The sequence below is a fragment of the Dama dama genome, chromosome 5 (assembly GCF_033118175.1).
Source record: "Dama dama isolate Ldn47 chromosome 5, ASM3311817v1, whole genome shotgun sequence".
NCBI classification, from domain to species: domain Eukaryota; kingdom Metazoa; phylum Chordata; class Mammalia; order Artiodactyla; family Cervidae; genus Dama; species Dama dama.
Window position 1 is genome coordinate 117,805,489 of NC_083685.1, and position 131,392 is coordinate 117,936,880.

Consider the following 131,392-nt stretch of genomic DNA (forward strand, 5'->3'; position numbering starts at 1 on the left):
TTCCTCCATCTGTAATGAAAGACATTTCAAAAGAAAAAAAAAAAAACTGACAAAGAGAAGAACAGATGTGGTAAAGGAGTCCTGGACAAACTTAAGTTCTGCCTCTAGTTGCCTTGAGATCAGCCTGCACATCTTGTCTTCCCCTGTTTAACAAAACTTCCCCCTACTTATGGGCTTTCCCAGGTGGCACCAGTGGTAAAGAATCCGTCTGCCAATGCAGGAGACGGGAGATGCAGGTTCAATCCCTCGGTTGGGAAGATCCCATGGAGTAGGAAATGGCAACCCACTCCAGTATTCTTGCCTGGGAAACCTCATGGATAGAGGAGCCTGGTAGGCTATAATCCATGAGGTTACAAATAATCAGACATGCTACCCTATTTATACCAGCTAGTTTGAGTTGGGTTGCCATCACTTACAACCAATAAACCCTGATTAAAATGCTAGCTCAGCATTTCTAAGAGGACTAAACCAACAATATACATGACACCATACCTGGCCCATCAGTTCAGTTCAGTCACTCAGTCGTGTCCAACTCTTTGTGACCCCACGGAAAGCAGCACGCCAGGCTTCGCTGTCCATCACCAATTCCCAGAGCTTACTCAAGCTCAAGTCCATCGAGTTGGTAATATCATCCAACCATCTCATTCTCTGTCATCCCTTTCTCCTTCCATCTTCAATCTTTCCCGGCATCTGGGTCTTTTCAAATGAGTCAGTTCTTTGCATCAGGTGGCCAAAGAATTGGAGTTTCAGCTTCAATATCAGTCTTTCCAGTGAATATTCAGGACTGATTTCCTTTAGGATGGACTGGTTGGATCTCCTTGCAGTCCAAAGGACTCTCAAGAGTCTTCTCCAACATCATAGTTCAAAAGCATCAATTCTTTGGTGCTCAGCTTTCTTTATAGTCCAACTCTCACATCCATACATGACTACTGGAAAAACCATAGCTTTGACTAGACAGACCTTTGTTGGCAAAGTAACATCTCTGCTTTTTAGTATGCTGTCTAGGTTGGTCATAGCTTTTCTTCCAAGAAGCAAGCATCTTTTAATTCCAAGAAGCAAGCATCTTTTAATTTCATGGCTGTAGTCACTATGTGCAGTGATTTTGGAGGCCAAAAATATAAAGTCTGCCACTGTTTCCACTGTTTCTCCATCTATTTGCCATGAAGCGATGGGACCGGATGCCATGATCCTAGTTTTCTGAATGTTGAGTTGTAAGCCAACTTTTTCACTCTCCTCTTTCACTTTCATCAAGAGGCTCTTTAGTTCTTCTTCACTTTCTGCCATAGGGTGATGTCATCTGCATATCTGAAGTTATTGAAGTTCTCCCAGGAATCTTGATTCCAGCTTGTGCTTCATCCAGCCCAGCATTTCTCATGATGTACTCTGCATTTAAGTTAAATAAGCAGGGTGACAATATACAGCCTTGACATACTCCTTTTCCTATTTGGAACCAGTCTGTTGTTCCATGTCTATTTCTAACTGTTGCTTCCTGACCTGCATACAGATTTCTCAGGAGGCAGGTCAGGTGGTCTGGTATTCCCATCTCTTGAAGAATTTTCCAGTTTGTTGTGATCCACACAGTCAAAGGCTTTAGCATAGTCAATAAAGCAGATGTTTTTCTGGAACTCTCTTGCTTTTTCGATGATCCAGCAGATATTGGCAATTTGATCTCTGGTTCCCCTGCCTTTTCTAAATCCAGCTTGAACATCTGGATGTTCACAGTTCACCTACTGTTGAAGCCTGACTAGGAGAATTTTGAGCATTATTTTGCTAGAGTGTGAGATAAGTGCAATTGTGCAGCAGTTTGAATATTCTTTGGCATTGCCTTTCTTTGGGATTGGAATGAAAACTGACCTTTTCCAGTCCTGTGGCCACTGCTGAGTTTTCCAAATTTGCTGGCATATGGAGTGCAGCACTTTAAAGCATCATCTTTTAGGATTTGAAATAGCTCAACTGGAATTCCATCACCTCCACTAGCTTTGTTTGTAGTGATGCTTCCTAAGGCCAACTTGACTTCAACATTCCAGGATGTCTGGCTCTAGGTGAGTGATCACACCATCATAGTTATCTGGGTCATGAAGATCTTTTCTGTATAGTTCTTCTGTGTATTCTTGCCACCTCTTCTTAATATCTTCTGCTTCTGTTAGGTCCATACCATTTCTGTCCTTTATTGAGCCCATCTTTGCATGAAGTGTTCCCTTGGTATCTCTAATTTTCTTGAAGAGATTTGTAGTCTTTCCCATTCTATTGTTTTCCTCTATTTCTTTGCACTGATCACTGAGGAAGGCTTTCTTATCTCTCCTTGCTACTCTTTGGAACTCTGCATTCAAATGGGTATATCTTTCCTTTTCTCCTCTGCCTTTAGCTTCTTTTCTTTTTTCAGCTATTTGTAAGGTCTCCTCTGACAACCATTTTGCCTTTTTGCATTTCTTTTTCTTGGGGATGGTCTTGATCCCTGCCTCCTGTACAATGTCACAAACCTCTGTCCATAGCTCTTCAGGCACACTGTCTGTCAGACCTAATCTCTTGAATCTATTTGTCACTTTCACTGTGTAATCATAAAGGATTTGATTTAGGTCATATCTGCATGGTCTAGAAACATCTATTTCTGCTTTATTGACTATGCCAAAGTCTTTGTGTAGATCACAATAAACTCTGGAAAATTCTTCAAGAGATGGGAATACCAGACCACCTGACCTGCCTCCTGAGAAATCTGTGTGCAGGTCAGGAAGCAACAGTTAGAAATAGACATGGAACAACAGACTGGTTCCAAATAGGAAAAGGAGTATGTCAAGGCTGTATATTGTCACCCTGTTTATTTAAGTTATATGCAGAGTACATCATGAGAAATGCTGGGCTGGATGAAGCACAAGCTGGAATCAAGATTGCTGGGAGAAATATCAATAACCTTAGATATGCAGATGACATCACCCTTATGGCAGAACGTGAAGAAGAACTAAAGAGCCTCTTGATGAATGTGAAAAAGGAGAGTGAAAAAATTGGCTTAAAGCTCAACATTCAGAAAACAAAGATCATGGCATCCAGTCCCATCACTTCAAGGCAAATAGATGGAGAAACAGTGGAAACAGTGGCAGACTTTATATTTTTGGCCTCCAAAATCACTGCACATAGTGATTGCAGCCATGAAATTTAAAAATGCTTACTCCTTGGAAGAAAAGTTATGACCAACCTAGACAGCATACTAAAAAGCAGAGACATTACTTTGCCAACAAAAGTCTATCTAGTTAAGGCTATGGTTTTTCCATTAGTCATGTATGGGTGTGAGAGTTGGACTATAAAGAAAGCTGAGTGCCAAATTGATTGGCACATTTGAATTGATGCTTTTGAACTATGATGTTGGAGAAGACTCTTGAGAGTCCCTTGGACTGCAAGGAGATCCAACCAGTCCATCCTAAAGGAAATCAGTCCTGAATATTCACTGGAAGGACTGATGTTGAAGTTGAAACTCCAGTCCTTTGGCCACCTGATGTGAAGAACTGACTCATTTGAAAAGACTCTGATGCTGCAAAAGATTGAAGGCCTAATGAGAAGGGGACGACAGAGGATGAGATGGTTGGATGGCATCACCAAGTCAATGGATATGAGTTTAGGTAAACCCCGGGAGTTGGTGATGGACAGGAAGTCCTGGCACGCTGCAGTTCATGGGGTCACAAAGAGTTGGACATGACTGAGTGACTGAACTGAACTGAACTGCATGGTCTAGTGATTTTCACTACTTTCTTCAATTTAAGTCTGAATTTTGCAGTAAGGAGTTCATGATCTGCGCCACAGTCAGCTCCCAGTCTTATTTTCTCTGACTCTATAGAGCTTCTCCATCTTTTGCTGCAAAGAATATAATCAATCTGATTTCAGTGTTGACCATCGGGTGATGTCCATGTGTAGAGTCTTCTCTTGTGTTGTTGGAAGAGGGTGTTTGCTATGACCAGTGTGTTCTCTTGGCAAAACTCTGTTAGCCTTTGCCCTGCATCATTTTGTACTCCAAGGCCAAATTTGCCTGTTACTCCAGGTATCTCTTGACTTCCTACTTTTGCATTCCAGTCCCCTAAAATGAAAAGGATCTCTTTTTTGGAGTGTTAGTTCTGGAAGGTCTTGTAGGTCTTCATAGAATCATTCAACTTCATGGGCTTTTACCTGGCCCGTGGCTGACACTAAAGATATCATTTTTACACTTACCATATTGGAAAACATATGAGCGCTTCCCTGGTGACTCAAATGGTAAAGAATTTGCCTGTAATGCAGAAGACCCGAGTTCCATCCCTAGGTCAGGAAGATCCCCTGGAGAAGAGAATGACAATCCACTCCAGTATTCTTGCCTGGGAAATCCCATGGACAGAGGAGCCTGGCAGGCTGCCTGTCAGTATCTGTACATGGTAGTGAAAATATATCCATTTCAAGAATCTGTGGAATATTTATAAAAATAGATCATGTTTTAGGTCACAAAGAAAACTAATTTCCCAATGTAGAAACTGTACTACAGAGCAATAAATGTTGAAATTAAAAACAAAAGTTTATTAAACAGCAATGAAAATAATCGTTGTAAAGAAAAAAATGTTGCCTGCCATTCCAGTTCTGCAAGGATCAAGCCATTAGCTGCTGCAGTTGCCCACCACTGACAGGGGACCTGAGGGGAATTCAGGAGCAAGAAAAACAGGAAGCATTCTATGCTTTGGATACTGGCCCCTAGATAGTTAAGATACACATCTAAAGAAAAATGTCTGCAACCCCCAGATTCTTGCATTTTCCCATATATAGAAAAGCACTAAAATCATTAACTTGAGATGGCTGTTCTTTGTGAACGGCAGTAATCTTTGATGTTCAACTATATTTGTGTGGTTTTTTTTTTTCCCCAGCAAAAAATTCATGTATTTCTTGGCTCCTCCCTTGCTTCCTGGCAACAATTTCTCAAAGCTCTCTGTCTCCTGGCCTAAAATCCCCAGTAAGACACTGAATAAACTCAGCTCACACATCTTACACTGTGGGTCTTTCTTAAAGTCCACATCATATACAGGTTACAAAACATTCCCCAAAATAATGATTGTTTTGGACCAAAGAATTTAGAAATTTAGCTAAAGATTATGTAGAAAATAAGGAAAGTAAGAGTCCCATTCAACTACAAACACAGGCTGAAGTGCTTTCATTATTACAGAAAACAATAAACTTTCCTTATTAAGTTGGGAGAAAAAGGAAATTAATTCCCAAGGAAAACACATAAAGGAAGTAATGATAACCAGATTATTGTGCCTGTGTGTTTTCTGTTCCCTCTTCCAGTAAATCAAACCCAGAGTGTGTGAGTGCTCCGTTGTGTCCGACTCTTTGTAACCCCATGGACTGTATAGCCTGCCAGGCTCCTGTCCATTGAATTCTCCAGGCAAGAATACTGGAGTGGGTTGCTATTTCCTCCTCCAGAGCATCTTCCCCATCCAGGGATCTAACCAGCATTCCGATTCTTTACCTGGTGAGCTACCTGGGAAGCCCAAATCAAACCCAGATTGCAAGGACATATTTTTACTGTCCAATTGTGATTAATGTGCCTGCCTCACAGTTTGATCTCAGTACTTAGAAGTACTTTCAGCTTTCCCAAAGTTAGACCTCTCCTTTCGGCCTCCGAAGTAGGCTACTTCTATTTTAGCATTTATTAAAGTAATATAATCACATAAGCCTTCCGCATCGCACCAGTACTTCAAACACATGTATTTGTTTACCACTTAGAATGTGTCAGTTGATTGACATTAATGTAATCCTTTACACCACTGTTATTTTGGATTTCTCTGTTTTTCACAAATCGAGGCTCAGAAAGGCTAAATGATCAAGGTCAAAAAGCGAATTCATCACAAAGTCTGGATTTGGTTGCACATCGACCTGCTTTCAAATGCAAGCTTTTTCTGCCAGAACAGGTTACTTTAAATTCAGGGGCAAGACTAGTTTGTCACCTCAGCTCGTAGCTTAACTCGTGGAACAGAATATCTAACAGGTTAGGCATTACTTGCGCCCTACTGTCTGTTAGGTTCCGTTTTGTGTACCATAGAGAGATACACCACTCCCAAGCCGGTGACCTAGGTGAGGAAAGAAATCAGAATTTAGGACACTGCGCGACACAGCCTTCACTTAACGCCCATCTCTATGGTTGGCATGTAACCACTCTATACTCTGGAGGACTCAGCGAACCCGGCCAATCAGTGAGCCAGTTTACAGTCACGTGGCAGAAAGTTTAACTTGCAATTGGTCAATAGTGGTAAGGCCCGCCCAACTACATCCGGTCTGCTTCTTTAAGTAGAAACCAGGCCAGTTTCCTTTCCTTTCAGCAGCTGAAGAGCTGGGCAGGTGAGATGGTTTTTGTTTTGTCCCGGGGCAGGTGTGTACCAGGTCTCGGGAGCCTGGGAATTGGGCAGAGGGCGGGCGGCCTGCGGTGATGACATCCCAAATAAAGCACGTGTTAGACTGCTGACGCGGGTGATGCGAACTGAAGTCTGAGTCGGGCTGCCTCGGCGGCGGGGAAGAGACGGGCCTGAGGGCGCATCGCACTCCTCACCCACAGCTTTTGTTCTTGCAGATGGCTCGGAGAAGGACGTCGGATGTCATTGTCCTCCCAGCTTTTCAGTCTTCCCCCGAAGCCCCTCAATAAAATGGTTTGATTCCGGTGCTGGTGTCCGATGTTGTTTGTCGCGACGCGCTGCCTTTGAGCTCCCGCCGCGCCTGCGTGTGGCGCCGGGGGTCAGGCTGCAGCGCCAGAGCACGTGCTCGCGCATAACTGGGGTCGTCTGCCCCAGCGGCGGCGGCCCTTTTAACCGCGAGCGACACGGCCGCCCTGGGCTGCCGGGGCCGGGGGGGTACGGGGGTCTGGGGAAGACGTCGGGGGTCCTGTAGTCTCTTGTGCCTTCCCTGAGTCCGAGTGTCCCTTTCATGGGGATCTGTGAGATGCGCAGGTTCATTTCACCGCCGTGTGGATGGCCATCTGCAGGGAGAGGAGATGAGATATAGGCTGTGGCCTTGAACAATTCAAGGGCCGTGGTGTACTTCACTGGAACTGCTTCCCGGTCTTGGACTTCATGAGCTTATTAACTTTTCGATAAGGGGTATTTGCGGACTACCTTAAAATAGGCTTACCTGGTGGCTCAGACGGTAAAGCGTCTGTCTGCAATGCAGAAAATCCAGGTTTGATCCCTGGGTTGGGAAGATCCCCCGGAGAAGGAAACGGCAGCCCACTCCAGTACTCTTGCCTGGAAAATCCAAAAGAGCCTGGTAGGCCAAGGTCGCAAAGAGTCGGACCCGACTGAGCGACTTCACTTTCTTTGACTTAATAGGGTATGCCTCAGACAGTGAACAGCTCACAGTACCAATGGTTTTTGTCACAGGGCACAACATAGGCACCTACTTGCAGGTGTAATCCACATTCTGGGTGTTTTAAAAACGTGCACAAAGGGAGAGTTGAGTTTTATCATCCACTGGATGGACATGAGTTTTGAGCAAGCTCTGAGAGTTGGTGATGGACAGGAAAGCCTGGCATGCTGCAGTCCTCAGGTGGCAAAGAGACGACTGAGCGACTGAAGTTGTGTTTGGGGCAAAATAAGGGCTGCAGCCCAGGAAACATAGCTCTGAGAACCGCTCCAAAGAAGCAAGTCAGTACAAAAGAGATTTTGGTGAGGGAATGCATGCAATTGAGCACGTATTTCTCTTGTTTCCTGCTAGTCTCGTAAAGCTTTTGCTAGTCACAGGGGCAGTTGTCACCATGAGGTTTTCAGTGTCATCTGAAGACCTGTCTACCAGTCCCTGCCTGGAGCACAGAGTACTTTATTACTGGTCTCCACTTGTAGGGGGTGGGTGTTGAAGGTCACCAGCTGCAGCAACACAGGATTTAATCCTTGGAGAGGTACATGGCAAGTGCCAATTTGTAGTTAAAACATAGATGACAACAGTCTCTGAGGCTTAGCATTGGTTCCAAGGACAAAGCGGCAGGTGTTGAAAGGCAAGTACTCACAAATGCCATGTCTTAACTGCTTTGTTGCTTAATAATGGAGGTGGCTCCAAGTCAGAGTTAGTAAGCAGTTGGTGTGAACTCAGCCTAGGAGGGCTTTGCACGTGGTGCTAGTGAAGAGTCCACCTGCCAGTGAAGGAGCTCTAAGATGCAGGTTCAATCCCTGGATCAGCAAGATCCCCTGGAGGAAGAAGGCATGGCAACCCACTCCAGTATTCCACCCTGGAGAATTCCATGGACAGAAAAAGGAGCCTGGCAGGCTGCAGTCCATAGGGTTGCAGAGTTGGACACGACCAAAGGATATACCCCATACCAAGGTGTGGTCTATGTTGGATCCTCAACAGAACAAGTCCTGTGATCACTCAAGAAACGGAAGCTGCCATTGGCAGCTGATGGCTCAGATTCTGTGCCACAGTTTATTCTGTCTGTTACCTAAACAGGATTAAGTAGAAATAACTTGGATGCTTATCTAGTATTTGACATGAGATATTTATTTGTGAAACAATGCAAGCGATTGTAAATCCCCCACATACTATTTGATTAAGTGCAATAAGGTACAGTCATGTGTAATCTCTTTACACAATAGTGCATCTAGTCCTTTGCCTTAAATTATTGCACAAAAATTATAAGACCAGTGAAGAAGACATGCGGACTGACAGGCAAATTGGCCTACACGATGAGAACAGTACACCAACTGGAATGGTCCAATAATTTAAGTCAAATGTTTTAATGGTGCAATTAAAGTAATCAAAACAGGGTTCAAATATATTCTTTCAATATATTAATTTCTTTAAAGTCATGTTCAGGCAAGGTGCTGCTGCTGTTTAAAAAAACACTATTAGTTTTGTCCACAGATGTAGTTGTCAAAAGTCACCCAAGGTAAGTCTGATGTTGAATGCAGCTTTAAACAATTAAAAATTTGTATTTTGAGTGTACTTCTCAAAGCAAATTATACAGTTGAGAGAGCCCTAAAACTTGTAAACTAAACATTCTGACACAAGTGCACAAAATAAAGTTGGCAACGTTAAATGTCACGTTAATTTTGAGATCTGTAGTGTTTGATGTTGAGCGAACTTTTGGTCTTGACTCAAGATGATAAGAGAGCAGTCCTGTTTTGGCCATCAGAAAAGGAAACTGCCCACAAAACATCCCTAGCCAATTAGGTTAACAAGGCATTTAAGATGCCTATTTAAAGCTTCCCAGAGCACAGAGGAAGTGCCAGGTGGATGGAGGCGGCTCTGGCTTCCTGGCCCCACCCCAATCCAGTCTTGTGCGGTGTTTGACATTTTCACATATGCTTGGGTCTCAGGAAAACAGGATCAGTTAGAAACCAGGTGATTGTACCTTGTTGATAGAAGGCATGGGATGGTTTGATCTCATGGCTTTGCCTAATGTACACATAAATCCCACCATTCTCGCCCCAGCTGATAGTGTGTTAAGAGTTGTATGTTCTATGGCTACTTGCTTCCAAAACACACAATTTAATAAGAGTAAGTTGCTACGCACATCTCTTTATCACCAAAGACATAGTTGACAAAATTCTACTCCCCACCCTCCACACATGGAACCACATTGATGTTCTCTGGGGCTGCCTCACACAACTGGAGAAGTGAGAAAATGTTCTACTGCACTGGCTGCCTGAGCAAGAACCTTGGAGGCATCGAGGAGGCAAAGGGAAGCCTTCCAGCTGTGCAGCTTCGCTCTTAATGTGCTCTTTTGCTACAACAAAACCTGGTAGACTTAGAAAAGCCAGGATGGGAGTCACCAGTAATCTCTGGATCCACTGGGATGACCTTCCAGTTTTCCTTTGCTGAGGTAAAGCTTTGCAGCAGGCAGTCTGGACCCCAGTCTCGACGCCTCAGGGTGGGACTGGCACCAGCAGGCAGAGGGCCGAGCGTTGGCCCAAGGAAAGGCCCGTGCTACAGCCCAGATGGCAGCCGAGAACCCCACACTGAGCCTATCTCCTAGTGCTGGGAACACCAGGACTACACCCATCACAGCTGATCAGCGGCCTCCACAGGCGGCTCTTTCAGGAGGTTGGAAGTGGAGCGAGGATCCATGGCCGAGTGCATGATGGGGATATAAACATCATCCATGTTTGGCATGACAAAAACTTTCTGCAGAAAGAAGGGAGAGACATGGAACAAGGCTCTGTTCTCTGGGAGTTGCCCTACTGTGTTCTGATAAGAATTTTAGGCTTTAGACAAGTTTTCAAAATACATATGAAACAACTCTTCTTACACATTCCACAGTCATTCCAAATATCATTCCTCTATGATATTCAGAAAGTCTTGAGGAATCAACACCAGTGCGTGAACATGAGAACCCAATAGACTGTGAGGCAGAAGCAACTTTTGAGTTCATGTACATATAATAAAATTACTCGAGTTGATAAATAACATTAAGAAAATTGGCATAAGCTGCTCACAGGATTCCAAACTACTATATCCAGAACACATGTTCTAAGAAAATTTTATCCTAGCACTTAAAATCCTAGCAACAAAAAAGTAAGTTGATTTTTTTCCCCCAAACCAGAACCAGTTAAAGCTGCTTAGAAAAGAAATCCTACTATCATGAACACCCAAAGGATAATCAGTGATTGACAGTAATGGTGCTTTGCCTATTTATAAACTAATCTCATGTAAGTGAATTTTGGCAATGTATTCAATTTCAGCAATGCTTTCGTCCAAAAGCAAAAACAAAAACATGTGGCCTTGGGAGAATGCAGTTACCCTTCAACTTCCCAACTTGCCTCGAAAATACCATGCACCAAAGTCTGCCCCCTAAAAGGGGTGACCCTTCTACCCCAACACTCTTAAAAGAGATGACCCACCCAAATTCCTCACGTAGGAAAAAGGAAAAGAACTAAAGGCATGAGGTTGTTTTTCCCCTAACTAGGTTCAAAGTGCTTTTTCTTTTGGAGATAAAGCTTTCCATAAATTGGTTGTTATATTACAGATATAGCTTTTAAAATACTATAGTTTTTAAATAATAAAAAGTATAATTTTAAAGGCAATGACTGAAAAGCTACTACTGCAAACGTAATATGCGTCTTCTTCAGAAGGTGAAATTCTTCATAAAATAGTCTGTTAATCCATAAAACCTTAAAAGTCAACTATGCCTCAAAAACCTGATAAAAATTTAATAGAAATAGCTCATTGCAAGGCCTCAGCTACACTGCTATTTCCTGTGGTGGAAGAATGCAGAGACAGGCTTGGAGAATGCACTCTGGTTGAGTCAACTCCAGGACTACCCTAGAAGATTCACAGGGTAGGGACAGGCCTGATTCATCTTTGGACTCCCAAAGCAGGTGGTAGCTGCACATAGAATGTTTGTAGAAAGGTAAGATGGATACCACAGAAGCGCAGGAATGACTTCCCTGACCACGGCCCAGGTGCTACTCACTGGCCAATTCCAGGCCCCACCTAGGGAAAAAGTCCAAAGATGGCCCCAGCAGATGGATGACTTAACCCTTGCCAGGCCTACTGGGACATGACGGTCATTTTGCTCTTTGACCCCAATGTTTTGAGTTTCCTCTGAAGACTATGTAACAGGGTGTGGATGAGTAATAGGGTTTCTAAAACTAAACCTGAAATTTCATGCCTGTTTGATCACATGTGTACTTTCCCCAGATGAGGGTCCATAGCTTTCATCAGATTTTCCAAGAAGGATCCTGACCCATGTGCAGTTCAGAACCTCTGTTCTGCCCAGAGTTTTTAGACTCAGCATGAAATACTAGATGACACTGCAGGTATACCTGAAACTCTTGTTCCAGTTTCTTCTCTATCCAGTCTGTCACATGAACTAAAGTCACTTCTCTCTCTCCAAGTTTTGGCCGAGCTTTCAGCTCGATATATGGTGGCTTCCGGAAACCATACCTTTTAAAAGAAGACAATAACCACATTTAGAAGCAAAGAAAAGAAGCGGATGGTACCCAGAGTAAACATTCTTCATTTACACAAAGGCTTTATCAGTACTTGAAAATGTTTTCTTCTTCTGAAAATCCCTTCTAAGAAAAAACACTTCACTGCAGCAGGGGTGAATTGTGAACTCCCTGTGTCCCTGGACCCAGGGTTGTGATGACTGGGGAACAGTTCTGACAAACCAAGACAGCCAGGAAACACCACTGGAAATGTCGATGACCTGGGCATTGTTTCTGGTTTTCGTTTTTCCTAAAATGGTGAGGTTATTTTTTGTTTCTATTTTTATAAGAGTACGATACATCTGTTACAAAACCCCAAATATAAAAGCGTATAAAGCAGGAAATAACACTGTCTCTCTCTGGATCTCATAACCAAGATAGTACCACTGAGAGAAACACGATCAATTTCCCCCACACTCCTAATACGCATACACGAACAGAGAACCTTCTGTAACCTGCTTTTTCACTCCACACTCCACACTATGATTATTACGGCTTCTCGGTGGAGCCAGCTGGCACTCAGAACTGTTGGTAAGGTATCCAGTCAAGAGACTGTGTGCTCTCAAACTAAAAACTTCTCTCCATTATGGACCAACGTTTTAAAACATCCAGGTACACCTTGGAGATATGTGGGCTCAGTTCTAGACTGCCGCACTAAAGCTAACATTGCAATAGAGAGTCATGTGAATTTTTGGTTTCCCAGTGCATATAAAAGTTATATTTACACTATGTTGTACTCTATTAGGTGTGCAAAACAATGTATATACCTCAATCAAAAAATACTCCATTGCTTAAAAAAAAAATGCTATTATCTGACAACACAGGGTTGCCACAAACTTCTAATCTGTAAAAAATGCAGTATGGGCAAGTGCAAGAAAGCAAAGCATAGTCAGACAAGGTCTGCCCATACAATAAAAATGGCAAGTTGCTATAAATATTCTAAACACTCTGAATATGTATAGTTATCTTTGTGGATTAATAAGAATAGTTCAGCACTCAAGCATGCACTGGGTAGCACTAGGCTGTGCGTGCTAAGTCACTTCAGTCATGTCCAATTTTTTGCGACCCCATGGACTATCGCCCACCAGGCTCCTGTGTCCATGGGGTTTTCCAGGCAAGAATACTGGAGTGGGTTGCCATTTCCTCCTCCAGGGAATCTTCCTGACCCAGGGTTCGAACCGGCATCTTTTAAGTCTCCTGCATTGCAGGCAGATTCTTTACTGCTGAGCTACTAGGCTAGAGGCCTCTAATTTTAATTACCATTGAGCAGGGGTGTTTGTAACTCCTAAGTCAAAGCTTGGGAGTAAAAAGAAGATATGTATTAACTCTTACTATTTAAAAAAAAATTTAAAAAAATTTTTTTAAATTTTATTAAGCTGCACAGTAAGGTATTATCTGGTTATTTTTGAATGGTAAAGTTATCAGTTCTTATTTTTTGTTGTTGTTGTTTTCATGTTCTTCCAGTGAAAATATTACTTTTTAAAAAGAAAATCCTAAATAGTATTTTTAAATTTTTACTAGGAAAACACCAATGTCATCATTAAATGATCAGCCCATTAAACAACCCTTTTGTAATCATTTTTACAAATCCTTCTGAACACCAAGGATGTGCAGCAACATGCTGGTTTCACAGAGGTACCTTTTTCACAGGGGCTGCCCTGGTGGCTCAGGGGTAAAGAATCCACCTGCCAATGCAGGAGACTCAGGTTCAATCCCCGGGTTGGGAAGATCCCCTGGAGAAGGCAAACAGCAATCCACTCCAGTATTCTTGCCTGGGAAATCCCATGGACAGAGGATCCTGGCAGGCTGCAGTCCATGGGCTCGCAAAAGAGTCAGACATGACTTAACGACTAAACAACAACAATCTTTTTCATATGAGTGTAGCTTATGGTACAATGAGGTCTTTTATGTAATCGCTATATACCCTTATGCACATTCATAGGTCTTACTTGCCAACTTAAAATTGAGATTTAGAAATAGTTGTTTTCTTCTGCTGGGATCATGAATAATTTTTTTCAGTGATTCTCGGTCCTGGCTTAGTCTCCCAACCCCGGAATCATGGGGGCTGGGCTTGGCACAGCTTTAACAAGTCCCCAGGTGACTGCGACATGCAGGTAGGGTTAAAACCCACTGGTTCATTCAAATGACAACTCTTTGGGACACCCTTCTCAGTAGCTCAGCTGGGAGAGAATCCACCTACAATGCAGGAGACCATGGTTCGATTTCTGGGTCAGGAAGATCTGCTGGAGAAGGGATAGGCTACCCACTCCAGTATTCTTGGGCTTCCCTGGTGGCTAAGCTGGTAAAGAATCCACCCGCAATGCAGGAGACCTGTGTTTGATCCCTGGGTTGGGAAGTTCCCCAGGAGAAAAGAAAGGCTACCCACTCCAGTATTCTGGCCTGGAGAATTCCAGGGTCACAAAGAGTCGGACACGACTGAGGAACTTTCACAATCTACCAGTTACCAAGCACACATTCTGCCTCCTCAATGTGCAGGTCTGACCTGGGGAAGTCTTCCCTCACTGCCCAGGACTCTGCTGGATGTGTGATCCCCATCTGTAAAGTGGGGCATAATGGTAGCCCTGTCTCCACAGGACGCTGTGAGGACTGACCCAGTGAAGCAGTTATACCCCAGGCCAGGCAGAGAATAAGGGTTCTACAAATCGCAGCTCTTCTTCCTGGTGGAAAGGGTTGACTTGAGAAAGGAGGAAGACCTAGAAACAGCTCATCTCACAAACTTCACCTGTTGACTTTAACTCTTCCTAAGTGTGAAGATGAGTATTTTTTTGTTTGTTTTAATTTTTGGTTGCACCATGAAGCATATGGGCTCTCAATTCTTCAACCAGTGACTGAATCCATGCCCCCTGTAGTGGAAGCCCAGAGTCTTAACTACTGGACCACCAGGGACATTTCGAAGAGGAATCTTTCTCACCATTTTAAAAAAATCTGAATTATTACTTCACAGCATAATACCACATATGCAGGCTTAGTTGCTCAGTCATGTCTGACTCTTTGCGACCCCATGGACGGTAGCCCTCCAGGCTCCTCTGTCCGTGGAATTCTCCAGGCAAGAATACTGGAGTGGGTTACCATTTCCTCCTCCAGGGGATGTTCCCAACCCAGGGATCGAACACCAGTCTCCTGTGTCTCCTACAGTGGCAGGCAGATCCTTTACCACTGTACCACCTGGGAAGCCCTGAAGGTATATCTTTATATGTGAATTAACCACTCACAGAAGAAAAGCAGAATCAGATTTACAACTAACTTTAAGGTTCCAAGAAAAATGTTTGAAAGTGCTTCTTCCCAGGAAGAAGGTACTTTCCATAATGTCACAGGTCAGCAGACTATTATTTTTATGATCATGCTCAAGGGGAAATCACTGGCTGACCCCAAGCGGCCTTCTACATACGAACCATATTCGATCAGTCGCAGGAGGTGGAATGTTGACTGCCAAGGTTCCTCTACATTCTTGTACTTCTACAGTTAGCAGCAGGGGTGTATTGGAGACTTCTTCAATCTTCTTTTTAATGAATTCTGTTTCTGTTGCTTTTTGGAAATATTTTGACTTGGTAATTTTATCAACAAACCTCATGATCTTGCTTGTTCTATGACCTCCAACATACCTTTAAGTGAGAGAGACAGGTAAGCGTTAGTGTCGGCTTTGTTCCTTCATAAACAGAAACTTGGTGGCTCTGTGTGCACTTGATTTGAGACCAGAGTTTCTCAACAGCAGCGCCACTGACACTGTGGCCTGGGAGATTCTTTGCTGTGGATGCCCCTCTGTATGAGATGTTTAGCAGTATCCCAGGCCTGGGCTGCCTTGATGTCAACAGCACATCTCCCAGCAGTTAAGACAATAAAGTGTCTTTGGACATCGCTAAATGTCCCCTAGGGGGAACAAAAGAACCCCTAGGTGAGAACTACTACTTCAGATAAGGTGTAGACATCAGATGGAGCCTAGTCTTGATGATGGAGAGTCAGGCCAAGTTCCCACAGTGCAGGCAGGGAATGCATCTCACCTGCTCTCCTTAATAACCTTCAAATACGGAATACAAATCTTGTGCCCTCTTAGAAAAAAATCTCACCGTCTCTATATCGCATATAAGACAACAGGGCCACAAAACACAGTAAAACATCTGCCTTTCGGATAGTGTCACACTAACTTTGAGCAGCAATTACTTGTCAAAGAGTTTTAGGAGCATCTAAAGAGAACAGCTACATCAAGATCATGTGCCTGCAGGCCAAGAAAGTAAGCTTCTGTATCCGGCCACATCTACCTATGACTGCCCTAAGAAGAGAGGATATTTGTTTCTTAAAATCCTCCGCAGATCTAAAGGTCAGGAATAGTATATGTTTGTGTGTAGGGAAAAGCCGTTACTCTAAAGAAGGTCAGGTGGGGAATTTAAATAGTGCACACAAACTCTAGTGCCAACTCCTCAAACGTCTAGATTCTTTTTGTCTTCTGTAGGATTTCAAAAGTGAACAGGCTGATGTTTTCTTACAAATGCTTCTGAATCACTTGGTTTCTTTATCATTTCAGTTTCTTTGCTCACTGTAAATAATTAAAAGATCCTTACAGAGAAGCAGCCTAAGCACCACAGTCCAAGTAACAGGCAAAAGAGGCCCCCAAAATGAAGTTCATGATCCAAAAGGTCATCTAAGTGATCCACGTTTTCAAAATTCACCAAAGAAATCACTAGAATGTTTCAACTTTGTAGGCACTATTAACAGATGATCACTGGAGGCACGTGACCCGTAAGAAGGGAGGTAATGCTCCCCACCGACACCAGGGGGAGCTGTTGTGCAATTTATGGTCCTTGAGTTAACCATCCCTTCCATTCTCTTATTTACTCCAATGGCCTGAGAAAACCATTTTGGTCTAGACTCTCTTAATAAGGGAAAACTATTTGGGTGTTTTTGATTTGGGGTCTGGAATTTTAAGCCACTGGCTTTGAATTATTAATGCAAAAACCATTCACTCAAAGTGAAGGAGGAAGTAAGATCAGAGAGGGAAAAGGCGATGCAAAGCTCACGCCCAACTTGCGGCCCTGAGCCCGCGGGAGACCCCAGAAACTGGATCCACTCACCCCTCAGCCCCCGGGAGGAGAGGTTTGTCTCCGGCGCTGGGCTCTGGTGCGTCGTCTTCGTCGGAGGAGCCAGCACTGGAGGACTCCTCGTCGCTGTCGGCCAGACAGAAGGCCCTGGGCCTGCAACTGATCAAGGCAGAGTCACCAGGCTGCCCGCCCAGCGCAGGCTCTGCTTAGGAAGAGCACACGCTCCACCGCCACCATGGCTATGGTGGCAGCACTCCCCGCCCCCCGTCACCCGGACAGAAGAGGCCTAATCCCAGAATCCCCGGATGGGCCTGGTCCCCTGGGAGACCCTCCAGCGCCCAGTCCCGGGCAGAACCCTAGAGGGCTTGCGCCGGGAGAGTTGGATTCTGCGCATGCGTCAGAAAGACAGGCGGTCAGAGTGTGATGCGGTCCACACAAAATGCAGTGATCTCGTCCACACAAAATGCAGTGATCTCGTCAACAGTGCAGCGCAGCCAATGGGAGGTGAGTGGAAAGAATGAAGATTGCATGGGTGATGGGACAACTCATGTTGGTGACATGACCACCTCATGGATGACGAGGATGTTCAGGCAAGTCCTCTGACACGGGCTGAGTTCAAAAAATTTGTGCTTTCTGGCTTAGTCATCTCCAAGTTAGTTTTGGCTCAAGACTGCTTCCTTGTGAAATTACATACCCCCACTCCTGCCCCAGCTCCTGAAGGTCACAGAAAAAGCCAACGACCAGAGGTACAAATCTCAAGGGATTCCAGGGGGCAACTGACATGGAAAGCCAGGAACCTTTCAGGAGAAGTACTAGTTTAAAACTTTTTTAAATGAAGTAATAAAAAGCTTCACCAGAGAGCAATGTTCCTCATGAATTTTTCCAGGGTGGGTTCTCAGTTTCCAGAGGCCTGGAGGGTCTGGATCACCAGCAGTGGCGAGTCATCAAGGTTCCCCACTGAGGGCACTGGGGGTTCCCGGCTGAGCTCTGGGCCCACAAAAGGCAGCTTCCTCCCTGAAGGGAGGCTTTACTTCAGAGAGGCAGAGAGGCAGAAGGCAGGGTCCATCTCAGGCTCAGAGACTTGATGGGGACAAAATGAACAAGGGACAGAATTGTCTCTGAACATTGTTACGCTATCAATGGTCACTAAGCAGAGGGTCGGTCTTGTAATTTTGAGAAGGACAAAATCACCAAGGCAGGGGAAGGCATCCCAGCTTAGGTCCCACCTCCTGCACTCGAAACCCTCTGGGGTCTTCCTCAGATGCTGTCCTTGGCCACCAGAAGCCCACAGGGGTAGTCATCTCTTGGCCAACAAGGGCCAAGGGCACCCAGGGGCAGAGCACACCTGCCAGTGTGGCCTTGAAGGTCCAGCTGAGGTCCCAGCATGGGGAGGAGGGCACTGAAATCTCCGCCCTGAAACAGGAGCCCGGCTGTAAGAGGACCTCCCTGGCAGGACACCCGGATCCTCCTCAACCCTGCTCTGAAACATTAGAGCCCGCACTCTAGCCAACGGGCTTGAGTGTGACGTTAAGAAACTCCCTCTGCAGACATAAAGGCCTCTTGTCCCCAGCCTCGGGGACAGCACCTGACTCCTCCTCCTTCCTTCAGAGGCCGGTCAGTCCAGGAAATGCTCATGTGTGTCCGCTGGTCACAAAACCATCTCAGCCCTTTCAAGAGTTGGGCGGCCCTCACAGAGCTCTTCTTTTATATAAAAGGCAAAATATGATTCCTAAGAAAACTTGCACTGGGGTTTGGGATGAAGAAAGTCAGGGAAGTAAATCCCCAAAGATAATACGACCTTTCTCAGAAACCTATCTTACTTCTCAGGAACATGACGGCACCCCCTGGTTCAGACCGCGTGCTGCCAGGTACGGAATCTACACAGCACCACAGGCTGCCTCGGTGTCCTGGACCGCAGTGAAGCCTGCAGGGCCACTGGCCCCTCCTGTCCCCACTGGTGTTTGTCATCTGGCAGCCTCCTGAGCTGAGGCAGAAGATGCCAAAGGCTGAGCACTGCAGTGAGCTCTCGGGTTCCTGAATTAACCCTCCGCAGGATAGAGAACGGGACAAATTTTGTGGCTTAAAGTTAATAATTTAGACAATGCCTTATCAGTTAAAATAGATCAGATGACATGAAATTCTGATTGTGGCTAAATGGTATCTCTTCTCTCTGCCCAGGGAGCTGTATTATGCAGCACCAACACTAATTATAAGTGGGGCTAAATGTTTGGCTGATTCAAGTTTATAACTGAAAATGCATTTTGTGATCTCAGACTTATGACAAATTTCAGAGAAAGACACCCTGCACATTCTTATATATAAGGCGTGCTAGTACATGATAAGCCTATTTTTTAAAACACACCTTGGAATTCCAGATAAGAGTCCTATCCTTTCTAACAGTCACCTTAAAGGGCTGATTCCAGTTTCGCTGCCTCTGCTAAAATTCTTTTTGGAAATGTGCTTGGAGTCAGACACGTAGGAAAAGCGAATTATTTTATCACTGATACTCTGTCTTAAACCAAACATTTCTTAGCCTCATAACCACTGGCACCTCTGAGTGATGCCCGGCAATTAGTCAAATATCTAATTCATCTAGAAAAAGTAGGATGATTTGTTGTCACTCAGAGTACTTAAAAGGTCACAGACACCAGAGGCAGCTCTACAAAGGAGCTCCAAAGAAAGCTCCAAGTGAAGGTGCACAATTAAACAGCCCAGTGAGGCGACTGCTTGGAGGGAGCCACGCTCTTGACAGTGTTCGTTTTCTTTAACAGAAATTAGGCCCATACATCTGCTACAGATACGTGTGCATGTACACCCACAGTTAGACTGAGTCACAGCGTGGATGACAAGGATGGGGTTCCCAGGACATCAGGGCCTCGGAGCGGATGGTGGACTTGGATACACTGAGTAGCCTAATTTGGAGGTCGGGGGCCCCCTACGGGACTTGCACACCAGCCCAGGCTGCCGTGATAGAGGACGGACAGGCTGTGTGCCTTACAGGAAACACTGGCCCCAATGTTCATTTAAAGAGCAGCCAACATGCAGAACATTCCTGCTTCCTGACTCATTTCATTTAGGTCCCCTTCAGGCAATTCCTAAAGTTCCAACCGCCCAGCTCACCACCTGAATTCCATTTTGGGCATCTTATGGCCCAAAGTTACCGTAACTACCGTACACAACCAGAAGACTATTGGGGAAATGAAAAGACTAAAGGAAAAATGTATGCAAGCACAAAGTGAACCCACATTTCAAAGGGACAGGCCTTCACTAGAGTGGAGCAACACAGACTTCTCACCACCAGCCTTGGGGTGATGATGTGAGGACAGGAACAGACTTTCTGTGATAAATAGGACTTCCAGAGAGCTGAGCAGCATCTCCTCGGGGACTTCTCAGGGCACAGTCATTTGCATGCTTGAAGGGGGTCGGACAAAAGCAGTGAGACCAAGCAGAGGCCCTGCCAGAGCAGGACAACAGGGGACAAGCCCCCAGCTGGAAGTGAGCCTTGGACTGGCGGCCACGAGATAAAGGGAGGACCTCGGAGAAAGGCTGCTGCTGGCCCACTCGTCACACTCGCGGCTCTAGGGGGGGCTTCCTGAAGGAAACTAAGGATCATGTACCAGCCACAGGTGCAGGGACTCTGCCTCTCCTCTGGTACTCAGCCTCAGGGCAATTCCTCAGCTCGTGACTGAGAAGTGATGCGATCACTTCTGGGATTAGGCTCTTAGCTACGGAGGGGCTTTTCAGAGGCTCTCGAAGCTCCCAGATATTATGAGCCAAGTGGTGCGTGTGGGGGCATTTTTCTGGGGCAAGGATCCAGAACTCTCAGATTCCCACTTGGGTCCTTTTTGCAAAAAAAAAAAAGGGGGGGGGGTTCATTTTTCCAGGCCTTTTTCTCCCAAGGTCAAGTGCTTTGGAATTATATTTTTCTTTGCTTTTAAAATTAAATGACAGCCAATTACACATCAACATAAAATTTAACACCCTCACAGGAAGGCAAAACATACCAGACTCCACCGGGGAAAAAATGGTACTTTAGATATATATTAAACATTAAATATAATGTCATTATATTCTTAAAGCAGAGGATATTTTTCATGAAGTCTAGAGAAGCACTGCCTGCTCAGAAACATGTCCATCCTCTGATCAGCAGAGTCTTATGAACTTGAAATTGCTGCAGGAGAGCCGCATGAATAACAGTGAACATGGGACGCCTCAGGGGCAAGGATCTCAGTGACCTGTCCATGATGGGGCCCCATCTGCCCACAAGACCCCCTTCTTTCTAGTGGAGCCCCAGCAGCTTTGGGCAGCAGGGGGCTGTTTCCAGAAAGGGCTCCTTGCACAAATGCTCCTGATTTAAGCCTGCTCTGTCTCGCTCCTGGTTAGTTAGAGCTCATTTTCAAGACCGCTCCTGCCTGTGGTGCTTGGTTTTATTGGCAGCTGTCTGCAGTTCTGCTGTCCTGAGGCTGGCCTGATGGCGCTCAGCGGGGCATGGCGCTGGGGAGGGGTAGCCGAGGACAGAAGCTGGGTTTGACTCGAGGGCTGGATCAGGACCCCGGTGATCCAAATCAAGGAAAGCCTCTTAAGTGCTCCTGATCTCAATCCTCTCAGGTCTACAAACGGGGCCTTTATGTCAGGGGACGTGATGAAAGGACAAGCTTCCTCGTGGTTGTCACATGGGTCCACACGAGACTCAGCACTGATGGGGGGATGAAATGCTACACGGAGGGCTGATCAATAGCACTCACCGGAAAACACAATCCACAGATTGCCGAATCCAAACACATTTTAACAAACAGTAGAAAGGTGAAAGGAAAATAGCACAGATATAGGTTAGACTGCATACAGCAGCTGAGATTCTCCAGTAATTAAAATATAAACATTTTCGTTAAGTCTCCTGGACAAATCAGAATCAGCTCAGTGAAAGAATGTTCTGGAATGTATGATCCAACTCCCCCATCTATTGTGCGTCTGCCACAAGTGTGAATTACAAGCATTAGGGCAGCATCATAACAAAGCCAACACCTAAGAAGAGCCTGTGTCTTATGTTTATAATCAGGTGCTGGGAAGGTGGCTCCTGGTGGCATTTCCTATCATTTTACTGCTCATTCCATACAAACGGGTTAAAGATGTGAGATGCAGGCTCTAATCAGAATTTTTCAGTCTCATAATAATTATATAATTTAAATTTGTCATCTGAAGCAGTCATTTTTAAGGTGTGTGGGAACATAAAAGGTCCCAGCTTATTCAGTCTAGGCATCTAAGGGAAAAAAAATCAACTTCATCAACTGGCTCAAAAATTGGGAATATTTACAAAATCAGACAACTCCAGGGCAGATGCAGTATCTTCTACAAAGAAAGGCATTTACTAAGAAAATCAATGTTGTATTATTTAGGGAAAATGCGTTTCAAAACATTTTAGAAGCACCCTCTTGGCTGCAAAATCAATCATCTAATTATAAATAATTCTGACACTGTGATTAAAGCAGATAGACCCCCGAAGGACCTCAGCCTGGGGTCCTGGGGTCCACATATTGCTATTTGTGGCTGTAAGTTGGAGAAGGAACTTTCTGGATGGTGATTCTTTTCACAGAGCATTTTACTGTGCAGCCTGCCCTGCTGATCTGAATCAGGGATGCTTCCTGGGTAATCAGTACTGTGCAGCCCCGAGGCTGCTGGCAGGAGGCACTGTGCAGAGGTGGGGATTCATGGTCTGCAGGGGATGAAACCAGGACACATTCCCTGAAATCCTCTGTGGCCAGGAAACACTTTCATGGAAGCTCATCCAACCTTGGGTCTACTACACAACAAAGCTGCTTCTCAAGGGCTGGAGGGAGGAGGAGGTTCCCCGGGGTTGGGTTAGTAAATTCATATAGCCCCTTACCCTTCTTTGCCAATTTCGCCAACCTTCAGGGCTTCAACAAGAGGCTCTTTACCTAGTTTGGTCAAATTCATTTTGGTCTCGAGAGTCATCAGAAAGGACCCGTTGTAGGACATTTCCAAATCGATCCAGAGTCCTAGAGAAAGGGTTAAAAAAAAAAAAGTTTCTTTCCCCCAGAAAAACATGACTACGAATAACAGTATTAAAACTTATATTTTAAAGTATCTAAGTAGGTATCACATTGTAAGTCTATATATACTGCCTGTACTACCAAGGCATGTGAGAGGAGACTGTGAAATGAGAAGCTTCTAGAAATAGTTCAAACATCTGGAAAATTGCCAGCATTTCAACACCCATTACAGTGATCACAGTGACCTCAGCACACGCTGTTAGAGATGGAAGGGTCCGGTCCTCTGGGTTCTTCTTACACTTAGTAAGAAACACAAACTCCAGGAGGAGACGGCTTGTGCCAGGACAAAGGCGGGACGATGTCTCAGCGGGTTAGAGGCAGAGGAGATGTGCAGAGACTTCACAGCAGGTTGGGCTTTTTAAAGACACACCACTGTCTTTCTTAAAATTCTCTCCTCTTGGGGAGTGGAAGTGGGGATGGGCACAGAAAATGGTTCAGGTTTAGCTTGGTGTGATAAGGATGGTGACAAGACCTTTTACAACCCTTTTCTTTCTGGAAATTGTGTAGTAATGGAAGCAAAAGAATTTATGTTCCAGCCCCAGGATTATCCAGATAAAGCTGGGTAACCACTTTGTACCTTTGCTTTAAAACCTGTTCCTTAGAAGACACTCATGTTGATGGGAGCATATCTTAGAGGCTTTTGGCTTTGTGGGATTTCACTGGGAAGGCCCATCAGAAGTGGCCACTGACCAGATGTCTAAAATGCAAACAGAGGTCATCTCATGACCTTCTACCCAGGGTCCTAGAATTCAGCAGGCAGGACAGATTGACACTCCAAGCACCACACCACCTCATGGACTTCCCGTCAAAATGTGGTCCTTCAAGTGGGTGTTTAGATGTTAATAAACTTACAGATACTCATAAGACAAATAACATCTGAAAGGAAGCAGGAAATTAATTGAAAATCAAGTTCACGCATAGCCGCATTTTCAAGTAATTACAGTAAATAACCTATTCCCTGTTTGGCCAACAAGCATTAATGGTATAACTCCTTACTAAAGGCAGAATAATTTCCATTTTGCTTTCACCAAACTCCTTTTTATCATAATTGAAGGTGATTTCCTTCAATATAAGGATTATTTTCCATGAATGACCTGGTCTAATTGATATGCAGATCAGCTGTGAAAGTCTTTGCAGCAACTCACAAAACTGCTCTATTTCTTGCTTACGTTAAACACTTAAAAATCATTAATTAGCTTGCTCTCCAAATGCACTGTTACTGGAAATAAGGGCACACCTGCTCTAATAAAGATATTTAGTCATTAATCACTTCCAAAAGAAAGGGGATTCGGGTAAAAGGCTTGATATTAATAGATTTTTAAACTCAATATAAACAGAACATCAATAAAGAAGATATTTCTTTAAAAAAAAAAAAAAAGTCATTTGTTTTTGTGTATCTCCAGCTTTATTTAACTTGAGAATCAATAGACTCAAACTACCTGCTTGCTGTCTGTGTTCATACAGGATCATTTCCTTTGAAAACCCTACTCAGGTTTCCAATAAATATTACTAGTTCAGACTCCCTTTGAAGGTTGTCATATTTATATACATATAACGTCTATTATATTATATATGTATATACATATACTATATATAGTATGTATATAATAATATGTATATATTACATTATATTATATTATGTATACTATATAATATATATACATATATACACATATGTGTATACATATATATACATATATGTGTATGTTATATATGTATATACATATATATGTATATATTACACATGTATATATATATACACACACATACTTTTTTTTAGTGCTAACAAGTTTTAAAATTCCAGAGTCATACATAACTTTCCATTTGTACTTATCCTTAGCTTCCCTCTTTATTTTTTAAAAGTAGTTTATTTAATTGGAATACAATTGCTTAACAATGGTGTGTTAAGTTTCTGCTGTAGAACAACATGAGTCAGCTAAGGCTGTCATGTTAAAAGAACCAGAATTTTACTTGTTATAAAGTGGAAGCGTTCATCTGTGTTTTAAATAAGGGGATATGGATAAAGGTTTGGTAAACAGCTGGCCCACACCCTGGTCATCGGGACACTCCAGTCAGTCACCTGTGGCCTGGCCCCCCCTGAGCTGAGGCTGGAAGGAGGGCAGAAGAGCACATGGAGCCCGGTCACATGGACAGGGCTCGGGTTCCCCTGGAACTTTCTCGGCCTCCGGGCACCGGGCTCCTCTGCACCAGGGGACGCCGCTGCTCGCACAGCCAGCGCCCGGTGCACCCTGGCAGGGCTCTTCCCTTTCTGCGCCATCGCCAGCCCACTTCCTTCCACGACTCTGGGCTGCAGCCTAGCTTGCTGTTGTTGCCGTGGCTCCTGGGAACCAGACCAGAGGAGGCCAAGGGGCCAGAGGGAAGAGGCTGCACCGGGCAGCCAGACAGCCCTGTCTGGCTGGGGAGCGGGGGATGGTACATGGACATCTGACCAAGCTTCTGCATAGGGGATAGAGCTTGTTTTTGTATCACTGTATATGTCCCATGATGGTTGCAGGCATCACCAATTCAATGGACACGAACTTGGGCAAACTCTGGGAGACAGTGAGGGACAGGGAGGCCTGGTGTGCTGTAGTCCATGGGCTCAAAAGAGTTGGACATGACTAAGTGACTGAACAGAGTATGTCCCATGAGACCCACCCACAGGGCCCTGCGCAGTCCTCGTTCTTAGTGAAGATATAGAGTCAAGAATGGTTTGAGAATCTTTAAATACAGACACAAAGTACAAACACTCAAATTATCCTAATATGGCGTGCTTGCGTTCAGCTGAGGATAAGATGACTATCTGACCATTAGATGCAAAGAAAAAACATGTTTCTGTGACAATGATTCCGCTGCAAAAATCGCCCTGAAAACCTTGGAGCACATACACCTGAAGCCAAGACCACCTGGTTACATAAAGAGAGTCAGGAGTTCCCACCTTGCAGAACTGAAGGATGAAATCAACAGTTACCAGAAAGGCTGTCTTCTTCCTGGGGACAAAGGCAGCGACACTGTGAAGTGGGGACACACACTGTGTCCTGAGTGGCACCCTAACCCTAGCGGGCTGCACACTCCTCACCTGGGTGAGCACAGGAACTGTTTCTTCTGGGCTCTTGACAAAGGTTAAGACTTCCTTGGGAGGCATTTCATTTAAAATGCGGCTTCCAGACTCCCCTGGTGGTACCGTGGATAAGAATCCCCCTGCCAATGCAGGGGACACAGGTTTGATCCCTGATCTCGGAGATGACCATCTGCCGCAGAGCAACTCAGCCTGTGCCTTAGAGCCTGGGAACTGCACGTGCTGAGCCCACACTCCCCAGAGCCGGTGCTCCCCAGCAAGAGAAGCCACCACTGTGAGAAGCCTGTGCACCGAGACTAGAGTAGCCCCCGTTTGCCGCAACTAGAGAGAAAACTCATGTGTAGCAACCAAGACCCAGCGCAGCCAAAAAAAGGAAATTAATAATAATAAATAATTTAAAAAATTCTGCTTCCTATAATCACCTGGTCTTGGTAGCGCTCAAGGACAAAAACTAGAAGTTAAGGAGCAGGACAGTTTTTTAAGACAGGAGTAAGGTGGCTTCCCCGTGGCTCAGCGGTAAAGAATTCACCTGCAGTGTAGGAGACACAGGAGAGGTTGGTTCAATCCCTGGGTGGGGAAGATCCCCTGGAGAAGGGAATGGCAACCCACTCCAGTATTCTTGCCTGAAGAATCCCATGGACAGAGGAGCCTGGCGGGTTACAGTCTGTGAGGTTGCATAGAATCAGACACGACTGAGCACCCTGAGAGGCTCTCTGGAAAGGGCGTGAATGCAAAGGGTCTTGTCTCAGTCTGCTCAGGCTGTGTAACAAAATACCACAAACTCCGTGGCTGAAACAACGGATACTTATTTGGCACAGTTTTGGAGGCTGGAAGCCCAAGAGGAAGGAGCCAGCCGATCCAGTCCTGGTGAGGGCTCTCCTCCTGGCTTGCAGACAGCCACCTTCACCTGTGTCCTCCTGTGGCAGACGGCGGGTTAGCTCTCTGGTCTCTTCTCATGGGGGCACTAATCCTGTCGTGACGTCATCTAAACCCAATCACCCCAAAGGCCTTGTCTCTACCATCTCGTTGCAGGTAGGGCCGCAACAGATGGATCTGGGAGGGACACAAACACTCAGTTCATGAGGTCTCTACCACACAAGGGGTCTTCATGTTGCGAGGCTATCCCGTGGTGAAGGGTGGCACCTGATTGCCAACAAGTCCCTGTTGGCCTTTCACTGGCAACAGGGGAAACACAACTTACAATGAACGTGACAAACTTCAGTCAGGCTTCACACAAGGACCTGAAGAGCTCAGAAGGTTGTTTTTCTGTTTCTCTTTTTTTATCTTTTTAACATAGCTTCTGTCTTTTTTTTCCTCCTGGCTGCACTGGGTCTTATCTGCGGCACTTGGAACCTTTATCATGTCATGCGGGATCTTTCTTGTTGCAGTGCACGGACTCTCTAGTTGTGACTCCAGGGCTCAGCAGCTGCGGGGCGCAGGCTTAGTAGTTCCACGGCATGTAGGATCTTAGTTCCCCGATCAGGGATCAAACCACTGGACCACCAGCAAAGCCCTGTTTCTTGAGTTCTTGACACAGGCTATCAGAGCTCAAGATGCTAAGCTAAACCCCTATCCTCAGGAAGTTGATGCCTGAAGAATAACAACAATGGCCTGGGCTGTGGGGAGCAGAGCAGACTGAGATGCCACCACAGGTAAAACACGTACCCTGGTGTGTGTCACCCAAGACAAGTAGAACAGAGCTTCTTCCACCTTCTCCCTAGTAGTTGATTTAATAGATTCTATTAGGGCTTCCCTGGTGGCTTAGTGGTAAAGAATCTGTCTGTTAGGCAGGAGATGGGTTCAATCCCTGGGTCAGAAGATCCCCTGGAGGAGTGCATGACAACCCACTGCAATATTCTTGCCTGTAGAATCCCATGGACAGAGGAACCTGGCATGCTACTGCCCATAGAGTTGCAAGGAGTCAGACACACTAAAGTGACTGAACACAAAGGCATTAAGACTAAGAAGCAGTCTTACCATGTTGGTAAAAATCTAGTACTTTCACTCAGCAATTCACTGTTGTGTTTACTATTAAAATAACTAAGTAAAAAATAAATAAAATAAAATAACTAAGTGACCTCAGTCTCACTGGAACAGGTTTAAGGGGCAGGGGCAGCGCAGGAGGTAAGGGGCCCTACATAAGCCTTGCTCACTGAGCCCAGCTCATGTTACCTGCTCCTCCACTTCACTCTACCCGTAATTGATGGCTGATTTTTCTCTCTGAAAGCCAACATCTGGCATCCAAAGAACAAAAGCTCTCACAATGGAAGATGTAGTCATATGTTATCAAGAACAGACATTTGAGTTATTCAGCTCTTAGACGAGCACATCCGTGACTGTTCTGTTCCTGGCAAACAGACCGGTGCCACGTTGCTCCCTCGGATACCACAGGGAACTAGTATTGTTCCTCGTACTTGGGTGTGTCCTTTAGGACAGATGTCATCTTTGGTTCTTTCAACCTGTAACTGTTCTCGGAACGGCTCCGCCTTTCAAGGTTGACACAGTCCCAAATCAGAGTCTCTCCTCTCCACCTCACCCAAGACCTGCAAATGGGTACATTTTTATTCTTTCTGCAGAAAATATACTTTTTCTTCCTGCAACACCATCTGGCCAGACAGTGTATGTGCCATTCTTGTGCTGAGCCCCACAGTCTGGCTTTGTCACGGTGGTCAGCCCCGGGCAGCTGCTCTCTTGATGAGGGTGTAGCCGACAGAACAGGCAGCTCACAGCTGACTCTGGTTGCACTCAGCTCACAGCACTGAATAAAGGCACCAGGCACCATAAATCAAGGTCCACAAGACAGTGTAGATGGTGGACCTGCCAGTCACGACTATGGGCATCTCTGGAGACAGACCAGCTTCCCATTCCTGTGGGACACACAGTCATCTTTCCAAAGAATCAGAGCTCTTTCATGCAAACCTGGGTTGCTCGTTGGGTATCTTGAAACAGGGAAAACCAGTATCACACGACACTCTTTCCATCCACTCAGTGACCATCTATCTGCAGACTTAACTCCACGTCGCAAACGTCCTGAAGACTAAATGAACTAATCTGAACCTGAGGGAATCATAGTCCACGTCCCTGGTTCATCCTGACACTGCTGACGCCCCTGCAGGCACTGCTCTGAGACCTCTGGTCCCAGGTGTGGAAGATAAAAGCCTGGCCGACGGCCGAGGGTCCCCACTGCACCCCTTCAGGAAGATTTTCCTGATCAAGCTTTGCAGCAGCGAACACTGACAGCTTCCTGTGCGTCACGTGTGCTCTCTGAGGGTAATGCAAAGCGTTTTGTCTCCACCATGACCAACAAAGGAGAAGCTCCTGCCCTCAGCACTCTGTGGATGAGGAAACCGAGGTGCTGGGTGCTCAGTAACCTCCTGAGGCCTTGCTGTGGGATCACAAAGGAGCAGGGCCCGAAGGCAGGTGGCCTGGCCCAGAGCCGGTGTGCACATGAACCTCTGGCCTGGAATCTGTGGAGCAGGATGAAGGCGAGGCTGCTGAGTGGCCTCTGGCGTGTCACCCCCTCTCTGGGCTTTGGCGTGTGCATCTAAACAGGGCAGGGTCCTGCTAGGGAACCTCTGATTGCCTTCTCAAGTCTAAACCGTCAATCTAACCAATTCTTTAAGAGGTGGAAAAAGGAGCTATATATTTTCAATGAATTTTTTAGTTTAAACTTTTTACTTTCTATTGGGGCACAGCCAATTAACAATGTTGTGATAGTTTCAGGTCAACAGCTGTGAAGGGACTCAGTCATACATGTACATGTATCCATTTTCCTCCAAACTCCACTCCCAACCAGGCTGCCACATAACATCGAGCAGAGTTCCCTGTGCTATACAGTAGGTCCTTGTTGGTTATCCATCATTTTAAATTAGTTTTTATCCATGAGAAAAAAGGCTCAGGAGAGAATGGACCGAGAATGTACCAAATGTAGCAGAAACAGTCACCCGGTTATCTCTGAATGGTGGGATGAAGGGTTATGTTTTCCTTTTTCCTTTTCTAAATATTCCAGCTTTCCCCACTTTGGGTATTCGTTGGATGAATGAAGGTATAACCATTACCCTAACAGAGTTAATAAAACAACCAGAAAGAGCCTGGCCTGGTGGCCCTCCAAGGTCAGGCCCTGGGGAGAGCAGCCGGTGGGGACGAGGGGTGGGAGGGGGAGGCTGCGTGGCCTGTGGGGAAGGAAGGAGACCAGTCCCTGCCCTACACGAGGGGTGTGTGGGGTAGGCAGGGGTCAGAGAAAGAAGGTGCACAGCCAATTTCTAAGGGACGGCCTCTCTCCACCTTCTGGCCACCCGCCACTGGTAGGAAGTGAAGGTGCCCAGGAGATAAGGGTCCTTTCCCCTTATTTGCTGCACGAGAACCCGGCTATGTGTCCTGGAGCCAGGATAGGTCAGTGGTGGCAGATGACTCTAGGGAAGTCCCTAGAGTCAGTTTTAACAAGTCACTCCTGATTTTAATTCCTCCAAAGCAAAGGTTTCTCTTAAGAGCAAGGGAACCCAAGCCAAACCGTCCCTTCATGTTCATTTCTGTTTTACCATCACATGCATCCTTTGCAGGCTTGGAAAAACCTAATTTGATCAAAGTTTCAAAACCCACATTTATGTCTTTATCTTTCCTTTCTTTAGTAACATTTCCTCCCTTGTTACATAAGCAGGCAGATCTCTATAATTTGCCCCGAAAGGAGTTAAGTAAGCCTCAGATGGATTAAAAACTGGCAAAGCTTTGATCTGTATAATAAAACGTCTGGCTGCAGCTCTGGCTCCAGAGGAACAGGAAAGAGACTTGAGACTGAGGCATTTAGTGTATTTCACTCAAAGCCTCACAAAGCTGCCCTGAGAGGCTGCGGAGTTCACAGCCACCGGGACGCTTCTTAAATGCTTCAAAGCCCAGCTTCAAAGCCTAGCTCTGGCCCTGCCCCCCTCTCTTTGGAAATTTCTACTAATTCAACAAAGGACAGTCCTGAGATAAGAGACTGCAAATGCATTAGAAAACAGCATGCACACATATTATTTTATTTACTTTCTTTAAGCCCAACTCTCAGGAGGTTTATGTTAGCTGATCATTTACCAGCTTGTTACCAGCCAATTCCTAAAGAGGCAAAGGGCAACGCAGAGCCTGCTAGAGCCAGAGGAAGGCAGGCCGTCCTGGAATGCAGACGGGGCCAAGATCCCGGCTCCGCACCTGACATGTAGATAATGCAGCTTTTAAAATTTCACTCGCAGTTGACAAAACTCTAGTAAGGCCATTTGTAAAGAAACAATCCTTTCCAGCTTTACTCTTGGTGAACCAGAAATTAACGAAACCTAGGAACACTCAGCTTTATCAAAGTGTAGACATGATTAAGTGGTCACAGGTGATCTCAACATGCTATTAGATGGACCTCTGGATTTGCAAATATTTCTCTGATCTTTCTCTGAAATCGATGAGATGCTAAGAACTAGGAAATATGGGCTTCACTGTCAGATGAAATACTTGTTAGAGCTGCTAACTGTAGAGCTGGAAAAAAAAAAAACGTTGTATTTACATCAAATGTATACAATACAGAACCTGATTTCACTAAATATGTTCAGGAGTCATCTGATGGAGCCTTACAGGATAAAAGTAGATGCTAGGAGTCTATAAATTTTACAAAACATTTACTTCAAAACAAACATCACTCTCTTGAGAAGTTGTGATTATTTTCTCTCTTACTTTGTTCCCGAGCTTTTTGCGGAATAATGTAAATCTAGTTTAAGTGGAAAGAGGCTCGGGGCTTCCCTGGTGGTCTAGTGGTTAAGAATCCACCTGTCAATGCAGGGGACACAGGTTCCGTCCCTGGTCCAGGAAGATCCCATGTGCCTCGGGGCAACTCAGCTGGTGCGCCACAACTACTGAGCCCATGGACCGCAACCAGAGAAGCCTGCGAGCCCTAGAGCCTGCATTCTGCAATAAGAGAAGCCGCAACAATGTGGGAGGTGAGCGGGCCTGAAGCATAGCCGGCGCCTCTCACCCCGGCAAGGGCAAAGGCCATGCAGAGCCTGGTCACACAAAAGCTCAGCTCCCAGTAACTGGCATAGCGGCATCTTTGGGCTGGAGGAGGATCTTTAAGGATCCAGAAGACTCGAAGGACTAGGAGGGAAAGTCCAGATACACTCCCCAGCATTTTAAGGCTGTGACCATTAAGAACAGAAGACACACAACATGAACTATGGTTAAAAACACCTCCCCTAAAGGGAAAGTTGCTCAGTTGTGTCTGACTCTTTGTGACCCTGTGGACTATACCCGCCAGGTTCCTCTGTCCATGGAACCCTCCAGGCAAGAATACTGGAGTCAGCTGCCATTCCCTTCTTCAGGGGATCTTCTTAATCCAGGGATCAAACCCATTGCAGGCAGATTCTGCACCAGGGAGGCCCCAAAACAGGGAAGCCTCCAACTCTCACCAAACACAAAGCCTTGGTTTTCAATCTGCAGTGGTGGCAACATTTTAACATTCATATAATCACTCAGTTCCCCTCTGGAGCCAGTTAAGAGTTACCTTGGTGGTCAACGTAAGGCTTGAAGGCCTGCAGGATTTTTGGCACAGCTACCCCCATGTCAAGTTCCGTCAGAGTTAGCTCATTCATGAAGTACGGGAGCTGGAAGAGAGAAGGGAAAACGAAGGAGACACGTCAGTAGCCTGGTTAATGTTAGAAGTCCACAGTCTCAGAGGGAACGATGGTCCAGGTGTGGGGAACACATTTACTTAACACGCCACACATGACGCATCATGTTACAGACAGAGCCGTGGACGAGTCAGGCAAGGTCCTTGCTCTCATGGGGTTTAGGCTGAAGGGGCAGAAACAGAAAAGTAGACAACCTAACTTCAGAGACTGACTGGGCTACAGAGAAAACAAGATGCGTGATGGGGAGGAGGAAGGCTGGGGAGTTTTGGATAAGGTCAGCGAAGGCGTCTCTGAGGGTGTTGACTGTGGAGAAGGAATCAGTCATGCTGGTCAGGTTAATAATGCCCAGGGTTGGCTGAAGTCTGGGAAAATGGACCTCTCTGAGAGGACTAGTGTGGGGAAGACAGGAAGTCACTAGAACATTGACTGTAGGCCAACTTACAACATGTATTAAAATCCTTCACACAAAAAAAATCACGTCCTTTGACCCCTGTGCTAGACTTTTTCCCTTGCCCCCGTGGATTTGAGTTCCTCTCTACAGCCCGGAAGGCCAGTCTGCGGGAACCGCACGAATGACCTCTCTTGCCCTCTGACTTCTGCCTGAGCTTGGCCCGTGGGACACACGAGTGTGCAGGGGGCTGGGAGGTACCAGGAGGGACGTACTGTCGGGCACTCGTCCCCTCTCTTTGCTCAAGGCCACAGCTCCTGCCAGACAGGCAGCACCTTCGCACAGCCACCCTGCCTGAGTTTGGGTAACCGCTCCCCGCTAGCCCTGGGGTACTGCACTAGGCCTTTCAGTTTCTCTGCATCAGTCCACACCTTCCTAAACCCTCCCTTTATTAAACTCTCCCCTGCGGCTTGTTCCATCTGAATGTGTCATGTGTTTCCCACTGGGACCCTGACTAACACGGCTGTCAGTAAGAATTTACTCTAAATGAACTAAAATAAGAGTGCTGGTATCATGCTTAGAAATTCCTACTTCATCTCCAGAGCACAAAAATTAATTCTATGCTTCCTCCACCTGGATTAATGTATGTTATGTATATTTTAAACAATATAGTTTAGTTAGTCCATTCCTAATTTTAGTGTAAGACATAAATTAGGAATCTACCTTAGTTTTTCCCCCAATGACTTACTCAGGCGTCTTAACCTATTTCTAAATCTTTCCCTACTGACCTGCAAAGCCACCTTTCAGTGAGATTCCCACCTCACTGGAGTCTGTATTGAGCACTGTTTCCTAACAGTATCAAAGTGCTTTTATTACTGTAGCTTTAAAATACATTTTTATGTCTGGCAAGTCCATTTCTTTTCTTTTCCCCAGAATTTTCTTAGTCTCCTTAAGTACTGCTCCAGTTAAACATTAGAATAATTTTGTAAAATTTAGAATATAATTACGAGTTAAAAAAAAATTGAACATATGCTGAACATCTCCCATAAAATGAGAAGCATCGAGCCAAGCATGAATTTCATGCCTATTTGAGCTGGACCTCTTTAGCTGTCTCTCTGCAGAGAAACTCAAGACATTTTCAGGATTCGCCAGAGAATGTCATCTTTGATTTTTTGTGGGGATGGAGGTGTTAAATAGGTTATGATGTCTAAGACGGACAAAACGTGACTACAGTATTCAAATGTGTGTTCTGAATTGGTGGTTGCTTTATTTGGAAAACCATTTTTCCAAAGCATCAATGTTATATGGTACTTGGCCTTCCAAGCAGCCTACAGAAATGCTACTTGGCCAAGAATGTAGCCAAAATCTGGCACCCCTGCCCCAGTCCTGTGTGTCTATTATTGTCATCCTAACACCCAGTGTTTCTGGAGCAGGTCAGGTTTCCATGGGAACAGGAGCCGACACCGAGACAGGGAGTGGACTGCAGACAGAGAACGTGGAGTCCCTCCCTGTGCCCCGTCCAGCCTCCCACCCACCCCCATCCTGGCTCCCTGGAGTCCCCAGAGGGCAGAGGTAGGGCCTGAGATGAAAGCGGGAACTGAAGGAGACCGAGAAAGGCTTGGTGTGGTGGTGGGCACGAATTACCAGTAAGCAGGAGTGGGGATGGAGAGCAGCCAGGCATCTCTCCTACCCACTCACCTGAGTGCCCAACTCCAAGCTTCTGCAACATTTCTAACCAACCCCCTACCTCTCCCTTGCTCAGATCTATGATCTGAATCCAAACTCTCAGGACCAGGCCCAAGAGCAGCTTCCTTTCTGCCCTGTGGGGGCGGGGGAGGGCCAAGGAAAGCTCACTCCCCCAACAGAGACTCTCCTCTTCCCACCCAAGGGAACCCAGGGTGTGCTCTTTACCCTTCACGTAAACCCAGCTGGGGACCGGGCACTCTCCAGGTTGCTGGGGGGTGAGTCGGAAACCATTGCCGTAACTGAGCAGCATCTGCTGACCTGGGCACAGAGGCCATAACTACCGGGGGCTCCAAGGTGGAGCCGGAGCAGCCAGCCAAGCAGGGTGTACCTGCTGTCGGGACAGAGACTCAGCTTGTTTTACACCCATCACTGGGCACCAGCTACACACACAGGGCTGCTCTTTCACAACGTGAGCCATAATTGTGGGTGAAGGTAACAACCAGAGCCTGCAGCCAGCCAAGAGCTGCCTGTGTGTCAGGCCCTCGAGGAGGCCAAGAGACAGGGCAGAGCTCTGTCCCAGGGGCAGCTGGGGCTCCTCCAGACATGCCGGCTCCTGACTGGTCATTCACTAACACTCACCACTGGGTTTACGGAATGGCCCTGCCTAGAGAGACTTGGCTATTTGCTGATTGTAGTTCTCTTGGCAGGGGTGGTGGCAGGTTCAGAAGTGGGGTGATACCCTGCTGCTTTCCGGCTTATCCCATTGCCAGGCTCCCCCCTCTAGTCTGCAGGGCACTTCTGGGGGCAACAGCTCAGGTGGGGGTGGGGGGTAGGAGGTGCTGAGGCTGGCACTGCGGGGAGGACAGCCCCCGCCTCTGAACTGCTGGTGCTGCTGGATCGGGGCCCCTTTCTCCTCCCTGACCTCCCAGCACTGTGACCTCAAAAAATGGGAGGAGGTTTAAGTTTGTGTCCTGCAAAATAGCCCACATGACCAGCCAGCAAAGGGAGAAGAAGAAAATGAGAGACTTTTCTCAACCTCTTCTGGGTTAAGGGACCCCACGGTTCTCCACCTGGGGTGGACTCCCAGCACCAGCACTCTGATACCTTGTCCCAGTCTGTTCTGGAACGTCTGTAATGGGAGAGTGGTGTCCCTCGTCACCATGACCTGTGGCCCTCCTGCTCAGGGAAGTGCCCACGACAGTCTCTGGGAGAAGAGCAGTACCAGCCCCGCCCTGCACCTCCACCCAGACCTCAAGCCCTCCATGGTTTTCCAGAAAGGGGAGGAGGCTGAGTGAGCTCCAGGGTGGCTGCTGGCCTGTCCACTCCAAACACTGCCTCCTGCTTCCCCAGGGACCTGGCCAGCAGAGCAGGCAACCCTCAACTCGCCCGGAGAACACAAACAGGCTGACCCTTGTCCACAGAGCCTGCCCTGAACTCTGCCTCGAAACCTGCTCCCCTGGCTGAGGTGGTGCCCCTTCCCCCTCCTCAGGGCCTGGGGAAGGGACGACAGTGAGCCGCCTGGCAGGGAGAGCCTGCCTGAGTCAGGAAGGGCTCTGTTCATGATCTAAAGGAACCAAACCAAAGCTCCTCCACGTCCACAGTTTCTTCGAACACCATTTTACCTTCATTCACTGTCTCCTAACATGGAGTCCCTGAACTCTCTGAGATCATGGGCAGGATTCTGTGTCATGGTGCTTTCTTCTAGGGAAAAGATCCATATGTTTCTGCTTCTCCAAAGTGGCTATGACCCAAAAGACACTGACTTCAGCTGCTGACTGGGCAAGCTCTCCGTGAGGATCTGTGGACCACGGCGACTCTTCCTTGGCAGGGTGTTCACTGGATCAAAAGCTTAAGTCTCAGTCACCTAACTCAGGTCTGCTGGTTGGCAAAGGTGGTACTAAATGAGTCACTAAGTGGCAACCATGAAGAACACTTATGCAAGTTTAGACTCACTTCCAAGCGGGCCTACAGCAGCACCGGGACTGTTTCTTCAGCAGAGAGAGAGCCCAAAATAAAAACACCATCTGGCCAGAAGTAAAGGTCAAATGCAGACACACTGAGAGCGCAACAGAGGCCTTCCCAGCTTTGAGAGGAGTTGGGAAAGAGGCCTTATGTAGTCTGGCATTTTCCTCACAGCACATGCTGTGTGGCTGGGTGAGCTCTCCCGCCATACGATTCAAGTTCATTACTAACTTAAAGGTAACAGAATTCTACATAGCAAATAGCTACAAAAGCTCACATGGTCCCAGATCGAATCCTGGATTTGATAATCCTAGAGTGGATAATAATGAGGGCCACCGAAGAAAAAAAGTAAACAGGAGCAGTCACTAAATCCCCAGATGCAGTTAGTCAGATGGTCAAGGTCACAGCCCAGATGTGTTATTTGGTAAGAACTCACTACTCTCCACTTGTTCTGTTTTCAACCCCATTATTTTTCACTTAGGACATAACGTATAAAATTTCCAGAAATTAAGACGTGATGAATTAGAACACTCTTGTGTGGAAAACAATACCTTTATTTTGCTGAGTTTCATTTGGATTTTCTTAGACACCAGATCAGACCAGTACTTCTCTCCTAAGAAGTCCCAAAACATTCTTCCAAGCAAGGCATTCACCCAGGCTTCCTGTTCCTCCTCCTCGGAGGATGGCACCTCTGGCAACTGGCAAAAGGAAAGGGCCCAAAATTAGCTAGAAAGCAACTGGAGGACAAGACAGGTGCTTATTTTTATAAAGTCACTGAAGGTTCCTCCCTCTCGAGATGGGGAGTCGTATTTCTTCCCTATAAATTACAAGTCCCACATTATGTCAGTGAACAAGAAAAAGAGAAACAAAAGCCACCATCACCGATGAAAACCCCTCTTCATCTATTTTCGTTTGCTACCAGTCTTCTCGTGAACCAGCTAATATTTCATACAATTAGCTCAGCCATATTACCCTACCGTACCCCCCCTCCCCGCCCCCCAAATCAGCTTGGTACCAACGTTCTGACTCAATGACACATCTCATCAAATGCTTGCCTATCTTTCTTCCAGTTAAGACTCCCAGGACGTCTAACTGTCAAGCTGGTCTCCCCAGACAGCCCCAGAACTCTCACATTTAGCCTGACTCCTATGAGGTCACGATTCTCTTGGGTGAGGGGCAAGGGTTGCTTAGAAATACTGGTGTCTGGGTCCTACATCCGGAGATGCTAATATGAGTGGGTAAGAGGATTTTCTGGAAGCTCTCTCATGGATGCAATGAGCAGGTGAGGTTGAGACCCACAGCCCTGGATGAGACAGGGGAATTCTGTGCAGCTCCCACAGCTGTCCTCACCCATCTCTGCCCAGGCCTACCCTCCACTGGATACAATCCATCCCAAACGCCAACATGCGAGGTGGTGCTGGTGGTGTAGTCGCTAAGTTATGTCTGACTCTTGCGACCCCATGGCTCGTAACCCTCCAGGCTCCTCTGTCCATGGAATTTTTCAGGCAAGAATAACTGGAGTTCATTGCCATTCCCTTCTCCAGGGGATTTTCCCAACCCAGGGATTGAACCCAGGTCTCCTGCATGCCAGGTGGATTCTTTACTGACTGAACCACCAGGGAAGCCCAACGTGGGAGGTGGGAAAAGAGCAAACCCTGTTAGCCTCTAATTTCCAAGGCTGAGTACTGAGCCCCAGACTCTTGGTGGGAGAGGGCCAGGGTGGGGGACAAGCAGAGGGAGAAGTGGCCACGACACCTACGGCCCCTCTGAGAGCACGGGTGATGCTTGGGGCATCCACTGACCCCACACCCGGCCCTAGGATAAGACTCCTTCTCAGGCTCCCTCATCTACATCTCACAATACCCCAGAAAGACAGGACTTTTACTTCTATTTTAGGGAGGAGAAAACAGACTCAGCCCTGATCAGTGCCCTGCCTGAGGCCCCTAATTCATCAGCGCAGCCTGACTCACAGCCCCTCCCTGTCCCCCAGTGCTCCGTCCTGTGGGAGGAAGCAGGAGTGACTGGCCCCGGCGTGACAGCCGTGTCCTGTGCCGAGGGCTCTAATGAGATGACAGCTTCACAGAGTCAATTAGCCTTGGAAGGCAAAGGCCAAAAGAACGAGAAATGCAGGATCTGTGGGCTATTCACCCTTTCTCTTCCCTCTGCGGTTGATACAAATGCATTTGGATTGTCCTCACGGCTGCCTGCAGCCATTACACGCAGCGGACGCCTCTGTGCTCCACGCGTGCAGGCTCACGCCAGTCACGTCTGTCCTGGGCAGCCCCACACAGCTGTGTCCTAGGCTGGTGGCAGAGTACACGCGTGTGTGGCCTGCTGCTCATGGACTTTTCACTTAAGAGATCTGGTGACGTGCGAGTGTCCTAAAGGTCTATGGCAGGTATCTATGTGTGACTCTTCTGAAGTCTGGAGCCCTTAGGGTCTGACCCAGTTGAACCAGTCACTGAGTGTGTGTGGAGCTTGGCAGATCACCCAGTGCCCACCTGTCCTCTACTCCTATCAGAGCATGTGCCGTCTCTCGCTTTGGGGACGTGGTGTTCACTTGCATTTCTCAATGTAATGTTACTGCATATAAGCAGGGATAGTCTATGTTTGAGGAGTCCTTCAAATTGGGATGTTTTCAAAGTTCTCCCTTCTGAATGTTGATGAGTTTCATTAAAAAAAAAATTAAACTCTGGTTTAAACAATAAATACATTTCAGAAGACACGGCTCTAGCTGCCTTGTGTGAACAGCTGTGGGGTACCCTCGCTGTGCCCTTGGGCTGTACAGGCTTCCACTAGCAACCAGGGCACCTCGGCCACCAGGTCCCGGATGGATGAGCGGGAGTCTGTGCCCAGCAAGCACTGTCATGCTTCAAGTTGTATGTGGCTTTTGGAATCGCTTTTTTTCTCTGCCAGAACGTCTGCGCCCCACCTGAGAGGAATCTGGTCTAACTTTTCCGAGGTTACTCACTGTCTCTGAGTCACATGAAATTATCCACGCAGACTTCTGAGTGAGCACTCATCCAAGGACAATGCCCTCCTCCCCTGGGAGGCCGGGCAGAGCCAAGACGCTGCCCACGCAGGACAGCGCATGTCATACTCAGATCTGTAGGCTGTACAGAGAAGAGGTCACTCTTTCCCTTCTCCTGTGGGAGGGCTGGCCCTTTACTAACCTCTCCTTACACCCGAGTTATTCACAGGAAACAGGGTTTAACACAAAATATCAAGAAACAAAGCCTATTTCACAACTTTTGTCCAAGCCAAAGGCATATGATGTGGAAACAAATTTCCGAAATTACTGACAAGCAGGTTGTGTTTTTTCTTTTCAACTGTTCCTTTTTCTAATGCAGGGTCTCTCCACAGACTTGAGGGGAACAAAGAAAAATCCAGGAGCAGCAGAACACTGACAATGCGTCAGAGCAGCTTTATGAACAAAATCTGGGTTCAACAGGCTGCTAGAAAGAATGCATTTTCAATGAAAGTCATAAACATGTAAGACCTTAAACAATAAATGTGCATATACTTCCTCAGGCTGCTATTTGGCTGCAGGGAGGAATGTGAGAAGCATATTCATGTCACCATTTCAACTAAAGATGTGTATTTAGAAAGGGTAAGTTTCTAAAAATGGCTCCCAAAATAAAGTTTGGAGAGCTCAATGGCCAGGAGCTGAAGCAAGGCCATTAGAACTGTCTGATTAGCTCTCAGGAGGTATTTTATTAAAAACTAACCCGTAGAAAGAAAATAGTACAGATTTACTTTGTGTGGTGTAACTTCTCCTATTATAAATAGCCAGATGAGCCCAGCTTTTTAGGGACAAAAAGAGCTTAGAGGCTTTGCTGCTAAGGTTTGGTCGCACACAACCTGGTGTCATGAGGGTTTCACAAAGGGCTGCATGGTCCAGGAGAAGGCACAGTGCTAACCCTCCCATGGGAGCTGTTTCCCCAATTACAAAACCAAGCATAAGTGCTATAGAAAACACCCATAATCCCACTATCCAGATTTAATTATTTAAAACATTTTAGCTACATCTTCTTTCAGTCTGTTTTCAACATATATATACTTTTAAGAATACATAGATTAAAAAAACAGATGTAGCTAACATGGTCTTGTATCCTTTTATAAAAACAAATTTATGGAGATATAATCCAGGAGGCACTACTGATAAAGAACTCACCTGCCAATGCAGGAGACTTAAGAGACTCAGGTTCAATCCCTGGGTCGGGAAGGTCCCCTGGAGAAGGGTATGAAAACCCCCTCCAGTATTATTGCCTGGAGAATCCCATGGACAGAGGAGCCTGGCAGGCTACAGTCCATGGGGTTGCAAAGAGTCAGACACAACTGAACTGACTTAGCACACAGCACAATCCACATACCATACAATTCAGCCATTAAAGAGCTTAATCAGTGGTAGCTGGTGTATTCAGAGTCGTGAAGCCATGAGCACAGTCACTTTTAGGATATCTTCATTACCCCCAAAGAAACCCTGTATCCACTAGCAGTCACTCCCCATTCCTCCCAACTCCATCCCCACCAGCCTGAGGCAACCAATCACTAATCTGTGGCAGTGAATTTGCCTATTCTGGACATTTCATAAAATGGAATCAAACAATATGTGTTCTTTTGTGACTGACTTCTTGCACTAAGCGTAATGTTTTCAAGATCATCCATGATGTAGCACGTATCAGTACACCTATCATTCCTTCTTATTGTGGAAGAATATTCTATTATGTGCATACATCACACTTTATTCATTCTTCAATTGATGGATACTTCAATTGTTTTCCACTTCTTGCTACTGTGAATAACACTGCTATGAACAGTTGTTTACAAGTTTTTGCGTGGACACAGAGTTTCATTTCTCTTAGATGTATACACAGCAGTGGAACCTTTGACCACATAACTCTTATGTTTAACATTCTGTTGTTGTTCAGTCGCTTAGTCTTTGCAACCCCAGGGACTGCAGCATGCCAGATTTCCCTGTCCTTCACCATCTCCCAGAGCTTGCCCAAACTCATGTCCATTGAGTCGGTGATGCCGTCCACCCATCTCATCGTCTGTTGTCCCTTCTCTTGCCTCCAGTCTTGCCCAGTATCAGGGTCCCTTCGAATGAGTCAGCTCTTTGCATCGGGTGGCCAAAGTGTTGGAGCTTCACCTTCAGCATCAGTCCTTCCAATGAATAGTCAGGACTGATTTCCTTTAGGATTGACTGGTTTGATTTCCTTGTAGTCCAAGAGACTCTCAAGAGTCCAACACTCCAACACCACAGTTCAAAAGCAGTGATTCTTTGCCACTCAGCCTTCTTTATGGTCAAACTCTCATATACATACATGACTACTGGAAAAATCATAGCTTTGACTATATGGACTTTGTGAGCAATATAATGTCTCTGCTTTTAAAAATGCTGTCTAGGTTTGTCATAGCTTTTCTTCCAAGGAGCAAGTGTCTTTTAATTTTGTCGCTGCAGTCACCATCTGCAGTGATTTGGGAGTCCAAGAAAATAAAGTCTGTCACTGTTTCCATTGTTTCCCCATCTATTTGCCATGAAATGATGGGACCAGATGCCATGATCTTATTTTTTTGAACACTGGGTTTTAAGCCACCTTTTTCACTCTCCTCTTTCATCTTCATCAAAAGGCTCTTTAGCTCCTCTTTTCTTTCTGCCACAAAGGTGGTGTCATCTGCATACCTGAGGTTATTGATATTTCTGCCGGCAATCTTGATTCCAGCTTGTGCTTCGTCCAGCCTGGCATTTCACATGATGTACTCTGCATAGACGACATTCTGAGGAACCATCAAACTGCTTTCTGCAGCAGCTGTGTCATTTTATATTCCCACTGTACAAGGGTTCCAGTTTCTCCACATTCTCACTAACTGCTATTATCTTTTTCATTCTAGCCATCCTAGTGGTTTAGAAGTAGCACTGCATTATGGCTTTGATTTGCATTTCTCCAGTGACTAATGACTTTGAATATCTTTCATATGCTTATTGGTCATTTGTATATCTTCTTTGGAGAAATATCTGTTCCGATCCTCTATTTCTTAATTAGGTTTTTGTTATTGAGTTTTAAGAGTCCTCTATATCAGTGATCCCCAACCTTTTTGGCTCCAGGGACTGGTTTCATAGAAGACAATTTTTCCATCCACCAGGTTGTTGGTGGGGGGTGGTTTCAGAATGGTTCAAGTGCATTACATTTATTGCACACTTTATTTCTATTATTACTACTGCAACTCCACCTGAGATCATCAGGTGTTAGATCCTGGAGGCTGGAGACCCCTGCGTTATCTATTCTGGGCACAAGACCCTTAAGACCTGTGATTCGCAAACTCTGGGTTGTTTTTTCCCTTTCTTAATGGTACGTTTGCAGCATAGAAGTTTTAATTTTGATGAAGTCCAATTTATCTTTTTTTCCTTTGGTTGTGTGTACTTTTGGTATCTTATCTAAGAAGTTTTTATCTACCTCCAAATCAGAGATTTACTCCTGTATTTTAAGAGTTTCATAGTTTCTGTTCTAGGATCCATTTTGAGTTAACCTTTGTATACAGTGTGAGGGAGGAGTCTGACCTCATTCTTTGGCATGTGGATGTCCAGTTGCTTTAGCACTTACTATTTGCTGAAAAGACTACACTTTCCCCCACTGAACTGTCATGACACTCTTATCTGGAGGCTTTCTAAAATTTATTTTAAAATTGAATATACGGCTTTACATTTTTTACTTAATGGTAAGCACTTCACAATTCCCCTTTTAAAAGTTTAAAAAGCAGACTCTGAGGAGGGAAAGAGGAAGTCTTGGGAAGCCACTCTGCCTGTTAACATTTCCTGGTTCCTGTTTAATTCCTGTTTGCTTTGTAGAGTTCTTATCTCCTGATAACACCAAACAGGAGGTAGTCCCTTATGATCCAGTTTTTAGGTAAGGAGATAGTGGAACTAGTAATAATGAAGATAGGACTCTCCAGACCTGGGGTAGACTACAGGAGCTCTAAATAGTTTTTAACACCTTCCAGCGAAAAGCAGTGTGGCAGTGTGTGATGTGATCTGAACACCAGAGCCTCATGCTTGGAGGACTCAGAGCATGACCTCACCGACGGTCCCCCGTTCCCAGGCAGGCTGCTCTGGGGCCCCCAGAACTAGCAGCATCCCTGGCCTTGCACCCCTCAGCAAATCCACAGGCTGCCAGTGGGGTCTCCCTTCCTGAGGTGCCCACTCCAGGTAATACTATCCCACCTTTAGGCATTTCTTAAGAGCATCCTCATTTTCTTAATTTATATCTTCTCCTCAAACCAAGGAGACTGCCTCAACAAGATGGTCAAGCTGTGGGTCTCCTCAGCCAGCCTCATGGTCTCACTGTTCTAGAGGGTAAGCTGCCTGAGAAGAGAGAAAATGGCGCCAAGATCACAGGGCTTTGGAGACTTCAGAGGCTGGCACAGCCTGTGCTTGTGAGATAACAGAGTCACGAGGGCAAGTCAGGGCTCAGTGGCTGACGGCTAATGGCTAACCATCTGGAGAACCAGGCCCTTCCTCCAAAAACCGTGGTATTTTATGATTCAAGTTTTGAGCTCCAAAGTGCCTTCAGAAAGCCCCGAACTTGCTTTTAATTATTGAGTGAGAATCACTAACAAAAGTGCTTAGTACTGTTTAATCCAAGTCTAGTCTATATTTACTAATTATCACTGGGTATTTTTAACACGGGTTTGGCTCCTGAGCACCTGCGGCCTCACTCACCTCCTGACCCAGCTCAGCACTGGGCAACGTGTGAGAAAGGAGGCCAAGTGTGTGGACACTGCCATTAGGCCTGGAGCCCTCCGGGTGAGGAAGGCTTTGAACATGGCCTGTCAGTGCAGCAGCAGGCCGAGGCAAAGGTTGGAGCTGTGTCCCAAGCTCCCTGAACAGAAGGGGAAGGACGTGTGACCTGGGGTAAGCATGCGGGTGGTGGCCCACACTGACGGAGTGACAGTGTAACCTGAAGAGATGTCCAAGGTCCCCTTGAGTCTCAGAGGCCCTTCAGTCCCTCCTGGACTCGTGACAGCAGAGGCAACATGAACCAAAGAAATACCCTGGCCATCTCGGGCAGGAAGGATGTGTACAAATGACCACATCAGAAAGGTCCACACTTGATGAAACTGTGAGGAAACAGGCATTCTTGTGACCAGTGGGAATGAACACTGGTGCAACCCTTATGGAGGGGAATTTGGCAATATGTAACAAAACTACATGTGAGTTTACATTCTGACATCCTGCTAAGATTTCATCGTGAAGCTGTATCCCCAATAACACAAAAATACACAGAGCCACACAGTTATTCACTGCAGTGTTGTTTTTAACTGCAAAATATCATAAACCATCTATATGCCTATAAGGACTGAATATACTACAGAACATTAACACAATGAAGTCAGTCTTCATGGCTGTTTTAAGAAAAAAACAAGAGGAAGGGAAGATACCTAAGAACTGATGTGGAGTGATTTCCAGAGTGTACCGGTAAGTGAAAAAAGCATGTGAAAGAGTATCCTTAGCGTGGATACCCTCTGTGTAAGAAAGGAGGGGAAATGAACCCAGAGAGGATGAGCCAGAGACTAAGGAGACTGGTTCACTACTGAGGTGAGGGTGGGGGTGGGGAGGATGGCATGAATGAATAGGGTGGGGGAGATGGCACTTTTCTGCGTATGGCTTTGTACAGCTTTGGTTTTGGGAACCATGCAAACGCTTCACAGGCAAAGAATAGAAAGGAAAATCAAAGATGGGGTAGGGGGAAGATCCTCATTTGCTCAAATCGCAAAATTAAAGAGAAATGAAACTAGTAAAGAACTATCTCCACTGAACAGAAAAGCCTGAAAAGTAACAAAAGGAGTACAGGAATAAATACTGTAGCATATCTTATTTCCCAAAAATGGTTCAATGCTCTTCTAAGAATTTGCCGCTCCAGTACTCTTGCCTGGGAAATCCCATGGATGGAGGAGCCTGGTAGGCTACAGTCTGTGGGGTCTCAAAGAGTCAGACATGACTGAGCAACTTCACTTTCACTTTTCTCTTTCATGCACTGGAGAAGGAAATGGCAACCCACTCCAGTATTCTTGCCTGGAGAATCCCAGGGACGGGAGCCTGGTGGGCTGCTGTCTATGGGGTCGCACAGAGTCGGACACGACTGACATGACTTAGCAGCGGCAAAAGGTAGAATCTATGCCCCTCTGGGCTCTTTGACTATTCTGACTAACAGCGCAGGAAGGAAGTGACATTATTTTACTTCCGAGATTAGTCATACTTTTACTGTCATGAAAGGCAGTACAGTGTCCACCTGTCTTTTTCTCTAGGGACACTTGTGCTTAGAACCCAGCCACCACAATGAAGAAAGCCCAGGCCACAAGGAGAAGAACCAAGGCCCTCAGTCTGAACTCCCAGCCACCACCCAGCATCTACACGCAAGCCGTGCAAGCGCCATCTTGGAAGCAGGTCCTCCAGCCCTGAGTCCAGCCTCCCCATCTGTCACTGCATGGAGCAGAGAGAAAGCTTTACTGCGAGGCCTGGTGAAATTATAAATTTGTGAGCAAAATAAATCATTGCTATTGTTTTAAGCTACCCCATTTGGGGCTGTTTGTTACACAGCAATAGATAACTAACACACACACCTATACCTGTTCACAACCATCTCTACTATCAGACCACTCCTGAGAGCCAGGACATAGCCAACATGTGCTTCAGGCCAGCCAAGTAGATGTGGAAGCCCAGCACTAATCCTCCTGCACTTTCTTCAAAAGCCCCTCTTTCAAAGATAGTTGTCTCTGTTCACACAGTTCTGGTTCTCTGTGGCTTCCTAGCTCGAGCAGATTAAAATCAGTAAATCAAGGGGAAGGGTGGGAGACGAGGATAAGCACTCGAGGAAGGGCAACTAGGACACACCAGCCAGCTGACAGCTGACAGAAAATGCTGCAGAGTCTGTGGTCTGGGGTGGCTCAGATGGGGTGAAAGGCCTGAACTCAGTAGCCTCGCCAGACCACAGGCCTAAATTTCCATGTGTTGTATTGAGTCTTTAAATCAGCAAGGAAAGATGAAATCATCCCTGCCTGCTCCGCCTAAGGGGGCCAGGAAGTGCCATGTGGTTTTTAGAGATTTTTATCAGGCGCAAAAGATGAAAAAAGATCTTGGTGCCTAAGGGGGTAGCGCTAAAGTGCCTGGAAGAAAGGTTAGCAACAGCAGCGCTAGGTCGGGGCCTCGGCTGTGTGCCAGCAGGGCCTCCCACAAACCCCAGAGATGACATGAAAGAACAAGCACATGTAAACACATACTGAGGAAACGATGTTCTAAAACTGTTAATTTACAGAACTCTTTTTTAAAAAGCAAGCATTTACTTAGTAGATCATTTTCTTATATCACACAGTTCTCCTCCTGATCCTCCTGAGTCTGATGGGGGTCAAGGCAGCTGACTACCCAGGGAGCAAGGGGACTAGGGTAGGGGAGTGGGAGTCAGTGGTAAACAGGACATTTCTAGAACAGTTGTATATGATCCCACCCTAGCTTAGCAGGAAGCCTACTTCCCATTCTAGCTGGTAAATTAAGTCAGAGGTGCAGGCAGTGGGTCAGAGGCCAGCAAAGGCATACGGTCTTTTTTGGCCCTGACAGAGTAGGCTGAGGGAAGTTCTGGGGCCTCTTCCATAGTGAAGAGAGTCAACAGAAGAAATAAAGGCTGAAGGCACAAAGAGGAAGGCCCCAGATGCTTCTGGTTAACAGAAACACAGTCATCTGATCAGAGTTCAAACACTTTAGCAACTGAACATGGCCTTGTTCTGCTCCATAGGCAGAGGCTGTGCCTCGGAACCTGAGTGGCTGGAGGCTTGCGGTCGAGCACAGTCTGAGAATGACCCACCAAGAAGGCAGTCCTGGCAGCCAGAGGGTCTTGGAGTCTCAGATCAGGTTTGGAGCACTCCATCACTTAGCAACTGTGAAATTAACCTACTTAACTTCTGTGAGGTTGGGTCTCTCCACCTACAAAATGGAGAGAGTACTAGCTGGTTGGCAAGACTGTTCAAGGGATCAGAGTAATTCTATTAAAGGATCTAGCAGAATCTGGCAGATGGCAGCTTATATTAATCACAAATGCTCTCAAGTCAATGTCCAGCTTGTTATACTAATACTGTGCAAATAATGCTGATGGTAAACATTCAAAAGCCCTGGACACAGCTGAGGAGTCTGAGAAGTTGAGCATACAATGGTTATTGAAGAATTAGACCTCTATTGCTAATGATTTTGTGAATTTCCCAACTGATCACCCAGCTGCTCAGATCAAATGCTCAGGGGTAACCTCTGACTGCTCTGGTTCTCTCAATCCTGCATGGAATTCACCCGCAAACCCAGCCAGCTCCCTCCAAGAGTCTCCCAAAGGCAGCTGCGTCTTACCCCTGCTGTGACCCTTCAATCTCAGCCCCACTGTCGGCTGCCACCATCACCTCCCATCCACCCTCTTCCTCCTCCGCCCCTTCTCCATGAGAGCCACGTATCTTTTTCAAACTCAAATCAGATCAACATTATGCCCTGCTCAAAGCCCTCCCAGGGCCTACCATGATCTGACTGACGAGGAGCTGACCTGAGGAGGCCCTGCCTCTGTCCCTCGCTCACTGCCACCCACGCCGACCTCACGGTGGTTCCCTGAACACTGCAGCCACATCCCTGCTTTGGGGCCTCTGAACCTGGTTCCCACACCTGGAACGCTCCCCCCACACAGATCACAGGGCTCACTTCCTCACTCTGGCCAAGGCTCTGCCCAAGTGTCGCATCCTCAAAGAGGCCCTCCTCGACCATCAATCTAAAGTAGCCATTCTGGCCACTTCCCATTCTCCCTTGTTTGGCTTTATTTTAATCCTTATCGGCACCCGATGTTTGATGCTTGCTGTCTCCCAGACTAGAGTTCCAGCCCCCTAAGAGCATGGCCCTCATCTGTCTGGTTCATCACTGTGTCCCCAGTGCCTGGAACAGGGCCTGGTACAGAAGAGGCGCTCGAAGGGCTAGTGTATGAAGACCTGAGTTTACACGTAGAACAGCCAGGCCAGGGCGGCCAGCTTTACCTTTTTCCCCGTGGTGGGGCTGCTCTCCGCGCTCAGCACAGGGCTCCTCTGGGGGCTCCGGCCTTCCTGGGGGACACACCTGGCCATGTACACGCTGTAGTCCAGAAGCATCTTTTGCCGCACGCCGCCCACCAGCTCCTTCTGCTTCGGCTGGGCCACAAGCTCATCCACGCTGCCTTTGCTGCTGCTGCGGCTGTGGGTCAAGTGTCCCGAGGGGCTGCTGTGTCTGCTGTGTGAGGGCAAAATCCCTGGGGCAAAAAGACACGGCTGTTAACACAGACGAAGAGGGCAGCGGCCAGGGAAACGGAACACAGAGCGTGCTCCAATGGGTTCAGTTGAAAAGTGGCTAAAATGCTACCAATCACTGTTCAAAAAATACGCTATTTCCCAGCCTGAAAGACACCCTCCATTGTAATGACAGATCATTTTTTTAGAAGAATTTTTATTTTTCTTCGAGATGATTCAGCATAATGGGAGCCATGATACATATCTGGTAGGTACCCTTTTTTCTTCCTGGTAACTTGTTAGGGTCAAATGAAGGACTGATACACCTCCCAGGGGCACATGGAAAGGGGACAGAAAAAGCTAACTGGAACTGCCATAAGCCTGTGGATGGAAAAACACACCATCTTTCATTCATTCATTCATTCAACACGTTTTTTTAATCAAGCACTTTCTCTGGGCCAACTCCACATTAAGAAAAAGATTAAGACATACACAATAACTGCCCTTGAACTGAGGCACCCAGGCAAATAAACCACAGTTTTCTGAAATAAGCACTGTAACTGAAGCACGACTGGGAAGCATAGGGAGAGAGAGCCTCTGCCCAAGAGAGCTGAGAGGCGCTTCCCCCAGCACTGACCTCCACAGGCAGTAACCTCCGGACTGCCCCTTGAAAAAATAGTTGGCAATTTTCCCGGCCCAGGTGGGGAACAGCAAGCCAGGTAGAGGGAACAGCATATGCCAAAAGCAAAGACAGGGCGCAGAAAGCAAAGACAGTGTCTTCCAGGCGCTGTCTGGAGGACAGTGAGACAGTCAGCGACGTTCCAAGCAAAGTACATGGGATAGAGGGACAGGAAATGAGCACAGGGGCCTGGTGATTGAGGCAAACGCAGTGAGTCAGGAGCCCAAGGATTCTGGCACTTGGATGGTGGTCTCGAGCATGGAGGCCATGCTGAAGGCCAGGAGCTTGAGAGCATGAGCCGCCTTCTCACCAGCCTTCTTATTACAACTAGGGTTCTGCTGCTGCTGCTTCTCTCAGAGGAGCCTCAAGATATAAAAATAAATATAATCCTTAAGGAACCAGCAAAGACAAAAAAAAAAAAAATCTATGAATATTTCCATCACTGGTTAAATGTTTTGGTACAGAGTACCACAGTGAGCAGCCTAGATGGTAAATGACCCCTGAACACACCTTAGGTGGCAGAGAGTCATCAATTCAGGGTGGGCCTCCTTCCTACCTGGGAATCTCTCTCAATTCACTCACAGGCCCTTTAAAAATACATAAGCATTTAGCACACATGTCATTACCTGGTTTACTTCCAGAGACAGCAGGTGGTGGCTTCTTGGTTTCTGACTTCAGCTTAGATGCCAGAATAAATCTCCTAAACCACTCCTCTTTTTCTCGGCCAGTTCTCCCAAAGAGATAGAGTATCTGATCTCGATGGCCGGATCGTGTTCCCTCCTGAGGGTGGGGTGGCTTCTTAGGGTCCTCGCCTCCCAGCTCCCGCTCAGCTGGTGGCTTCTCTTCAGAAGTTTCTTTGTCAGTCTGGGCCTTAGACATAAAGTCATCTTGTTGACCAAGCTCAATACAAATGGGGTACTTTTTATTCCAGATTCGTTTCCGAGCCAAACTTTTAGGCACAAGATAAACCTACGGAGAAAGGGAAATGATTTACATGCTAAATTAAGCATTGGCTATGATGAGCACTACTACTGTGCAGAGCACAAATGCAGACGTCATAGTCACTTTTGACTAAAATGATGAATGTAAAAGAATTGCCATCTGTCCGTAACACGACTAGAGAAACTATAATTTTTTAGAATATTTATTTATTATTTATTTGACTGCCAGGTCTTAGTTACAGCACATGGGATCTTTAGTTGTGGCATGCGAACCCTTGAAACTAGAATTTCTAGAAATGACTTTTTCTTCAAAATAAGTCCAGAAAGGAGATGTTCAAGAACTTCGACAGTTACAAATATCTATGACTTTCAGGTAACAGTAGCACAATAACTATTTAGAGTATTATCATCAATTAAGTCTGAATATGAACTGAATTTAATGACCCTGGGCCAAACTTAAGCCGAGGAGGGAAAAAAAAAGAATTTATCAAAGTAGATCTTGACAGGAAGCTCAAGTTAATCAACCTCAAGTTAAGAATGAATTTATTAAAAAAAAACTTTTAAAGACTTCTGCAATTTTGGGGAAATTCAAAGATCATGCACGAGAGTTTTAAGAAGAATAGAGAACCTACAGCTTTTTGGAATAACAAATAATTTACATTTCTCAAGAACAGAAGTATGTCATACTTTTAACAAAATGTGGTTATTTTGCATATATATCCATAATCTCCAGATTTATAGGGCCTCCATTAGTTATTAGCCAGCACTGTAACATGTGACTTTGTCTGACCAAAAAAAATTAACTCTTCAAGTCAGAAGGGTGTATGATGCCTTTGCTTCTCAAAGTGTGGTCCGTGGATTAGCAGCATAGATATCACCTGGGAGCTCACAAAAATTCAGGCTCTCAGGGTCCCCTCATAGTTGCTGAATCAGATTCTGCATTTTAAAAGACACTCAGGTAATTCATATGCATATTAACGTCTGACAGGTACTGCTCTAAATTAGACTAATACTTTAAAAACACACACAACCTTTTTAAGTGAAAAAAATACAGTAAAGCATTCAAGATTCCAAATGCTTTTCATTCATCTAAGCTTCCAAAATTAGGCTCACCTTGCTGTCCGAGAGGTCGTAGATTTTCTGGCTGATGTAGGTGACCTCTGGTTTTGTTTCATTGTAGCTTGCCCTTCTGGATATATTTTTATTGGGCTTTGAAAGTCTCAAGGTCCCACCCTCAAGTCTAACAAAGACTGAATGTGTCAAAGTCGCATGGTAAGTTTCTGGATCATAGTTGTAAATCTCATTCATCCATCCCTGATGGAGAAAAATTTCCATTAACAAAATGAGAATAAACAGACATCTGACTCAGTATGAAAACGATGGCCACTTCGGTATTCAGGACACTGAAGCCAAACTTGACAATGAGGCAAGTACTAACTTACTGATGACAAGAGACTGTTGAGACAAGTTGCTTAGCTTGAAGGATAATCAGTGCTGAGGAGTAATTTGATATGTTTTTGATAACTAAAAACCTGGATTCAGGCAGGAAAAGACAATGTCCATTTTCCTAAATAATTAAAGGTTTCCTTCTTTTTTTGAAGCTGATAAGCAAATCAGGAAACTTAAAAGTTGTTTTGATGTAAATATAAGTCTCTCACCCTGACCTCCTCTGGGGACGAGTGATCCCACCCAATCTGTTCTACTTAATTAACCAGACACATCCATTTCTCAGCCGGCCTGAAAACAATCTTTGAGATTTCACAGACCATATTAACTCCTGTTACCGTACCATTCCCCATTTATATCTCAGTGAAATCATATAGTAAAGTGGATGATCAAGAGTTAGGCATTAAACAGAACTTTCCCGGTGGCACAGTGCTTAAGAATCTGCCTGCCAATGTAGGGGATGCAGGTTCAATCCCTGGTCTGGGAAGATTTCACATGCCTAGCAGAACTAAGCCCGTGCACCACAACTACTGAAGCTCTCTCACTCCTGTGCTCAGCAACAAGAGAAGCCCTTACACGCCACAGTTAGAGAAAGCCCGCATGCAGCAACGAAGACACAGTGCAACCAAAAATAAATAAATAAAATATAAAAATAACTAAATAAATTGCACTTATACATATGCTATTTCAAAAAAAAAAAAAAAAAAAGAGGCATTAAATAAATCACAGATACGATCAACCATACATCAAAATTCAAAGATACACAGTAACTTTTAAAGTTGTATTCCAGGTTCCCCCTACCCATTAATATAAGTTTAAAAATCCACATATGATTACAAAGAGCAAACATATATATACATACATGTATATGTATGTGTGTGTGTGTATATATAGGCTGTGCTGGGTCTTCACTGTGGTGCTTGGGCTTCTCGTGTGGCACAGCATGGTCTAGAGTAAGGGCTCAGAAGTTTGAGTGCAAGGGTTTAGCTGCCCCGGGGCACATGGGATCTTAGTTCCCTGACCAGGGATTAAACCCACATCCCCTGCAGTGGAAGGCAGATTCTTAACCACTGGACCACCAAAGAAGTCCCAAGAGCAAACATATTGAACTGTACAGGCAATACACAACACCGCTACACACAATAAAATTGTGCTAAAGCTGGTTTTAGCTGCAGTCAGCATTCATCATTTAACACTGCCAGCCCCACAGAACTTTTTCGGATGATATGGGTGACCCAGATCTCTTTAAATGAAGTTCTTTAGGGAACTTTAATTACTATGTTCCCACTCTCATTTCATAAATGTCTTTGAAATAAGCAGAAAAATGCTGAAGATCATTACACTGGAGTTGGGGTTGTCATTCAAGGAATAGCCATTTCCATGGTGAGTATTTGAGTCTCACACTAAAATCTTGAATTGAGATCCTTGGCGAGTGAGGGATTTTCAAAATTCTGTTTTATTCTTTCATCAATTCATCAAAACATTCACTGAATCTACCTGTCAAGTAGTGTGTCAGGAGTTGATACACAGATTTTCAAAAGAACAAGATTCTTGACCCAAAGGTACTCCCAAAACAGTAGAGAATAATTGGTCCTCATTTCACCATTCCATGATCCCACTAGAGTAACCATTAAAAAAAAGTCCTCACAAAGAGTATCCTGAGCACATGACTGGAAATAAAAACAGACAAATACACTTCTTTGTCATTGGGTGTGTGTGTGTGTGTGTGTGTATGAAATTTAAGAGCCAATTATATAGATTTATACACTTCAGATCTTTCGCATGAGCTAGGGATATTTCTCCATCCTTCCAATGAGTCATTACATCTATTTAAAAAATGCTGGATGAGCAAGCAGTTGCCATGGGAAGAGGGTATAATCTAGGTGTTTGAAAAGAAAGGGCAATGATCAAAGCAATGATGCAAAAAAAGGGGACAAGTGATACGGGAGCACTGGAAGGTCTGAGGTGCAGTGTACTGTCAGAGCATCAGCTTGGGTGGGCTTATTTTGCTTAGTACAGAACTAAATGCAATTTTTGGTTCACAGTTTGTCTTTTTCTTCAGTCTATTATTATGGGGACGTCCATTCATTGATTTTTTTTTTTTTTTTTCATTCACTGATTTTTGAATGTTGAACAGTTTGCATTCTTGTGAAAATTATGCATGGGTCATGATGTGCTGAAGTTGGATTATACGAGCTCATGAGAGCTGATACCACACATCTTTTTCCAACTCCACATTCAGGGACCTTATGTTGGTCCCTGAACTTGCCAATTGGTCATGGTGGGAGATTTACACCATGGAAATCCATACAAAGAGGGCTTCCCCCACCAACTGGGGAGCCAGTTTACCTGCGCAACACAACTACTATGCTATTTATACATTGTTGAATTTGGTTTGCTGGTGTTTTGTTCATTTGTCCCAGTGCATGAGGGAAGGTTTATTGTTTTGTTTTGTTTTGCTTTTGCAATATCTTTTGGTATTATCTAGCCTCATAAAATGAGTTGAGAACTGTTCCTTCTATTTTCTGGAAGAGTCTGTATAGAAATAACATTTCTTCCTTAAAGGTTTGGTAAATTTGCTAATGGAAGCCATGTAGGTCTGAAGTTTTCTTCATAGAAAGGTTTTAAACTATGAATTCAGTTTCTTTAGTTACTATTGGACGATCCAGGTTATCTAGTTCTTCTTGCATGAGCTTTGATACCTTATAAGGAAATTTGTCTATTTCATTAGTTTTCCAGCTTCTGGGCATAATGTTGTTTGTAGTATTTCTCTCTTATTCTTTTAATTACTATAGAGTCTAAAGTGATGTTCTCTCCTTCAGTCCTGATACAGATATTTCTTCCTAATATAATCATTTAATGCTATTAATTTCTCTCTAAGCACTGTGTCAGCTCCAATTCTTGATTTGCTATATTTTCAATTTCATTCACTTAAAAATATTTTCTACTTTCCCCTGTGACTACCTTTGGACCCATGGCTAATCAGAAGTGTGTTGTTAATTTCCAAATATCTGGGAACTTTTCAGATATTTTTCTGTTATTGATTTCTAGTTTATTTCCATTAGAATCAGAGAATGTGCTTTGTGTAATTTCAGTTCTTTTAAACTTGTTAAGGTTTGTTTTATGGCCCAGAATATCTTCTATCTGGGGACTGGTTCATGGACACTATAAAAAATATGCTTTCTGCTATTGTTGGATAGAGTTTTCTATATTTCTTTGTCTTTTTAAACACAAACCTTCTTTGCTAAAGATATCCTGACATATGATCCATAGCTTTCTTTTTTATCCAATTTGGTTGCAGAAAATACTTTCTTACATATAACAGGTTTACTACACTTAAAATCCTAAAGGCAACTAGATTAAAAGAAAAGTTGAAGCAGATCTGATTTTTTCGGGGCTGCTTCAGAGCCATGCTCAAGGCCAGGTTATGTTTATTTGCAATGTTACTAAAACCAAGAAGAATCCATGGAGGGACGGAAGGATGGGCTGGTGCTTAAGAAGGTCTAATGGTCAAGGAAGGATTATGAAACTAAAATGGCAACTAGCTATCAGTGTCATTTGTGAGCCATTTGGCCACATAGTCCCCACCTGGGATTGCTTTTTCTTAAGTACTAAATTCATTACAATACTGCTTCTGTTTTAAGTTCTGTTTTTTTTGGCCATGAGACATAAGGAATTTAAGCTCTAGGAGCAGGGATCAAACCCACACCCCCCTGCACTGGAAGGCGAGTCTTAACCACCTGACTGCCAGGGAAGTCCCTGATCATCATAATTTGATATGACAAACATTTTTGCAATAATATCTCCATATAAACGGAGAAGGAAATGGCAATCCACTCCAGTATTCTTGCCTTGAGAATCCTATGGACAGAGGAGTCCATGGGGTCACAAAGACTCAGACACAACTGAGTGGCTAACACACACATCTCCATATAAAAGACTTTTTATTAGCTTCCAGTTATGTAAGATTATACTAGACATATAAAAAAGCCAATAGCATGAACATGGTTCTGAAATTTTGAATAAAATTCTCAGCCTTATAGTTACCATCCAGTTACCAGACAAAAAGTATGAAAGGAAAAAAGACAAGCATTATATTGTGAAGTTATCTCAAATAATAGGATAGTCTCTGAGAAAGAGTATAAAGGATTTCCCCTTTTTGAAACTCCTAAGTCTGGACAGATTATTTATGAGTAAGAGAAATTTAAGAATAAAAGATTTGACTGTTTCTCTCCAGCTGGGCTTCCCTGACGGCTCAGCTGGTAAAGAATCCACCTGCAATGCAGGAGGCCTGGGTTCGATCCCTGGGTTGGGAAGATCCCCTGGAGAAGGGAAAGGTTACCCACTCCAGTATTCTGGCCTGGAGAATTCCATGGACTGTATTAGTCCATGGTGTTGCGAAGAGTAGGACACAACTGAGCGACTTTCACTTTCTCTCCAATTGCTTTCATTTCTTCTTTCCTAAGTCAGAAAATGTGGAATTATCCAGGGAAGCACTCACTATCTAATGGAAATACACATGAGCCATAAATGTGCATCATGGAAACACGTAATTTTAAAAGTGGCTAGCAGACACAGCAAAAGAGAAAAAAGCAGGTGAAATTAATTTTAACAATGTATTTTATTAACCCAACATAACCAATTATCATTTCCTTTTTAAATATTTATTTGGTCTCAGTTGCATCACACGGTATCTTCCTTGCATCATGTGAGATCTGGTTCCCTGACCAGGGATCGAACTAGGGCTCCTGGCATTGTGAGTGTGGAGTGTTAGCCACTGGATCATCATGGAAGCTCCCAAATGATCATTTCAACATGTAATAAATATTAAAAATTATTTTAAAAGCCTTTTGTTTGTACTAAGAGAACTCTGTAGTAAATACTGTGCTAAACATTCTTTGTTTTGTACTAAGTCTTCAAAATCCAGTGTGTATTTTAACACTTCGAGAACACCTCAGTTCAGAATAGCTATAGTTCAGTGCTCAGTGGCCACACATGGCTGGTGGCTACTCTATTAGACAGCCCAGGCCCAATTCTGGGGTTCCAGCTTTTTAAACCTAGGCACTGGGCTCAACCAGAATGGTCAAAACCCTCCTCTTTCCTCTTATGGATACTTCCATAAATGCAGGTTTATGCTGTGTGTTAGTAGGTGCTTTACATTGTTAAATGAGAAGATACTCTAAGTCATCTCCAGATGAACCATGCTATTTTAGAAATTCAAAACCCCTTTAAAAAGCTAAAATAAAATACTAAAAACTCAGGAATAAGAACAAAAGTAATCTAGCTAACAGGCTAAAGTATTTAAAAGCTCCTGAAGCTCTATAAGACCATTAAAAGATACTCACTCAACTTGTGAACAAACGTACATAACATGTTTAGCGTATTGCTTTGATTTTTGGTAGAAAAGATGAGACACAGACACACTCATGGGCTTGCTCAGGCGAAGAACCATCACTCTGCACTACCCTAGCAAACAGCTGCTCAGCCTCTGTTCCTTGCCAAGTTCTTACATTTGGTTAACGAGAGCAACCGTTTGTTTCCAGGTGCTTCGGGGACTGGTTTTAGCCGCAAAGCCAGGCTCGCGATGAAGCCGCTTGAGCTACCGCCTGAGCCCTCTACAGAGTTCCCCCGGGCCACAGCCTGTGTCCGCCCATGTGGCCACAGCTCTGAGGTGAGATGTGATTGTCCTCCTTCGCTGACGGCTCTGACAGGGACAGGCCACCCTCCGCCACCCGCCAAGCTGCAGGAACACTGGAGCAGCCTGATTCTGAGGAATGCGGGGCAGTTTCAAGTTCCCAAAGCCATAGGACCCTGCCCGCCCCACTAAAGGGATGGCAGGGAGAAGCAGCGGGAGGCCCAGGGAGAGAGTCCAGGAGACGCTTTCCCAAAGCGGAGGGGCTGCCAACTCCCTCTTCTAGTTAGGACTGGGGTGGGCTTGATCCACCTTCTCCCAACCCCCATCCTTTCACAATCACCCAAGGCTGTGCTCCAAGTACAAAGGCACCTGTGGTTTCTCCTTCTCTTTTATCTTCGTATTTCCTCCTTCCGGCACTACCGCTCTCTTCTTTGTGTTAAAAATATATCGGAGGTTAAAGTCCGCAGCTGCCAAAACCGAATAAATACAACCCACAGATCAGGATTTGAACTGCATGTCTGCTGCGAACGATCTAACAAACGTTAGTTTCAGTGAGTCTGTGTCCTTGATTTTACTTGATGACATGAAAGGCTGCTGGTCCAAACACAGGCATGGAAACCACCCCACATCCATCAGCAGAATCACTAAGAGCGTGGCACAGTTAGGTTCTGATCCTGGCGTGACCACTGACCGCCTGGCTGGAGGATGCTTAGCCTCAGACCCTTGGCTTCTCAACTGTAAAAGGGTCTGGCATGTCTTCCCGGCTTCATGCCCTCCTTGTCCCCACCTCCCACTAGGCTCATGCCGGAATGACTTTCTCCACACTAACAGTACATAATTTTTTAAAAAATATATACCTACTTTAAAAATATTTATTTATTTAGCTGTGCTAGGTCTTAGTTGTGGCATTCAAGATCTAGAATTGGGGCATGTGGGATCTAGTTCCCCGACCAGGAATTGAACTCAGGCCCCCTGCATTAGGAGCTTGGAGTCTGAGCCAATGGATCACCAAGCAAGCCCCAACAGTACTTTACTGAGGTACAGTCTGCATGCAGAAAAGGAGCAAATCATATGCATACGATGTTTAAACTGCTAATATTGGTATTCATTATAAAAGCTGGCATTTCAGTTCACATTATGATCCTGGCCTTCCCATGAATTATCTCCTTCTGCCAATTCCCTAAGAATTTGCAGGTAAGGAAAGCGGTGAGGCAGGTTAAGTGATTTGCTTAGACAGTGGGTTTTTTTCTTTTTTTTTTTTTTTAATTGGTCTGTGAAGCGGCAAATCTGGGACTTAAACCAAGTCTGTCTGCCTTTGAGGTCTGGGCTCCTACCCCATCTCCACTGCACAGCCCCACCTTCAGCCTGGCTAACGTCTGCCCAACCCCTGGGTCACGGCAAAGATATCGCTTTTCCCAGGAAGCTTCCCGGATTCCCTAAACTCTGTTCTTGGTTACCTTTACCCTTCACTCACTAACTGCCTGGTTTACTTAACTAAAGACTCCACAGGACAACCATAGTTATTAACAAATGTTTATCGACTGAACACACAAATGCAGCCTAATTCAGAGGGCGGCTGTGAGTACTGAATAAAGTTTGTAAAGCACAAATAAGCAGCACAGATTGGTGTGCCCGTCACGGCCTGCGGGCACAGCTGCGGCTGCTCAGGGGGAGAGAAGCAAAGGAATGAGCCGAGATCCTACTAGGTGCAGGAGCCGCAGGGTTCAGTTTGAAGTAGACTTGGTCACTGTTCCCAAAGAGGAAAATCAAACCATAACTGCACCAAAGAGCACAGAATAAGAGAAGCAGCAACTCAGAAAGACACAGAAGAGTGAAAACTGTTAATGCTTTCCAGACTGGAAATGGAATTAGCCACTTCCCTGTTGGCTCAGATGGTAAAGATTCTGCCTGCAATGCAGGAGACCCGGGTTTGATCCCTCGGTCGGGAAGATCCCCTGGAGAAGGGAATGGCAACCCATTCCACTATTCTTGCCTGGAGAATTCCATGGACAGAGAAGCCTGGAGGGCTACAGTCCACGGGGTTGCAAAGAGTAGGACACGACTGAGCAACTAACACTTTCTAACACTTATCAGAGAAAGCAGTGTTGTGACTGGAGCCCAGGTGTCCCCACTCCCACGTAAGGCTCTCTGGAACATCACAAGCTTTGATAGGAAACCCCGAGAGAATCACAAGAGCTGCCACTTGACCCACACTGTCAGGCATCCAGGATGCAGACTGGCCATTGGGAGGCTCAGGTCAACAGGTGGCCAGGCACCACTGCTCTCCGAGTTCTCTGTTCTGCCCCTGAATGCACTCCTACTAACCTGAATCCAGGTTGCCCATGCAGAAAAAAATTGCCCAGTACAAACTCTGACTGCTTCTTTTTTGTGTGTGGCTGCCTCGTGGGGCATGTAGGATCTTAGTTCTCTGACCAGGGATTAAACCTACACCCCTTTATAGAGGAAGCTCAGAGTCTTAACCACTGGACCACCAGAGAAGTCCCAAAATAAAATATTTTTTCTTTTTTTCATTTTTATTGTTTTGGCCTCGCCGTGTGGCATGTGGGATCTTAGTTCCCCAACCAGGAATCGAACCTGCAATCCCAGTAATGGAAGTATGGAGTCTTAACCGCTGCACCACCAGAGAAGTCCCATGACTGCCTTCTGATACCAGCAATCAGCTAACTTTTTCCTGGGGCCTCACCTACTCCCTGGATGGAGCTATACATAGAATTTCCAGACCGAAGCAGCCAAATGTCCAATCTTGTGAGCAGCGCAGCAATTCCAGGGCCTTCATCGTGTTCCCCATATAGTGACCGACTGTCCACTGCTCAGCTGTTCTAAAGCTCTGAACCCTGAATTGCTTACCAAGTAAGATCTTTCTCCAACTCTGTCTTGTTATGGGACACGGGGGTGGGTATAAAGGGAAAGAGATACAATTAGTAACTCATTTCATTTCAACAGCTCAACTAAAGAACTCAGTGGAGAAGGAAATGGCAACCCACTCCAGTATTCTTGCCTAGAGAATCCTGTGGACAGCGGAGCCTGGTGGGCTGCCATCTATGGGGTTGCACAGAGTCAGACATGACTGAAGCGACTTAGCATGCATGCATGCAAAGAACTCAGAGACATTCCCAACCCACACTAGAGAGTCTTAGACAAGCCTTGTTTCTTTCTGACACTGGAACTGTCAATGTGGAGACAGAGGGCCAGCCGCTGGGGGGGACAATGACCACAGTCAACTGGGCTGCAGCTGTCTGGCCCACAGACTGGTCCTATGATCCCAGCTGTAAAAGGTCAGGGGTTTCTCTTCAATTCTCTGCTGGATTTAGAAGCCGTGACTGACTGAAAGTACAAACCACAATCTATAAAGGGGCTCATTTAATACTTGAGAACATTAAAAGCTACAATTAACCTTCTGCAAAATAATAAACTCTGGAAGAACTACTATTGGGCTCACTTTCAGTTACAGTGCCAATCAGGAGGTCAAGGCCAGTGCTCTCTTCGTCAGCTTGATGTTGAGCTGACCAGAGAAATGCGCCAGCCCTTTGGCCTGAAGAAGCAATGGGGATTTCTGTCTTCAGCGTGTGGAGTGCCTGGGCCGACTTCCTGCTGTCACACAGCTGTGCTGGCCACAAGGCTGCCTGCCCCTGCATCATTCCTTCGTCTTATCTTTCAGAGAAGGAGCAAACCCTAAACATAAGAACAGAGCCAGGACCTGAGGTCCCTGCCGCTGAAAATCATCTCTGAAGCACACAAAAATGTGGTTATTTTTCTTTTGTCCCCCAGACTAAAACATAAGCAGGATTTTCACTTTGCCAGGCTCCAACCCTTTTTGATGTATTAATGGTTTAGAACCAGAGTCATCAGTTAGAACGTAATATCATAGATCATGGACTTAGAGAATATGGCAGGAACAGTCTGCTAAACTTTAGATGCTAATTTGATTTTACCCACGAAAGACAGATAGACCTACTACGGACACAGAACTCACAACTATGAATGACAGGCTCAAGAGAAAAAAAAAAAACATTCAAAATAAATGCTGCTTGAAGACACTATCTTAAAAAAAAATAGTCCATTAAGGGAGGAAAGCACCAGCATCAATACTATCTGCATCCTCTGACTGCTGGCTTCAAGGTCACCTTCACGGCAGTGTCACCTGACACACTGGAGTCAGGGTTAAAGCCACAGTCTCAGCCTGGGAGAACGGGTGTCCTCCTAGCTTTTCCTGTCTTTGGGGGCAGCTTGCAAATTCAGGTATCTGCATTGGCAGACAGTGATACAGGTAGGAGATAACAACCATGTACATTAAAAAAATAACACTGATGAACCAATGAAATAATCAAGGTCTGATTTATGTCAATACACAATAAACATTAAATTATATTAACAAGTGTTGAAATTATAAACAGATTAGCAAGCAAATAAATTAGTAAATCAGCTTTAGCTCATATATCCTATCAGTTAAATTTTGTTGAGAACACTCACAATATATACATTTACTTGTAAACTATCAATACATACATGTTCTAATACAGCTTTTATAAAATACAGCTTTTATAAAAATTTAAAACAGTAATAAAGAGCAAAAAAAGAAATATTTAATAATTAGCCTTTTCACTAACTTAGTTATTCCTTTCTAACAGCTTTGTACTATCTTCAGCTGACACATCATGGTTCAATATATATACTTTAGGGTGAGGCTCACTGTTAATGATAATGGATGTAGATCCACATTTCAAACAGTCTTCTTGATAATTTCCAAGGATATTGACCAAAGGTCAACAAATGGTCACCTGCACATTAAATATTAGCAAAGCTTATTTGCTTTCTTACAGATAAAGAATAAAAATACATATGCAAATAGAAACTGTAATATTTTCTTCTTGGATTGTGTCTTCAGCAACCTATTTTGGAGACTACTGAATAGAGAAACAGAATGAAACAGTTCACAAGAGCCACTGGGGCACCAAGAAGCCAACATGCTCATATGCTGGGGCTATCTTGCCTATAATCTCTTGTCTTTGGGGGGATGGCAAAAAGTTCATTCTTAAAGGCTAATTATTGCACAGTAAGAACAATCTTCGATGGGTTTTGTATCTTACTTTACATGACACATAAAATTTGGACGTGAAAAGGTATCTAGCATTGATATTTTTCATGGTTAATATCTTACTCTTCTAAAAAAAAAAAAATATGATTTGAGAAACCACAGACTCATAATGCCCACGCCTCTCTCCTCACTCCATAGATGACACCTGGAAGAAAACCAAAAAGGATGGTCCTCCAGTACTGAGCAGGAATTCAGGATGCATTTTCCCAAGGAAGTAATGCTACAAACTGTAGTTACATGTAGGTGGACCAGAATTATGGTTTGGCCATGCCATAAGTTAATAGGTGAAAAGGAAAACTGGCAGAATGTTGATAATTATTGAAGCTGAATGTTGGATACAGCGGGATCCATTATACTTTTCTCTCTACTTTTGAGTATACTTAAAATTTCCTACAATAAAACATTAAGAAGTAAAAGATGAAAAAAACAAATCATTCCAGGGTAGCCTGACATCCTTGCCACTGTTCCTATGCAATCAAGAGGCATTTTCCACACAGTTGCTTCTCCAACCAACTCAAACATGGGGTAAGTGAGACAATCTGCACTGAGACACCTCACCTGACAAACTCTCCTAGCAACAAGGGGCACTGGGAAATAGCCGTAATTATAAAAGCCAGACAGAAAAATTATTTAAGTGACCTATTTCAGGGGCAGGGTATTTTCAGTTATGTACAATGTGGGGAAAAAAATTTTTTTTTCAATTTCTTGTATTCATTGTACTGAGAATTCTGAGAGACCAACCAAGAGCAACCTTTTCCGGCTGTATGCAACAAATCTCTTTTGGCTGAATGTAATGAAGCTGTTTTTGCTGGAAGGTTTGGTCACTCTAATTTCTTAAAAGAAAGAATTCCATGAAATTGAGATTAAAATTACAACTTAGAATTTCTTCTCAAAATTGATAATGTTCTCCATATGAAAGTATTCTTTTATATGTCAAAATCACAGCCTGTATTTAGGGAACACAATTATAAAAACTTATCCCTCTTATTAGAATTGATGCTTTTGAACTGTGGTGTTGGAGAAGACTGCAGAGAGTCCCCTGGACTGCAAGGAGATCAAACCAGTCAATCCTAAAAGAAATCAACCTTAAATATTCATTGGAAGGACTGATGCCGAAGCTGAAGCTCCAATACTTTGGCCACCTGATGAGAAGAGCCAACTCATTGGAAAAGACCCTGATGCTGGGAAAGATTGAAGGCAAAAGGAGAAGGGGGCAACAGAGGATGAGATGGTTGGATGGCATCACTGACTCAACGGGCATGTGTTGGAGCAGACTCTGGGAGACAGTGGAGGACAGGGACGCCTGGCGTGCTGCAGTCCGTAGGGTTGCAAAGAGTCAGACCAACTTAGCAACTGAACAACAACATACCTCTTATTAAACATCTCAATGTGACATGACCCAAGGAAAAAAGGTTCTCCAAAATTAATGGGTGAGTTTGGCAATGGTGTAAAAGTAGTATTAGTCAACCTATAGGCCATATCTTTCTAAAACAGGTTATCACTATGGAAACCAACACCCTACTGCTGGGTTCTGCAGGTGGTTTGTAAGTCTGAAGTAAAGACTTTACTCATGAATATAATTTACAATTACATGAGTCATACACTCAGAACCTTTGAAAATCTGTAGGAAGCATCTCATTATGGACATGTGGAAACTGTGTGTGCAAGAATGTCACCGAATATAATTGTGCCTAAGCATCCGAGGGGGGCCTGGTTCTAAGACCCCTGCAGACAATGAAATCCATAGATGCTCAAGTCCCCTTACATAAAATGGTGTGGCATTTGCATGTAACCTGTGCACATCTGCCTCATAAACTTTTTAAAAACTTAATTAATTTGGCTGAGCTGGGTCTTAGTTGTGGCATGCAGGATTTTTTTTTTTTTTTTTTTTTTTAGTTGCAGTATGTGGGATCTAGATCCCTGATCAGGGATCAAACCCAGGCCCCATGCCTTGGCAGCATGGAGTCTTAGTCACTGGATCATCTTACATAAAATAGTGTTAACTCTACGTCAATAGTTGGAAATACAGTGTAAATAGTTGCCAGCATGCGGATTGTCCGCATGCGGCAAATTCAAGCTTTGCTTTTTGAAACTTTCTAGAATTGTATCCAGATAGTTGTGATCCACAGTTGCTTGAGTATGCAGATGGGGAACCTGAGACTATGGAGTCTGACTCTACACTCCCGGTCATGAGACAAATACAGTCTTGGAGAAGAGCGAGCATCCAACATGCTTAAGAATACTCAGCAAGGCAAACATCCCAAGTACGAACATGAGATGCCTCATTCTCCCGTTCTTTCCCAGAGCCCCTAGTTCAGGGTATCTAGCTAGTCACACAAAGTAAAACTCCCGGAAGGTTACTACTTAGCGGCGTTGCCCACAGTGATGCCCTTGGACTCAGTGGCACGCACAAGGCCCCACCTGGAGCTAATTTACCCAGACCTCCATGTTTGTAAGTCCCATTAGCTCCTCCTAACATTTGGCTTTCATGTGTTCACATGTCACTTTGTTTTATTTTATTTGGCTGTGTCGGGTCTTAGTTGCAGGTGGCATCTTTAGTTGCGGCATGCAAGATCTTTGAGCTGCAGCATGTGAACTCTTAGTTGCAGTATGTGGGACCTAGTTACCTGACCAGGAATTGAACCCAAGCCCCTTGCATTGGGAGCATAGACTCCTAGCCACTGGACAACAGGGAAGTCCCCCACATGTCACTTTATTATGAATGCAGGTAGCAACTTTTTCCTCCTATTTTCTGCTTTGTATCAGCTATGAATTCCCATCATTAAGAAAAAGCAGGCTTTGGAGAAGGTTCTGAGAGTTATCCTGTGGATGTTGTGACAGCTCTCTTGCCACAGCTTCTGTTCTAGACAGCAAAGCTGCTGACTGGTGGGGCTTGGGGTGGGTGGCGGCAGAGTATCATGAGGTCTAACCAACCCCACACCAGTCTCTGAGAACAGCTACGGCTTGGCTGCAAAGCAATCCTTTTGGCTCACCATCCCACATACTCATCACTGCTGCAGTGTCATTTTTAAATACAAATGTCTGCAGTGTGGCTGGAATAATAAAACCACCTGGATAAAGTACAGAAAAGCTTTATTTTTCTTCTCCCTTTCCTGGTCATGTGAAGGCACCTCAAAGAAAAACTGCAGTGTTCCTTGAATTGCTTATGAAGCCAATAAAGAAACCAGGCTCTCAGTCCAGGCTGCAAGGACTTCCTGGGCCCATAAATGAGAACTTCTACGGTTCAGAGGTTTAAAACCACACTGGCTCCTAAAACAGTCCCGAGCACCGAGCTTCCTGCCTGACAGGTTTGGGGGCTTCCAGATAAAGGGCAGGCAGTCTGCAGATCAAGGGGCTGGGTCTCTGTACTAGCACATTCTATCACAGAATGACGTTTTACAGCCTCCTGTCTTACTGAATGCTTAAAAAATGTTCCATACCTGCCCTCAAGAATTGCATCATGTCCTTTATAAAAACTAACTAAATAGCATCAGATGCACAGGAAATAAACCCGCTGATGAATCCCCTAAATCAAGCCATTTTTCAAAAAGTGACTCTTTCAACTCGCACTAGAAACAGGTTCACAGAACTGCTTTACAAAGAAACCAAGGCCCATCTTCTGCACCACTTTAAAAGCCATAAATCTGGAGGCGGAGTGGAAACTGAGAACACGCCACCGCCCCCATCTCTCCAACGCTCTACTTGGCATGCATTCCTCATCCCTCACTCCCGTTGCACTCGATGTATGAGCACTGGTAAGAAGAGAGCAGACTTGCTGCCAGGCGATTTCTAAGCAGCAAACATCAAGTTTCCAACCCTGTCAAAGATGGACCATCCTGGCTTTTCCACTGCTGTGGAAAAAGAAAAAACTCTCCATAAGCTGTACTTTTTATTGTAATTATTTTTTATCTCCTTGAAAGATCACTCTTATCAAATCTCTTTAAAAAAAAATTTATTTGGCTGTGCCGGGCCTTAGTTGCCACACGTGGGAATGTAGGATCTAGCTCCCTGACCAGGGATCGAATCTGGGTCCCCTGCACTGGGAGCATGGCATCTTAGCCACTGGACCATCAGGTAAGTCCCTCAAATCTTATTAATTTATTATTAATTGGAGGATAATTGCTTTACAATATTGTGCTGGTTTCTGCCATATATCAACATGAATCAGCCCCCTCAAATCTTGACTAAACGTTTTTCCCCAAAAATGCAACTGTCAGGGATTTTTTTTAAAAAGCAACTTCCTAGGGAGATGACAGGGTAAATATTAACTTACTGCCTAAATTTTCAGATTAAAACCTCATTCATTCATCCATCCATCCATCCAACAATTACTTAACACGTGCCTAGTACATGTCAGGGGCTGAGGACACAATGATGAACAAGATGGCCATGGCCTGTGCGTTCATGAAGCTTATGGTGTCCTGGGAAAGACAGACAGTAAACAGATAACTATGGCTCTGATAAGTTCCATGAAAGTGAGGTAGAGAAGGCTAGCCACGCCTTCAAAATTCAGGCATCTCTTTCCATAGTGGGAAGGGGCTTCCCGGTGGCTCAGAAAGTAAAGAATCTGCCTGCACTGCAAGAGACACAGGTTCCATTCCTGGGCTGACCCCTGAAGAAGGAAATGGCAACCAACTCCAGTATTCTTGCCTGGAAAATTCCATGAACAGAGAAGCTCGGTGGGCTACAGTCCATATAGTCCACGGGGTCACAATGAGTTGGATACGACTCAGCGACTAACACTTTCACCCTTTCCATAGTGTACAGCCACTGCAGAGAAGAAGCTGCCCCACCGAGTCCTAGATTTCCCAGGGCCTCTGGCATTATGGAGGGTCTGTGGGACTACTCACCCCAGTGGAATGTGAATGGAAGTGATGTGTGTCACTTCTGGGTCCAGGCATTTAAGGAGGTACATGTTCTCTTTGCTTTCTCTTTCCCCTTCTGCCAGCTGGATGCAAGGAATTCTAATAACTTAGGGTGGGGGTCAACAACCTGGGCCCAGGGCCTTTCTATGAAGTTTTATTGGAACACAGCCACACTCATTCATTTACATATGGCTTACAGCTCCTTTTCTGCTACAACGAGGAGCTGAGTGGATTGCAACAGAAACAGAGCCTTAAGTCTAAAATATTTACTCTGTGTGTGTGTGTGCTCAGACTCTTTGCGACCCCATGGACTACAGCCTGCCAGACTCCTCTGTCCATGGGATTTTCCAGGCAAGAATACTGGCGTGGGTTGCCACTTCCTCCTCCAGGGCATCTTCCCGACCTAGGAACTGAACCCGAATCTCTTACGTCTACTTGATTGGCAGGTGGATTCTTGACCACTGCACCACCTGGGGTTGGGGTGAGTATCTACTACCTAGCTCTTTAAGAAAAAGTTTGCCGAGCCACAAGATGGAAGGAACTTGGGCTCCTAACCAACATGGGCCCCCATCCACCTACCACCAGGAACACCCATTCTGGACTGTTAAGAAGGCAAGGAACAGACTTCTAATTTGTTACAAGAGCAAATGTTATCCTACCTCATACAGAAAGCACAATGCCCAATGAGAAAATGGAATAGAAGACAGATGCTCAAAATTAGGCTCTATTATACTATCCTTTTCTTATCACAACATTGTGTCCTAAATATAATGTCAACACTGCTAAATGTTTTAAAGTGTCTTTTTTTTTTCCTATTTGGCTGAGTCAGGTCTTAGCTGTGACACACAGGACATTCCTTCATGCGGGATCTTTCATTGTAGCATGTGGGCTTAGTTGCCCCTTGGCATGTGGGACCTTAGTTCTCAGACCAGGGATTGAACCCTTGTCCTCTGCCTTGCAAGGTGGATTCTTAACCACTGGACCACCAGGGATGTCTCTAAAGCGTCATCTTTTTAAAATGCTTCCCCAGAGTGTGATTTCCTACTCAGTAAAACTAATCAAGCCCAAAGCACAGTTGCATTTGAAATCTTCAACTTGCAACACACATCCTACCCTTCTAATTCTTGGTAGTGGCCCCTTTTAAAATAGAGAATGCATTTAGCCAGGTGGCTAAAAACAGCCCTGCGCACTAAACAAAAGACCTCAGGCTACAATGTACAATTTTCTTGAATTACAGGTGTCAGTCCATGACAGCACTGAAGTATTTGTTCTCTTGAAGGAAAATCCAAATATATTTATCACAGGGACCAAGGGTAAAATACCTTCCTTAAAAAAAAAGAAAAAAAGTCAGTCCTGCCTGGCTCCCCTGTGTGATCTTGGGCGAGTAACTTACCCTCTCCATATCCACATCCTCATGAGCACGTTACCTAACTGCAGAGGGCTGTGGTGAGGATTAAGTGAGATACTACACCCAACATTCAGCGAGCCCGCTGTCGGTGCTCAGCTTTGTAGTGCTGGCTTTACTGTTTATTATCAGATCAAAGCAACCACACCGTGCCGTAACTGGCATCCTCTGCGCGGTTAGTAAGTTCTTGACTAATTAGTAGAAAACTTAGTAAACTGTAGTCTCAGCACTAAAGATTGACGGATTAAAATTAAAATCTTCCCAAGACAATTAAGAGCTCAAATCAGTTTAAACAGAATACTGCAGTCAGTCATTAGGCAGTGGAAGCAATGTAAGCACCATTTTTCTTTGCTAAAGTTAGCACTAACTTACAGGGCATGCAATTCAGGCAGACGCGGCACCACCCTGATCGGAAAAGCTTAGCAACCGAGCATAACGATCACTTTGCTCCACTTCTGATATGAGTGCTACACTTGAGTGTGTCACAGCCTCAAGACTGAGCACCAGCTTCTCTCAAAAAAGAAATACTCTCCTAACATATTGCCATGTGAAAGGGGGGAAAAAAAGGTTGAACTGCAGAACACAGGCATACCTCATTTTACTGTGCTTTGCTTTACTGAGCTCCACGGATGTTGTGTGTTTTACAAATTGATGATTTGTGGCAGCCCTGCACTGTCAGCTGATGGCTGACATTTTTTCAGTAATAACTATTTTAAAAAATATATTTTATGGAAGTACAGTAGATTTACAAAGTTGGGGAGCAATGAAGTATTTTTATTTATTCGGCTGCGCAGGGTCTTAGTCGCATGGGATCGTCAATCTTCATGGCACCATGGGGGATCTTTAGTTCCAGCACCGCATATTTTTTTGTTGTGGCATGCCAACTCTTACTTGCAGCATGAAGCATCTAGTTCCCTGATCAGGGATAAAACCTGGGCCCCCTGCACTGGGAACATGGAGTCTTTGCCACTGGACCACCAGGAAGTCTCCTGAAGTATTTTTAAATGAAGGTGCATACATTGGTTTTTTAGACAGAATGCTATTGTACACTTTACAGAGGACAGTATAGTGTAAACGGAACTTTTACATGCACTGGGAAACCGAAAATTCGTCTGACTCCTTTATTGCAATATTTTGTTTTATTGTGGTAGTCTAGAACTGAACCCATATCATCTCTGAGATGTCTGTATATGATCCCATTGAATCAAAACAAAAAGAGTTCATGTGTGATATATTTACTCATATTTGCAGACATGTAGGAAAAAACAAGGATATATATCAAATATATATATGTATATATTATATACTGTATTAACTATAATTCCCTCCCACTAGCGTGATAAAGAATAATTTTTTCCTTTGGGTTTTCTGTGTTTCTTTAAACATTGATCATGCATTTTTTTTTAAATAAGGGAAAAAGGTTATTAAATTAAAAAATAAACCAGAACAAACAATATTTTGCACTCTAAGAGTTCTTCCCCTGGTTTTGTGGGGTTTTTGTTTGGCAGTAAATAGAGATCATGATGCCCTTTTCTGGAGCACTCATTTAAACAAAGAGGAGGAAAAACCTGTTAATAGAGAAACCAAACAAGCTTTGAATTATCAAAAAATCAGAAAATAACAAGTGTCAGCAAGGATGTGGAGAAACTGGAACCCTTGTGCACTACTGGCGAGAACGTAAAATGGTACAGCCACTGTAGAGAATAGTATGGCAGCTCCTCAAAAGATTAAAACTAGAATTACCATACGATCCAGCAATTTCACTTCTGGGTACATAAACCAAGGACTTGAAAGTATGGTCTCAAACATCTCTTTGTACAAGCACGTTCATAGCAGCATTGCTCACAAGAGCAAAAATGTAGAAACAACCGAAGTGTCCATCAACAGATGAAGAAGTAAGCAAAATGTAGTTAGCGTATACATACAATAGCAGCCTTAAAAAAGAATAAAATTTTGCAATATGCTACAATGGAAGAACCTTGTGGACATTATTCTAAGTGAAACAAGCCAGTCACAAAAAGATAAATACTGTGTGATTCTACTAGTATGACATATTTAGAGTATTAAAAATACAACAACAACCAAGGAAGTAGAACGGTGGTTACCAGGAGCTAGGCAATAGCCAGGAAGATAGGAGGTTATTGTTTAATGGGTTTAGAGTTTCCATTTTAAAAGGTGAAAAGGATACGGAGATGCACGGTGGTGACGGTTGTATAATAATGTGAATGAATATTAAACATAATACTGCTGACCTGTACACTTAAAAATGGTTAAGATGGTAGATTTTGTTAGGTGCATTTTACTAAAATTAAAAAATATATATACCAAAAAAATGTGCTTAACTTATGACCTATATAAGCTACAGCTATGCTTTCAATTGTGTATATTATGAAACATACAGAAGCACCAGAAACTTTTAAAATACATGGAAATAAATACAAATGGAAGTTCAAATATTTTCTTTCCAATGAATTGCCTCAGGCACCCCTCGGGAGGTCCAAATTCTAAAATCTGATGGGCAAAGAAAGGTAATGCCTCCTTCTCAAGCCCAGGCCCCACTGTGCACAGAGCAGTGTGCAGCAGCCCACCCCTGACATTAAAATCGGTCTTCTCTTCCTCCGCCCCGTCTCTTGCATTCCAGAAGTCTTTAACCCTGCTCTAGGGTCTCAAAAAAATTTTTTTTAATTATTTAGCTGGCTGTGCCAAGTCTTTGCTGTAATACACAAGATCTAATTCCCCAACCAGGAATCGAACCCAAGCACCCTGCATTGGGAGCATAGAGTCTTAACCGCTGGACCACCAAGGAAGCGCTACCCTCAAGAATATTTAATCCCAACAGACTCAGCTACCATGAATCCCTAGTAGGCAGCAAATGCCTGGCAAATTCAGAGAGAGACTGAAAAGGAAACTGAAAAGAAATGCTACTGGAAATGCTCCAGAGCCACAGAGATCCTTACGAAGCTACCTGATGAACTGGCAAAACGTGAGCTAGAATGAGGTCTACCAAACAAGTCTTTTGGATGCCTGGAGATACCAAAGTCTTAGAAACACTGCTTGAGCAAACACCTGTGGAGACAGTGAACTAAAAAGATACAGTCAGATCTACAATGAGGCTGGTTGCCAGCAAGCAGCTGCGGAGAGGCTTACCTTCAGGATCTCAGGTTCTTTGATATCCAGAGACCTTGGGCTCCAGTGTTGTAGATGTTTATGTAATCTGTGATGTTTATGAGCACTTGGTGGTGTAAAAAACCAAATCAGGCAGACTGCAGTCATGAATCCAAGGCCAACGCCCAGGAAGAGTCCGCTCACGTAATGGGGGAGGGGGAGGATGAGGTACGCATAGACGCACAGGACAAAGAAGCCCAGCGTCTTGACGGGTATTTCCGGCCGCTGAGCGGCCGAGTCCACCTCGTGGTCACTGTCCAGAGCCGGGCCATCGTCCACCAGCCCCTCTGGCTTGAGAGGGCCTTCTGGGAGCTTCTCAGCTTTACTCTCCCCCTCCGGTTCCAGGTCAAAGTCCTCGGTGTACAGTTCGCAAAACTCTTCATCTTCTTTGCTCGCTAAGGCAGACAGAGAGCATTTCTCAAGAACCAGGGAGCCGGTCTTCGGGCCCCCCTCCTTCAGCCCGCCGCCCTGGGAGCTCCTCGGCTCCGCCTCTGCCGCGGGCTCCGCGGAGGGCTGCGCGTGGCGGCTCCCGGGGCCGCCGGGGTCGCCCCCCACGCCCTCCCCCTCGGAGTCGCACTCCTCCTCCTTGATGCTGTAGCTGTTGCCCTCCAAGTGACCGTTCAGGCTGGACAGGTTGGAGAGCTCGGAAGCACTTGAAGATAAGGCTTTGGGCCTGTGGCTGCCACTTTCTTCCCCTATAATTTTACTGAAAAGCTGAAAAGGGTCATAGATGACTTCCGAAAGGCGTCGCTTAGTGTCTTCGATCTTGGCCTCCATTTCGGGCACTTTAAAAAAGGAGCGCGTGTCGGAAGGCGACGTCAGAGGGGAAGAGGGTGCAGTTTTGGAATCCCCACCTGTGTTCCGCGGCTGCGTGAACTGCTTGAACAGGTGTAAATTCAGCTTGGAGTCGGGGGGCCTGTAGGACACGGCGTCGGACTCCTGCCGGGAGGTGTCGGTGGACAGAGACTTGACTAACGTCTTCATCAAGTGCCTGTGCCGTGGGGGGTGGGGGGATTCTTTTGGCTCCACCTCGGTCGACAGGGACTTCACGAGGCTCAGGAAGGGTTTGGCGCTGGAAAGGGTGGAGGACGAGGCGCTGGATGAGAGGATGGGCGACCGGGAAGGCGAGGACAGCGGGGAGGAAGAGCTGGTTTTCTGCTCGGACAGGGAGGACACGCTGGGAGAGCTAGCTAAGAGCCCCGACGAGGACGACCCCGGGGACAGAGCCAATGGCACTGCACCGAATACTTGTGCGGCCGGAGCGGGGGGCTCCAGCCGCTTTACGGTGCTCTCGGAGACGGGCAAGACGGCGGGGGACACGGGCAGGCCATCCGCCAGGATGAGCTGGGCGCCGGGGCCGGCGGGGTCATGGCCACCCCCGGGTTCAAGGTAGAGGTCCTCCTTGGCTTCAAGGCCCGTTACAACGCCCTGGTCGTCCAGCCCCTCCTCCAGGCGCTCCCGGAACTCCTCCTCCTCTTCCTCCTCCTCCTCCCCGGACACCGAGAAGTGGATGGCGATAGTGTCTCGGGACACGGACCTCTGCACGTGCACTCTGGGGGCTGATGGTTTTGGCATGTCAAGGGTTTTCTCGGCATGGCGACCATTCAGACTTGTCATCGCCGGCTTCACAAGGGCTCAGGCTCTGTGAAAACAGCGAGAAAAACCGGAGGTCAGAAAGCGGTTTCTCCACGGGAGACGCTGTCGTGTGTGGACCGGAGCGCGGCTGAAGCTCACTTCTAAATGGTGATTATGCTTTTACCTGGCAGATGGCCACCCTTTCTCACTTGAGCAGGTTTAATGGTTTAATTTTCATCAAATAAATTCCAGTGAGGCATTCTCTTTTATGAGCAAACTACCCACCCATGTTATAAATGCCATACAACCTGTTCCTTCACAACATCTAAGTAATTGTTTCCTCCCTGTTAACTGGTCCATTTCTATCAGTAATTCTATACTGGAAGGCTTGAAAGACCTGCACAACAGTTGTTACCAGCATTAGTTCAGAACTCCCACAGGATAAAATGCAGCATCCTGGCGATTTTGAGGATCTTGGAACAAAAATTTCACCAGTGGCTTTCCGGCTATAAAAAGTGAATCCTGGAGGGTTATGGCTTTCACTGCAATTTTCACAGCAATCCTAACAATTATTTGGCTTGTGTCTCCCACCAATGCTCATATAGCCTGCCACTGCAAATAAGTAGCAGAGTAACCAAGGGTGGCAAGCGACATCTGCAAACTAATTGCTGTGACCGGCTGGCTTACTTCCCAAATGGTAGGTACCCTGAGGCCAGAATATTTAGGCAGCCATGAAGACATGGCCATTTCTCAGACTTCAAGATAAAGCAAAGTTATATTTTCAGCTGAATCCAAGAATCCAAGGGCAGGAAAATGAAAGTCTCAATGCTGCAACCTACCACCAACTGAGAACCCTGCTAAGAGCTGGGGTGAGAGGCACGGAGGCGGCGTCACTTAGTCGCTGTCAAGACAAGAGACACCTGAAAAGCTGGGCAGCAAGGCAAACGAAGCCAAGCCTGCCTGAGACACCCAGTGCATCACACCGTCCCCCACGCCCCATTCACTTAAGGCCCATTTACAGGGACCCAGGCATCATGACAGGTCCTACCAGAGGGAAATGAACACCACCATCTGGAAAGCACGACTATCAGAGTAGCTAAAACGTACTTGAGGAGTGACCTGCAGGCCTTCTGAGGAGGGTGAGAGCAGCGTGGGACATAGGACACCTGCCTGCTCCTTTAAACTGATGGCAGGCTGTGGCAGGATAGGCCTGATTAGAAAGAAGGGATGAAGGCATGAAGATGAGCATGGGCATGGTGTGCCCTGACACACAGGTCAGGGTGGGTGTTGGGGGTGAGGGCCAGCACAAGCGAGGCATCATGGAAGAGAGGAAAGGGCAGCCTTGGGGCCAGGAAACAAGGCTTCTGACACTTGCTCCTTCTCCAGCTGACTTGGTGGGACCTTGAACAAGCCAAGACCTCTCTGGGTCTCGGAATCTTCATCTGTCAAATGAGGGACCAATGACTTTGAGACTTTCTAAATCTCAAACTCTTATGTTTATGTTTAGAGGTGATAATACACAACCCAATCTGATACTTACCCTGGTAATCTGCCATAGAGTCAACATTATGCTGCCTGATCCTTTAATTTGAAGAACTCCTATATTTAAGTCTTCTACCAAATATTCAGGTTCAAAATGCTAGCAACTGAGACTACCAAAACGAGAGAAAAAGTAAACCTGTGTTTGTTTGGAGGTGATGGGGGAGAAAAATCAAGGTGAGGAGGAGAGGGAGGGCAGGAAAAACTATTTCCTAGAAACAAGAAATAATCCAGTGATGACAAGAACTACAGTTCAAGAGCCCAGTCACAACAAAAATACATCTCAAACTACTGATTTCTACAGTATCAACACTTGAGAGAAATTACTTTCATAAAAACTTTTCAATCGAGTTTTGCCCAAGCTCCTTCATGATCCTCAGGCTCTCCTGTCCCCATTGGAGCCAAGAAAAAAGAATGATTTCTATTGATCAGACAAAACACTCAAATCCAGGAGCTGGCAGTAAGCTAGAAAGACAAAGCCACGGGTCCAGGACAATCCTTCCCTGTTCTCAAAGCCAACATGTTTGTTGGCTTAGGAAGAAGAAAAATACCAGGTACAAAACCCATTTTTCATTTTAATGGTCACCTACTTTTATAGGGGCTTCCCTGATAGCTCAGTTGGTTAAGAATCCACCTGCAATGCAGGAGACCCCAGTCCAATTCCTGGGTCGGGAAGATCCCCTGGAGAAAGGATAGGCTACCCACTCCAGTATCCTTGGGCTTCCTTTGTGGCTCAGCTGGTAAAGAATCTGCCCACAATGCAGGAGACCTGGGTTCAGTCCCTGGGTTGGGAAGATCCCCTGGAGAAGGGAAAGGCTACCCACTCCAGTATTCTGGCCTGGAGAATTCCATGAACTGTATAGTCCATGGGGTGGCAAAGAGTCAGACATGACCAAGCAACTTTCACTTTTACAAGGGTAATTTTAAAATAAAATTATAGAGGTAATTTTAAAAGAAAGTTTGGTTTTTGATGATTCTCAGTAGGCTGAAAAATAAGCTATTTCAATTGCTTTAATAACATAAAGGATGATCTGAAAGGCTCTGCTACTCTGAGGCTGGTAGTGAAAGTGACAGTGGGCACAGGTGTAAATACAGAGAGCATGACTAGGGGCTGAACAGGGTCAGTCAGTCATCTGGGGAGCAAGAGTGGAGAGGCTCTTCTGGAGTTGAGGTGGGATGGTTTGGGAATCTGCAGGCAAAGTCAGGCCCAGTCCAGAAGGCCAACAATAGTGCTTCCAGAAGCTTGTGGTCTCAGCAACCAGACAGGGCCATTAGGGGCCCATCTGCCCAAGGCTCCAACACACAGTCGGGCCTCCTGACTTTACAGGAGCCTCAGCTGATCTCTGACTAGACTGTCTTAAGATCTTGTTGGGCTGCACCCTGCAGGCCTACAATGCTGTATTCACCCAGCTTCAAGACCGAAGAAGAAACAGCCCAGACTCAGTGACGGAGACAATCAATGGTTTAGTGGATGGGGGAATTTACATGTCTGAAGCAAGGTTCTGGAGCAATATCCACCATGTGCAGTCCGTGGTGAGCAAGACATGGCAGCAGTCTTTGCGGCCAAAGGGAAGGGGAGACTGCTAGTTATAGGGGGAATTGACATCAGGTTTGCTCACTGGTAACCAGGGAAACTAGCAGCGGGGCATGCCCCTTACTGCCCCTTTTGATAAGAACAGTCACTAGCTGGGGCCTGGGGCAAATATGCAGGTGGGTCAGTCCTGTGAATAGGCATAAGTGAAGCAGGCACTGGAAGAGCGTGGGATGTACGGAGAGCAAGAGAACAGTCATCTTGAGTGGCCTGTGTCAGCCAGCTGGGCCTGAGCTGGGCCTCCTGAAGGGCTAGGTGCTGACTGGCTCACCACTGCTGACGTCCTTCTCCAGGGCTCAAGCAGTGGCTTCAGAGGTTTGGAATAAACTCTCCCAAATTAAGTTTTACTAAAACAAGCCACATGAGGCTAAAGCAGCACTACTACTTTTTCAAAATAAGAAAATCTTATAGCCCTTTTTGCTCATCTGCAAATGAGGGGGCTAGGTCAGATAAACAAAGATTGCTTCAAGGACCCAAACTGCTGGATAACTGTATGCCCTGGAACCAGAGTCCATGGATTGGGTTCTAGACAAACCTGATCATCATGAGGCTGCTCCCTCTTCCTCCTAGGGAGTCCTCCAAGCACCCCCTCTCCATCCTTCATGGGCTGGCAGCTGGGGCCGGTAAGACTGACCTTCCTACGGCCAAGGTCAAGGGAAAAGCACCTGACTGCTATCCAGGAACTTTACGTGACTGCTCCAGGGACACAGCACTGAATGAGGAGGGGGCGGGGAGCCTGTCAGACGTGGGCTCTTGGCACTCATGTCCTGATTCGCCACCACAGCGATCTGCCTCCTCAAGCGTGTCATGCACGCTTGTTATTCCTGCTTGTCCTGGCCTTGGTACGGCCCTCCGTGCACTGGCATGAACTGCTCTCTCAGGAGCTGAGAGCGTGGTTCTCAACATCTAGCATGTGACCAGCAGGATTGGGAAATAAGAATTCGTTATCCATCTTATAATCTAGCATCATAAAAAAGTAGCCTCCTACCCTCTACTATCTCAACTCAATTATAACTGGACTCAAATAAATGAGGACAACTTTTTCTCAAGCTCTCAGGAACTGAAATGTCAATAAAGGTCATTTCTCTCCCAACAGGTCTCCTTTTTCCAACCACCAGCACAAGACCTTGGGTTTTAACAATAATTTTGAGTCTTGTGAGGGGAGGGCCTAAAGCTTCCACTGTCAATTAGGATGATTTCCTGCCAGAGGTATGTTTAAACAAAAGTCTGATTTGGTCATGAGCAAAGTATGCTAAATATGAACCCCATCCAGCCCCAGAATGGATGGGGGTGCAATAGCTAGGTGAGGTTGATAAACTGAAGTCAGATGTCTGGTGTCTGGGAAAACAGGTTCTATTTGTCAGTTCCACCATTCTGCTGAAAACAAGTAACAATGAAATCAATATTAAAAAAAAAAAACCAAAAACTGAAAAGCACTGGAACTTCAACAACTGAGTAAAGAATCGCAAGGCCAGCAGGAAGAAAGAACCTCAGAGAGGTGAGCCCTACAGAAGCTGCTCTTGCCCTCAAAACACTGGATGATTCTGCCAAATTGGAACCTTCATTTTATTGATCTTCTGAGCAGAAATCATAGTTCAGGGCTGGCTGAGGTGGAGCCCTAACTGGAGATTGTTCCCCAGTGAGCTGGGACGTCAAAGAGCTACACCTACCTGGGAGTAGGTGAACCAGAGGCAAATGGCCCTCACTTAGATCTGAGCTTCAAGGCCCTTAAGCTAAGTGAAGGGAGCCAATCACAGAAAGACGAATACCGTGTGATTCCGTTTTGTGAGCTATCTAAAGTACTCAAACTCAAATAAACAGAAAGTAGGACGGCAGTTACCAGGGGCTGGGGAGTAGGAAATAGGGAGTTGTTTTGTAATGGATATAGAGTTTTGTCTGATTAAAGAATTCTATAGATCAGTTGCATAACAATGTGAATATATTTTCGCTACTGAGTTGTACACTTAAAAACAGGATGGTAAATTTTATGTTATTTATATTTTACCATAAGACTCTTGAGTCCCTTGGACTGTAAGATCATCAAACCAGTCAATCCTAAAGGAAATCAACCCTAAATATTCATTGAAAGGACTGATGCTCAAGCTGAAGCTCCAATATTTTGGCCACCTAATGCAGAGAGTCGACTAATTAAAAAAGACCCTGATGCTGGGAAAGGTTGAAGGCAGGAGGAGAAGGGGATGACAGAGGATGAGATGGTTTGATGGCATCACTGACTCAATGGACATGAGTCTGAGCAAGCTCCAGGAGATGGTGAAGGACAGGGAAGCCTGGCGTGCTACAGTCCATGGGGTCACAAAGAGTCAGACTCGACTGAGTAACTGAACAACAATAATTAAAAAATAACTTTAAATTCACCAGTCACAACTTTAGAGTGAAATAATATAATACTCTGAACCACTTATGCCGACTAAAACAATTCAAAAAGCTCACATTGTTCTTTAGTGTTTATACCACCATGTGGTTATGTTATAAGATAATAAATGCAAATGTATTCATTTATGCTCTCATACTTTTAGCAGGTGGGGAAGTTATTTAGAGCCAAATGCTCTCTGAACCTTAGTCAGGTCTGTTTCAAGGAAGCAGAGTATCTTGAACCATTTTGGGGATGATGAGTCTTGATTAAAGTCTTCATTGTAAGTCTCCAGTAAAGTTATTATGCCTTGTAAAGATGTTCATAGCTCTTACTAAGACTGAGAAAGCCTCTAACAAGGGCTTCTCTCCCCAGCATTGATGCAGGATCATAGTCTATTCAGTCTAAAAATAAGGAACAAATCAATGGGTCCCATCTAACCTGAATTCATAAAAAACAAAGGCCTCAACAAGAAGCTGGTAGCCAACTGCCCTCCCAACATGCCCTCCCATGGATATCACGAACTCCATGATATCAACCTCAGCAAAGTCAGTTAGAATAGCAACATCCATGAAATGTACTTTATTTCTAGTCACTCAAAAAGGTTATCATCATTAATTAGTCCACGAAAAGCCAATCAACAATAAATCAGATTGTACAATGAAAAATGAAGAACTCTTTCAAGGCTCACTGTTGGCATTTATTAACTTGGAGATAACAACCTCTCTGAATCTGATAGGTTTGTTTTCTGTGAGTTTTCTGGACTAGTTTGCTATTAATAACTGCCCTTCCTGCCTCTAGCTGTATTTGAAACAATTCAATCCTGGGATCTTACAGAGCCATGAAAAGAGAAGAGTTCCTTCCAGGCCACCCACTCATCAGCAACTCATCTCCTTGGTCCTCTCACATTAGAACAGCCAAATAGTAATGTGGCCGTTATTATTATCAACATCAACATTATTATTATTCTCATTCATATAGTAGGTTAGAGGACGTGCTGAAGGAAGGAAAAAGAGGAGGGAAATGGGCAATTGTGATTGAAAATTAAACTTGTCTCCAGATGTAGAGAGAGCACAGTAACACAGCATCTTAAGAGGCAAGCCTGGTTTGGAATATGCCTCATTTCTCAGAAGCACCCCTAATCTTTCAAGATCATTGTGAAAATTCTTTGTCTTTGTAAAATTTGGCCCGTTAAGATATTTGCTGTCTTTGGACAAGCTTGCACTTGGACATATGATGTATGGGCACCATCTGCTAGCATGGGTTGTGTCAGTCAATAGTCTTAATTCCAAAGCATCTCTTGGCAGAGGAAAAGAGTCAAGCTGCATTGTACTGCAGACGATGTCCTAACATCTCTTATCTGTGCAAGCTTTTAATAGGATTTGGTTTTATGAAAAGTAGAGAAGGGCCTCAGGACTCGTTTTTTTCCATCTTGATGCTGCAGAGGAAGTGGTGAATCTGGTCAAGAACAACTAGTATAGGCAGGTCTGATTTAGCCTAAAAATCTCAAGTACATCTTAATAGCCATCCCTTGATTCATTTAAATTCAATGAAGCAGCTGAGAACTGCCAGCAGCCAACAGATTCTAATCTGTTAATACTCCACCTTACAAACAAAAATCAATATTGACATTGTAGATAATGAACTAGTGCTAGCCTCAGCTTCATTTAAAAGGAGAAAAGAAAGAAGAAAAGATAGTACTCTGCTACCAGCACAGGCATCCTCACGAGGCACTTAGGCCTTGACTGTGAGAAACCTGGAACTCCTATGCCATCAGTTGTTAGGTTCCCAGACTGACTCAGTCTCTTCCAACCTAGTAGAACAACACAGCACAAGGGTGATACGATTAACACACAACAGCTTCACCCTCTGCAGCCTTTTACACCTACTATGAGGAAGCCCCCCCTGGAAGAGGGCCACATCCCTGAAGGAAAAAGGGGTTCAGAAGCATCAACGTGATGAGAATTTTGCTTTATAGATTGCTGGATGGTTCTGGTAATGAAATCCAAATGCAGTAACTCTTTCAAAACCAGGTCACACCTTCAGCACAACCACATGAGGCCTATGGAGGTTTATAAAAGATAATCCCGATGCCATCCACGGGGGGCGGGGGTGGGGAGATCTCAAGGAGACAACAGATGTCATATGATGACGTCTATATGAAAGTTCAAAACAAAACAACTCTGAAGTAATGAAAACTCAGGATAGATATGCCCAAATCAGATGGCGCTAATAGAATAATGGGAGTCTGGGAATTTTTTTTTAAGCAGAAAAACCATGTTATGTGACTTAGGAGGAAGAGATGTGAACAAAATAATATGCTGGATGTGAAACAGCAGCATATGGAAAGGCACTGAGATGAAAACAAGTCAATCAAGTTAGAACAAGACAGCTGCTAAACGACTGGGTCGGCTATAGATGAAGGGCTGTACTGGAGGCATGGGAGGAAGATTAATATTTGATTTTAGAGGCAGGGAATTAATTGCTCAACACCTCTGAAGCCTCAGTGCTTGGATTTATATTTAAATCTTAGGAAACAGAACCACTATAGGTTCTTGGGAAGTCTGCAACCTGGATGTAAATAGTTTTGTTCAGGTGAGCGCCTGGAACCTGGGAGACTGTGGTGCTAAAAATCCAGGAGGATGAGCAGAGGGTAGAGGCTGTGGTCACGAAAGAGCACATTTTTCAAGAGCTCATCGGGTCAAAAGTTAATAAGGAAGTGAATCTGACAAAGAGTAAATGGAGTTCCTTATTCAGTTTTCATTTTTGCAACCATTTATTGATTTATTTATGGCCACACAGTGTGGCTTGTGGGATCTTAGTTCCCCGACCAGGGATTGAACTCAGGCCCTCAGCAGTGAAAGCTCAGAGTTCTAACCACTGGACCAACAGGGAACTCTCAAAACCATTTAAAGTCTGAGATTATTTCCAAATGAAAAAAAACAACAACAAAAGCAGTTTCCTAACTACTGTTTGGCTTTGGGTCTGTTGTCATATATTGCTCCCTCCCTCTGCCCATGGGCCCTTCCAGTCAGAGTTACCAAGCTCAGTTACAGGAGGGAGCCCAAGTTTTAACTCTCTTTGAATTTTTTAAACTTTATTTTGAAATAATTATAGACTCTCAGGAAGTTGCATAAGAGAAGTCCTGTATACATTTCACCAATCATTCCTTATATTTTAAAATCAAACTTTTTTTTAAAGTGATGTTTTGATCATGCCGTGGGGCATGCAGGATCTTGGATTCCCGACTAGGGACTGAACCTGCACCCCCTGCAGTGGAAGCGCAGAGTCTTAACCACTGGACCACCAGGTCAAACCTTAAAGGCAAATTCCAAATGGTTAGGAAGTCAAGTTTTAACCACAGACCACGAATTCATCCCTGTTAAAAAAACGTATTCCAACGGGCAGAGTGAAACTTCCGCTTACAAGGACTTTCTAATAGTCTTGCTTAAGGTCTTCAACGGTCAGCTTTGGGAAGACATCATCAGTAGATACTTCCCAAGTACAGGAACAGCCAATTCACCCGAAAGTTCAAAAGGCCAGGAACAAAAAAGCTCAGCTGACCAGATACAACAAAGAATCAAGAAACAAATCAATGAAACAATTTTGGTCATCAAATTTCATCATTAAAATATAACATGGGATGATGTCAAGGGCATGTTGAGACAAACCCTCTATTATATTGGCACATAATCAGCAAAAACTTTTCTGAAACCAATTCTGCAGTAACTATTAAGTACCTCAGTAATGTTCACACCTACACACACCAGGCAAAAAAAGGACTGGAGGGGCATTAATGCTAGTTTTCTCCATGTAACAGGCTTATGGGTAATCTTTATTTTCTACTTTTTAGGTATTTCCAAATCCTATTAATTAGGTAATTCCAAATATTTTCATAATCTGGGGGGGGGGGGAATTACATGTAATAAGTGTATGTCAATTTCAAAAATAAAACATTAACTTCAGAATATCTAATTGTATTAATACTAGCTGCTCACCCCCACAACTTACCCATGAGAAAACTAAGACACAGAAAGATTCATTTTTGTAAAACGAGTCACACCATATGTACGTATGTAATCTGTTTTTATACTCAAGAAGTAATCTAGCATCTGGAAAGTAATCTAATATCTGGGAATCAGCAAGACCTTTGTGTTCAGTTCTACTAACGTGGTAGAATCTGACCCTCAAGCAAATGTATTTACTCTAACCAAGCCTCCATTTCTCCATCTGCAAAATGGGAATGACAAAAGACAATTCAGAAGATTAAATAAAACAATTTATATAAAGTACTGAACATGGTCCCTGGTACAGAGCAAGCATTTCTAAAATGTTAACTGTTCATATGTAAGTATTTCCTCAAGTCAACAGATTCTTTCACACATGACTTTAGCTTTATGAAATGAATATTCTGTAATGGAACCATTTCAACACGGGCTACTACAATATTTTCTGCTATGACACACAATGCTATAATGCCATACATACCTCTGTCAGCTTCTCTGATTATTTCCTTGTGTGTCTATGTGTGTTTGCTCAGTCATGCCCAACTCTTTGTGACCCTATGGACTGTAGCCTGCCAGGCTCCTCTGCTCATGGAATTTTCCAGGCAAAAATACTGGAGCGGGTTGCCATTTCCTTCTCCAGGGGATCTTCCTGACCCAGGGATCACACCTGCATCTTCTGTGCTGGCAGGTGGGTTCTTTACCACTGTATCACCTGGGAAGCCTGGTTATCCACTTAGAAAATATTTTTAGACGTGGAATTACAGAGCCAAATAGCATATATAAATTTTCACTGCAACTTAAAAAAAAACACACCATTTCAAGTTCATTTTAAAAAAATGTTCAAAAAACAGATGTATGGAGAGGAAAAGTGAAAATTTTTCCTGCTTTCCCCAAAAATCAATTGTTTACAATGCACCCTCTGTCCTTCTACATGTATTTATAAATACACACAAACACACAGAGCTTTTTTGTTTTTAGTCTTAAGTCATACAACACATATTGTTTTGCACTTTGTTTTTCACATATTTCCTGGGCCCCTTCCTAATGCCAATACATACAAATCTACAGGCACACACACTTTTGTTTCATGGTATGGATATACCATCATTCATTTAATCACTCCTTTATTGACAGAAATTTGAGTTTTTTCCAGTTTTTACACTAAAAACAACGCTGCTTTGAAAAGTTTCCTATGTAAATCTAATGCACAGAGCAAGTCTATCATAAAGTTTCTACCTTGAACCCCTATCATGACTGAACATTATTTTTAATTATTACCCATCTGATGGATGGGGAAAAGGCACCTCAATGCTTTGAGAATAAGTTCATGTTTCCCCGCAGCTGTTTCTCTTCTCTTAACTGGCCGTTCACTTTTCTTGCCCAAGGATTTTTCTTAATCACTTTACGTATCATGGATAATTAACACTTTGTCTACTGTATGTGCGGGAAATATTTTTCCCCATCTCTGACTTTTAACCATTATGGTCCTTTTAAAAAAACATACAAAGTTTTATATTTTTAGTGTTGTACCTCTCAATCTTGTCTTTATATTTTCTTAGTTTTTACTTCCTGAAGAAGCCTTCCTCATTCCATCAGCATAAAAGTATTACTCTCTGAAGTCATTTTAGAAACCACTGACAATAACATATATAACACATGTAACGTTCTCTGTTCCTTATACAAGAATTAAATTTTGACTTTGGAAAAAACTGACCCATTTGGACAATCATATTTTCCAGCTATAATAAGCAATAAAGTACTTGAATTTTTCCTCTCCAAATCATACTAGTCAACCAGAAAACCTAGTCTACATATCTGAATCCACTCATATCTATTGACTGTTTAGTTTCACATGCAAAAAGTATTTTTGATTAATTCTTCATAAGTTGAAAAAAAGTCTCTGAGAACTTAAAGAAATTAGCCTTTCTTTTTCAGTGAGAAACAATACTTTTCATACATGCATCAATAGACTTAATCTTGATAAAGGGCAGTAAAATCTGCTTAAATGTATACTTACATCAGAATTTTATTTACAAGTAAAGAATCTGAGGCCTGAAGAAGACAATGTTTTAAAAATCAGGTTTAAGAAGTCTGTGTGACTGTGTGTGTAGGGGACAGCAGTGGGATTGAAAGGAAGTGGAGGGGAGGAGATGAGAGAAGGCGGCAAGAAAGAGGGCTTCCCAGGCGTGGGGTGTGTGCTGGCCCTTGGAGGTTGGACAGCTGACTGCAGAGACCAGGTGGAGAGTACGTTCCAAGTGAAGGATGGAGTGAGGGTAAAGGGAAGGAGGCAAGACACCCAAGGCCACATTCAACACCTGCAAGAAGGCCTGGAGGTACCGGGTTCCTGGCAGAGGTCCTGGATGGCCATCTGTCCACCCTGTGGCTCCCTCTGAAGAGAACCACTTGCCCACAGGCCCCCTGAGATCTCCCCCATCCCACTCCACCACCACAGAGGATTGTGACCGGGAAGGACTTTAACTGAGAGCAGCCCTGTGATACAAGCCGGCCCCGAAGTCCGCCCCCAAGTGTGAGATTTTGACAACTGCTCCGTTGGTAGTGGAATCAGTCACTGAAAACGCAGACCAAGGGAAGCCATAAGGCGGCAAGGCTAGGAGCCCTGCGGAGGACCAAGACCCTCAAATGACGGTGACGGGGCTCACGCCCTTCACCTCCTCGGACCTTGGGTTCTTTCGCTGTAAACCAGGGCGAGGGGAGGGAGGGTCCTCCGTTATTTTTAAGGAATTTTCCAGAAAGCTCTAAATTTTATCAGTCTGTGAGTCTATAAGTCAATTACCATGGGAAAGAACCTCCTTAGAGTCCTACTTTTTCATTTTGCACCAGAGAAATTCTTGGCCAATGCTCAAATCAAGCTAAGTACACTTGGACTAATGTGCCTAAGGCAATTAAGTCCAAATACTTTTCTAATAACATTCCAACATTTCATCTCACATTAACAAACACTTCTAGACCTTCCGGACTGGTCTTGCTTAGCCCAGCTGTAGAAACATCCCTTATCTCTGGTTACAGGTGGAGAGTGGGCTGACTCTGCTAAGAATGTGATGCAGATTAGCAGTACCTGGGTGTTCTGGGGCAACAGAGGACATGTGTCAGTCTGGCTTCCTCAGCCATCCCTTATCCGTCCCCCTCCACCCCCACCTCCCCAATGCCACACTGCACAAAAGGGCTGCCTCTGCGCCAGCTGTGGTAAGGACAGAACTCCCATCAGGCCCTCTACCCCACCGCTTCCTTTGTTCTTACTTTGCACAGACATACCTTCGAGCACCACCTCTTGGCTCTTCCCTCCTGTGGATTCATCCCACACCAGCTCCATGTTCCCACTGCCCTCACTTCTACAGTGCCCTGCAGAGGCCCCTAGGGACACAACTCCCTGCCTGTCTCACAAAACACCATCCGCCTTCTATTCTGCCTGGCTTTTTTTTTTTTTTTTTTTAAATGGAGAGGAGACCAAAGTAACAGAAGGGCTGGCCTCGTTTTCAAGACTAAACCACCATCTGTACTTTCAGACCAAACCACCATCTACACCACCCTCTTTAAGTCATCAGCACTGCTATCTACTGCCCGTGAGACATCCACACCAGGGCCGGAGTCACTCCTGCTGCCAGGGATCTTGACCCCAGCCAGGGAGGGTACGGAGCTGGGAGGGTAAGGGGCAGGGGGGATGTGGTTGCTGCAGATCTCAGCCAGGAGGCATGCAGACCTGGCCTATGTCCTTGCTGCTTCCAGGAAACTCCTGAATTAGCGCGCTGATTTCCTAGTCAGATCCCCCACAGGTGTGATTCCAGGCCTTGTCTCTCATCCAGGCCTCCAATTTTGCCTCTTTCCTTTCTCCTTCTGAGCACATGGCCTTGCCCCCAACACACCAGGAAGGTGGTATGAGTTGCTATCTTGTCTCCCATATCCATCTATCCACACCAATCACTATTCCCATTCCCTGGGGAGGGATTCTTCCACCCATTCTTACCTCTCCTCCACCCACACACAGACTCTATCTGGGACCAAAGAAGTCTAATTCTAAACTCAAGGGACCCACCTCATTCCTGTCCACCCCACGCTGGCCCACTAAGTCCCTCTCATCCATCAAGGAACCACTGCTCTTCCAACTGAGGCCCCAATCAAGAGGGTCTTCTCTTCTTTACCCTCCAAACCTCTTCTCTTCAGTTTCCCAAGTCCTGTAGACTCCCACCTCACACCTCAGCATTTCTTTCTGACTTCACCCCTTGCCCCAGTCTCCAGCCTACATGGCATTCTGCTACCAGACTAGTCTTCTTTAAAATACTACTCTCATCATGTCACCATTTTGCTCAAAATCCTATCATGTTTCTGTGTCTCATCTAACCTCCTTGGCCTTCAGGACCCAATACGCCCCAGCCCCTCTGTCTACTCAAACTATTTCCAGTTACTGTAAAGTGTTCCCAATATTCTGGTTGGGTGTAGGAGGCACTGGTTCACGTGAAAACCATCCTCCTTCCTCTTCCATTTCTGAAGCACCCCATACTGGATATGCCTTCCCCTCTCTCTGACTTGTTAAATCCTAGCATACTCCATGAAGGCAGTGACACCTGAACTGAACCCCTACTTCCTTCTGGACAGCTCTATCCCCTCAGGTGACCTCCTACAATATTTACACCACCCAAATAACCAAAGAAAGTAAATCCTCAACCAAAAGGAGACTGAGTTCCAAAAGTTCATCAGTAAGTCAATTGTCTAAAATTCCAAATCCATTTATCCTGAAGGACAATAAATGGGAAATAGGTTCATAGGCCCGCAAAACTTATGAAGTCCACAATATAACCTCTATGGTACAAGTTTTCCAAACTGTACAGAACCGCTATTTATAATTCACTCAAAAGACTGAAGGCAAAAGGAGAAGGGGGGTGGCAGAGGATTAGATGGTTAGATAGCATCACCAACTCAGTGGACATGAGTTTGAGCAAACTCTAGAAGATAGTGGAGGACAGAGGAGCCTGGCGTGCTGCAGTTCACGAGGTCACAAAGAGTCAGATATGACTTAGCAACTGAACAAAAGAAAAACACATTCTGAGCTCAGATAACGTCAGGGCCCTAGAATGAGGGCCACACTCCAGAAAAAGACAATTTTAGAGACTAGGAAGCCAAAGGCCCAGGGGGTAAATCCAGACACTTTGCACCCCTCTGCCCCAAGAAGTCTTCTAGAGTCTGAACTCCAGTTTCCAATCCTGCCCAAGGACATGAGTGCTTTAATTCATGTGTGAAATTTTCTCATTCAACAGAAGCAAGCCCCTGGTAAAGTACAGAGGAACTGGGTCTGCGGGCCGCAGACACACAGGAGTCCGGGTGACAGAGGAACGCCTCCTCCCGGGACCACTGCAGGCAGGAGAGACTGCTGCAAGGACTTCCACGCACTGCCATAGGAAACGGCATTGGGGAGAATGTGGGAAACTTGTTATTGTGTCTGGAGAATGGAGCAGGGCACACAGATAACGTCTAATTTTAGCATGCGTAGGAATCTGGTGGCCACTCCCAGGGGGACTAGATTTTAAGGTCAGGGGAAAAAAGCTATTTATAGCCAAAATCACCCCGAAAGCAAATGCCGAATGTGGATGGGAGCTTCTCCGGGGCTCCTTCTTGCCTGCAGTGCTTACTTCATGTTGTTTTAATATTAAGCCTCTGTGACTCGAGTACACATTAACAAAAGTATTTGTTGTGAGGATTAAGGTGGAAGGTGGTCGGTTTTCTGAAGTGAGCTGAGAACTGGATGAGCCCCATGGAGCACAGAAAAACCTGGTTGAGAACTCTGGCACTGGAGAGACCCAGCTTCGGGTCTCAGGTTCACTGCTTCTTACCGCCGTGTGACTGTGGACAAGTCGCTGCAAAAAGCCTCTTTTTTCTCATATGTGAATAAAATGGTGATAATAATGCCTACCTCACAGGAGCTGCTGGGAAAATTAAGAAATAACATTCAAGGGACTTCCCTGGTGATTCAGTGGTTAAGACTCTGTGCTTCCAATGCACAGTGTAGGTTCGATCCCAGGTCGGGGAACTAAGATCCCACATGAGGTGCCACCAAGAAATTTAAAAAACAAACAAAAAACAAAAACAAAAAAAAAGAAAGAACACTCAGCATATGTAAGCTATTATTTTCAGCATCCCAGCAAGCATGAGCACATCTTTTTCACCCACAAAGACTTGGCTGGAGTTGACCCCACCAGCCATGGTACCAAAGATCAAACAGACAGACTTCTCAATCACTTGAGCTAGACTGTCTGGTCTGACCTCAGGTTTATTTCAGGAAGCTGTGACCATTAAAAATGACAAACACAGGAGCAAAGCAGAAAACTGGGAAGGTCTATACACTATAATACAAAATGAAAAAGCAGAATTTGGTATGATGTGTATATATCAAACATATCTACGCAAAAAGTACACACAACCAACAGGATCCCAGGAGGCTACGGAGACTAAGTATTAATAGTCAGTGCTTCACTGTAAATTATCTTAGCTTTTAGTGCAAAGCTGGTTAAAAGGATCATTTTTAAAATGAGGGCACTAAATGAGACCTGCTGTTTTACTAACCTTTTTTTCTGTCTCTTCCCCAGGCTGGTCACAAGATTCTAATAAATGATAACAGTAATTGATCGATTCCTGTTCCATTTCAATACGGATCCAAATTTTACCCAACAATCGATTATGAAATCAAATCGTTGCTACAGGTGAGATAATGATAAGCACAGCTAAGTAAACAAGAAACAACTGGTTGCTTATTTGGACACTAAGGGCACTCGTATTCAAGGTCAATCTCATTCTAAAGGTATTGAGCACGTTTAGTTTGGGGAGTGATGCCTGATGCCAGGCTCTAGTAACAATGTCTAGAGTCAGACCAATCCTGTCTCAGAAATTCCTATTATGTCATTCACAGCCAATCAGAACTTGGCATTGGCATGAAACCATACAGATTTGCAATTCCCAACAAAAGCAAGGAAACTTGATGTTTGGGTAGTCTGTGTGTCCTTTTCCTGAGTAAAGGTATAGTTTCTGTGAAGCCTTTTGAAATGCTGACATGGTGCCCTGGCTCCTGTGGGTTCCTTCGCAGATCCAGGTTGGAACCATCACCTCTGTCAGTCCAGCTCCGAGCAGCAGTATGTGGTGGGACAACTGACCAGCCAGCCCTGAGCACCTTCTTAATCCCAGCTCTCAAAGGGCAGATGCACCTTGGGACAGGGCAGAGGGGAGCTATGCCAGAGAATCCTAGGAGACATCAGCACGCAGATGACTCAGCCATTCCTCCCCATCTTGGGGTCGAGCACAATGGAGGAGGGAATGAAAGACATTTCATTTGAAAAAATTCTAAGTATGCATGCGCCCCTGCCCCAACCCCAGTATCTGCCATGGAATTGAGACTCACTGGTCTAAATCAACTCAGAATATCAGGAATGCACTACATATACTTAAATACACACACACGTCCATACACCTGCACAGAAAAAGGTGATGGATTCACCAGAAACTAAGTGGAAGACACAGTATCAGCTATTCCTGGGCACCAGGAACTTGTTAATCCAGTCTACACAGAATGCATCACCCTAGGGGCAGGTTGCTTTGTAAGAGATTACTGCTGTGTATCAACATGAAAGGAAAAAAAAAGGCCAAGCTCCACCAAGGCTAATCAACCAATCAATTCAGATATTTTCAATGAGGACTCACAGGCGGGCCCACTGCTTCCGCAGGCACAAGACACTATCAGACACTATCAGGAGTTCTGCTCCTGATCTTTAACTCATCTGCCTTCACTGTTTGCCCCGAGAGTTGTGGCCACATCTCCTGGGGCCGGTCCCACCCGCCCCAACCCCCATCCCCACCCCTATCCCAGACCCCACAGTCAGGGCTTCCAGAGCTGCCCATTCCTGAACATCTGTTTCACTGCTGTCTAAAGGCCTGAAACAGGACAGAAGACAAAAGACAAGGAGAATGGAAAAGAAACTTGGAGGCACCAAGTAACACGAGAAAAAAGGCTGCTTCTCAGCCAATCAAGGAAAATAAGCGCAAGAAGCATTTCATAACCAGAAATACGAGTACACAGCATGGAATCATGCTGTCTAATCTAATTCTGGAGCACTTTAAACCTGACGGCCATACTGGGGCTCCATTTGATGTTTCAGAGAATTGAACGCTGTAAAGTTGTGATCTTGATATTTTCCTCTTCACAGGTCCAATAACTGCCTAACAGCAGTGTCCAGCTTTCCCAGATGAAGAGTGCTGAGTTCATTGTTGGGTTTTTTCTTCTGGCTTATGTGGGTCCTCAGATAGTCCTCTCGGCCAAAGCGAAATGCCAAAACAGAAGCAGAACTTTCTGGCCATCCTTGAGCAATTAGGAGCCCATCAAATCCCACTCAGATAACTCAACGCCTAAAAGTGCACTGCCTGGGCCAGCTGAGGCTCCCTGGAAAGAACCTCCGCTCGGGAGAAGCCTCACTGGCTCAGGGTTTTCTGATCCATCAAATGAGGTTCATGATGGAGAAACCCTCCCCCTCAGATTGTTGGGAGAAAGAATAAATAGGCTAGCCCTTCATAAACTGGAAACTTTGGGCACATTAATTAATTAACCACACTGCACTCTCCCCCTGGATACAGCAGAGTAAAGTATACCAAGGTAATATCATCACTTGTTCTCAAAATAACCTGTTTGGCTGATATTCTACTTAAAGACGTATCATGGTTATTCTTCTCTCGAGAAAATTCAGGGTTTTTTCCCCTCCATGTAACAGTCATTTACATTTCCGTAATAAAGAGCATCATTTATGTACTTGCCCCAGGCAACTAAAAAGCAGGAGAGTTATTTCTGGGAGGAAAGGAGGGCCATGAGCCACAGAGATCCAAGAGAGACACGAACCTGAGTCAATAACAGCAGTTCACTTTTACATGGCTCTAAATACCATACCAACAACACCTCATTTAAGTCTGACGAGCCACTGAGGTAGGTACTAATACTATTTCCACGATTTACAGGTGAAGGAAAAGACCAGAAGTGGTTTCCAAGATAACAAAGCTACTCATTAGCAGAGCTAGGACTCCAAGGCCATGTTCTTCACCACTGTACTACATTGCCTCGCTCAGCTTTTTGCAGAGACCAACTGATTCCCGGTCAACAGAAGCTTTCCACAGGTGCTCCGAGCTTCAAGAAAGAGTTCCATTCAGTCAATGTTCACTGAGCGCTGGCTCTAGACCAAGCTCAAGAGCTTCACCCTATCTGTCCAGGGAGTATCCACCCCAGGTTGTGTTTAAAAACAACTTAGGAAAGCGTTGAAAAGTGCTTAAAAACAAAACAAAAAAACACTGCAATAATGCACAGAATGGGCTATAAAATATTCTACTGTTCTAGCGTCCTCAAAGCCTGTCTGGGATAACAATTAACTCATTAAGGACATATGCTCCATGGTGGAGAGGCTTTCCTATGGTATAACAAACTACAGTTTACAGCAGAAAATAACCAAGCAGGCCACAAGAGCTTAACTCAAATGGTCAACCAAGGCTTCTATATGTGCTAAGAGGAACACAGTCCTTACAAATGGCAAGTATGTAAGGACTATAGAGAAATGGGGCAATATGCAAATAGAATCATGATAAATGAGGGGGAAAATGCAAACTAGTAACTACATTGTGTGTGTGTTAGTCACTTCAGTCATGTCCGACTCTTTTTGACCCCATGGACTGTAGCCTGCCGGCCTCCTCTGTCCATGGGATTTCCCAGGCAAGAATACTGGAGTGGGTTGCCAGTCCCTTCTCCAAGGGATCTTTCCTACCCAGGGATCAAACCCAGATCTCCTGCATTGTAGGCAGACTCTTTACTGCCAGAGCCACCCGGGAAGCCCCACAATGAAAACACACAGCTTAAAAATTGTATGTTTGAGATGCTAGAGTGATAGAGAGTTTCTCTCTCTTCTACGGAGATAAAGACAGATACACACACACACATATATACACACTACATATGTACATAAATGTGGGTGTATAACGTGTGTATAAAGTTTGTCCCAAATATTTTAAAGTCTATTAACCCTCCAGGTACCTGAAACAGCGGCTCTTCTCAATGTGGCACTCCTGGCCCAGCTCACGACCCCCGGCCCAGCACAGATTCAGCTAGGCCACTGGCTCAGATGCTGGGCAAAGTGACGGAGGCGATGCTGAAGAAGAGGAGGGTGGTGGCGGAGTTACAAAGGGAAGAAGGAAGCAAGGGGCAGGTGGCCTCTGGCCGGGGAGGCAGGCACCATGTAGGGTGGGAAGAACCTGAGTTTCCATTTCAGACTGTGTGCAAACCCTAGCTCAGCCCCTCACCAGCTACGTGACCTCAGCCAGGTTACATGATCTTTCTGAGCTTCAGTTTTTCATCTACGAAATAGGAAAAAGTCGACCTCAGAGCATCTGTGTGGGGAAGAAAAGAGTTCTACACTAGCTTCTGCACAGGCTTCTTCTCAAGTGGCCAGACCCCTTCCTTCCCTGACCAGAGTCAGCTTCCTTGTCTGCCAAGGGGCAACAGTAACCACAGGATGTCTGAGGACTAGTGGAAAGCTTTTAGCAATGGATCTGTCCATGGTGGCCCTAAACAAACCCTTGTTATCAATGTACCCTGGGTATGTGGGGCCACGGGAACAACTGTGGGCTTCATTAACATGTCACGTGTGAAAAAATGTATCAAAGGGTGGCAGCATCACTGGGGGGCCTTCCCAGGTGGTGGTAAAGAACCCACCTGTCAATACAGGAGACATAAGAGACACAGGTTCAATCTCTGGGTCAGGAAGATCCCTTGGAGTAGAAAATGGCAACCCTCTCCACTATCCTGGCCTGGAAAACCTCACAGACAGAGGATCCTGGCGGGCTACAGTCCATGAGGTCACAAAGAGTCAGACACAACGGAAGCACCTTAGCACAGCATCACTGGCAGAAGTGTTGTTGCCGTTTAGCTGTTAAGTCATGTTCAACTCTTTCTCGACCCCGTGGACTGTAGCCTGCCAGGCTCCTCTGTCCATTGGATTTTCCAGGCAAGCATGCTGGAGTGGGTTGTCGTTTCCTCCTCCAGGTGATCCTCCCGACCCAGGGACTGAACCCATGTCTCCTGCATTGGCAGGCAGATTCTTTTACCACCGAGCTACCTGGGAAGCCCTGGTGGAAGTATACCGCTTCCTAAAAAATTGTTTCATAATTTTGTGATTCAATGCTTACAAATGATGTTCAGGAAAAAACAGCCTTAGGCCAATGGTTGCCATATTTCACCCTATAAACAGGCCCCCTGTGTCTGGGACTAAGGGCCAGCTCAGGTCATATGGTGTGGTGAACATCCTAAGGAAAGAAATCATGTGGTTAGACCTCTGAAGTGACAGGTGAAGAAGTCGGTTCATACATTTTATTTTTACTTTTCATTTATTTTTAAAATTTCCTAATTTTTCTTTTTTTTAATATAGTTGACATACAATACTATGTTAGTTTCAGGTGTATAGCAATGATTAGACATTTAAACACATTATGAGATGACAGCCATGATAAGTCTAGTAACCTTTTATCACCATAGAAAATAATTACAATATTATTGACTATATTCCTTATGTTGTATATTACATCCCCATCACTTAATTTATTTTATAACTGAAAGTCTGTACCACTTAATCCCCTTCTCCTATTTTGCCCATCACATACTCCTTTCCCCTCTGGCAACCACCAGTTACTTTATTTTCTGTATCTATTTTTGTTTTATTTTGTTTGATTTGTTAGAGTCCACACAAAAGTGAGATCATATGGTATTTGTCTTTCTCTGACTCATTTCACTTAGCGTAAAACACTCTAGGTCCATTCATGTTGTTGCAAATGTCAAGATTTCATTCTTTTTTATGGTTGAGTAATATTCCTTTGTGTGTGCATGTATCGCTTACAAATATCTCCTCCCATTCAGTAGCCTGCCTTTTCATTTTGTTGATGGTTTCCTTTACTGTGAAAAATCTATAGATTTCATGCAATCCCTATCAAAATATCAATGACATTTTTTCACAGAACTAGAACAAAAAAATCCTAAAATTCATATGGAAACACAAAAGATCCCAAATACCCAAAGCAATCTTGAGAAAGCAGAACAAAGCTGGACGTGTCACATCCCCTGATTTCAAACTGTACTACAAAACTGTAATAATCAAAATGGTATGGTACCGACACAAAAACAGATACAAATCAATGGAACTGAACAAAGAGCTCAGAAATAAACTAACACCTATATGGTAATTAATCAACAACAAAGGAGGCAAGAATATACAATAGGGAAAGGATAGCCTCTTCAACAAATGATGTTAGGAAATCTGGCCAGCTACATGAAGAAGAATGAAACTGGACCATTTTCTTATACCAAATATAAAAATAAGCTTCAAATGGATTAAAGACTTTAATGTAAGACCTGAAATCATAAAAGTTCTAGAAGAAAACACAGGCAACACGCTCTTTGATATTATTCTTTTAGATTCGTCTCCTTAGGCAAAGGCAACAAAAGCAAAAATTAACAAATGGGTTCACACATTTTAAAGACTGCTGGGCACAGATAACATCAGAAAGCCAGGTACAGTGGCAGAGCTCAAAGCCAACTGGACAGCAAGCAGGGAGATGCTCAGTCTGCTTTGAACCTCGGCCAAGAAGTCAGCAGCAACTTCATCTCTCCTCCTGTTCTTGCCGCAAGAAAACTGACAATAAGGAAAAGAGGGCACCAAACCAGATAAGGCCAGATCATTCCCTCAAAAGGTCACTGACGCCAAAGTCCTGACTCTTCAAAAGGTCCTTCAAATTAATCACAGTCTCTTCAGAGAAGCCTCATGAATTCCATGGCCTCAAAGACAACTGTTATTCCCCCAAATTTGTGGCAGTAAAAATAATGGCAGGACTCCTCTCAAATGTTCCTCCTCAGAAAGACCTTCTCCAAGGACGTCTCCCCGTCCCTTTAGTCTCTTTATTTTTCAGAACACTATGTTATATGGCTACTAACTTCTTCCCCTCACAAAATACATCTCTATGTAGGCAGAAACATAGTTTATTTGCTGCTGTGACCCCAGTTTTGTACAGAGCAGACACTTAAAATATTTACTGGTTGGTTGAATCAATGAATGAACACTACATACAATACCTAAGTAACTTGTTTATATCCTTTTCAGAAAATTCCATACAGTAGAGAAGATAAGCCTGTCATTTACAGTTGAGTATATTTTTAGAAACTGGGCATCAGGTTTTAGCTCCTGAATGTAACATATTATAACTGTTGTTATGAACAAGTGAGATCTAATTTAAAACTCAGATCCTCTTTATTCAGTAATACCCTCCCCAGGAACACAAACCTTCCTAACTGAGGACTGTGGGCATGGTCCCTCTCCTTTCACAGGACCACTCTGTACATTGTTTCTGCTCAGAAAATGCATTTCTTTTAGGAAACTGAAATTCTAACTGGGTTGTTGTTCAGTCACTAAGTTGGATCCAACTCTTTACGACCCCATGAATTTCAGCACGCCAAGCTCCTCTGTCCCTCACTATCTCCTGGAGTTTGCTCAAATTCATGTCCATTGAGTCGATGATACTATCTAACCACCTCATCCTCTGCTGCCCACTTCTCCTCCTGCCCTCAATCTTTCCCAGCATCAGGGTTTTTTCCAATGACTCAGCTCTTCGCATCAGGTAGCCAAAGTATTGGAGCTTCAGCATCAGTCCTTCCAATGTATATTCAAGGCTGATTTCCTTTGGGATTGACTGGTTTGATCTCCTTGACATCCAAGGGACTCTCAAGAGCCTTCTCCAGCACCACAGTTTGAAAGCATCGATTCTTTGGCACTCAGCCTTCTTTGTGATCCAACTCTCACATCTGTACATAACTACTGGAAAAACCATACCATTGACTATACCATTGACCTGGATGCTGTGTCAAAGATAAGGATCCTTCAGGGACAAGGGGGAATCTTCTTGAGTGGTGCTGAGTTCTTAAGACCTCAATGGCATAAATAAAGCCTCCTCTGCAAGTCACCATCCACTGAGGTGGCGGGAAGGGGTCAGAAGTGGAAACTAAAGAGCTGCTGCTAACAACAGGACTCCAGACCTGTGGCTCCAGGGCCCGCCCTTGTGTCAGAAGCACCTGACTCCCTGCTTGCCTCATATAGAAGGCTGTTGGAAAGCACAACAGATGATCTGAAGCCAGGACACAAATCCAATAAACGCAGTTTTCTCAAGGTACTTTCTTAAACACATATTCTCAAATGGGAGAACTCTGAAGTCATGTTATGCCATAATAAGGCAGGCAATGCCTCCTTTAAAACTGATATAACAAGTGATTTACCTAGCAAATTTACTTCGGGCTCTAAAAACCCACTGGGTCAAAGGCTGTATCTGTCTTTCCACTCTAAGGGAAAACACACATAAATAACTAGGGAAATAAATGCAGAGTTGGTACTGCTTTTCTACATAATTTGCCCTTAGACAAAAAGAACCTTCTCCCCAAAGTCCCTAATGGGAAATACTGGGCCCAGCTCTGCAGGGGAAGGGAGCTACACCTTCCAGAAGAACTACTCTCAGGTCACATGACTTTCTCGGAATGAGGCCTGGCTGCAGCTCCCAGCCCTGTTCAAACGTACTGCCCAACAACCCACAAGGTACATTTTCAAGCCACAGTCTGAACTCTTCAATGAAAAATGGTATAATAACGGCAAACTCCCTTCTAAAATTCTCTCCAAAAACTTGCATCTTACTGTAAATCAAGGATTTTTACGTCTACATGCAAAATTGATCTGTGTGTACATGTGTGGTTTTCTAGAGAGATCTCATAGTGTTCAGATGATCAAAAGTGTATGGCCTAAAAGTAGTTAAAACACTACTCTTAAAGGGCAGCAGAACTTTTTCCTTTGGGTTATTTTGGGAAACCAGGTTCCCTGATGGCTCAGTGGTAAAGAATCCACCTGCAGTGCAGGAGACTCAAGAGATGCAGGTTCAACCCCTGGGTTGGGAAGATCCCCTGGAGAAGGAAACGGCAATCCACTCCAGTATTCTTGCCTGGGAAATCCCATGGACAGAGGAGCCTGGAGAGTTACAGTCCATGAGGTTGCAAGGAGTCAGACACAACTAAGTAAGCATGCAAAGTTTCTCAGAGCCACCTCTGGTTTCTAACAAGTTAGGACCTGCCTAAGGTCAAATACTTTTCCCCAAGAAGTATAGTAGGAATCGGCAGTACTAGCTACCATACTCCTTTTGTGGTGTGCATCCCCCACATTCCTGGGGATGCCCGACGACGGCCCACCGGACCCCAGAGCTATGACAGCCCCTGAAATCAAGATGATGAGTCAGCGAGGTCTGCACTTAGGATGCTGACTCCTGAGTTTGCTTTGGACTCTTGGATGTTGACATTTCCCACTGCAAGCCAGTAACATGTCATAATAATTTACTGGTTTTTTGTTTCTTTTTTTAACCCAGAAACACACTATTTTATCCAGCTTCCTAAGCAAGATCAAAATTAATGTTGAGTCTTCAATGCTTCAGTACATCACTTAAGATACAGGACACATCTCCATAGAAACTTTCCTCCCAGGCAAGTTTTATCTTTGACTGAGCATTTCTACATCAAAATGTAACCCTAAAGTAATTGTTTCCACTGGTCTCTGACCCTTCTCAACCCACTGTGTCCTAGATATTAAAGAATTTTCAACATTCTGTAAGAATTAATACATGTACATTTGCCCTCCCATTTAAAAATTATTTTTTTTATTTTTGTTTTAATAAACTTGCTCTCTGTGAGGTTTTTCTAACATGGAGATTTAAATATACTACAGATTACATAAACTCTCCACTTCCATCAATCGCAGATGCTGGACCTGCTGATCACACACCCTTTGTTTCTACAAGCCATGGAAGAAAGTGACTTTGTTACTCTAAAATCTCACTCTCATTTCATGTGTACCCAGTTACCAATATTCTTTCACACAAAGGGCAATTTTTGGTTTTCTTCCAAAAATGTGACCAAAGGTACAATGAATGGCTGAAAATGACTGCTTTCTGCTTGTTCTCCTGGACTACCATCTCCCTCTAGCATTTCTTCTAAACCAAAAGATACTACTGTATTTGGAAAATAATCAGTTTTTAGAAAAAGGTACCTTTACACTATTATTTCCAGAATGACTTAGATATACCGAAGGGGAAATCACAATCTGCTGAGAAAATTGCAAAATAATTTCTAACTCTATTTGCTATAATTTGACAATACTATCTTAAATAGTCTAGTAAATGTACCATTTTGAGATGTCTCAAAGCCATTATCCTAATTGAAATCTATTTAAATGGACTAGTCAGTTTCTTTTCAAGTCACATAAAAGCACACACAGACCAGAGATCCTGCCTATTAAATCAAGGGGGGCTGGTAAGCCTGTAAAGTACATGTCACCAAAGGAATAGAGATTTTAGCCTCAAAATACCTCAGCCATCTATCATGGCATATGTAAGCGGTGGTCTAGAGAACTTCACATGCTGACATACATATGAAATGAAATATTGAACAGTCCTCCTTTTTAAAAAATCGAAGTCAGGAAAAGCAGACATGTTCTACTCATCAGGCTGGTTTTCACTCCCAAGTTTTTGTTTCCCACGTTTTACTGTTTTCTTTAAACAGTAAACAGACCTTTCACTTCTCTGCATTCATAGAAAAGTGGAATGGATAATCCCAAACAACTGACTTGGGAATGCACTGCACTTTTTGGATAGCTTTCCATTAAAATGGGACAGAGGAGGAGGGAGGTAAACTGACTGGGGTCCCAGGTACAATGGGGAGAAGGAAAACTTAGGGGCTGGCGAGAAATAATTCACCTTCGGAAAACTGAGAGCCAGGGCCATAACTTCCTCTGTATTTACAATCCACAGCACTGACTCTTCATTAATTTTAGATGAGTTTCACGGTAGGTTTTTTGTAATTACCAACAGCTTGCATTACTAGCGCAGGAGCTGGCTCTATCAATTAAGAGATCTGGTTTCCTAAGCAGAGCCTCCCGATCACATGCCCACCTTCACATGAAGGTGTGTGCTGCCGGGGAGCTACTGAATCCTCAGAAGTAGCAAGAGAAGAAGACCTTCCTCCAAGACACCTTTCAGGGCCAGATCCCTGACCCCCCAGGACACTAGGGGAGAAATTCAGAGAGGGGAAGAAACTCAAACTACCAAAGGTAGATGATGATCACTTTGACTGTATATGTAACAGGGTTCTGTTATAACAACACACATGTCACCAGTGCTGTCTTATATATTGGTCTGCCCCTGGAAGAATGGTCTTTTTTTTTTTTTATTTGGCTGCACCGCATGGCATGGGGGAATCTTAGTTCCCCAACTAGGGACTGAACCCAAGCCAAGCCCCTGGCAGTGGAAAGCACAGCGTCTCAACCGCTGGACCGCCAAGGAAGTCCCAAGAACGGTACTTCTGAAAGCAATTTCTTCTGTCTTTTCTGCCTCTAGCAAAACTAGAACAAGGAATATAAAACAGAATCATACTTTCATAAGCAGAGCTCACATCCTAGGACACACATGAGGTCCACAAGGAAAGGAGGGAGCCAGTGACAGTGAGGGCAGATGTGGGTTCCTGAACAGTTAGAGGCTGCAAGAGTAGATTGCTGGACTTCAGGCTAGGAATGGTAAGCTAAGACCCCAAGGGGCAGAGTCAAACAAGGCTGCAAGGCTCAGACTCCCAGTTCTCTTTCTACTTCAGGGCCCCCTTTCTGGCTGCAGACCAAGAATCACCAGACCCAACAGAAAAGCCCACAAGAGGGAAAAGATTAACTTAGAAGGCATTAGGATAAAAACAGAAGGAAGAAAAGGTGGTATAAAAGAGATAAACCCAAGAAAAGAGAAGCCCTGTGAGAATTTAGGGGGTTGAGGGGGGAGACTGGAGCACTGATCAAAAGAAATTGATTAAGGAAACCAAGGAGAAGATATCTTGGTATAATATACCTGGTTCAGAGGACAAATTTATCCAGTGCTCTCTCACAAAGGACATTTTAAGGATTTGAGGAGGGCGAAGAGGCCAGTAGTGAGGAAAGAGAATCTCAGGGGTCTAGGCCAGCCTGGCATGACTGGTGAGGAGAAGCCAGGCTTGCACGCACAGACTTCCACCCACTGGGACCCTGGAGACTGTTCCAGGTTTCCCCTCTACTGTGAATTGGTCCCTCCTTTCCAAAAACATGGCTTCAGAGCTTTTTAGACGAAACATAAAGGAACTTTAGAGCTGGAGTTCTTCCTTAACCTAGCCTGATGCATGTGAACACCCCAGCCCACCACCACTGTCACTCGGCCAAACGCACATCCACAAATACCCACAAGATTTCACATTCAACTTGTGAGAAAACAGACTTCTCCCTTCCCCAGCCCAAAGTTAAAAACCCTGACTAAAAGAACTCGGTGGATTGTTTTTAGTAAGGGGGCGGGGGGGGGGGCAGTAGTATCTTGATCCACACCCCTCTGGATGGTAGATGCATGCTCTATAGGCCGTCTGAGAAGGGTGAGGTTCTGCTCCAGGAAGACGACACTGGTCTAGCGCCTCCCAAAGCGTCGCCAGGACTTTTACTCCTGGAACCAAGACCTTATTGGGAAAAGAGCTGGTTACTTTCTAGACAAGACCTTACTGGGAAAACAGCTGCTTACTTTCTAGACACTCCACAAATAGCCCCAAAATGGAAAAACAAATGAAAATTCCAAAACATACTTTAGTTAAAAAAGAAAAAAAGAAAAACTGGCACGTTGGCTTATAAAGTATTAACCTGGGAAAAAAGAATCTAACTAACCACTTTATAAGGCTTCCCTTGTGGCTCAGCTGGTAAAGAATCCGCCTGCAATGTGGGAGACCTGGGTTCAGTCCCTGGGTTGGCAAGATCCCCTGGAGAAGGGAAAGGCTACCCACTCCAGTATTCTGGCCTGAGAATTCCGTGGACTGTATAGTCCATGGGGTTGCAAAGAGTCAGACATGACTGAGCGACTTTCACTTTCAACCACGTTATAATTAAGAATTTATCATGTTTAACTGCTATTCAAATACCTGCTTTAAGATTTTTGAAATGCCATCTTAAAAAAAAAGAAAGGCAAAGCAGGTAAGGACTTCCTTTAGGAGAGTCACGGAAGACGGACACTCACTGAGAGCCCAGGCCCGCCCAGTGACAGTCCCCAAGCACAGCCACTGGCTTCTGAGCAGTGTCATCTGCTGAGTGCTCAAGGGATCCTTGGAGGATCAGCCCACACTAACTCAATATGGGGATAACCTGTTTGACAAGCCCTTTCTCAAGCCTCAGAGAATCTGACCTGAAATCATCACGGTGGTGGGAGGAGGCGTTCTGAAGCCAGTCTCCAGGCTCCCCACTTGTCTGGCCGGACCCCTCGGTCCTTAGCAACAGCATCACACCACTGAGAGATACTGATGTGCCCTCCACAACCACAGGCAGGAAGAGGGGCCGACAGGGCTGAACCGCGTACCTGCCCCTGTCTCACTGTGGCCAAAACAAGAAACCAAAAACCTCTCATCGTGCTTGAAGTACCAATTTGCTCACTTGTAGAAAAGAACTCCTAAAACAGAAAAATGTGGCCAAAAAAATACTCCTTTCTTCCTGAGCTTGAGCACCCATCTCACTCAACACTAACCAATTACTGGAGCCCACCTGCTCTGTGCTCACTTAGCGCAGAGGTGGGCAAGAGGCCAGGAGACCCCACTGCAGCACTTGGGAGGGGCCCAGGGGAGGCAGGACGGCATTTCTGGGAAGGGAAATTGAAGTTAACAGGTCAACAACTCTGACAGATAACATAGGAAGGTTAAAATTCTCATCAAGCCCCAGTAGAGGGAGGTTTTAGAAAACAGTTAAGTCGGCAGTTTCTGGAAGATTTCTTCTTAGCTGCAAGTCAAAAATGTATGTACTTTAAACATGTCTTACATTTTAATTTGTGAGATTAACACTCTGTTAGTTGGAAGAACCTCTTGACCATCCACCCGAGAAAACCCTGGGCCCTGTATTCGTTCCCTGTGCTGCCAAGAACGACTCTTATCACCTAATTCAGAAACTCAAATCGTGCTTTTTTCCTTCTATGAGGTTTTCGTACCACAAATCAGACCTCATGAAATAAAATTTCACTGTAGGCTAGTAAGCCTCTGCCAACACCCCTCTCAATCACAGTCAAGCCTGAAGACAAAAGCTCAAATGGCCAAATGAGTTTGGTTTCAGGCTCACAGCATGATCAATAGTCATTTCTGTTGGGAGTTTTAGCCTTAAAAAAAAAAAATTAATGTTCCTGCTTTACTATAACCTACCCCATCAGGATCGAATACCACTCATCACCTCCCCACAGACATTAGCCTACCCTGGGAAATTAAAACAAAAGCAACTCCTTTCCCCTGGGCTTTCCACTACTCTTGACTTATTTTTCACTTCGATCTTGCCTGTGAACTTAGCCAAAGCCCGCAGCTCAACCTTCCCTGAGGACGGCTCCCTTCGGACTTCCTAGCACAGGTACTAGGAGACCCCACTATTTCTATTCTGAACCTGGGTGGGGGAATGGGAAACCGAACAGGGGCCACATCAGACTAGTCACTGCCCTGAGCAGAAGTTCCAGAGGTCACTTCTAACAGACATCTGGACACTGAGGACACAAGGACGGCCTCCCTTCCAGCTCAGGCGAGGAGCAGGTCCCTCAATTTGATCAGAGGAAGCAACAAAATGAAGTAGGAGATGCTCAGCCCAGTGACTGCAGGGTGGAGAGCAGGCACCGTGAAGCCAGCCTCCCCTACCCCGAGCTCTCTGCCTATTGCTGGCCGCAGCCACAGGTCCCCTTGATCTCTGCATGGCTTCCCCTGTCCTCGTTGTCAACTGGCTTTTCCTCATTTGTCACCGTTAGGTCCCAGCAGGACCACACACACACACATATACACACTTCCCTTTACCTGCTCTCAGAGGTAAAATGATCAGCAAGGTAGGGTTGGAATCTATCACATGGTCCACTCTGAATGGAATTCACCTTATACAAACATCTGCTTGGTCCACTATACCTGCCAGGAGGCATGTTTTAAAATCTGTCTATGAAAAAAAAAAAAAAAGCATTGCCCCTCAGCCTGGCAGGCAGAGTTCTACAGTGACATAACCTGCCCTCTGCTCTATTGTCATTGAAACGTTTCCCTCCAGCCTTCCATGATCAGGGCACACATAATGAATCTCACAGAGGGTTTTCTTTTTAGAGCCAGGTGTACCCACACTAACTTGGCTCTATTCAAATCCTCCCTCCCACCAGATCACAGTTACCTGGCTGAGCTGTTAAGGTTTCCAGGGCATGGAGGCATCACCTGCTCACCCTCCACCAGTGGTGTTCTCAACCAGCTGATGCCAGTTCCCACTTGGAGTTCCTGGGCACCACTTCGGTACCCACGCTGCTGCGAAGTCACACAGGTCTCTATAGTCTCTGGTTCTGCAGAGTCCATTTTCCTGGACTCTTTTCTGTCCCCTTAATACTCAGCTTAAAGCCTTCTTATAACCAGACTTGCAAGACTCCTGAAAGACATATCATTCTGGTCTTCATGACCTCTCTGGTTATTGGAGGCTCTGGTTCAGGGAACCAGTCCCTTCCTTCCAAAAATAAAAACAAAAACACACATTATCTAGGAAACCAGCTAGTGACATCCCATCAAACTGAGAAAACATCCCAGTTTTCTCCTTCAGAATCACAGAAGTTATAGAAGAAATGTAACCACCATCTCTGCCAAGTCCTTCCATTTCCTAGTTAGAAATGCATAGTTTTGGCGAAGATCCAGGGTTCCCCTATGAGTCTCTCCCACATGACAAGAGGGTCTGAGGAGCACCGGCAGGCTCCTCCCCTCAGCTAGAAGTGGTCCAAGAATAGGGCGTCTCCTCACCGGCAGGGTCAGGACTGAACACCGCTGCCTTCCGTTCTTCCCAGTGGCTGGAAGTCTCTTCCTGGACAAGGCACTAGAATCCCCTCCCACTGCTGCCAAGAGTGCTTCCCAGGTGGCTCAGCAGTAAAGAATCCGCCTGCCAATGCAGGAGACAAGGGTTCGATCCTCAGGTCGGAAGACCCCCTGGAGGAGGAAATGGCAACCCCTCCAACCCACTCCAGTATCCTCGCCTGGGAAATCTCACAGAGAGAGGAGCCTGGCGGGCTACATACAGTCCGTGGGGTAGCAGAGTCAGAGGTGACTGAGGACAACACTGCCAAGAACTCTTCTTAGGACCCACCTGGCATGATTCTGGAGTCGCGCCACCACCTGTGGAGCAGAGCCCAGGGGTGCCAATGGGAATAAGAGCCACGGTGGAAAGCAAGGAAAGGGAGACAAACATGAACAGGGCAGAATCCTGACTAGAGACAGGAAGACTACTACATCCCTGTCTGTGGGTTGTATATGGTAGACTCCAATCGTGAGTTCTCAAATTGGAGCCCAGTGCAACTAAGCATATGTTCAGTGAGAGTGATGCCCCCTGAGGGCAGGGATAGGAAGTCAGACAGAGGGCCCCCCTTAACTCAGCAGGCAAATGCTTTTCAAGTGTGGGTCAAGACATGTTTCTCCTGTAAGACAGCACTAAACCCACCAGACAGTGCCAACCACAGATTCCCACGGACTATCCCTCCACCCTCCGCCCCCAGCCTGGCCAATTCCCTTCTCAGATTATCCTGCTCTAAAAACCATTCAATCCTTCCAATAAATCCAAGGTCCCCCCTGTGCCTAATGTGCTTACATTCATTCATTCATTCACTCACCCAGCAAACATTTAAGAAGCTCGTCAGATGCTGAGCGAGGCACTGGGTATATAATCGTGAGCACAATGGACGAGGTCCCTGCCCTCCTGGAAGAAGTGGGAAAGCAGATGTCTCCTAAAGAATACGTCACAACAACAGCGAGAAGTGGTGTAGACAACAAGAGAGAAAAAGGGAGCGAGGTGAGGAGGCGGAGCTGCCTCCTAAAGAGGGAGATGCAAGGTGGTTCAGTTCCTGAAAGGCTGAGCTCCCTTCCAGCTGGGAAGAGAAGGGTCGTGGACTGTAATTAACTGAGAGGGGAGAGGCCTGGGCCCAGGCTGCAGCGGAGGCGGGCAGGGGGCGCGGAAACACACAGGACTTTGCAGACCAGGTTCAGAATGTGGCTCTTATCCTCGGAGCAACAAGAAGCCTTCCTAGGATTGGGAACAAGGACGTGGCGTGATCCTATTAGGAACATTTAAGAGAAAGAGAGCACTCTGGCTGCAGAGGGGTGAGGAGATGAGAGCGGAGGGAAAGCGGCTGTGGGAAGAACGGGGATGGCTGCTGCCGCCTTCGAAACCAACAGAGATGTTTAGACTACAGTGGTGGCAACGAAGCTGAAGAGAAAGAGAACCGTTCAAGAGATGTTAAAGAGATGAAAATAACAGCACCTGGTAACGGACGAGATAAGAGCCAGCTTGCATTTGCAGTGAAGAGAAATGTCAATTACCTCCGGCAGCAAATATTGGCTGTATACACTCTGCAGCTCACTGGTATTACACTTACTTCCTTTGGCACCTATTTTTCAGAATTTCTAGACAAATTTAAAGCTCTTCTCCTTACTTGCTCTTAAATCCATTCTTAAAAACTGTCATCCGTTTTGAAACATATTTGTTAAGCATGTACTATGTGCTGGGGAGGAAAAAGGTACCTAAGACAGCCCAGGCCCTTGGCATGTCTCCTCTGAACCTCTAAAGCCCCTGGCAGTGAATGCAGCTACCAAGGGTGAGGTCACCCTACCACCTGAAACCTTTATATGAGCCACTCAACAGATTCCCGTCTACCTCTTAGAAATCTTCTGTGACACAAGAGCAGCACAAGCGCTTTGCATTGGACAGGGTCACTCCTTATTTCATAAGATCTGAGCCCTGGAAGACATCCCGCATTAAATCTAACCTCTCAGGTTACTGAGCTGCCAAAACCGTGCTCTTAGAGGAAGACCATGAACCCCAAGAGGCAGTTCTTCCTTCTACATAATCAAACTCCTTTTCTCTAAAATGTACTGAATTCCGGACCTACCCAAGAATTGTGCTCTCTCATTTGTTGTCCAAATTAGTTTCTGCAGGATTTTTCCTATCGCAGAGATTGAACAGTGTAGCTCCAGGGTTTATGACACCATCAGTGCGGCCACATGGAGCTATTTAACTGAGAATTAAGATTAAAACATCATTATCTCAGTTGTACTAGCCACCTTGCAAGTGTTTGATAGTCAAGGCAGCTAGAGGCCACCATACTGACAGCACAGATGGGGCACATTCTCAACACTACAGAAGGGTCTGTCGGAAAGAGTTCCACAGAAGGGCTACTACAAGGTTCTCTGCAGGTTTGAATTCTTCTTAAAAAACACACAAAAGCTTAACAGATAAAGACTTTCAACATATAGCTGTGTCCTCCTTGATTTTATAAGTGAATGCTATAATCTGGACTTAATATTACACCAAACAATAGTGCTTTTCAGTTAGTCTCATAGTTTGGGGTTTGTGTATATTTTATTTGCCAGGAATGTTGAAAATAAACATGTGATTCCTTGTGAGGAAGAAAGGGACCAGGATTTCACAAGCCACTGTGATGGCTGTCTTATTCTGTGTGTGTGTGTGTGTGTGTGTGTGTGCGCGCGCGTGCACGCACACGCTCAGTTGTGTCTGACTCTTTGTTACCCCCATAGGCTGTAGCCTGCCCAGGCTCCTCTGTCCATGGAATTTTCCAGACAAGAATACTGGAATGGGTTGCCATTTCCTTCTTGAGGGGATCTTCCTGACCCAGGGATTGAACCCGCGTCTCCTGCATTGGTAGGCAGATTTTTTACCACTGCACCACCTGGGAAGCTTCTTTCATATATATCTTATACATTGCCCAATACAGTTGATATTCTCAGTAAATACACAAATTATTTGGCCATCTAATTTTGTGCCTACTTTTCATAAGTAAGTCTATAAGAGGCTTGCAAGAAATGTTCATTTCAGGTTTGGAATGGCGACCACTAACACCAGTCCTGTAATTACGGTGGTGCAGCATGCAGGAATTTTTTTCTCTAGGACCATATCTACCATGTGATTTTATATCCCCAAGACACATTTATACTGTGACGGGAAATCCACCAACAATGCTTCAAATGTGAAACTACCTGGGAACAAGACTGGAAAATGTTGATAATTACTCAAACTGAGTGACAGATACAAGAGGCTCATCTTTTCTTCTTTACTTTTGTGTATTTAAAATTTCTCTCCCGAATAATGGACTTTTTTTTTCCCCAAGGAACTAATGCAATTATACACAAATTCAATCTGTACTAACACATATTCTGGAGGGTAATTATAAACTTTGATATGGCTGGATGCATAGCATTTTACCAAACCTCTCAAGCCAGGCCAAGAACCAACCCAGCCAGTGACCTGTTTTATGAAGTTCTCCTCCTGCGTGATCCTGGGCTGTGGTGGGCGTTAGGAAGCACTGCACTGAGCGTCTTCAGAGGCCGGGTTCAGGTGGGTTCTGCTCTCAGCTGCTCAGAGCCGTCATGCTTACCACCTGACAATAAGGCCACTGTCTGCCTCATCTTATCGGAAGAAAAGGCTGACAATCAACTTCCCTCCCCATCCCAACACTAACGCAGATGCCTGCAGACTGATGAACAATGCTTCCAGTCCACCCCAGCTTTCAGGTGAGCCCTGCCGGGCACTGCAGTGGCCCCACGGCAGGCGCTGCCCAGTGGCCGGGCTGTGGTTAGCACGTGGCCGCCCCACACCACGCCACGCAGGGATGCCTCCAGTGGACATGCGCAGGAGCCATTTCGGTCCCACCTGCTGCCCTCTGGCTACTTTACACCCAGGATGATGGAAACATGGACCCAGAAACACAAGCTCATCCCCTCCCAGGCCAAGTAAGTCAGCAAACCTCTCTAAGACATTCCCACGGTGCCTCAAGTAGTGACAGGCTCGGAGTCCCAGCCCTTCCCCTCTGCTCTCTGAGGCACCTGCCTCTCCTTTATCCGCTCCTCTTGGCCCTTCCTCACCGCAGCCACACCGGGGCCACAAGCCACTCCCTCCCTTGAGGCGCCTTCCCAACACTGGCTCCCTCCTTTTATTCTTTCTTAGGGCCTGTTTTCTTCCCCCCCTCAGAGGAAGGAGACTTCCAACTTCTCACAATTTAATGTACACAACACACACGTCAGTTGACTTGTTTACTGTCTAGACTACATAATGTGCTATGTGCCAGCAGGCAACACATCTGTTTCACTCCCCATTGGATTTCTTTCCAATGCTAAGCACAATTCTTGGCTCCAGCAGACACTCAGATAGATACTTGTTTAATGAGTGATGATCGCTGTTCAGTCAGTCCTTTCAGTGGTAAGATTTTTAAATTTTGTATTTCCAGCCCCAAATGATACACAGAACCATCTTGAGGAACACTGCTTAAAAGACAACATTAAGTGTAAGAAAGGACTTAAAAATGAGAAAGAGAACAGGCCGGCTCATGTCAGCTTTAAGTAACAAACATGAAATGAAACTTACAAAATGCATATTGTGATTCTCAAAGGTTATTTGCAGGAATAATCCTACAAGGATTGGGGTGGTGGTGGTTTTAAATCTCAAAACCTAAACAAGTTGAAGAGGGCTCCTCTTGCCCTGTCCTGGTCTCAACTGTCAGGATAAGCCCAGGAGGGGCTCAGTTTGTCCAATCATCTCTTTGGGGGAAAGCCCTTAGAACCAATCTTCTGGGCAAATCCAACAAAGGTCACTAGTTGTTTCAAAGCCCACCCATCAGCCATTCCAGCAGCTTCTTCACAGAAAGGCCAGATTCTTCTCTCAACAGTCCTATCTATGCTCACAGTGACCTGGCCTGTGGCTTTTGTTCACCAAAGAAAAACCAAAGAGTCTTCTGCAACTCCCATAGAGTTCGTCCTTAAATTTAACAAAGTTCTCCCAATACACAGCAGATGTTCTAAAGGAGAACTCAGAATTTAAACTGGGGTCAGTACACAGTAAGAGGCTGGGAATGTATGACCCCAAAGCAAAGGGAAATCTCACTTTTTGAACTGAGAAAACTTCCAGGGCACATGGCTTAGAAGATTTCAAAATGAGGCAGGGTCCACCTGAAACAACCACAGAACTCACACTGGGGAGCAACATAAGCCTGAGTTCTAGTCCCAGCCATAAGCCCTTGTCCTCGTTGCATGATCCTGAACACGTTACTTAACTCTGAACTTCGGCTTTCTCATCTTAGAATAAGATTGATACTAGGGTCTACTATTCATAAGGGCTTCCGAGGTGGCACAGGGGTAAAGAATCTGCCTGCCAATGGAGACAAATGAGACTGGGGTTTGATCCCTGGGTCAGGAAGATCCCCTGCAGTAGGAAATGGCAACTCATCCCAGTATTCTTGCCTGGAAAATTCCATGAACAGAGGAGCCTGGGGGGCCACAGTCCACAGGGTCACAGAGTCAGACACAATTGAGCATAAGCAATCACAGGATGATGTGAGGTTGAAAAGTGGGACGTGCCTGGCACACAGCAATTCTCCATGAATGACAGTTACTCTTCTTGTTATCACCTACCCAAGTTTTCTCATTACAAAAGCACTAGCACAAACATCCACTTGAAACTTCAGGAGCCCTTTCCTTTCAAACATTTAACTTCTCAGATCCTTCAATTCATAAACTCACATAATCAATGACACTGTATTGGAGGGAGCGGGAGGAGGAGACTAAGAAATCAAGTCCTCACTTTGAAGAGAACTTCAAGGTCCAGAGTGGGGAAATGAAGTGCCCAAGACACACATAATAACTGGAGAAACCCCCAGGACGGCCAATGGGTCTCTTAATACCAACTGCAGTGCTCTCTGCACCTCACTCAGAAACTCAGGGTTTCTGTACTTGCCTCTGAGCACCACTCTGATGAATGGGGCTGCACAGACACTTCACACGATGCAATTAAGCATCACAAGGAGCTTGGCCAGAGGCAACATGGAATCCTGCACAAAACCCTGAGGTGCTTTAAAATTCACACATAAGAGTATTCACATCAGTCCAGGTTTCCAAACTTCTCATAAGGATAGTTATTTTTAACTTGGGATTTGAAGTTGACAAAGAACTTAATGAATAGGCAGAAAGCTGTCTGTCCATGGCTGGTTAGCTCCTGAAGTTAATGCTTCTCACGGGGACAAGAGTCAGCCAAAGGACAGAGCTTTACACAAACTAGAAAATGTTCCTGCAGCCCACAGATCATGGATTACTACCTGGGCTCCAAGTGGCAAATCTTACAAGATGCTCCCTAGCTTTCCTCCAGAGCCACCTACCAGTTAACCTTATGTTCTGTCATTCGACAGCATCACGTGTTCCTGGCTCACGCTGTGCCAGGCACACAAATGACTTCGTGTAATCCTCACAACTACCAACAGAGAATGCACTAGCATGGTTCATCTGACCTAGGACCCCACTTCAGTTCAGTTCAGTCACTCAGTCGTGTCCAACTCTTTGCGACCCCATGAATCGCAGCACATCAGGCCTCCCTGTCCATCACCAACTCCCGGAGTTTACTCAAACTCATGTCCATAGAGTCAGTGATGCCATCTAGCCATCTCATCCTCTGTCGTCCCCTTCTCCTCCTGCCCCCAATCCCTCCCAGCATCAGGGTCTTTTCCAATGAGTCAACTCTTCGCATGAGGTGGCCAAAGTATTGAAGTTTCAGCTTCAAAATCAGTCCTTCCAATGAACACCGAGGACTGATCTCCTTTAGGATGGACTGACTGAATCTCCTTGCAGTCCAAGGGACTCTCAAGAGTCTTCTCCAACACCACAGTTCAAAAGCATTAATTCTTCGGCACTAAGCTTTCTTCACAGTTCACCCCACTAGGACACCATTATTTTATGTACAAAAAAAGGAAGTCCTGCCAACTACAACTGTCAGACCTCATAAATTTAAAAGATACTTTGGCTTCCCTGGTGGCTCAGACCATGAAAACATCTGCCTACAATGCAGGAGACCTGAGTTCGATCCCTGGGTCGGGCAGATCCCCTGGAGAAAGAAATGGCAACCCACTCCAGTACTCTTGCCTGTAAAATCCCATGGATGGAGGAGCCTGGTAGGCTACAGCCCATGGGGTCACAAAGAGTCAGACACAACTGAGCAACTTTACCTTCACTTTCTTTTCTTTTCAGAAATGTTAAGATGAGACAAAGTGTATTGTCTTACGTTTGTGGAAATGTGAACATTGTCCCATTTTACAAATAAAGAAACTGAGGTATACTGAAAACAGTTTGCCCAAGGTCACAGAGCTAGTAAATAGAAGCACTGTGATACAGACCTGATAAGTCTGGTCACCTTTTCATGGCAGTAAACCCAGATTTCCCAAGAGTCATATGAATTACCCAAAAACACACCTGGCAAAGAGGCAGGACACAGGGTGCTAACACCTGCTCCACCATGAGCACATTAACTGTGGCAATTCTCTGAACATCTCTGAACCTGACCTTTCATGTGTCCAAGAAGGCACTGTGCTAGACTATGATAAACTGCCTTTCTTCTTCTGGAAAAGCAACGCGGTATACTATGGGAAAAAGTACATTTAGAATCAGAAAGTCCTAGACTGAAGTTCTTGTTCCAGGGAATTCCCTGGTGGTCCAGTGGTTAGGACTCTGCTTTCACTGCCGAGGGCCTAGGTTCAATCCTTGGTAAGAGAACTAAGATCTGTTCCACCAACTAACCAGCTTATGCCCTGGGCAAGTTACTGAACTGCTCTCAGCTTCCTCTCCTGTAAACTGAGACTCTGTGTGTGTGCGCCTGCGTGCACCTGCCCGCTCAGTCACTCAGTCATATCTCTTTGCGACCCCATGTACTGTCCTGCCACGCTCCTCTGTCCATGGAATTTTCTAGGCAATACTAGAGCGGGTTACCATGTCCTACTCCAGGGGATCTTCCCAACCCAGGGATCGAACCTGCATCTCTTGTGTCTCTGGCATCGGCAGGTGGATTCTTTACCATTGCACCACCTGGGAAGTCCAACATTGAGGCTACCAGCATCTGTCTCCCTTAGAGGGCTGCTCAAGGACAAAAGAGGATATATTGGGTTGGCCAAAACGTGCGTTCAGGTTTCTCCATAAGATGTTATGGGAAAACCTGAATGAACTTTATGGCCAACCCAATATACACAGAGAAAGCAGCAATGGCAGAGCTGGAATTCAGCAAATGCTCTTTCTATACCAACCACCTTTTGCTTTGGGACAGAATTAAAGAACAAACAATTCCCTGTGACCTCAGCAATTCCCCAGGGGGACACTGGTGAGAATAAGAATCAAACAGAAGAAAGCTGACTCTGAGGGCTACTCAGGCAAAGAAAATGAACTGGAAGCACCTGGAGGGCAGGGACAGCTGACCGACTTCCAAACTTTTGAGTAAACTCACTGACAGAGGGAAAGGTTAAAAAGAACTTAACACCATCAAACAGAGAAGGAAATGGCAACCCACTCCAGTACTCTTGCCTGGAAAATCCCATGGACGGAGGAGCCCAGTAGGCTGCAGTCCATGGGGTCACTAAGGGTCAGACACGACTGAGCTACTTCACTTTCACTTTTCACTTTCATGCAGTGGAGAAGGAAATGGCAACCCACTCCAGTGTTCTTGCCTGGAGAATCCCAGGGATGGGGGAGCCTGGTGGTTACCGTCTATGGGGTCACACAGAGTCGGACGTGACTGAAGCGACTTAGCAGCAGCAGCACCACCACCACCATCAAAAGACACTGATCAACAGATATGAGGATGAAGAGATACCAAATCTGACACAGAAAAGCAGTCTTGGAAGATCCAGTTTGATACCAAAAGTGACCTACAGTGGGATTTCCCCACTGTCCTGTTTCGTTCTTACAATAAGTAATATTCTGTGCATTTCACCTCTTTCTTTCTTCAAGAGCTTCAGTAAATCCTCAGAAGTTATGAGCTTTGGGAGGGAAGGTGAGTCATATGGATGCAGAAACAACCTGCTGACCTGCCTTTTTTCGCCATCATACCCAGAATGCCTCAAAGTTTCTGGCACATGGCCAACTCTCAACAAAAATTAGTTGAGTGAATATTTTTTGACTACATGCCATTTCACTGGGACCAGAACTCCCAAACATCCTATATATTTATCCTACCTAAAAGACTAACAACAATCTTTCCTGCTTCTTTTCCAGACGCATTCCAAAACCATAATCTCAAACGATACACTTGGCAATGCTATTTCTCCAATCCTCTCACGTGATGACTTTCTACTTGCCCTTCAAACCTCCAACAAGTCCTGGTCCCTTAGTCCCACCAAAACCCCTGCACTCTCTCTTCCCCTTCCTCTGTCCAGCCCTTGGGCTACTCGGCAGTTGCCTCAATTACCGCCATCATCTGATCTGAATCTGATTGTTAATCTCCTTCCTCTCAGGCATAGCACCCTTCCTGGAGATAAATGCAGGCAAGTCCAGTTCACCCACAGCTCTCCACAACCCCCAACCCTGAGGCCCATGTGAAAAAAAGAAACCATATGGCAAAAATCCCACTCTACCCTCATCATCTCAGGAGGCTGTTTGTTTTACATAAAGTTTAGCTCAATCACCAACTTTTAGAAGAATCTGAAAGAATGCTGTAATGATTTAAGGGTTGGCTAAGAGCTGACAGGGCTTCCCTAGGGGCTCAATGGTAAAGCACCTGCCTGCCAATTCAGGGGACTCAAGCAGTTTGATCCCTGGGTCAGGAAGATCACCTGGAGAAGGAAATAGCAACCCACTCCAGTATTCTTGCCTGGGAAACCCCATGGACAGAGAAGCCTGGAAGGCCACAGTCCATGGGGTCACAAAGAGTAGAACCCGACTCAGCAACTAAACAACAACAACCAGAGCTGACAAAAATGGCACCTTTGCTCTTTCAATACCTCCCTGGAGATAAGCTGCACTGTGTCACCCAGCTCTAAATCCACAAACCCAGACTTTCAGGAATTCCCTGGCAGTCCAGAGGTAAGGACTTTGTGCGCTCACTGCCCAGGGCCCTGGTTTGATCCCTGGCCCCAGAACTAAGATCCCATTAGCTGGTGGTCAAAAAAAAAAAAGAAAATCTAAACTTTGCAAGCACTCCCCATTCCAGAGTTCAAGGACCATTTGCACCTCTGTTTTTCCTTATTGGTTTCCATATAAAAGTTACTCATTGTTTTCCTTCCAGCTTACATCAGGCTCCTGAAAGGACTCCTTTAAAGCCTTTGATGAAAACCATCAAAACATGCCAAAGGCTGGTTCTTTTCAACGTCTGCGCAGAGCAGCCAAGGTGTCACAACCTAGAACTTCAAACATGAATATGGCAGCACTCCTGCCTTCATGGAGCCCACGCTTTTCCTCCAAATAAAAAAGTATGCCCTCCATGGGCAGCGTCTCTTAAAGACGGTAGTGACAAAGTACTTCTCGGCTTTGGAGGAAGAGCGAGGGTGGAGACAGGCTTTGCCCTTACATTGGATGCCCTGTAACCATAACAACCGATGGTTTCAGTAACCATCAACCCACCGAGGGGCTAAGTTTTCCAAAAGGCATTTTCAAGAGGGGAAATCTCCCCTGCACCGACTCCCGCGTCAGCCGAGCGTTCTGGGGAGCGGTTCAGCCCATCTCTGGTCCCACCGATTCGTTCCTGCGCTCGCCAGCAGCACAGCCTCCGCCGTCACACCCCGCGCTCCGGGCAGGGCACCTGGCGTTAGGCCTCAGCCCAATGTCACTTGTTAACCTTCCAAAACCCCCGGCGTTCGGAACGCGGTCGTCTCAAGTCTAAGGCACGCGAACCACCCACTGCCACCCGCGATTTCCAAGAGCTGGCGAAAAACAACCGGAGGAGCTGAGAACCTCTGAAAGGATCCACTTAAAAGTAACTGCGGTTCTCGACTTCCAGGCGTTTCGCGACGTGAGCGCCGGGGGAGACCAGAACCTGGGGCCCCATTCATAAAATTACAAGCTGTTTTCCCTCAGTTTGCGTGTGGACGGTCCTCCCCGGCTGGGGCAGAGTCCGGAGCCCGTGGACAGCAGGCTGGGGGGCTGGCCGGCGGGCACCTCTGGCGGGGTCAAGCCCACACCGCCCCACACCGCCCCCAGAAGAAAGAAGGGTGCGCCCGGGGGCCTTGCGGGTAGGTGTCCCTGTCAACTTAACCGGGACCGTGACAGCGGGGAGGGGCCCTGGGGGACCTGACCCCCGCGCCTAGCCGCGCTAACAGCCGCCGGCCCCCGGACCCTGAGGAGCCGGAGCCGCCCCCAGCCCCGGCCTTCTCGGTGGGCGCTTCCTCCACCGCTCCGCCCGGCCCCGGGAGCTCTCACCCCGGATCCACTGGCTCCCTCATTGTACTGTGCCGGCGCCGGGGCTTCACGGCCGCCGCAGACCCCGCTCCGTTTCGGGCTCGGGCCGCCGTCCTGCCGCCCGCCCGCACCCGGGGCACCGGCCGCCCCGCCCCGCCGGCGGACCCGCCCCGCGCCCGCGGCCGCCGCCGCCAACCAGAGGGCGGCGGGGGCGGAGCCGGCCTCGCGCCAGGCCCGGCCAATCCAGCCCCTACCAGCACGCCGGGGAGCGGCCGCGGAAATGGGCGTGCGATTGGTCGGGTCTGTTAAAGAGGCCGCCGCCCACGGGGCTGGGGAGAGGGGCGGCGGCCGGGGTTACCTGGAAGAGCCTGGGGTGAAAGGGATGAGACCTCTTCTCTCCTAGTCCAGCAGCCTCGCTCTCCCCAGCATTTTGCATTTATTAATTTCCTCTTCCTAAAGTCTAGCAACAAGTGGGGGCAGAATCTGCCTCTGTCAGAAAGAGAAACTGAGGTCCCCAGGGTCTCCTCGCTTGGCACATTGACTCGAATTTGAGTTTCATAGGGCCGTCAGACACATCTGTTCCCGTCCAGTCCCAGAAATTGGCTTAAAAATTATCCAGCTTCACCCTGGAGAATTTTGTAAAACATATTTAACACACATTCCGTGTGTCTGAATTGGGACTGGGGAAAATATGTATTTTTCAGTGTCCGTCCCCCGAGGTGATTCTGATGTAGGTAGTTGGTACAAGAGCCACATATACAGGCAGGCACTTATTATTTCAAGTCCCTCATGGCAATGAAGTTCAAGTGCAACTGCCATAAATAAAGATAAGCTCTTCTTTATCTTCAAAAACAGTAATATGGTTGCGAGATTTGCTAGTTTGGCTGGAGGTTGCCTACTGAGAAATTCAGGACAGTTCCCTGAGTGGGTCATGCCAAGAACTGAGTCTGAAGGGCACCGGGCTGGGCTGAAGCAACAAGGCAGTCTTGTTCTCTGACTCCCGAGACAATGCTTAAATACTTAAATGGCAAAACACACCCTTCCTTGTTGCCATCACCAGACCCCGTCATAACCCCAGGAAGGTGCCTGGGTTCCAACGCCATCCAGCCCAAACCATTCTCCCAAACACATGCCTCTCCTCCTCCCGGTGTCCCAGACATCCATCTGACCCAGAAGTCCCTGCCTGAAAGTGAGCCTCTTCTGCCTAGACCCCTCCTATGAGAAGCAAACTGCCTCCAAAGAACAGCCATATCACTGTTGGTGGTGGTGGTGGTCATGGTGTTTTGGCTGGTTGTTCGTTTGTTTTGGTTTTTCTGTGATTTCTGTGGGTGTTGTGTTTGTCAGGAACAGCTCAACACACACATTCATCAGCCTCATTGGGATTAAGTCTCTGGATTGCAGACATCACTGCCTGGGAACACTATTTGCTTCCCTTGGCCCTCCCAAAAGAAAAGGAATTCTTGTTTTAAATGCAGAGGGTTCCAGCCTTGGGTATCTTGAAATGTGCAACAAAGGCAGTTAGCACTAGAGAAACAGCCCAAAGTTCATCTTGGCCACACCTTAGAACCTCCATGATTTGGTTGGGGTGGAGTGGGCAGTGAAGGTGGGGGGGGGGGGGGGGGGGGGCTGGAGTTGTACCACTGCCAGGGTCCTGGGGAAGCTGGCATTGTGTATCTCAGAGTGCCCGCCCCCACCTTCCTTGCCCAGGCATAATATTAGGTTAATTAATATAGTGTCAACCTAACCTCAAGCTGGAGGCCCATAAGATCCAGCATGAACACTAAGAAGGAGCCCTTCCTTTTGAAAAGTGAGGAATTTGGATGCTTTGAAAAATAAACAAATGTATCATAATATTAACACTTCCTCCTACCTTTAAGAGATTACTCTGGGCCAACACTATGTCAATATCTTTGCACGCATTAATTCATTTGAAACCTTATAAGGACCCTGTGTGGTAGGTCTGGCTGTTATTTTCTCCATTTTACAGATGCCAAAATGGAAGCTCACAGAAGACTGGTAATGTGTCCAAGGTCACAAGACTAGCCTAAGAAAGAGCCAGCCTTCATGACCTCCTAACTGCCTGTTCCAGTGTTTGCCAAAGTGCCCTTCCTTCTTGCCAGAAACAGGATGGCTAACTTCAAAAGGCAAAAGAAGCAAACACCACTGCACTTCTCCAGAAGACAGTATAATTAATATAGCAACACTGCCTTGGAGTTTAAGTTCCATTGCTCTAACATGCCATCTGTTTGACCTTGAACAAGACATATCATTAAATCCCTTTGAGCCTCTGACTGCTCATCTATAAAAGGGGATAATGGTAACAAATTCTGCCTCCTTGGACTGGCATGAAAACCAAATCAGTAAAGAATATGTATGAATGTACATGTACTTTGAACTTACAAATGAAAACAGTGATTTTAGACCTTGGTATCTTGACTCAGTAAAGTGAACAATTGACAAAGGCCAGGGTTTGTGATGCTAAATTCAAATATCAAACAAGATTCCTTACTTTGTCCCCCAAGTATCTATAGGAATAGTATGTACAAAGTGAACTAAATTTTTTCTACCTACAGAAGAGATAGAAGTCACAGAAATTCAAATCTAAGTTATCACTCTGGCATCTGCCTCCCTTCACCCCCGCCCCCCAACCATCACTTAAGTCTCTCTCACAACCCAGGCTTCAGTTTAAGCCTACAGATTCCAGTATACTTGAATTATTCCCAATTGTGACCTTTCAAGACAATCCTTATTTTCTCATGAAACTTAAAAAAAAGGCTGTAAGATTTTTACTGCAATTTTTTGACACTGCACTTCTGTCTTGGCAGGAGAAATGGTTATGAAGTACACAAAAACAAAAATGTTAATCCACGTATACATCGAAAAAAAAGGTTAGGGTCCCATTGTGCCACAAGCTGCACCATTAATGAACAATTACTGAGAGCTCCATAAGTACCAACCGGTGTAATCAGCATTGGGGATGAAGACAGTATTTTTTGTTTTAAGTGCAAAAATTGTGAACTTTTGGCACTAAATCTAGCAGAGAAAGACTGACATATTGATGGACCATTATTGGCCTCCACAAAGTTAAGCCCAAGAGCTATGGGAGGTAGAATAGACATTTATAACCCCTGGGGAACCCCAATAATGTTTCATTTTTTTTAAAAAACTTTCATTGTTGCTAGCTTATATATTTATTTTTGTGGCCATGCTGCAGGACACGTGGAATCTGTTTCCCGACCGGATACTGAATCGGCACGCCCTGCATTCAGAGTGCAGAGTCTTAACCAGTGGACCGCCAGGGAAGTCCCTGATAATGTTTTAAGGGTGACCAGATGAAGGCTATTGAAAAACCAGAAAGGTAATAAAAACCTAAGGAAGAGTGTTGTCTGCAGGGGTCAAGTGGGGAGAGATCTGAACGTATACCTTGGGATTTGGAAATTAGAAGATTACTGACTGTGCTCAGATGCTCAGTCACGTCTGTTTGTGACCCCATGGACTGTAGTCCTCCAGGCTTCTCTGTCCATGGGATCCTCCAGGCAAGAATACTGGAGTGGGTTCCCATTTCCTCCTCTAGGGGATCTTCCCAGCCCAGGGATCAAATCTGCTTCTTCTGCATTGGCAGGTGGGTTCTTTACCACAGGTGCCACCATCCCAAGCCCGGGAACTACTGCTTCAAAAGGTTACTGAGGCCACTGACAAAAGCCGTGTGGGTGGGGCTAGAGATGCAGACTCTCGCTAGAGCTAGACTGAGAAGAAGAGCTAAGAAGAGAGAATGAAGAGGCCAGGCAGGACAGGACCGATGGGACAGGGTCCCAGGAAGCCCACAGGGACAGGGAAGAAGGCCTCGGTGAGGAAGAGGGTCTGTTCTTCCACTTAAGCTGGATGTAGATAAGAATGGGTGTGGGTGCAGATTCATTCATAGATGGAGGGCAGGAAGTTGGGGAAATTCCTGCCTGCTGGTTTCTATTATTTTCACTCTAAAGTGAGAAACAAGTCTTCTCTTGAGAGTGGGTGGGAGGTGGTAACCAGGCCTTGAGGAAAACAGTGAAGAACTGGAAAAGCCACCGAGAGGAATGGAAGAGGGAGCTGCCAGATTGAGAGGGAAAGTTCCTGGCAGCCGTGAGGGCCCATGCATTTGAAGCACTCCCGTGACAGGAGTCAGATGGATGGTCACGTGGGGCTTGGCAGCTGGGTCCTGTGTGGAGAATCCAGAGTGAAGAATTTACAGGGTCAGGAGCAGGAGAAACCCAAAACAGTGCAAGGTATAGACAACAGATGGGTCAAAGTGATGGATCATGGGTTCTAAGTTGGATGGAGATAGAAGGAAATCTGCGGCAGTGGAGGTAGGGGGGCTGCCGCTGGACTGGAAGAAATATGTGGGGCAGGAGAGATGGGAAGAACCAGACATGGTGTCAGCTTGGAGTGGGATGGGTTAGGTGAGGCGTTCAGAGAAGAGCAATTCCGAGTGATGACAAGGTCAGGCCCAGTCATGGAGTTGGAGTTTCTAAACACACTTAATTCCTGGATTGTCCCTCCCCTGGTTCCTTTTAGAGAATGATCTGTGGCTGTGTGGCCTCCAGCGCTTTCTGTTCACTCTGCACCACTCTCTGAGATGATGGAGGTGGGAGAGCATCCTTCTCTCTCGTCTGGTTTTCCTTCTAAAATAAAAACCTGTTAATGAACAGAAGGACACCCACTATCGTCATGGAGACAGGAGCATTTGCAGGAAGGGATGCTGGTGGGAAGTCTTCCGGGGCTTTAGAGGTGCCTCACCTGGTGGGTTGATGCACTTGTGAATAATTCCCAGTCATCAGGGAGTGGCAAACAGCCAGCTGATGTCGATTGTATATTTTGCTAATTAGCATGTGAGACCCGAGGTTATTAAATATAAATGTCTCAAAGCTCTGTCATTCTAAGGGAGGACCAGTGGGGGAATGGTGGCTTCTAACTGATGTGGAGCAGAGCTAGAGTGGACTTCTAGGGAGAAATCCTGACACCTCCCTCCATTTCCCTGCTGACTCTCTGCCCACCCTCTGCTCCACACAGTGAACGACTCCATCGCACAGCATTTACTCCCTCCCTTTCCCTCTAACCCGCCATCCTAGAGGCCTTCCAACCACCGGGCCTTCTCCTCCACTCCAGCACAGGAAATCCAGTCTCCAGCTTGTACAGAAGCACCCTGGCACACAATTTTAACTCCCGGAATGAAGGGTCAGCCCTGCAGCCAACAGGTGCTGGCCCCCACTTCTGTATCTCTTTTCCCCTTAAGTAGCAGAAGTGGGAGGACTCAGCTGGCTTTTTGGGGGTGGGGGATGCTCAGCTTGTAGTTTGTAGGATCTCAGTTCCCTGACCCAGGCCATGGCAGTGAAAGCCCAGAATCCAACCACTAGATCCCCAGTGAATTCCCCCAGCTGGCCTTTTAATGACACATGTGCATGTGTGCTAAGTCACTTCACATGTGTGCTAAGTTGGACAAAAAGTGTCCAACTCTTTGCGACCCTATGGACTGTAGCCCGCCAGGCTCCTCTGTCCAGATTCTCCAGGCAAGAATACTGGAGTGGGTTACCATGCCCTCCTCCAGGGGATTTTCCCAATGCAGGGATCAAACTGCCGTCTCTTATGTCTCCTGCATTGAAGGTGGGTTCTTACACTAGAGCTACCTGGGAAGCCCTTAATGACATACACATCCACCTACACATAGGGGAAGGTTGTCTGTTTTCATTTTGAAAACGTGATTTACATACCCTGATATAGAGTAGCTAGAAGTCAGTGGAAAATATCCACTCCCAATCAGATTAAACAAAATGAGAAATGGTAGAACTGCTAGCCTCTGCCATGTCCTTATGGCTGCTCTACTCAGCATCTATATGATTCAGAAGACAAAGATGGTCTATATTTGGGTAAAAGCTTAGGCAAAGAAAATGTTTCAATCTGTTTGGGCCAAGGTTCCCCCCAAAGCAGAACTTGAGACAAAGCTCACATGTGAGTACATTGCTCAGGAGCACGAACCCAGGGAACATACCCAAGGCTCAGGAACCAAAGCAAGGATGGGGGCAGAGGCATTTGATCATCCATTACTGGGGTGGCCACTTTCCGGGCTGCTCGATTAGGAGATACTAAGAAGCCCTAAGAGAAATATGTTAGGACCCACCGTCTAGGGTAGGGGAGACAGAGGAAGGCATTTATCCAATGGTTTCTGTTGCTATTGGTGAAGACTTCTGCACAGGGGTCTGAGCTATGCTTCCAGGGTGTGCTGGCCTGGCATTGAGTGGGCATCAACAGAGATGCTCTGGGTGTGATCCAGAGACAAAACACTATCAGATTGTACCTGCTGGAATCTGGTAGGAGCAGACACAGAACTGGCCACTAGAGTGGTGGCTGAAGATCTCCAGTGGTTTCCAATCCAAAGCCCATTTTTTAAACAGGGTTTCCCTTGTGGCTCAGTGATAAAGAATCCACCTTCCAGTGGAGGAGACACAGGTTCCATTCCTGGTCCAGGAAGATCCCAGATGCCGTGGGGCAACTGTTGTACCTGTGTGATCTAGAGTCTGTGCTCTGCAACAAGAGAAGCTGCCTCAGTGAGAAGCCTGCATAATGCAGCTAGAGAGTAGCCCCTGATCGCCAAAACTAGAGAAAAAAGCCTACATAGCCATGAAGACCCAGCACAGCCAAAACTAATTTTTTTTTAAAGAGAAGAACATCCCACTCTACCAAAAAACTTGTCATCTTAAGTTAGGCTGGAGGGACACAAGATTTCAAATGTCTTTTAATTTTGTTATAATGTTCTGCTTAGAGAAGCAGCATTAGGCTGGTGGCTTTGGGGTCATTTGGACTGGTTTCAAGTTTTGCATCTGTCATTTCTGAGCCATGTGACTTTGGAAAAGATATTGAACTTACTTGGATTTCCTTGAATTGTTTCCTTATATGTAAGTTGGAGATATCCACATCATATGTTATTATAAAGATTAAGAGTATGCATATATCCTTAGTGTAGCATCTTTTCATATTAAGTGCCCAGTTAGTGGAAGCTCTTGCTTTTCACTCTAGGGCAAATTCCCAGCCATGGAGTTTACTTCATACAGGAAGACAATGGGGTGATATGCCTAAGCCTCAAAAATAGAAGTGAAAGAAGATATCACATGGTTGCAGGCAACAAAAAATGTCTAATACTATGAAACAACCAAACAGCTTTTATCTACAGTGGCTAAATATCTTGGAGTTTCCAAGAAAGCTCAAGTTCAAATGTTCTTTTGTGTTGTTGTTCAGTTGTATCCGACTCTGTGCAACCCCATGGACTGCAGCATGCCAGGTTTCCCTGTCCTTCACCATCTCCCAGAGTTTGCTCAAACTCATGTCCATTGAGTTGGTGATGCTATCCAACCATCTCTCCTCCTCCCCTCAACCTTTCCCAGCATCAGGGTCTTTTCCAGTAAGTCAGCTCTTCACATCAGATAGCCAAAGTATTGGAGCTTCAGCATCAGTCCTTCCAGTAAATAGTCACGGTTGATTTCCTTTAGGATTGACTGGTTTGATCTTGCTGTCCAAGGGGCTCTCAAGTCTCCTGCAACACCACAGTTTGAAAGCATCAGTTATTCTCTTGTGTTGCCCCACTACAAAAATGCCTGTTTGAGGGGCAGTCACCTTGATTTGGACCAGAAGATAGCATTATATGTACATCCCACTAGGAATGGGATCATCAGTCCTCCAGTTTCTTTTGCTCTACCAATCCCTGGAGTGTTGGAAACACAGCTCTTCTTTTTCTTTTTAAAAATTTTTATTTATTTCTTTGGGGGATCTTCTCAGATCAGGAATTGAACCCGTGTCTCTTGCATTGGCAGGTGAATTCTTTACCACTGAACTACCTGGGCTTCCCTAGTGGCTCAGACGGTAAAGAATCCACCTGCAATTTGGGACACCTGGGTTCGACCCCTGGGTTGGGAAGATCCCCTGGAGGAGGGCATGGCAGCCCACTCCAGCATTCTTGCCTGAAGAATCCCCATGGACAGAGAAGCCTGAAGGGCTACAGTCCATGTGGTCGCAAAGAGTTGGACACCACTGAGCGACTAAGCACAGCCCAGAGCCACCTGGAAGCCCTCCTTTGACTCTTGTAGGAAGACTCCAGTGTCCTCAGCCTCTTTCTCTCATCCCCACACCAGCTCCTTATTCTTTCCTTCTGTGGAAAGGAGCACACACGCCCCAGGCCCTCATGATGCTCTCCTGGTGATCTCAGTCATGAGGATGTGTAAGCTGCCAAGAAGAGATGAGCAAAGGCCCTTCACCCTTACAGATAGCGCCTGCTCAGTTCAACCAGAGGAAACTGGAAACACTCTCATCAGGTCCCTGGGGCGCACAGGCAAAGAACGGAGCAAATGCAGACAGAACTGTCTACCCACTCATCCTCAAGGCTAAGTCCTATCGTTATCTTTGGGCTAGAAGATGATTGGCCTCTTTCACAGTATCCAGGACCCCGCTAAGCCTCCTGGAGAGGACACCAAGTCTTTGCTTCTGAGAACTAATGCTCAGCCTCTGGTTTACTAGGTGCCTTTGATAGCCATAGAGGCTCCATAATTTTAGTAGTGGTGCCTACAACCATTTGGGGTGATAGATCTCTATCACAGCCATAAAAAACCCAAAGACAAATTAAAAGGAAGGAAAAATCGAGTAGTTAGCCTGAGGCCCAAAGCAAACCCCGCTTACTGGTGGAATCGGAATTGCCCCCCTGCCATTTCCCATCGGGCTTCCCAGGTGGCGCAGTGATAAAGAACCTGCCTGCCAATGCAAGAGACGCAGGAGATGCAGGTTCGAATCCTGGCTCAGGAGGATCCTCTGGAGGAGGAAATGGCAACCCACCCCAGTATTCTTGCCTGGAAGACTCCATGGACAGATGAGCCTGGCAGGCTACAGTCCAAAGGGTCAAAAAGAATCAGACACAACTGAGCAACTGAGCACACACACATGCATTTGCTAATCACCCTTCCTACCTGCCTACACCTACCTTGGTCTCTCGTGGCCCTCTGAGCAATCACAGTGTGACCCACTTAAATGATTATTCAGAAGAGCAATTGGTCTTTGCTGGCTATAAGTCATCTGCTAGTCATCGTCATCATCATTGTAATTAGTAAGACTTCTCTCATTAAGTTGTGAAGGCATCTGTCCCAAGCCTTAGAAGGTCACCCAGTTTCCAGAGGCTGGGAGAAACCATGATGCTATTCATTCATCCCAGGCCCAGCTCATGCTATAGTTTTTATGCGTTTCAGAGCAGAGGAGAAAACACTCTGTATGCTCCAGTCTTACCCGATGCCTGCTAGGCCTCTCCTGGATATCTGATAATCATCTCATGTTAAAAGTCCTCAGAAGGAATCCCTGGTCCCTGCCCACCCCCATCTTAGTCAATAGTGCCGCTGCCCACCCACTAACTTGCTGGAGTCAAGAACATCAAGAACAGTGAGTTGGCAGAGGGGAGGGATAAACTGGGAGATTGGAATTGACATATACACACTACTATATATGATAGTACTATTTACGGCACAGGGAACTCTGCTCAGTACTGTCATGACCTATAGGGGAAAAGAATCTAAGAAAGAGTGGATATATATAACTGATTCACTTTGCTGCATGGCAGAAGCTAACACAACGCTGTTAATCAACTATGTTGTTTGCTAAGCCATGTCGGACTCCTTTGCAACCCCATGGCCTGTAATCTGCTAGTCTCCTCTGTCCATGGGATTTCCCAGGCCAGAATACTGGAGTGGGTTGCCATTTTCTCTAGGGAATTTTCCCGACTCGGGGATCAAACCCAAGTCTCCTGCATTGGCAGGCAGATTCTTTACCACCAAGCCACTAGGGAAGCCCGCTTTGAAAAAAACAACAACAACAATGAGTTATCTGAGATTCCATCCTTTTCTGCTCACATCCAATCCATCAAGGAGAAGGCAATGGCACCCCACTGCAGTCCTCTTGACTGGAAAAATCCCATGGATGGAGGAGCCTGGTGGGCTGCAGTCTGTGGAGTTGCTAAGAGTCGGATACGACTGAGTGGCTTCACTTTCACTTTTCACTCTCATGCAGTGGAGAAGGAAATGGCAACCCACTCCAGTGTTCTTGCCTGGAGAATCCCAGGGACGGGGGAGCCTGGTGGGCTGCCGTCTATGGGGTCGCATAGTCAGACACGACTGAAGCGACTTAGCAGCAACAGCAGCCAATCCATCAATATACAAACTTGCTCTGGCATCTCTCTTCTGAAAAATCCCCTCCCTTTTGTCCAGGACTCCCTCCTGTTGTCCTTTACAGCACACCTTCTCACAAGGGTTCCCCTCTTCCTCTCCCATCATCCTCTTTAAGCGGCTTCTCCAGCGGCTTCCACCTCTACTGCGCCCCAGAAACTGCTCCTGTCACATCATTGATGACCTCCACTCTGTCAAGCCCAGGAGTCACTCCTCTGACCTACCTGACCCTTACTTAATACTTTTCACAACATCTACTGGCCACCTCCCTACGCGTCCAATCCTCATTTCTTTAGTCCATCTCTCATACTCCCTCCAGGCCCTGGTGAGATGGAGAGACCAAACTTCATCACCCAGGTCACACATTTCCAGTGGCCTATGGCTTGTCCGACAGATCAGACTTCAGGCAGGGCCTCAAACTGTCCCTGGGTGCCAGGCTGGTCAGGGCAGGCCCTGGGATGTCCTCAAACAACATCCCTACGAGCCTGTTCTCTTTGTCTCTTACACAGAGCTGGAAATGGAAAACTTGACATGTTGGCAGAGGAAAGTGACAGCATTGCTGTGTGTGTTTTTTTCCCCCATCTCATTTTCCATTGCTGCTGTTACAATGGTGTTTGCGCAATAGAGGAAAGTTGGGTGCCCAAAAATAAAGTGCCTGATAAGAAGATTTGGCTCTCATACCTGGATGGAGTTCTGGGGGGAGGTGCCAACGGTGGGCAGCAATCCATGTAGTGACAGCCGGGGGTCTGGCTGGCATTGCTCAAGCTTCCCTTACAGCTGTGATGGTATCTCAGTGACCTTTTCAGGAGCTTGGCTGTAGCCTTCATGTGTCTGCTGTAATTCTGGTGCATGTTTATGCTGACAGAGCACCCAGCGAACAACTTGGAAAATTCCTTGCCTTTTTTTCCCTTTCTGGAGATTAATCCATATCGAATTGCAACTTTTTTCATCAACATTACCTCTACTACCTTCTTTTCAAACCTCTTCAGTCAGACTCTTGCTTTTCTTTTTCTTTCTTTTTTTTGGCCACACTGCCCAGCTTGCAGGATCTTAGTTCCCTGACCAGGGATTAAGCAGCATCCTTGACAGTGAAAGCGTGGAACCCTAGCCACTGGACTGCCAGGAAACTCCTCAGACTCTTCCTTCTCTAAAGATGAAATTGAGCCCTGTCACCCTGGCAACCCATTTCCTTTGGCCTTGGGTTGTAAATCAGCGTGGCCTAGATCTTTCTGGTCCTGACTATTTCCTTTGTGACACTTACCCAAAGAGTGATTCAAGAATTATTAGCATCTCTGTCCCTGGATGGTGAGTTCCAGGAGGCCTGGGATGGGATCTGTCTCTCCCTCCTTCTGCAAGACCAGGCCCATCACAGGCCCTCAGTAACACTCATTGCTGAAGGAGTGATGTCCCGTGAGAGCCAGTGAAGGGCCCTCCCTGGACCGGGAAGCACCTCTCAGCATTCCTCTCCACTTGGCTCTTACAGACAAGCACTTCCAGCTAGAGTTTGGACAGGTCCCGACTTCCTCCAGCCTGGTCTACTAGAAGGAAAGAAGAAAGAAAGTTCCTGCCTGCTAAGTTGGGAAATTTTTATTTTTTAAAAAATATCTTATTTATTTGGCTATGCTCGGTCTCAGCTGTGGCACACAAGTTCAATCCCCAGTCTGGGAACTTGACCCTGAATGTCATGATTAACAGCCTGCATGCCACAACTATACCTGGCACAGCCAAATAAATTTTAAAAAGGGGGCGGGGATAGAGCAGGGACTTCCCTGGTGGTCCAGTGGTTAAGACTGTGTGTTTCCATTGCAGGGAGTGCAGGTTCAATCCCTGATTGGGGAACTAAGATATCCTTGCCAGTAATGGGAAAAAAAAAAAAGAGAGAGTGAGAGATGAAGAAGAAGAAATAGCACAGCACCAGGAAAAAAAAGAGAGAGTTGGAAACCCTGTCGTCTGATCCTTAGGATGGAGTTTCCAAAGCCTGGGGGAAAGTACAAAAATCCTTCCTATACATGGTGGGTCAGGGTGGGGGCTCCAATGACTACATCTAACATCCACTGAACTTAATAAAACTCTGCAGTTGTGGTATTTAAGGGAGTGGACTCTCTCTGCCTTAAAATACTTTATTTCCTAAATCACATGCAATATATAAGAATAGCTAGAAATCCCCATCTCTATGGCCAAGTTGGAGGGACAGAGCAGGAGAAGGCATGCTAAATTTTGCTAAGTTGCTTTTTCTTAAAGACTTAAAAGAATATCCAGGGTTTATAATAAAATTTATATTTCTAATTACTCATATAGTAAAAGCTGAAGACACCTGAAATTTACTAAGCACCTATTTCATTCTTTCTTGCCTTATTTAAAGTTGAGATATAATTGACATATAGCATGATATTAGTTTTAAGTATACAACATAATGATTCTATATTTGCATATATTGCAAAACAGTCCCACAAGTCTAGTTAACATCCATCACCATACATCGTTACAAAATTTTTTCTTCTTATGATGAGAACTTTTAAGATCTATTCTCTAAGTAACTTTCAAAGGTACGTTACAGGATTATGAACTCCAGCACAGTATAGTACTATAATGCTGTATATTATATCCTAAGGACCTATGTATTTTATAACTGAACGTTTGTACCTTTTGAGCCCTTTCACACACCCCCAACTTTGCCTTTGGCAACCACGAGTCTATTCAAACTGTGGTGCTGGAGAAGTCTCTTGAGAGTCCCTTGGACTGCAAGGAGCTCAAGTCAGTTAGTCCTAAAGGAAATCAACTCTGAATATTCATTGGAAGGACAGATCCTGAAGCTGAATACTTTGGCCACCTGACGCAAAGAGCAAACTCATTGGCAAAGACCCTGATGCTGGGAAAGATTGAAGGCAGAAGGAGAAGAGGGTGGCAAGGGGTGAGACAGTTAGATAGCATCACCGGCACAATGGACAGGAATTTGAGCAAACTCCGGGAGATAGTGGAAAACAGAGGAGCCTGGCGTGCTGCGATTCGTGGGGTCGCAAAGAGTCAGAGATGACTTACCAGCTGAACAACAAGTGTGTTCTCTGTATCTCTTTTATTTATTTTGCCTGTGTTGAGTCTTCACTGAGACATATGGGCTTAGTTGCCTCTCTGCATGTGGGATCTTAGTTCTCCAACCAGGGATTGAACCCATATCCCCAGCATTGGAAGGTGGATTCTTAACCATTAGACCACCAGAGACGTCCCCTGTTCCTCTGTATCCTCTTGAGCTTGTTTTCTGTTTGTTTGTTTTTGATTCCATCTATTAAGGACTCTTGAAGACTGAAAAACCAAGATCTACGGTCGGGACACCATGCTGTTCCCAGGTTTCATCAACATCCTCCTTTGGGTTTACCTCCCTGGGGACCAGCTGCCCAGAGTAAGTGCTGTGTAGACAAGCCCAGACCCGACTGCTGGCAGAATTGTCTGGGTGAGGCCTGTGTGTCCTACGGAAAGAACACAGGAGGGTGGATAGAAGGTGCCAACCCATAGGAGGAAGAGCAGGGAGGGTGGGAGGGTGGAGGGGATTTGGATAAAACCACAGTGGTGTGTGCCAAGTACCAAGCAGTATAACTCTTTCCTTTTGATGCCATGACCTCCCCCAGAAGACAGTCTCCAAAAACACCTGTGTCCATAAAACAAAACATATGGCTTTTTAGATTTAAAACGATGGATGAGGGACTTCCCTGGTGGTCCAGTGGTTAAAACTCTGTACTTCCACTGCAGGGGGCATGGGTTCTACCCCTGGTTGGGGAACTAAGATCCCTTATGCCACACAGTGTGGCCAAAAATAATAAAATAAAATAATGAGTGAATTTCCCCCCGTGAAAGCGAATGCTGGACAATTCCAGAAATTTAACAAAGGCTGCACCAAATGATGGCTAGGAAGTGTGTGCATGAAATTGTCATAAGAGGATTGATTATAATTCAGAAGACGATTCTCAGAAGTTTAAAAAAAAATGAAGACCAGATCTCTAAGACTCTTTCCAGCTCTATAATCCTGTTAAAAATAAAATCTTAGCAAAACAAAATCAGTTGATATGTTTTGGTTTTAGGGAGAACTTAACTTCTGTTTGTTTGATGGAGAGAGGGATATGAGCAAAATTATTCTGTTGGTAGAAAGCCACCTTTTTTCTTTTTTTCTGCCTTTCCCAGTAACTGAGTATAGCAGGAGATAAAAGGCTGTCTTCTCTTGTAGATTCAAAGATATTTTGATTGCTATATTTTAAAGTCTTTGTCATAGGAATTTTCAAACATATACAAAGTAGAGAGAATAGCATAATTGACACCTGTGTACGCATAACTCAGCTTTATCAACCATCAACACACACCTAATCTTTTTTAAATCAATCCCACTCCTCCCTTACTTATTTTAAACTAAATTCTATACAATATTATTTCATGTGTAAATGCTTTACTATGTATCACTAGGAA

General features: G+C 45.4%; 1 protein-coding gene, 1 long non-coding RNA gene and 2 other non-coding genes across 5 annotated transcripts; 3 read left to right on the forward strand and 1 right to left on the reverse strand.

The window, feature by feature from the left end:
• The first annotated feature begins 4,620 nt into the window (after nucleotides 1-4,620).
• LOC133057636 (uncharacterized) lies at nucleotides 4,621-6,660 on the forward strand. Its single transcript, XR_009693062.1, has 2 exons — nucleotides 4,621-6,342; nucleotides 6,572-6,660. It is a non-coding gene; the product is annotated as an uncharacterized LOC133057636 (long non-coding RNA).
• Nucleotides 6,425-6,494, forward strand: LOC133058160 (small nucleolar RNA SNORD104). Its single transcript, XR_009693268.1, has one exon. It is a non-coding gene; the product is annotated as a small nucleolar RNA SNORD104 (small nucleolar RNA).
• Nucleotides 6,661-6,688: 28 nt separating the features above from the next.
• LOC133058195 (small nucleolar RNA SNORA76) lies at nucleotides 6,689-6,821 on the forward strand. Its single transcript, XR_009693300.1, has one exon. It is a non-coding gene; the product is annotated as a small nucleolar RNA SNORA76 (small nucleolar RNA).
• A 1,637-nt stretch (nucleotides 6,822-8,458) lies between these two features.
• TEX2 (testis expressed 2) lies at nucleotides 8,459-116,864 on the reverse strand. 2 transcript variants are annotated; one of them, XM_061144389.1, is made up of 12 exons: nucleotides 116,739-116,864; nucleotides 72,307-73,966; nucleotides 51,806-52,006; nucleotides 50,378-50,720; nucleotides 48,848-49,095; nucleotides 37,348-37,494; nucleotides 32,634-32,733; nucleotides 22,851-22,983; nucleotides 17,003-17,128; nucleotides 15,329-15,538; nucleotides 11,751-11,871; nucleotides 8,459-10,110 (listed from the first exon to the last, which is right to left on the reverse strand). In XM_061144389.1, exons 2-12 carry the CDS (start codon nucleotides 73,939-73,941, stop codon nucleotides 9,988-9,990), a joined length of 3,387 nt encoding a protein of 1,128 aa, XP_061000372.1. In that variant the 5' UTR covers nucleotides 73,942-73,966; nucleotides 116,739-116,864; the 3' UTR covers nucleotides 8,459-9,987. The 2 variants fall into 2 exon arrangements, with proteins under 2 accessions (XP_061000372.1, XP_061000373.1); XM_061144390.1 differs by lacking the exons at nucleotides 8,459-10,110; nucleotides 11,751-11,871; nucleotides 15,329-15,538; nucleotides 17,003-17,128; nucleotides 22,851-22,983 and adding an exon at nucleotides 30,273-31,615.
• Nucleotides 116,865-131,392: the final 14,528 nt, after the last annotated feature.

What these genes read in the sequence shown, in the direction of transcription:
- TEX2 (XM_061144389.1), bottom strand. Translation starts at nt 73,941, where the DNA reads ATGACAAGTCTGAATGGTCGCCATGCCGAGAAAACCCTTGACATGCCA. An exon ending in TGTCTCTGGAAGTAAACCAG is followed by an intron (nt 49,096 to 50,377) that starts GTAATGACATGT and finishes TTTTTGCCCCAG; the next exon opens with GGATTTTGCCCTCACACAGC. An exon ending in GCCCCACCACGGGGAAAAAG is followed by an intron (nt 37,495 to 48,847) that starts GTAAAGCTGGCC and finishes TCCTTTTGCCAG; the next exon opens with TTGCCAGAGGTGCCATCCTC.